This window comes from Colias croceus, chromosome 4 (assembly GCF_905220415.1).
Source record: "Colias croceus chromosome 4, ilColCroc2.1".
Taxonomy (NCBI): Eukaryota; Metazoa; Arthropoda; class Insecta; order Lepidoptera; family Pieridae; genus Colias; species Colias croceus.
In genome coordinates, this window is record NC_059540.1 from 8567516 (window position 1) to 8700069 (window position 132554).

The 132554-nt window shown below is 34.4% G+C and overlaps 6 protein-coding genes across 9 annotated transcripts; 5 read left to right on the forward strand and 1 right to left on the reverse strand.

Moving 5' to 3' along the window:
• Window positions 1-957: 957 nt before the first annotated feature.
• Window positions 958-41446, forward strand: LOC123690942 (rotatin-like). The gene is made up of 33 exons (XM_045635104.1): window positions 958-1063; window positions 1157-1344; window positions 1478-1674; window positions 1974-2075; window positions 2186-2381; window positions 2595-2732; window positions 2951-3163; window positions 3272-3441; window positions 3681-3888; window positions 3971-4432; window positions 4503-4647; window positions 5104-5253; window positions 5545-5669; window positions 5808-6028; window positions 6331-6467; window positions 6810-7022; window positions 8333-8579; window positions 8880-9052; window positions 9700-9969; window positions 10483-10703; window positions 11599-11743; window positions 12219-12349; window positions 33386-33500; window positions 34698-34920; window positions 35872-36038; window positions 36675-36836; window positions 37033-37293; window positions 38417-38595; window positions 38959-39160; window positions 39717-39886; window positions 40263-40473; window positions 40892-40995; window positions 41268-41446. Exons 1-33 carry the CDS (start codon window positions 1021-1023, stop codon window positions 41406-41408), a joined length of 6030 nt encoding a protein of 2009 aa, XP_045491060.1. The 5' UTR covers window positions 958-1020; the 3' UTR covers window positions 41409-41446.
• LOC123690943 (cytochrome P450 6a2-like) lies at window positions 29258-32227 on the forward strand. Its single transcript, XM_045635105.1, has 2 exons — window positions 29258-30755; window positions 31334-32227. The coding sequence occupies exons 1-2, from the start codon at window positions 29441-29443 to the stop codon at window positions 31495-31497; spliced, it is 1479 nt and encodes a 492-aa protein (XP_045491061.1). The 5' UTR covers window positions 29258-29440; the 3' UTR covers window positions 31498-32227.
• Window positions 41447-45610: 4164 nt separating the features above from the next.
• Window positions 45611-101260, forward strand: LOC123691073 (inositol-trisphosphate 3-kinase homolog). 4 transcript variants are annotated; one of them, XM_045635296.1, is made up of 5 exons: window positions 45611-46086; window positions 47393-47491; window positions 48317-48370; window positions 99778-99927; window positions 100127-101260. In XM_045635296.1, the coding sequence occupies exons 1-5, from the start codon at window positions 46009-46011 to the stop codon at window positions 101045-101047; spliced, it is 1302 nt and encodes a 433-aa protein (XP_045491252.1). In that variant the 5' UTR covers window positions 45611-46008; the 3' UTR covers window positions 101048-101260. The 4 variants fall into 4 exon arrangements, with proteins under 4 accessions (XP_045491252.1, XP_045491255.1, XP_045491253.1 ...); XM_045635299.1 differs by lacking the exons at window positions 45611-46086; window positions 47393-47491; window positions 48317-48370 and adding an exon at window positions 83803-83973; XM_045635297.1 differs by lacking the exons at window positions 45611-46086; window positions 47393-47491; window positions 48317-48370 and adding an exon at window positions 85900-86168.
• A 2949-nt stretch (window positions 101261-104209) lies between these two features.
• Window positions 104210-107087, reverse strand: LOC123691421 (protein claret segregational). The gene is made up of 2 exons (XM_045635801.1): window positions 106972-107087; window positions 104210-106695 (listed from the first exon to the last, which is right to left on the reverse strand). The coding sequence occupies exon 2, from the start codon at window positions 106693-106695 to the stop codon at window positions 104806-104808; it is 1890 nt and encodes a 629-aa protein (XP_045491757.1). The 5' UTR covers window positions 106972-107087; the 3' UTR covers window positions 104210-104805.
• A 739-nt stretch (window positions 107088-107826) lies between these two features.
• Window positions 107827-112736, forward strand: LOC123691284 (7SK snRNA methylphosphate capping enzyme bin3-like). The gene is made up of 5 exons (XM_045635601.1): window positions 107827-109169; window positions 110207-110397; window positions 110691-111043; window positions 111672-111896; window positions 112092-112736. The coding sequence occupies exons 1-5, from the start codon at window positions 108124-108126 to the stop codon at window positions 112638-112640; spliced, it is 2364 nt and encodes a 787-aa protein (XP_045491557.1). The 5' UTR covers window positions 107827-108123; the 3' UTR covers window positions 112641-112736.
• Window positions 112737-116886: 4150 nt separating this feature from the next.
• Window positions 116887-121350, forward strand: LOC123691436 (multiple inositol polyphosphate phosphatase 1-like). The gene is made up of 9 exons (XM_045635823.1): window positions 116887-117179; window positions 117275-117409; window positions 117820-117995; window positions 118357-118482; window positions 118657-118807; window positions 119138-119238; window positions 119762-119871; window positions 120230-120412; window positions 121063-121350. Exons 1-9 carry the CDS (start codon window positions 117014-117016, stop codon window positions 121217-121219), a joined length of 1305 nt encoding a protein of 434 aa, XP_045491779.1. The 5' UTR covers window positions 116887-117013; the 3' UTR covers window positions 121220-121350.
• The last annotated feature ends 11204 nt before the right edge of the window (window positions 121351-132554 follow it).

The following is a 132554-nucleotide window of genomic DNA, read 5'->3' on the forward strand; positions in this document are numbered from 1 at the left end:
TTATGCTAGCGTGTATTGCTTGAATTTTTAAAAATAACGATAATAATTAAAGATACGTCATTTCATCTCAGATGAAAATTTGTGAGCTGATTGTTAATATACTGATGCGATAAGTATGCTAGCGTGTATTGCTTGAATTTTTAAAAATAACGATAATAATTAAAGATACGTCATTTCATCTCAGATGAAAATTTGTGAGCTGATTGTTAATATACTGATGCGATAAGTAAAAAAAATCAACTAGCAATAATTCGAGGAAAACCTAGTCAGTTGATGCATATAGGTAAATGGGCAATAGATGCTTCTGTCTAACTCCTATGTAATAACTTTCAAAGTATCAGCTGACGGTTTTTCCACCAAGATACAGCCAGCTGACCTATATATATATATATCCACAGTTACATATAAGCTATCATCAGGTAAATTTTTGTTTGAGAGGAAATCACGGAAAATAATTTTATTTTTTTCATGTTCGAGACACCAGCTGACGTATAATACACCATGTTGTAACCAGCTGATTATTTTTTTTCGTTGAGATATTGGGTTAGCTACAATTTGACAAACTTTTAGCTGAGAGGAAATGAATGAATGTATTTTTTTTTCCTACGTGCGTGGGAGGCTACAACCGCTCACCCCCCCAACCGAGCGCCAGCTGACGTTCACGAGGCTTTATAATACTATACTCTGATGCGTCTGACGAATTATCTCTTGAGAGGAAATAATTAACCAAATTTTCACCTGGCTTCCTAACCATAGGGCCTTTAAGACCACACATTTAAGGACTTTGTTATCTATGTCGACTACGTAGTTTATTACATACTCTGTGTTTAAGTCAAAATATATGTCAATTGTCTAGGTCATGTCATTCAAACGGTTAGCCGAGGGTTAGCCGGTATTTTTGTTTACATTTGAACGTTGTATTTTAATAATTGTTTATTATTTGCCCTATTATACAATCATATACCTACTCTTTGTTATTATTGCATTTTTTTATTCTATAGTGTGTGAATTTTAAGGAGGATGGAATCAAATGAAGTATTAGCTACCTACATAAAAAAATTACGTTAGTTATCGACTGCCAACATTACATATTCAATGTTACATTTCTGTGTACATATATTTCACACAGAAACTTACATAGATTTATAAATTACAGGTCATCCTTTAAAAGAAATACGTGAACGCTCATTACAATTACTAATAGCTAAACTGCAGCTTGGATGGGATTTAAATGATGAATTGGTTTTAAATAGGGAGATTCTTGCGGCTCTATTAGCTTGGTTTAATGTTCACCAACCTTCAATGCAAGAAGAATCTCTAGAATTATTACTTAAAATGATAAAGGTTTAATCTTTACATTTTAGATTTGTTTATAGATATTATATCCTCTTTTTACCTACCTTCTATGTAAATAGCTAGATTTTTACTAGTTTTATCTGCCTTTTGTTGTATATTATTATTGCATATGATATTTTAGACAAGGGGAGGAAGTTATGCAGTTAGAGAGTATGGCGTACAGAACTTCATTGAGAAGCTGCACTCAATCAAATCAAAGTTGGAGGGAAATGCTCTGGAAGTGTATGTTGATATCATAGAGACTGTAAAATTTTTACATACAGTTGAATCTCATGAAGATGTTAATGTTCCAAGACTTGATATTCCATCTAGTCGAAGGTATGTGTGAATTTTAAAAGCTGTTTATATATTTTGAGTTAGGTAGCCTGTCAGCATAGCTGACAACATTAACATTAATACAACATTACATGTGTACATACTACACACAATATGTGATTTGGCACAAAAAGAGATCATCATTTTGTCTAACGGCTTAAATTTTTTTTTTATTCTTGGAAATTTTTATCCAACCATTGTAATCCGCAGCTTTATAAATTTTGTTTTAAATGTGGATTTAGTGTAAAAACAGGTTCATAGTAAGAATTATATTTTACTGTTTTGAAATTGTTAATTTACAGTTCTGAAAATGATGGATACTTTCAAGAGCTCTTGCACAATGGTGATAAAAAACATGTTGAAGTCACTGATGTATCAAACAATCACATAAATGACTATAAGACGTAAGTTTTATTTTTTAAAAGTTTTAAATTGATATGATTTAAGTGACTATTAGATGCTGTGCCTAAATTAAAATTATGAAATTAAATGCAAACAAAAAATACAATTTCAGAAAACAGTCAAAAGGGTTCAACATTTTCTTATTCCCATGGGTTGAACTAAGTCCATCAGATTTTAAAACAATTGTCCTCATTGAGGATTCACTGAAGCTTGTGAAATCTACTAGGAGATGTTGCAGATTTATTAGGGATGTGTTTTTGTGTGACTTCCCTCCAGAAATATTTTTAAACAGACCCTCTATTGTAAAGGTGAGAAAAAAAAAATTGGTAAAAAACTAACCTGCTTACACACTGTACACGAATTAGACAAAATTTTAAGAGGACCAACTGCAAGGCACCAGCTTTAAAAAAATAATCATCAAATTTGTTTTTCCTTTAGTAAGTTCTACCAAGTATAATTTAAATTTACTTCTTCACCTTGTTCTAAAATGTCTGGAAGGTCATGGAATATTATATTTTCAGGCATTATTAAGTATATCTGACGGTCAGTTTGGCAGTTCCCCAGGAGAAGCTTTGAATGTGTTACTGTGTATAACAAATGCTTTACACAAGAGATTGAAACAACTCTTTTCTCCAGATTTAGTATGTGAATCTACAAAGGTAATGTTTGCAACAAAATAGGTTAATTTATATCTATTAAGTGTTTGTATGAAGTTCACATTGCATTTTTGGTTAATTTGATTTTAATTGTTTATGAACAAATCACTTTAAAATTTATAGGGCCTGCTAGACATGATTTTTTTTTGACTGAGAGTTGAATTCAATCAAATTGACTAATTAAAAAAAAATTGTGTTTGTAAAAAGCTGTAAAATTTCAGGTCAATCTCGATAACAGGGAATCCTATGATGGTGTGAATGCAGAACTAGAACAGATTGTTGGCAGAACAAATACTCCCATAGAAGACACTTTAGCAGCATTACGGCAGCTACCAGCCCCAATATATGCTTTGGATACTGCTCATGCTGTTCTATGTATTATGATGAAGAGCGTCACACACATAGACTCTGAAAATAAAGAATCTTTGTCTATGGTATGCAGTTTTTTATCTTTTGATCTCTAATATGATTAAATCATCCATTTAATATGAACAAATTTTTTGTAATGATATGAATTATTATGCATTATGTTTTGTTTGCAGAAAGATTTCAATACATGTCTATCTTTAATAGAAGCTCTTATAGAATTTTTACTGGAATGTGTTGATGAAAGCTTCTGGATATCTGATCATAATTCTAAGACACAAAGAGACATAGCACATAAAAGTTGTATGACGATGCGTATGTTGGGCGATCTATTGATTAAATATCAGTGAGTACACTAACATATTCTAAATTTTTAAACTAATTAATAGTATACTTATTTTGACTATAATAAATTTATATTATACTTAGATAAATTTATTTATTTAAAAGATGCGAAACTTCGTTATACATAATAATTATGTAATAATGTTAAATATCGCAAGTGAGTGAGAGAGACGCTATATGGTATCCCGCACCTTTTGAATTTTCAAAATATATTTATTTATTCAAAGATCTTTTTTGCAGAAATTCGTATCAGTTAGATCCAGAGCGCGTTCAACACAGACTAGCTCAGTATCGATTAATCAGCTGTGCTGTGAAGCTTTTAAACTGGGCGCGGAAATCGGCACTACCTCCTACATCTCTCCTTGCGTCGTTACAAAACGGCCTTTTGGATCCAGGGATTGATATATTTTATCCAGAACTGAACAAACAAATTGCTTTAGTTCTACAGGTTAGATATACTTACAACTTATATATACCTAAGAATTTTTTTACATGCATGAATAGTTATCATAACTATATTGCCATTCCAGAACGCAAAATCTTCAGTTGATCAAGAATTCAAGAGTAAATATCGAGAGTTAAATAAACTTTTTCTCAGTATGGATCATGCAAAAGAATTCATAAAATTGAATAGTACCCGCTACAATAAAGACATATTAAATTGCATTAAAAAGTCACTCCCTATTCTGCAAATACACACTAATGAGAATTTTCTACATGACATTTCAAGTATTATTGTAACGAAAGGAAAAGATTTAAATTTTGACGAAAGTGATTGGTCAGCAGCTCGAAGCATAGCATTATCATTGATGGCTCATAATATAGACTGGGTTCAATCCACGTTTTATAAGATATTGGCTAATATGGTGAAGTCTGTACTAATGAGTGAAGAATCAAATGAGTCGAACCAAGAAAAGAATTTGACTTTGTTGAGTGATGTTGGTATATTGACTGAAATATGCTGTCATGCTTTATCATCAACGGATAAACAGGTATGTTCATTTGGAAGATTTCTATTTTTATTTTATGAGTCTGGTGTTAATAATAATATGATTGTTTTAGGTAGAAGAAAGCGCGTCGGAAATAATGCTATATCTGCTAAGGGGTCGACTAGTTCTTAGTGAAAGTTGTTGGTGGAGACTCTTAGCTAGCCTGCTGCCCATTCTACCTTTATTGCATGTGTATGCGGCGCATGATACGCAACTAGGTTAGTTTTGATACCAAAAATATTTTCTTTTTCTATTTTTTTTTGATGTGAAACTTCTTTAGGCGCGTTGAGGTTAAATTTACAAGGTCGCGTCATGGCAATACCGTCACGAATTAGAGTAAGGCAACGATTTTGGTATCTTTTAATCTTTCCAAAGAAGTATCACTTTTGACACGTGTGCTCGGCATGCACGCTCATGCCGATTATTACATTTACAGCTGCCATAAATGATGAAGTTTTAATAAAAAATATTTTATGAATTATCTTACTAAAATATCTTCGTCACCTTATCATAGACAAATTAGTGTACCGATTGTGATGAAAATCCATGTTTTGCGACGCATAAAAAAATTGTTTATTTAATCTTTTGTACGAATACTTGTTATTCGCCTTACAAAAAATTTGTTAAAACTTAATATACAGCCTAATAGATAATGTCTTTTTTAACATTTTCAGGTAAAGCAATATGCAAATCACTAGAAGTCGATATAGCGGAGTGCATGGGTGTGTCCACTGCGGAAATGGTGTGGGGTCTCGTGAGATTGCTGTTTGTTAAATGTCCTGCAGTGCAATTGGATGCTGCACATTCTTTGTGTAATATATTGGGTTAGTATGTTTATAAATGTTTAACTAGGTATCTATTAATAATATTTGCAGTAATTTAACTAATTTCAACTCAATGCGGTCAAAGATTTCTATTTTCTGTAATGGATTGTATTTTGTAACATGGCTTTGTTTGTTACTTTTTTCAAATCCTTACCGTTCGTTTAGTTATAAAATTTATCCATTTGTAATACTTTTATTTATTATTTATTTTTTGCTTATTATTTATGAAGGATAGAAACAACATAAAAAATAATGATATTCGCTTTCAATTTATAAATCCTTTCTTTTTAGACGATGATAAATACTTACCACCTAAAGAAACTTTACGTACGGATATTTTGATAAATGCTTTGCGGCGGGTAGAGGTGCAAGACTTCAATATAGATTATAATAGTTCTCCTACAAAGATGTCACAGGTAAATTCAAATAATAAATTAAAACTTAATAATTTAAACTAGTTATCTAAGAATTCCTGGAATGCCTTTCGAAATTAGAATAAATTAAACTAAATTTTTGATTAAAAAAAAATACTGAAAATATTACTTATTTTCTAGACAACTGGTTTAATACAAGTATTGGATGTGCTAAAACAAGATCTAGTGTTAGATGAAGATAGTTCAGAATTCGTTGCTGACTCCCGAACGACCCATCCAACTTTAGAACCGTCTCTCCGACGCAGCACCTTACAACAGCTCGCTGTTATGATGCGTCAGCAAGACTTACACGATGCCTTTATTCGTTATGATGGTCTTAAACTTATTGTTGCCTTACTCAGGTAAGAAAAGACGGAAATATCAAATTTTGTATAACATAAGTGAATACCTACAAAAATTTGTTTACGTTGAGATTTTTTGAAATATCCTATCTATCTCAATCATCCTGACACAGGACTTATGCGTGCCTCGATACTTACTTATATTATGTGCCATTGATTCAAACTTGCTAAATAATTACAGTATGATTTAGGTATTTGATATTCATTAAATAGTTTAGGTGCCATAACATAATAAGTCAATTATTGATTTATAGAATTTTATTAACTCGATGTGTGGATTAATGCTGTATTTCGCATTTCAGGATGTCACTTACAGTGGAAGACTATTTAGCGTTCCCCGAATGCGCACTAAGTTGCGTGTCTGTTATAAACAGCGTGTGTTTTGTGGCAAGACACAACCTATCGAAGTTGTCAGACCTGCCGTTGTTTTTGATTAGATGTAAGTTAGTTTATTGTTTAATTGTATTTTTCGAAATGTGATGACACTGAAGTATGTATTTTAAATTTACATAAATTATCCACTGTTTACCAAAGTTATAATATTTAATGTCGTAGCGTAGCCATGTCTGTAAAAGTGCTAACAAAATATCGTAAGCGGGGTTCGTACTGCAGAAGATAGAGCGCGTCACCGTATCTAAATTAGAAGTTTTGAATTTGGAACTTGAAATTGATTTCTTTTTTTTCTATCCATGTTCCCCGCCAATGAAAGCAGCGTAGCCATGTCTGTACAAGTACCAGCTCTATTATCGTGAACTTTTAATTTTGGAACTTTTTGTTCTAGCCATTCTCGTGTTTCCCGCCAATGACAGCAGCGTAGCCATGTCTATACAAGTGCTAGCTCTATTATCATGGGCGGGGTTCGTACTACAGGAGTTGGATACAGCGCGTCGTCGTGTGCCCGCACTACCGTTGAGTGTGACGTCACGTACGTCACTGCCGTTCGCTGTTAATAGCTATTGGCATACTAGTGCTAATGCTGAACACGCTTCTGTTGGTAAGTGTTTTATGATACGTTGTTGTAATAAGGCCTACGAGGCGGGACAAAAAATGTAAAAAATCTGACCGTAGTAACACCGCGATGTCGAGCGAATATTCTATCAGTTATAATATTTCTGTCAAAGTACAGAAATTAGGAACATTTCCTTTTGATATTGGTTTGTTTACATTACAACGGGTCACCATGAAAATTGACTTTGATTGCAAAGCATTAAATTTCGGTATTTAGGTCGTAATTAGACGGGAAAAAAAAATATGGCATGAAAAACTTTGCTTTTGTGCTTAGAAGACTGATTGAACGAAATTTTTAAAAATCTCGGATTTAAATTTTTGATTGAAAATAAAATTATTGAAATAAAAATGTTTATTATTTTTATTAAGTTTAACTATCAAATTAGCTTACAGAAAAGTGGAAAATCACTTAAAAGTGCACACTTTTACTTTTTCTTTTATGTTCATAGCTACTTTCTCTCAATAAAACCCCAAATATAGTCGCCCATAATGTTTTCATTGTATTGGCCTTGATAGCGTTGTTCAAAATTCATGATGTCTTGATGGAAACGTTCTCCTTGCTCTTCGATTGTTTTTAAATTTATCCAAATGAGCACGCAGCATATTATGTACTTTTAATGACATCCTGCAGCCCATGGCCTTAAAATGTTTGAGTTTAACATGTGGAGCCCATGGCTTATATTGATTCCGTACAGGACAGTCAAAATATGCATCATAGGCTTCACAGAGAACGTGAGATGTCTTTAGTTCATATTCATATTTCACGTCTCGAATTTTAATAAATTGACCACATATAAAACAAAATGCAGCATCGTATTTGCACTTTCGTGACGACATTTTAAGTTATTCTGGGCTTGTAAATAACACCTGATGGTTGTTTATCACTCGGGTGCCATCTAACGGCACAGTGTAAACGTTAATACCCCACTCTCACCGCGCGGTCTTTTTAAAAATATTAAAATCAATTAAAATTTATGAAAAAATTGAAAAATGAGTATTATTATTATAACTATCACAAAAGCAAACTTTATACCGAAAAAAGGTATTTTCTTTTCGTTTATGTGCATAACTAACTGGAAAATAATAGTATAAACTTTAGGACAAAGAACGAATTTTTTTTTGTTGAGTCGTGTTATTTATCTTGATTAATTAATGGCCTTTTATTCTTCTGATGAATTCTTCCGGTTTTTGCTAAGATTTATAATTGTACAATGCTTGCAAATATAATTAAATCAACTAACTACATTTACCCTATTACAAACCTTAACAAATTATTAATTCACTCGAACATTCTAGAATGGCTCCTCAATGATCCAACATGGCGGACGTCAATCCGCGTACGCTGGTGGTGGGTTCTATCCGGGGGCAATGTGTCCCGTGGTTCCCCACATTTAGTACAACCAAGAGATCCCACACCAAGTATACAAGACTTGGAGATATTGCGGTCTGCGTGTGTCGACTACTCGTGCGCGAAGGGCCTGTTGAGATTTGAGAATGCTACGACTCATATGCAAGTTAAGGAGGCGTTGTATTTATTGGAAGGGTGAGTTATTCTTGTATGATATGTATGGTATCGGGATATGGAAGCTATAAATAAGAATTTCATATAATTTACATTTGCCTAGATAAAAATGGTAATTTTAATTGTTTGGATAAAAAATGTGGGTATTTCGTAATATTTGTTCATATTATAATATACATTTATTTCATAACGTTTTAAAAGATAAAAATCGATATTTTTGCTTAAAAATTAAAATAAAATAATCCATCAGATGATTCATTAAAAAAAAAAATACCTTATTAAAAAAATTGAAAGATTTTACAAAACGTTTATTTTTTCTAGTTATGCTCACATAATGCCTACATCGACAGTTTGTCCAAAAGAGTTTGGTAATTTAAAATGGCAGAATATGAAGAGATTTTTGTCAGCCCCACCAGCTTCTGCTAGAGACACGGATCTATTATTAAGTCTTTTACATTTTATTATTGCTTACATGGATCATGTGCCTAAAGATGGTAAGTTTTTTTTTGTTTTACGTATATTTTGCCTGTTTATTTTGCCGCTATCTTTAATATAGCCAAGTGATTTTAAATTTGGAATCAAAAGGTCTTTTTCATATATTTTCACATAAACTATTAGCTAGTCTTTTTATGAATTAAAATAAATTCTGTGCTGTGTTACGTTCGTTCATTTACACAGGAAGAACTCCACGAAATATCTATCGTTGCGTAGTTGTAATATAATTTAATAGATAATATAATGAAATATGTATTGAGAACAAATTCTGCTTCCTTATCAATTATTTCGTCGAATAATATGGTAACATTCCGACGATAAAAATATAATCGTATTGAACATGACAAAGCAATATTTATAAATGTATGTATATGCAAAGCTGGTTGACACTCACGTCTTTGTCCGCGTTAAATCAGATCAATATCTTTTATAGACTGCGGGTAGTTTTAAAGATTAGAAAAATAAATATAGCTAATAGTCGTAACTATTTTTACCATGGCCGCAACAAACTGTGATAATATTATAGATTTTTTAATAATTGTTGATATGTTTAATACCGATAATCCGACTTAATAATCATACCGACTGTATGATTACGAAGAAATAAATAAGTAAATAAAATTAAGGACTGTATTTATATTTTTAGATACCACAATGTCTTGGATAAAATCTTCTTTTATTGGGAACGAAGCGACCATAATATCGCTTCTAAGCAGAGAAAGACTTTATCCCCAACAGTCGTCTGTAGAAGATATAGAAGTGACCCAATTACGTATACACATAGTTAAAGTTCTCTTGCGATGCCTTTTATTGTTGGAAGAGAGTCAGGACTACAGCAGTAGCCAATTAGAAAGCTTGCTGAAAATCCTCCTGGCGTGCTTGGAGCGAGTCGATTTGAAGAATTTTCATATGCTAGGTATGTATAAAAGCTTGAATTTTTCGGATCTGTTTTTTTTTTTGCACTGAAAATGTAATGGTTATAACTATTTGAAGGTATGATGGTTTATTATTTGTTATGAAGGATGGTTTTACTATGGTTTACATATCTTTCGGTGATTAAAAATTAAAATATATTCTTAATAGAGACCAAAAAATTTAAAGCAGTTTTTCAGGTATTTCAAAACGATTTTTTCTTCTCTATCATTTCTTAAATAATTATCTATGAATAAGTTTAACAAACTATACTATAAGAACAATGATTATTGTCGTAAATCAAGCCTACCGTTTGTATAAGGACCTAAAGCCACGCGTAATCCGAATATATCTTTCAATTAATTAATTGTTACCAATTCGTTGCTACATTGTCTTCTATCGCATTTGTTTATAAGAATTATCAACACGTCTTTGTGCCACTGAATCATAGCGCGGTATCGCCCGGTATCGCTCACCGGATGGTCTTCGAGTGACTAACGTTTTAAACGTTTTTCAGGATATCTTAATGAGCTAATGCGCTGTATAAGATATGGTCTACATTCTCGTTATTGTGAAGTATCAGAGGAAACGCTAATTTATAGTTTGAAGATGATGACTCGTGTTTTAAACGGGTGTGCGTCTGGTGGGGGGAGGAAAGGAAGAGCTTGTAAGTTGGACGCCATGTTGGCTTTGATGGCGGTGCTGAAGAAAGTTCGAGAACAAAAGATACCTGTACAAGTGAGTATGTTAAAAAGCAGCGTTATCGGCAATGTTTATTCAGAAAACACATAATTTTGTTCAAGATATAGGATGGCTTATATAAGGGAGATGATATTGGTCTGTTATTAACTCATAAAAGTTAAATGTGATGGTAAGGAATTCGTTTTGAGAATGCGATCGCTATCTTAACGCGCATAAGAACATGTACCGTATATCGTTTTCTGATAAGATTAGTATTTTTTGTCTGACAAGAAAAATAAAATCTTAGAACAGATCGTTGATAGTATAGAAGGTTCGAAATTCCAATAGTAATAATACAAATATTTTCAATATGTTTTATTTTCATTTATGATAGATAAACAGTAAGATATGCTTTTCGTTATGTGAGAATTAATTTATATTTTCCTCGACTTTTACGATAATGAATTTTAGGGTTGAGAATATTATATTACATTTAAGTAACTTTAAATTGATAACGTTCAATTTGCGTCACAATTTATAACAACGTACCCACGTTCAGGAACATAATGTAATGATGTATAATGTATATTCTTCTAATCCGAAAACCCTTTTTTTCAAGCATTCCTGGGTCAATTTAATTCTGCTACATATCATAATATGTACCTATATATAAATCTCGTGTCACAATGTTTGTCCTCAATGGACTCCTAAACCACTTATCCGATTATAATAAAATTCGCACACCATGTGCAGTTTGATCCAACTTGAGAGATAGGATAGTTTAAATCTCAAATCGTTTTAGAGAAAGCGGGCGAAGTCGCGGGTGGTAAGCTAGTATTTACCTATATAAATATTGCTACAGAACTAAAACAAAAAGGTTAAAGGAAAGTTATTAAACTAAAGCTAGTTTAAAAAAAAAACAAAATTATTAAAAAATAATTTATTACACTAGCGTTGGGGCGAACACTGCGACGGTTCCCTAATGCACGCTATAGTGCGATGTAGCGGCGCGCAAACGCCCGAACTGCGTGCAGTCTCGTTGCATGTAATGGCGACGTTCGCGCTTTACGCACAACTCACGCCGCAACTGATGCAGTGTTAGTATTATACATATTATAATCAATTTGTTTCAGTATTTTTCTTGTTATGTTTATAGCAATGCAAAATAATTATGCGCTATTCATAAACATCAGCAATAAAGATCAATCAGAAATAAAATCTTCCATTCTTTTGTTATGTTGTAAATCTTTGTTCAAAAGTTATACTGGAATAATTATTTTATCGTAGATGTAGAATAATACTCTTAAATATTGTAGTTGTTAGAAGTAATACGTGTAATAAGTTTAGTTTATTGCTGCATGATTGCATTTAAGACAATCCAATACATTTTTAAAATAAAAAATAACACATTTCTAAAATTAGAAGAAGTCTAAATGAATAAAACAATGAAGCAAGTTAACTCTATTATCGCATTTATAAATAATATCTAAAATAAAAGTCTTTGATAACAATATAAACAACTTATTGAAAGCATCTCCGCAGAACAATTGCAATACGATTTTCCATTTCTAGATATCCCAAACGAGTCGCTTTGCCGATTTGCCGTGGAAGTGTTCTCTAAAACCGGAGAAGCGAACGTGGTCCGAGCCGCTGCGTTATTGCTCCTTACTGCGGTCACTTCTCGAGTTTCACCCATGAACCAAGTAAGAGCCTATTGTTAGCAGCTTTTATTTAGCTTTAGCAATAAATTTGCATATTGTGTACTGGTTTATGCCTCGTTTTTAAGGACGCTGTCACAAATCTGCGTTACTCAAATTTAGGTATCTAACGTCGCCACGTGGTTCGCGGGAACATCACGCTCACGTAAAAGACGTAAACATAGCGCATTCCATTTTATAGACCATCTTCATACTTGATATTATTTTTTTTTTATATTTTTATTGAAATTGATTCCAGAAGATTACTGGGAACTTTAAAAATTCATTTTGTTACTATTATTAGTAGGTACGATCCTTATAAGTATTTTAGTGTATTCAACCAACTTAAAAAAGTGTGACTATATTACAACAATTTGAATATGAATTGTATTATTGTATACAATATCGAAGCTTTTTAAGAAATGTATAAAATACTTTTTTAAGAATTATTATCATACATAATATTATGTTACCGGCAATATATTAAACCCGGCATTGTATGCAATTCTTAGTAAATGTATGTTATTTCGAGAAACAGTCGGAATGAAATAAATTAAATTCGTTACCACACATTCACATTACCTATATCTTTAAATCTGAACTTTTCCTAAGTAGCAAACACATTTGCAAATGTGGGTGGTTTTTGGGGTAGCTATTAACCAATATGAGGTCAAAACTAAAATCCAAGATGGCGCCGACGAAAATTTGAAATCTTTTCGTCATGGGTGTCATTTTCAAGGAGTTGGAGTCGCTATTAATCAATATGAGGTCAAATCTAAAATCCAAAATGGCGCCGACGACAATTTGACATCATTTCGTCACGGGTGTCATTTTCATGGTTTTTGGGGTAGCTATTAACCAATATGAGGTCAAAACTAAAATCCAAGATGGCGCCGACAAAAATTTTATATATTTTCTTCATGGGTGTCATTTTTATGGTTATTGGGGTAACTAATAACGAATATGAGGTCAAAACTAAAATCCAAGATGGCGCCGACAAAAATTTTATATATTTTCTTCATGGATGTCGTTTTCATGGTTATTGGGGTAGCTATTAACCAATATGAGGTCAAAACTAAAATCCAAGATGGCGCCGACGAAAATTTTACATATTTTCGTCATGGGTGTCATTTTCATGGTTATTGGGGTATCTATTAACCAATATGAGGTCAAAACTAAAATCCAAGATGGCGCCGACGAAAATTTTACATCTTTTCGACACTGGTGTCATTTTCATGGTTTTTGGGGTAGCTATTAACCAACATGAGGTCAAAACTAAAATCGAAGATGGTGTCGACGAAACTTTACATCTTTTCGGCATGGGTGTCATTTTCAAAGTTTTTGAGACAGCTATTACCAAATCCCCAATGTAACCGTCGATAATTAGGTATATTTTTCTTACTCCTTTAAAGTAAACTTAAATAAAATAACAAAAACGTTAACAACCACAGTTTTGTAGAAAGTCTTAAAAAAAAACAATTTTAAAGAACATTGAAATGCATATTTAGAAATTTAATATAAAACGCAACTCTGTGGCAATAATGTTAATATTCTGACAGATATTATTAACTTTAAATATATTCTTTAAATATATTCGCTAAACTTTATTTAAAAAAAAGTTTATCTAAAACATTTAAGCAAAGAGAATAAAATAAAAAGAACGTGTGTGCCGAGAAAACGTGTCAGGAGTGAAACTTCTTGGGCGAGATTCATAGATACCAAAATCGCCGCCTTGCTCCATAACGCGACAGTATTACCATGACGCCATCTTGAAATTCGACGACCATCTTGGATTATAGTTTTGACCTCATATTCGTTAATAGCTACCCCAAAAACCATGAAAATGACACCCATGACGAAAAGATGTAAAATTTTCGTCGGCGCCATCTTGGATTTCAGTTTTGACCTCATATTGGTTAATAGCTACCCCAAAAACCATGAAAATGACACCCATGACGAAAAGATGTAAAATTTTTGTCGGCGCCATCTTGGATTATAGTTTTGACCTCATATTCGTTAATAGCTACCCCAAAAACCATGAAAATGACACCTATGACGAAAAGATGTAAAATTTTCGTCGGCGCCATCTTGGATTATAGTTTTGACCTCATATTCGTTAATAGCTACCCCAAAAACCATGAAAATGACACCCATGACGAAAAGATGTAAAATTTTCGTCGGGGCCATCTTGGATTTCAGTTTTGACCTCATATTGGTTAATAGCTACCCCAAAAACCATGAAAATGACACCCATGACGAAAAGATGTAAAACTTTCGTCGGCGCCATCTTGGATTTCAGTTTTGACCTCATATTCGGTAATAGCTACCCCAAAAACTATGAAAATGACACCCATCACGAAAAAAAGCCAAATTTTCGTCGACGCCATCTTGAATTGTTTTACCCCACCAATCTATTCAACAACCCATAAAAAAGAGGATCTCAGGCAAGGTAATTTTAAAAACATAATTTTAAATTACAAATAATTGGAATATGAAACTTATACAGAACTTTACTCATATAAAGTATCAAATATTTCAAATCACGAAAAAGACAGTGCACGCACAATAATCTTTTTTATTTCGTTTTTATTTTTGGCACGAGGAGCGATACACCCGTCCTTCCAAGAGCGCTTCTGAGCGCGGTCTGACGAACCGCGAGAACAAAATGTATGAAGAAATCGACAAGTATTTTTAATTTAGCTCATTATTGAAATAAAATTTTGATTTAGATTCATAAAAATTACACCATATATAAAGGACTATATATCCCTCAATAAGATATAGTTAAGAAGATAGATTAGGCTCTTAATTTTCCTAAAATGGTACCGGTTTAGACCCCATTTTTTTGCATTTTATGCGTTTATTGTGATGGAAAAAACGTATTTCAGCGACAATTTTGTATGACGTCGTACAATTTGTATAAGATGAACGTAGAGCTGAATATATTATCTTTAAATTAAGATATTACTATGTTCTCACGTGTAATTGCTTTAAGTTAAAATGGTACCGAAAAACAGCGTGTTTTTGTAAAAATACGTTAAAGCGTCCTTAAGGCGCTATTTATTAGCTTCACCTGTATGTTTGTATGTAACCGACTCCTTTTGACCCATTTTAAACGGACTATTGAATTCAAACGTCGCGGTCGTACATATCGGTGTACTGAAGATACAATTATCATCATGAGTTTGTTAAATATATTAATTTTAAGTTATTATAATAATTTTCTACTACTTGAAAGTTTGAGGTTGTTGACCTTATTTCGTTGTTGTTCGTTGTGATATTATGAGTTAACTGGCGCTTGATATGAGCGAAATGTCGTTTAGACGTGAATAATTATAATGTTATTATATTAATATACAATGAGTGACGTCAATCGATACATGATCCTATGTATAATTAATTGTTGTTAATCAAAAAGCATCGAATAATTTGCATAGCTAGTAGGTTGGACAGGCATTAAGATATTTCTAGAGTTTATCTTAAAAGGACAAAAAACACCTAATGGTCTAGTCAAGTATGTTAGGAGAGCAACTAATAGGGTTTCTGTTCTCGCTTCAATAAAAAAATAAACTTGATCTGAATTCCCACTAGAGACGTAGAGTCACCTGTGGAATTTATTAAAAACATAAAAAAATAGTTATCAGCTAAATTGAGTTTCGTAAAGAACTCAATAAAATAATAAATATGTGCATAAAACATTTTTATCATCGGATTATAAAGCCACTGCTTTGTACTCGTTGGATGCGCACCGTCACTTTCGTGAGTAATATTGATTTATCTGTTTTTTGCGTTTCAATATGCAAATGTTTTATATATAGAACCAGTAATTTACGTGCTCGGAATAATAAATCAGTGAACTAAGAACAACAGGGCTGTTTAAAGCTATCGGAATTCCTAAATAGGATGTTCAGTAATGATCTATAATTTGTACGAACCGCGAATGTTCGTGGTCAGAATACAGGGACCACCTACGTCGGCACGCGATGTTGATAGTTCATTATGGGCGTATTGCGTCAATCGAGAATGTCTGAATTATGCTTATCATGTGTTCCCATGTTTTCCTTCTTTCGTGTAAATATAAAGTGTACTAAAATAGCCGACCGCTCACGTTATTTTAGTTGAATCATTTTTTAATCTCCCGCATAGTTGTAATTGTACTTAATAAGGTTTTTGTTACTGCAACAAATAATACTTCAAAAAGTTTAATTATCTTGTTATGCTTAGCAGTTTTGGTGAAAGGTTAATCTATACAGACATATATTTTTCTTTGGAAAATATTTGCGATACAAATAATTTATCTTACCTCGTTTTCAGGTTTCTTGATCTAATAATTTATTATCTATGCTACATCCAGGTTCACAATATATTCTCTATACAGGGTGTAATTGTTAAGGGTGCCATCAGACAGACTGCATCGCAGCAACTGCGCGCGGTCGATATATATAACTGCAAGCAGTTGTGTGTTCGACTTCATGCTGTCATGATATCAACTGCACGCAGTCGGCTGCAGTCGAGTGAAGTCAATATCAACTGCATACAGTCGCGCGTTCAACTTCGCGCGGTCGGCTGAAGTCGGGTAGCGTCGCCGCATGCTGTCCACCGCTACTGCATACAGTTAGTGTGCAGTCAGTCAAAGAACCGAACGCAAAATAATAGCAAAATAATATTCCGTATGGCAAAATAATAGCAAAGGATCAATCCACATTCGTGGTGTATTTTGCAGTTTTTTAATTCGGTTATATCGCCGGCGGCGGCGGCGCCGTAATAATATTAAGAGGCCTACACCACCGAAACTAGCGCCACCGAACATTTTATTTTTTTACTCCTTAACCAGATCAAATTTAAAAAATCTAGCTCGGTACTTTGCTAGTATATTACTTGTAGTATTTTTGGTATTACTTTTCACTATTCTAACTGTTCATTATTCTAGAGAACTTTTGATTACCGCCAAAAGTGGCCACTTTTGGCGGTAATCAAAAGTTCTCTAGTTCGCTAGTTTCGGTGGTGTAGTCGCCTTAAGAGACGTAACGTGTATGCTTCCATTTCGACGTCAAACCTTACACTAACTCTTGGCCTACATGCTTGGTTTCGACTGCGTGAAGTCAGACCCGACTGCAGACAACTGCGTGCAGTTGAGTATAGCAACTGCGTGCGGTTACTAATGCGACTTCATGCGGTTGTTGTGTTGCAGTCTGTCTGATGGCAGCCTAAGTGTGCACAGGCGATTTTTCCGTAAGTATTACAGATAACAAAAAACTTTAAACTGATATCGAAAGTACTTAACCTAATGAGTAAAATGGCCGTAATAAATGTTTAAAAATAAATCGAGAAATATCAAAAAAATTATATTGAAACCCTCCCATACATTAAGTATGAAATATGAATATCCCATATTCATTTAATATGAAAGATTTTAGCTTTCTTTTTCTTTTTTTTGTTTTCGGCATTTTCCACGCTTTTCTCGGACATTTTCACGCATTTTTCGGATATTTTCCAGATATTTCAGATTAAATATAGTATATTGTATATTATATAAAAAAAAATTAACCATTAATCAACTAATTCACTGGGCACTGCTCCTTTTGTTTTATTAATAAATAGTTCTTTAGTTTTGCTTTGAAGGTACCAAGACACCTTGATTCGCGTATAGAGGAATATCCGGAAAATGCGTGAAAATGTCCGGGAAAAGCGTGGAATATGTCTGGAAAATTCCCGGAAATGCCAGGGAAATGTCCGGAAAATGTCTGGAAAATATCCGGAATATGCCTGGGAAATGCTTGGAAAATCCCCGGAAAATGCCTGGGAAATTCCCGGAAAGTGCCTGGGAAATGTCTGGAAAATATCCGGAAAATGCGTGGAACTGTCCGGAAAAAGCGTGAAAAATGCCTGGAAAATCCCCGGAAAATTTCAGGTAAATGTCTGGAAAATGCCTGGAAAATATCCGGAAAATGCCTGGGAAATGCTTGGAAAATCCCCGGAAAATGCCTGGGAAATTCCCCAGAAATAACCGGAAAATGCCTGGGAAATGTCTGGAAAATTTCCGGAAAATGCGTGGAACTGTCCAGAAAAAGCGTGAAAAATGCCTGGAAAATCCCCGGAAAATGTCTGGGAAATGCCCGGAAAATATCCGGAAAATTTCAGGTAAATGTCCGGAAAATGCCTGGAAAATATCCGGAAAATGCCTGGGAAATGTCTGGAAAATATCCGGAAAAAGCGTGGAAAATGTCTGGAAATTTCCCGGAAAAAGCGTGGAAAATGTCTGGAAATTTCCCGGAAATGCCAGGAAAATGCCAGGGAAATGTCCGGAAAATGTCTGGAAAATATCCGGAAAATGCCTGGGAAATGCTTGGAAAATCCCGGAAAATGCCTGGGGAAATGTCTGGAAAATATCCGGAAAATGCGTGGAACTGTCCGGAAAAAGCGTGAAAAATGCCTGGAAAATCCCCGGAAAATTTCAGGTAAATGTCCGGAAAATGCCTGAAAAATGTCTGGGCAATGCGTGAAAATTCCCTGAAAAGCGTGGAAAATGCCTGGAAAATCCCCGGAAAATGCCTGGAAAATATCCGGAAAATGCCTGGGAAATGTCTGGAAAAAAGCGTGGAAAATGTCTGGAAATTTCCCGGAAAAAGCGTGGAAAATGTCTGGAAATTTCCCGGAAATGCCAGGAAAATGCCAGGGAAATGTCCGGAAAATGTCTGGAAAATATCCGGAAAATGCCTGGGAAATGCTTGGAAAATCCCGGAAAATGCCTGGGAAATGTCTGGAAAATATCCGGAAAATGCGTGGAACTGTCCAGAAAAAGCGTGAAAATGCCTGGAAAATCCCCGGAAAATTTCAGGGAAATGTCCGGAAAATGCCTGAAAAATGTCTGGGCAATGCGTGAAAATTCCCTGAAAAGCGTGGAAAATGCCTGGGAAATTCCCGGGAAATAACCGGAAAATGCCTGGGAAATGTCTGGAAAATTTCCGGAAAATGCGTGGAACTGTCCAGAAAAAGCGTGAAAATGCCTGGAAATCCCCGGAAAATGCCTGGGAAATTCCCGGGAATTAACCGGAAAATGCCTGGGAAATGTCTGGAAAATTTCCGGAAAATGCGTGGAACTGTCCAGAAAAAGCGTGAAAATGCCTGGAAAATCCCCGGAAAATTTCAGGGAAATGTCCGGAAAATGCCTGGAAAATGTCTGGGCAATGCGTGAAAATGCCCTGAAAAGCGTGGAAAATGCCTGGAAAATCACCGGAAAATGCCTGGGAAATGTCCGGAAAATATCTGGATAATGCCCGGAAAATGTCCGGATAATGCCCGGAAAATGTCCGGAAAAAGCGTGGAAAATGCCACTTCAAATTTGCGAAGTAATTAAAGCAGAAAACCAAAAAAAGAAAAAGAAAGCTAAAATCTTTCGGATATTCATATTTCATACTTAATGTATGGGAGGGTTTAAAGATAATTTTTTTGATATTTCTCGATTTATTTTTAAAAATTTTTTTTTTTTTTTTTTTTATTTATTAATTTACACTATATTTTAACACTATATAACCTTAACAAATTTTCGCCAAACTGTAAAACAGTTTGTTGGCGATGCGCTCCTACTTATTATAGATTACCCTTTTTTTTTTTTTTTTTTTTTTTTATAGTGGAGAATGCATTTAGGCATACCCAGAGCGCTCAGGGAAAGGGCCCTGGGTTATGTCGGACTCACCCTGCAGAGTGCAGGGACCTACCGACTAAACTCCACTGTGTTCCGCCGTGCCGCTGTATTGACGGAGCCGCGGGTATTCGTTGGAACGCATCCGTAGACCCGTCAGCGGCAACCTATCTCTAGGCCCAACACGACTTAAAGCTGTGGCGGGGGGCCGCCAGCTCTACCTTCCTGGGGGGTGGCGTGAACGGAACACTTCTCACGCCGCCTCTCCGCACCGGATGATGGATTATGTCCCCGTTCCATCATCCGGCGCCCATCATCAAGGAGGCAAGTTGCGGCCGTGTAAAGCGGCCGCGACACGGTGACGACGCCCAATAGGACGGTGACGCCGAATTGGGTCCGCGGCAGGGTTTCTCTCGCGGACCCGCTCTGCCTCCTCCTTCTGCGACATCACATCCTCGCAGAATGTGACAGCCGCGCTCCACGATCTGTCGCTGCCAACCATCTCACGAACTATGGAAGGCAGGGAGAGATCAGGGCCGACGACTGCGACCAGGCGAGCACGGGGCTCGGACCATGCGGGGCACACGGCGAGAGTGTGGTCTGCCGTGTCCTCAGGACAGTCGCACCAATGACAAGCCATTTGCGGCTCCCGTCTGGCGACTTTGCACAGGTACCGCCCGAAGCAACCATGTCCGGACAGCACCTGTGTCAGGCGGAAGGTGGTGGCCCCATGCCGCCTGTCGCACCACTCACGTAGGACCGGTCGGATGGCTTCGACCGTCCTTGCTCCTGCGCTGGGCTCTTCGAGCCGACGTTTCCACTCCCTGAATCGCCGCTCGAGAGCCTCAGCCTTCCATTCCTGGACTTGTTCCAGGTATGGATTGATCCCATGCGATCTGGACGCGGCGACGCGGCGATAAACGTCCGCCAGCATTTCGGCGTCCAGGTCCCACGGGGACGTCCCGGCCATTACGCACGCGGCCTCGAAGGACACCGTGCGATATGCCCTCACGACTCTGAGCGCCATGACCCGCTGCGGTCTACGCAAGAAGGGTCTGTTACGGGTGCTCAAAGAGTCGGCCCAAATTGGCGCACCATAGAGGGCCATGGAGCGAATGACGCCGGTGTAAAGACGACGGCACGCGCCCCCAGCCCCTCTAAGATTCGGGAGCAGACTTCCAAGTGCCCCGGCCATCCCAACAAGACGGGGGGCGAGGCGACGGAAGTGCTCCACGAATGTCCAACTGCTGTCTAACACGATACCCAAATAGCGCAACGTGGAACTGACGCTGATGGACGCACCACCCACCTGGATGGCTGAACCAGCAGGTTGCGCCCTCCGACGGCCGCGAAACAAAATCGCCTCCGACTTGTCCAAAGCCACCTCTAAGCCAAGTCTTCTGATCCTGCGCACAACTTCCGCCACACCAGCGGTCGCAAGGAGGGCCGCCTCCCTATACGAGGCCCCGCGCGCAGTCACCAGGGTGTCATCCGCGTAGCAAAGCACGCTTACACCCGGGATATAAGTGGCGCGCAGGACCCAGTCATAGCCGATGTTCCACAGAAGGGGCCCAAGAACCGAGCCCTGTGGAACACCGCAAAACATCTCCTTTTCCGTCCATCCACGGCGTGCGGGGTACGCCACAGCCCGCTCTGACAGGTAGGACTGCATCAAACGAACCATGTACTCGGGCACGTTGTGGCAGCGGAGCGCCTCAATTACGCAACTCCATGGCAGCGTGTTGAAGGCGTTGGCGATGTCAAGAGACACCGCCAAAAGCACTCCACCATCATCAGACGCATTGTCTGCGAGATCACGCAGCGCCGCAATCGCATCAATGGTGGACCGTCCCCGGCGGAATCCAAATTGGTTTTCACTCAGGTCCGGCCCCACTCCCTCCAGATGATCGATGAGGCGAGCTGCGAAAACGCGCTCAAAGAGCTTGCTCACCTCATCGAGCAGCACGATCGGCCTGTAAGCCGAGGGCGAATCGCGCGGGCGTCCGTCCTTCTGCAACAGCACCAACTTCCCAGTCTTCCACCTCCGGGGAAATTGGCCCTGTTGGAGGCATTCCGTGAACAGTTGTTCCACCCTGGGTCCAAGTGCACCGAGCGCCAACACCCAAACCCGCCCTGGGATACCATCAAGGCCAGGGGCGGTGTTTTTTGCTTTGAGCCGCTCCACTGCCACTGCGAGCTCGTCACGCGTGACCGCCGGGACATTTTCATCAGCGGGCTCCTCCTGCGCTGTCATTGTGGGTGCCATCGGAGGGGGAGAATGTCTTCCCCGATCCGGAAACAGGGACGTCACCACCTGCTCCAGAAATCGAGGCTCTAGAGTTTGAGATAAGGGCGGGGCCCAAGGGCGAAGTTTTTGCCTCACCCTCTTGTACGGCCGACCCCAAGGTTCATGGTTCAAACCCTCGAGCATCTCCTCCCAAGCGCGAGTTTTTGCTGCCTTAATCGCGTCCTGGAGAGACACGATACAGTCTCTGTAGACGGCGTATAACCGCGCTTCCTCCTCTTCGTCACGCCGTCTACGGCGTCTGTGCCTGGTGTACGTCCGCCTCGCAGCCACGCAAGAAGCACGTAGCTGGGAGATATCGTCGGACCACCAGTACATTTGTCGCCTTCTCGGAACCGATCGCACTCTCCGCATGCTCGCGTCGCACACTTGCACCATTGCATCAGCAAGCCAAGTGGCCTCCTCCTCCACATCAACGCTGCCATCTTGCGGCGTCGGGAGCCAAGCCTGCACTATGGCAGCTTCAATGAGAAGCTCCCTATCGAGGCTACCAAGTGCCCAACGTGGGCGGCGCTCACCAGTGGGGATTCGGCTGGAGGCCGCTGAGGGCGTGGATACGCTGAACCGGATGTACCGGTGATCCGAAAGCGTCTCCACGTCCACAAGAACCCTCCAGTCTTGAATACACCGGGCGAGAGGGGGGCTCGCGAAAGTGACGTCTACAATGGAGCCACCCCTCTGTCGCACGCACGTCAGCTCTCTTCCGCGGTTAAGAAGTGTTAACCCGGAGGCAACTGCCCAGTCTGCAAGCAGTGTACCGCGCACGTCACTTGCCCGGCAACCCCAAGACACCGACTTGGCGTTGAGGTCCCCGGCCACGAGCACAGACAGTGGCTGCGCGAGGTCGACCAAATCTCTCAGCTCGACGAGAAACTCCTCGAAATCGGCGAGACAGCGATTTGGCGAGAAATACGCCCCAACGACGGTGTAACCGTTAATTACCGCTGAGACGCAGCCCCGTCGCCTGACCACTCGCTCTATTTGAGGACCACCTTGTGTAACTAGTGTCACCAAGCCGTCCAGATCGCCCGCCCAGTTGTCCCGGGGTGGCAAATTGTACGGCTCAGACACTATCGCCACATCGATCTCCCACTCTGCCAGGCTTTGGAGTAAAAGATCCTGGGACCTAGCACAGTGATTGATGTTGGCCTGTAGGAAACGTAGTGGGACCATTACTACGTTTCCATTGCTACCTCCGTTTGCGGCACCTCAGCAGGCACCAAAGCAGAACGTGATTTAGCCGTAGCGCTATCTCTGTTCCGAATTCCGCCTCGTTTTGGCTTGGGGGCTTTGCAGGCTAAGCTTCCAAGCCGATGCTCTGCTGGGCGCTTTGCTTCTGCACAAACGGCGCAATGAGCAGTGGTAGCAGAGCATTCACCCGCTTTATGGCCGTTAACGCCGCAGCGGAAACAAATCTCACTCCGATCGGTGAGTGAGGAGCACGTGGCACTAACATGGCCTATCTCCAAGCAGCGGAAGCAGCGCAGGGGCTTCTGCTCGGTTTGTGAGACCCTTGCGGAAACCCACCCCACCAGAACGCGCCCCGCTTGCGCCAACTTCTTCGCCGCGGTCACCGGACAGCTGATCCAGGCCGACATTGCGCCCCGCGGGCCTGAACGTAGGCCACCACATTTTACGTGCTCGACCAAACATTCACCTGCGTGTGACACTGCAGCCGCAATGTCGTCGGCGGAGGCCGAATCATCCAGGCCAGTAATTCGCAGCTCTGCACACTTCACGGGCCTGGACACCTTTACGTTGACCTCGCCTAGCACCTCCCGCAATTTGGCGGCAAGAACATCCGCTTCTTTTGTGCTGGAAGCACCAGGGATCTCCAATATCCTTGCACCGGTAACAGCTTGCCTAAAGCGTATCGCACCAATGCCAATCTCACCAAGATCGATCCCACGCCGCGCCTCCGTCAGGATCTTGGCATAAGTAATGCCACGCTCCTCCGCTCCCGGCTGAAGGGTCAGGACGACAGCCGAGGAAGAGGGGGCGTGGAGTTTGTGCCGCTTTTTGCGGGACTGCGCCGCAGGCTTCTTCGCCTTAGCCCCCTTTGTTTTCTTCCCGCCCTTCCCGACCACAGTCCATCCTTCCTTTGGCTGCTCTTCCGGGGGGGGGTCTGATGTCAGGGGCGCGACTTTGCTAGCGGATTTTGGATCCGCCACGCTTTTCGACGCCACTTTCTTCTTTTTCTTCGCCTTGGCTTTCGGCTTCATGGCCGTAACCGTAGCCGCACCTTGTACCGCCGCTTGTTGCTTTAAGGCAGTCTTCGCGACCGGAACCGCAGCCCGCTTCACGGCCCGCTGCGGTGCAGGTCCCATCGCCGATGTACCTGGTTGCGGCAGCGAGGCAGCCATCGCATATGTCTTCTTCGTAGATTGCGGGAGAGGCGCAACGTCCTCGGACGCCTGTTGGACGGCCTCCAGTGTCCCTTTCCTACTATCCGCCGCCAGCGGCGGTCTTACGCGCTTAGCCGGCGGCAAACGCTCTTCTAGTGCTTCGAATCTGGCATTAGTCATTTCTCCCACCTGACGCAAGATGGAAGCTACCAAGTCAGCGTCAGGTTCCCGTGGTAGAGGACGCACTTGAGCGCTTTGCGAGGTCTTCACCTTTTCTAGCTCCCTTTTTAAGAAGTCGATCTCGGCCTGTAGGCGGGAGTTGTCCGCCTGCAGAAGCCGTGTCTCCTCAGATACTGTGAGCCGCTTGAATTGCGCTACCGACTGTTCAATATCGTCGTGCGCCAGTTTGAGGGTTTTTTTGAACGTGGTCTTCAAATTAGTTGACTTGGACCGCACCTTCTCAATGGCGGCCAAGTTCTCCGCAATTCGGAGGCTAAGAGCTTCCGCCGTGTTACCTTCCGTAACTGGTATGGGTGGGAGAGGAGCGCTAGCACGTGTCGCTTCGATGCGCTCAGCGCACTCCGCGATCTCTTGCTCGGCCTGCAACTCTATCTCTAACTTGCGCGACGCGTCCAGTTTGGCTGCACGCCGAGCGGCGCACGTACCCGGCGTGCGGCCCTTCCCTCTTTTTGATGAGGTTTTTTGGAAAGGGGTTTTTGATCCCCCAATTCCATCCTCCGAATCTGAATCGGAGCGGCTCTTATCTAAGGACCTCTTCCGCCATAACCTACCTCTTTCGTGGGATTGCAAATCCACCACGCTGTTGGCTGAGCTTGACCTCGAAAGCATCACAGCCCTGCTCCGTCTTGTCCTGGTACGCGCCAGAGACATACTCCTATCCTTCATACTACTATCCTTCATATTCATATCCTCCATCGTCCTAACGTCATCCGAATCAGAAAGTCCATCATTGTCCATATTAGTTGTGCCAAAGTCGTCGTTAAAAGGGGCCGGGTTTACTGACATTTTTGTTCCCACGAGTATGGGGGATATAAAAAGTCCATCCGGGCGGTGCCCCCTGCACCCGGATAACCCTTTTACACCATGGAGGCCGGGCGGTATCCATGGGTGGCCACAGCTAGAGCTCACGTACTCCCGAGCCAAACTGCCCAAGAGGGACAGGAAATCCACGCCGCTGGACTAAAGCGCAGATTTGAGGGTTTTTGATGAGGTGTCCTTCCTCTCGGGCCGGCCGATTAAGGCAAGCCCCCTGGTCCGTTGTAGCTGCTAGACGTGACAACAACACTACGACGGATAACAGGTTGCCCGACGGGAGGCCGAAGCCTCTAACCAGATGACAGAAAACCTGCCGCCCAGCCCGCCGCGCCGCGATTGAAACAACCGCCATTCATCGCTGCAGAGCAGCCCCTTGTCCGGTAGGACTAAAACGTCCGCAACCACTGGTTGCCATACCTCGCCGCAAAAGCAGCACTGTTCGAATGCGAACCCAGCAATTTCCCTGCAAAGCAGAGATTGCAACGAAGGCGTGGTAGCCCCCGAGTTCCTCCACGCTGATTTTGGTCCGCGCCGGCAAGACCACCGGTACCCCCCATATCTGGGGGGCCTCCCCCTATCCGCCACCTGGGGACGCGCCCGATGGGAGACCAGAAACTCCGCACGGGATTATAGATTACCCTGGGTTATACATTGCCAAATTAGTTGATAAACAAACACTTAAATACCGCTATAAATGACATACATAGTATAAAACAAAGTCACATTTCTCTGTACCTATTTATACTTAAATCTATAAAACTAAGCAACGGATTTTGATGCAGTTTTGTTTTTCTTCAACTGTTAGAGTGATTCAAGATGAAGGTTTCAGTATAAATAATCTATATTATGTTAAGTTTCAGCCAACGCGGGCGAAGCCGCGGGCGGAAAGCTAGTACTAGATATTTGACAAAATGTATTTTTTTAATTTACTCTTTACAGATCCTATTTTTAATTTATTTTCGTCTAGTAAAATCGGGTACATGTTACAAATTTTTGGTATATAATATTTTCTAGATCGCTGGTCATAACAATTTTTTGTTATTGGTACATAAAATTTTCTTACTTTTGACGCTCTTGTATTAAATCTAAACTGTTTTACAATTTTAAAGTCATTACTATAATATGTATCTATGGCATTTAAATATATAGCCTTATAATTTACAGGTAGGATGTTACAATATGGAAATAATTTGTCATAATTATTTTTAAACTTCTTTCGAACTTTCTTATGAACTAAATACTTAATTAATCTTACTTGTAGGTTCTTAATTTGATCTAAGTATGTTTTAAAAGTTAATCCATAACAACTCAGTCCATAACTTATTATTGAGTCAGCAAGTGCATAGTAAACAACGTACAGAGTATGTTTATTTAAAATCCGACTTAGGTAGTAAAACTGTCCCAAGACTGATCTCAAACGATTACACACATAATTTACATGTAATTTCCAATTAAAGTGTTTATCAATTGTCAACCCCAAATATTTAATATTGTCAACGACATCCAATTTACTACATACACAGTTAGTTTTATTATTATGAAAACATTCATATGTGTGGCCTATTAAATTAATTTGAAAAGCTGAGTTTTTAGCATTTTTATTGTGTGGTGAATAAATATATAGACACTTAGTTTTTTGTATATTGAGAATTATACCATTGTCATGTGCCCACTTACACACGTTCTCGAAATCACTCTGTACCTTGTCCACCATGACTGCTGTGTCGTTGCCGGCGAGCAGCAGGCACATGTCATCTGCGTACATACAGACCTTACAGTTCTTGACCACATTCGACACGCTGTTCACGTGCATAATATAACCAACCGGGCCGAAAACGGAGCCGGTCGGGACTCCTAGCTCCACAGGTATCTCAGCTCCAGTCGTTCCATTGATGACGGTACGTAAAGTTCTATTCGCCAAATATTCTCGGAACCATTGGTTAATTGGTCCCCTTACCCCACATTCGTCCATAGCCTGTAAAAGCTGCTCGTGACCCAGCGTGTCGAATGCTTTTTTATAGTCTATAAACAGTGCCAGGACCCGCTGCCCACCGCCAAGCCCTGTGTTCACATAATCTGAAAAGTCAGTTAAAGCCGACGCAGTACTACGACCCTTCCGGAAACCATGCTGTGTTTGAGACAATACATTATTACTTTCCAAAAAAGAACTTATTTGTTGAATAATTTGTTGAATAAATTTATTACGGCCATTTTACTCATTAGGTTGAGTACTTTCGATATCAGTTTAAAGTTTTTTGTTATCTGTAATACTTACGGAAAAATCGCCTGTGCACACTTAACGATTACACCCTGTATATAAAATTAAGTCGGTTAGGTTACACCACTTAGAACATAGTTATTACTTATTGATTTAGCTCTTTATAAATATTTTTTAAATACGAAATAAGATAATTGATTTGAAAACTTTCCGTTGTTCTTGGGTTACGTCAGTTGAAGCAAGGTGTGATTTTTCGCAAGAATAATACAATATAATTAATATGATATAAATGTCCGCTGATTTGAATGCCGAATGGTGCTAGTTTACTAATATGATAACTGTATAAGTATTCAATATTTGGCACCTAGAATTCAAGTACACCATGTGACGCGCATAAAATTTCGACTCTACATAAAACATATGCCTCAACAGCCATATGGTAACCATAAATGGCCGAAATTGTATTATCTTATTCGATCAAAATAATTTCCAAGGCAGGTCAAACCAATTTTATGTTGTAGTTTTTGTACTAATTTTTTGTAGTACATCATATAATTTGAAGGAACTTGCCAGTTTTGGCGTATGAATGAATTATGAAGGTTATTTATTCCATTAGCATGTATTCTATTAGTAGTGAATGTTTTGGTTTTTTTATGCACTTGAACATACTTATTTTTATTCCTAAGTAATCGAAATTATTTCAATAATACTTTTTTAAACTCTCCTTTTCTTATTGCATTATATTTATCCAATCTGTATTATTTTCTTGTAGATTTATTAGTACGTATTGTAAGTGTTTTTAAAATATGTATATTATAGGTATCCTTTGTCCTTGAAACGTGAAAAATTTTCGCGTGAAATAACTACCTACTCAGTACTCACTTTGTTATGTTCCATAATTCAAATCGCATCTGCAAAGTAATTTTAATCTAAGTAGTTGTTAGTGGTATACATGAATATATTGAAGAAGTATCAGTTAAGAGAATTGTAAGCAGGAAAATTATGATCGCATTTCACAAACATACGTTTAGCGCACTTGGGGTTTTCCTTAAACATTTCACATTTGTTATAAATGTGTTAACTTTACAAAGTTAGCTTCAACAATTTTCATTATTACTTCGCAGTAGATATTTATGCATGCGGTATGAATAAGTACTAGGTATGCCTAAGTAAGATATAAATATTGAGTTCTATAATTATTCGAATAGTGTTCTATGTTGCATTACCGTAACAATGTGGAATGCCTCCTTAAAATTCGATATGTGGGTATATATTCTAGTCACGGGCCTAGTACGTCAACACGGTGCGGCCTTGAGGCGAAGCAGCGTGAAGCTTATCTTGACGCTCACTAGCGATACCGCTTATTTGATCGCTGGTCGTCGCCCGCGGCCACTGTGTGAACAATCCACTCACATCGACCGGCACGCGTTGTTTTGTTTACGTGCGAGCGCATGTTCTTATTTGTGCGGCATTTTAATTAATTACGTCCTCACTGTAACCGACCTTTTAGTTCAAACTACAATCGTGTACGATGTCAGTTTTTTTGTATTTAATTATAATTATAGTGTGTTTATTGCTTCTCTTGACGCTTTTTCATTACACCTCCAACGGAAGAAAGTATTGGCTATTGAGGAACGTTCCTTACAGAGAACCATGCCCAATATTTGGAAATTTTGGCGCAACGCTTACGATGAGAAGGAGTTACACGAGTATGTTGGAATATTTTTATGAAACCTATAAGAATGAGAAATTTGTTGGCATATTCCAAGCTCGACGACCGACTCTGTGTTTACTAGACATGGATATTGTGAAAAGTGTTTTATCCACAGATTTTCATAGCTTTAGTGATCGAATATCAGTTTCTACAGATACGAAAAGAGAGCCTCTGCTTCGAAATTTGGCAAACATGAGCGGTGCAGAATGGAAAGCGATGCGGCACATAGTTACACCGACGTTTTCCTCAGCAAAAATGAAAGCCATGTTCCCTTTAATTGTAGAATGTGCTCTTGGATTTAAATCTGCGCTAGAATTAGAATCGTTGGATGAAGTCAATGTTCCTCAATTCATGACTCGATTTACTACAGATGTTATCGGCAGTTGTGCTTTCGGAGTGGACCCAGGATCTATGAAAAACCCTGATTCACCATTTTTAATTATGTCACAAAAAATGTTTAAAACAGATCGATCGACTATCTTAAAACGATATTGCCGGACATTTTTTCCTCGGTTATTCAAATTTCTGAACCTTAGAACTTATTCAATGGAAGTCGAAGTCTTCTTTACAAATATAATAAGCCAAGTGTTGACAACGCGACGCACTACGGGAGTACAAAGAAACGATTTTTTGCAGCTCATGTTGAACGTACAAAAAACTGAGAAAGAATTCTCCATGACGGATGAGTTGATAACGTCGAACTCCTTTATTTTCATGTTGGCTGGGTTAGAAACATCTGCGACTACGTTGTCTTTTTGTTTGTACGAACTTGCTAAAGATTTTGATCTGCAAAATAAATTAAGGTCAGAAATAAAGGAATGCTTGGAACGCCATAACGGGTTTAACTATGAAGCTGTTTGCGCAATGCACCTCGTCTCGCAAACTGTTTTGGAGACACTAAGATTGCATCCTCCGACACCGCTAACCACAAGACTATGTACTTCGCCATGCACTCTCACTGGAACTGACCTACAACTTAAGAAAAGAGATGCTGTCCTGATACCGATATACTGCTTACAAAGGGATCCAAGATACTTCTCTGATCCAAATAAGTTCAATCCAGAACGTTTCAGTGATGATGCTAATCCACAAGCGTTCTTAGCATTTGGCGACGGACCTAGAAGTTGCCCAGGTAAGACTTTGTTCTGTTAAATATTATTGTTTTATGAAAGAAGCCCGTACTAACACGTATGTGTTTACAAAACTCAGTATGTGAATAAGTATTTATTATTATCTCAAATAAGAAACAAGTGTGCGAAAGTTAGCCTTGTGTTTACATTTGAACGATCTCAAGATATTAATAGCACAATTTTATCTTATTACAGAAATGTATGGATTAATATCTTGACAAGTGATCAGATAGTAAATCGGACATTTTACTGTAGATAACCTATTGATATGTTGATAATTTACACAATAAAGTTGGTGGCACATCGTAAAGCTAAACAATTTACAAATAAATAATATAGGGTTGGTAGTATTTAAATTTTTTGTATATCAACAATTTAATGAACTCATAACCTACTTTATCTGGCGCATGCATTTGATAGGGTTATCTGTTTCATAACAATGGTATTTTGATTGAAGTGACACAAATATCGTCAAACTTTCCACTGTGCTTTATCGACGGGATTGTAGTCATAGTACACCGTACATGCTCTTTCATGCACGCATGAGATGAATTTTAAAGTATGATATGTTCTATTACAGGCGCTCGATTCGGCCAGTTGACTGTCATGGCTGGTCTGACGGGGATTCTTAGCAATTTTATAGTGGAACCTTGCTCTAAGACAACATCGACTATTCAGTATGACCCTCGCAGTGTCATGTTGAAAAATAAAGGAGGAATATGGCTACGGTTTAAACCACTATAATATGAGTTGCCAGTAATGAATTGAACACGTTTGTCATAAAAGTGAAGTCCCATGTCCCCTAGTGGGCTAAGGGGCAGATGCATTATACATCTGTTTCACTGATCGATTTTCTTTAGGGACAAGTAGGTGATCAGCCTTCTGTGTCCTGCCAGACCGAGACATTTTTTTTTCTTCGTCTCCACCGGGAATCGAACCGAGGAACCCTCGGTGTTACGCTCACGCGTCAACCACTGTACCAGGGAGGCGGTCACACGTTTGTCATACCATACTGTTTTTCTCACCAAACAGTATTGTTACCTTAAGCCAGTATTTCCTATTAAAATATTTATAATGTATTTAAATATTATACGAAAAAATAAACAAATGTAAATAAATAATGTAAGCATCTTATCTCATATGTTGATATGTGCGACTTACAATTATTCAGGTTTTAAACAACTTGATAATTGCATTTTATTGTACTTATTTTCAAATAAGGATTGATATTGTAATATAAAAAAATTTAAAAACATCACAGCCAACAAATCCTACTTGTATATAAAAAAAATATATTTTTAATATACGTTTCCTATGACTGATATTATTTTAGTGTTAAGAATTGTGTAAATTATTTTAAAACTTATTAATTAGTTTATAGCCTTTAATCACTACGATTAAGCATTTATTTAATCCCTAATTTATTCTTCAGATAAAATAGATGTTTATATTGGAATAAACAAAATATCTTCTATCTGCGTTTTTTTTTTCTTTTTACGATGAAAAAAGTGTTTACCTAACCTAATGATTTTTTAAGTGTTGCTCAACAGTCAACAAACATGAATCAAATGTAGTATAATATACTAGAATGTTTTTAGGTTTATCTTGTTAGATTCATAGTGTCGGTTTCTTGACATAAATATCAGATGCGTATTTAAAATGAATGTACTAAAATAAGTTAGAGATATCAAATGTTATCTTAAATAAACAATTTTGTCAAAATTCACAAAAATTATGGGATGACAAAATATTTTGCTACATACAATTCCTAAGACAATCGAAATTAGATAGAGCTCTATCTACATAGGCTTGTCTTAGGAGATTAAGATAATATTGTAGAGAATCTTCGGAAATTGCTGAATTTTTATTAATAAAACCATATTTGGATATCCCGAGACTAAATTGGTTGAAAAGAAGTCGGTTAAAAACGTTCTCAACGATTTGTAAGCAATTTCAAGTATAAATTTTGGGTCTAGACTAGTTTTTCGGAATCCCGGTGGATATACAATAGTCAATATTTTGAAGATGATCAAAACAAAAAATATCTTTGATACAAATACAATGTTTTAAGAAAATTATCTATTGGAATTGGATATTCAGTTTTAAATATATTTTATAATGCTCTGTTTTGTAGCTAAATAAATATATTGCGTAACTTTTCGTTTACTTTTGTAATACTTAAATTAATAAATATACCGCTTTTAAATTTCTTAACTTAATTTACAGTAAAATAATTTACGTTTAGTAAGATATAAAGACTATGTTTTAGTTTTTACTAAAATATGTTATGCTCTTAAAAGTGTATTCGCGTACCTGAGTCATCGTTAAGTACTTTTTGCGTGTCATTCTAAATAAATAATTGACTATTGTTCTTTCTATTATATTGCAGAATGTCGGCTATGGTCGTATTAAACCGTGTTGAAAGTAGTTCTTTATTGTTTCTTTATGAATCTCGTCCTTGTGTGGTTGTTATGGAGAGAAGTTATGGACTTCTCTACCTATTTAATTTTTAAATTATATTAAAAATAGATTGAGAATATATTCTTATATACAAAACATTTTGAAATACAATATCGTCATGGTATCTGATCAAATGACAAAAAATATAAAAAGATAATCTGGTTTCTTACAGATGCTAGAGCAAGAAACACTTCAAACGTTCGAAGATTATAACTTCGTGGAAGAATGCCTACAAGTTTTGATAGATTTTTGTCATGAGAGTAGTTTTAAAGATAAAAATTTTCTTGGTAAGTCTCTGTATAAAAATATATTTTTTATTTACGAATTTTGATTGAACGTTAAGAGGGCTTATTCAATTTAACGCAAGTCAAAATCTTTTTTTTTGCGCTATCCTTTTACTATGAACAGCATAGGTCCACAGGAGAGCGCCGAGCAACATGTCCTCTCTCTGGAAAGGCTCGCTGCCGACTGATTTTAATCGGGTCGCGCGCAGTGTTTTATAGTACTTTAAAAAAAATTGTAGAAAAATAATAGAGGTACCTTAGTTGATTTTTTAAATTTTATCTTATAAGTAATACGTTCTTTTATTGCAATATGTATAAATTATATTCAACTAAGTCAAATATCTTGGTGAAAATAATCATTTTGTCGACTATAATTTCTAAAAAAATTCACATTGTTCGGATTTTAATTTCGTAAGTTAGGAGTCAAAAATAAAAAAATCTTTTAACTAACTATTTGAATAAGGATTTTTGCAGTTAGTTAAAAAAAAATGTGTGTTAGATCTGTCAGCAATTTCAGATATTTTTAGCTTCGAAATTGACACTAAAAGTGAAATCTAGTAATCATCGGCTTAGTTATTTTGATGGTATTCACAAATACTGTATTAATTGAAAAAAACTCTTAACTAACTATATAGACAATAAAATTTCCTAAAATTATTAGTAATTCATATGTTTGTAAGATAAGTGGTTGATGGACAATCTGGTTTGAAAAATCACATATTTGAGCCAAACAGCGCACGGACCGCGTACACGGCCTTAATATCGTCAAATTGTAAGTTAACGACTAAAATACCTACAATAATTATACATTTTTGAGTAACAAATGCAAAGTTAAATAATGTTTATTAGGGATGGGAATGAATACTTTTTGCGAATTTTTCATTACATTGCGGTTTTAGAATTTATGTAGGGCAACCGCAACAATACATATTGTTTCAAGTAACACTTAACAGGTTATTCAATGTTATTTAATTAAGATTATTTTAGTAATAAAATAAACAATATTAAAGTTATATCTCAATGACTATTAAGTAATATTTGCCTAAATAGTGATTCTATTAAGTATAAGTTTGCTGATCACCAGAACGAGTAATCATGAGCAAACTCAAACATTTATTTTCAATTAAACTGCGTAAGAATCTTCATAATACACACAAACACGTTCAACCCTGCCTATTTATTATTTATCCATACTTCCAGAGCCAAACATGCCACTAACTCTGCTAGAGCGTCGTACAGAGTTAGAAGTGCGCGCCCAAAAACACCAAGATGTCAACCTGTCACCAACATATTCGTTTCAAAAACCATCACCAACTGCTGATGTTGTTATAGCGATAGCTGATGTGTTTAATAATGTAATAATGTTTAAAAACTGCCCGGTACAAGCGTGGAATGAAATGGGGCTGTTTAGAGTTATGTTCCGGTAAGTTTTTGCGTGTTATTTATTGGAGTTGTAGGTTATTATTATACATAGTTTCAAATACTTAATTACTTACAGGGTAATTGGTAATTATTGTCGAAGAGGATTTACGGCAAGGGCATATTTTTAAGGAGAACTGTAATTGAATTGTATTATTATTCATTTATTTTTATGTATTAAGTCAGTATTTAATAATATGTATTAAATATTTATTCAATTGAGCGATTCAATGAGAAATTTTTCGGCAGTTTGGCACCATTTCAGGCATTGCCAAGGTACTTACGACAAAGGACTGGGGTTCGAAGCCCTCATCGTGATCGAATTTTATCTATTCTTTAAAACTTTTTCATTTAAAAGCATTTAAATGCTATAAAACTAGAAATTAAATTAAATTATATTTATTTGCCTGTTATCGTAAATCAAACAGTTTTCTAACAACTTACTAATGTTGATTTTATCTGAGACCGGTTTGTTTAAGGTCAAATAAACTAGATAAGGAAACTAACTGTTCCTTCACATATTAGTATTATTATTGAGATAGTATAAATTAAATTAGCATACACTTTATGTCTTCGAGTCTAATTAGTGCACTGTTACTTGTTACTGAGAAAACTTTATCTTCATACGGGATAGTTAAAAACCAACTACTATTTATATAAAAAAGCTCTTCAAGTATCAGTTAAAGCAATTTGATTTACGTGTTTATAGGCAACTAATTCACGTTCTTGATGTCCATAAATTTTTTTATATTTATTTTTTATTTAAAAAACTACAAGAAATCGATCATGAGGCTAGTTTCGAACTACCATGCTTCTTCTGACAGTGGTTTGCCACCTTTTACCGTTAGGCCTCTGATTGCTGAAGTGGGATCAATATTATCTACCCTTAAAATTTATTCAGATATTTTCAAATTCATATAATTAATTAACACATTTAATATGATATCCTTAACAGATGTTTATGCTGGTCGAATGAATCTCAAACACAAATGGACCGTGTCCGCGGTACTATTTGCCGCAGTCTGTACGCAGCGACGACGCACAAGTGCGTACGCACCGTACTAGCTTCTACTAAAGACTGCTTATACAATTTGATAGTAACATTGACGCCGTTTGATGTGGGTATGTTGAAAATTATTTCTATGTATAATGATCTAGATAGAAAAAAATGTTGTTAGCAAAGTTGAATAAGAAATAGAGAATATGTATTTACCGGACGATATGATTTTACGAGTAAATTGATGGATTTAGATAAATCTTAGACAATGAAGTGAACATTAAAAAAAGTATTAGTTTATTCTTTTCATAAATAGAAAGGATATGAAATAGTTATAAAATGGCCGAAACGCGGGTGTAAAGCAAGTTGTAATATTCGCTTTGTGTGTAATATTTTTCTAGTTTAATTTGGAGAATCAGAAACAAATTATGAATTCAATTAAAAATTAAAATCTTAAAAATTATGGTAAGATTTCATGGAAAATTTACTTTCAAATTCTTGGTTTCATTTTAATCTGCATATTGACGAATTGTTTACTACACATTATGCAATACTGTAAAAGTTCATGGTTTTACAACCTTATTAATCTGTAAAAAAAAGCATACTTGTGACTAGCAAATTGAGTTGCTATATCAGTCGTAACAAGAATAATATAGACATTCTTCAGAATTTAATCGGCACGATAATACCGCAATCTTCAAAACCGTGATAACTGACATTGTTATTGTGTTATGTCATAACAAGCCATTTGTATTTTACAGGTGACAGTGAGGGATTGTTTGCGCAGACGCAATCGATGATATTGCTCGGATCGCTGATTGTTGATCGCTCAGCTAGCGACACCTTGTGGTGCGAATTGAAGAAAAATAAAGCAACGGACATGTTTGATGTGCTATTACAGGCTTTGGAGAGCGATGATGATGGTATATTTCTTAATAATTATAGAAAAGTAAAATACATTGTTACAGATACAGCTAAATAAATTATAACAATAAGTGTTCTTAAAAAATAATGCATAGTAATATAAGGTTAATTATTGAAAGTGGTACTGACATCTTTACTATTGCTAGCATAGCAAAGAATAATCATATTTTCTCATATTTTCTCCTTTCCTTCCAGAATTGCAATCTGCGGCGACGTTTTGTTTAACTCAATTGGCTCAATCAATATCTCGCAAAGATAAATCGAAACAAGAATCTTGCAAAGCATTTTTAGACAATATAAAATCAGCCAAAGATCCACCTAAAGATATACTTTCTGCTGGCGATATGATCAGGAATGGAGATTGTCAACCAGAATATATTGTAGAAGAGATATGTAAAGTTTTAATGGATTTGTATAAAGAGCACTTGGAGGAGAAGCGGTTTTTAGAATGCCAAGGTATTTGTTACTTTTATTAAATTTAGGTAAATTAATGTAGTGAAATTCATTCCATACACGCTTCTGTTATATCTTCTGTCCAAGGGTATAGGATATAAAAATTAAAAATGTATGCTGCATGGGATTTTTGCCCAATATAGTAGTCCCAATCCGAGTCAATAATACTAAACTAGTGCCTGATTTAATTCATAATCTGTTATTATTTAACTGTTAAAAGATTAGATTAACGATTTCTACTTATATGGATAAATATCAATAAACAAGAAAAGTTTTGTCTATAACAATACTAGGTATCTAGCTTTATCTCACTCCGGATAGATCTGTGCGACAGTATGATAATAATCGAACTCTTGACACTTCGATTGATAGCTCTTTGTCTTTTATAATGATCGATGTAGTACTTCCGTTAATATTGCGTGCACTTAAATAATAAAAGTATTGTTTAGTTTAAGTATTGTTTTTATTGTAGAATAAAATATTGACTTTCTTTGGTTTTCAATAACACACTTCATTTGATATTATGGGTGTACATAACACTTATAAAACTTTGTAAATACTCGGAAGAATGTTTGTTGATTCTACTTTGTTTATAGAAGTACACATTCTTTAGATTTACTTCATGGAAAAAATAGTATTGTTACTCTATTCTCAATTTAATCTATATCGTCTTTTACACATTTAAATCTATTCACAATTAAATCATTTCATTGCAGAATAGAATCAATAACTATATGAAAGTGAGAGGTATTTGTTTATAAGGTGAATTGTAAAAAATAAAATAGTATAATGTCAATTACTTTAATAGTTTCTCTAAAACTATACTGTATAATTGCGTGTTATCTTGTTTAAGTTAAGACTCTTTGTGCATATCTATACTAATATTATAAAGAGGAAAGGTTTGTAATTATGTATGTATGTACGTATATGGTTTTCACGCATAAACTACTAGACCGATTTTGATGAAATTTAGCACAGACAATCTTTAGACCCTGAGAAAGAACATAGGCTACCTTTAATTGCGAAATATGTACCACGGGCGAAGCCGGGCCGGACCGCTAGTATAACATATAATGAATAAAAATACAGTAAAACGATTTATTTATAATAAATTCTAACATTTCAGATGAAAGCTGGTCTTCTCTATGTTCATGTATATCATCTGTATTGTCTATAAGTCCACGCGCTCGGCAATATTCGGCGCATAGACAATTCCCGCGGTTATTGGTGGTTACTATGCAGGCTTTTAGGGATAGATTGTCGTTGCAGGGAAAACCTGTGGATGTTATACGTAATGCTAATAATGTGAGTGTTTTGTTAAATAGTATATTTAGAGTTGGTAGATTTTAGACTTATAATATGCTGCTCAGTATTATTGTAAAGTATGGAAATGATTTTCTAATATTGTTACATACCGGTATTATAGGTAAACTACTTAGCAATGATTTAAAAAAAAACATGTATCTTTATTATGATCACTTAAAATTATTATATATTTGTTACTCTAGCAAATAATTCAGTAAAAAAGTGTTTAAGTTGTAAAGATCTTGAGTTTTAATGGATAAAAGTATTATTGCTTCCACTGCAAGGCCTTGAGAATTTTGCGTCTATAAAGATTTATTCAAATATTTTATTTATCTAAAAACTAATACATACTTTATTTTCCAGGAACCCGTATTGCATAATCTATACTGGTTACTTACATTAATGAACAGTGCGATGCTAAACTGTACCATTGCTAAGGAAAGTTTCGCGGAGGACAATATATGCGTGTCCCTCAACAAGCTGTGGCCGTGGTGCATGATGACTGAGCAATTGAGAGATGCACTAATGCATCTGTTGCTTAGTTTCACGAATGATTGTCCGAAAGGTAATTATTTCATGACTAGATTTCCGCCCGCGGCTTCGCCCGCGTTTGCAAAGGAAAACCCGCATAGTTCCCGTTCCCGTGGGATTTCCGGGATAAAAACTATGTGATACCGATAACCGATATCCTATGTGTTAATCCAAGTTACCCTCTATATGTGTGCTAAATTTCATTGTAATCGGTTCAGTAGTTTTTACGTGAAAGAGTAACAAACATCCATACATCCATACTTACAAACTTTCGCCTTTATAATATAATATTAATTTTTTTTTTAATCTAAAAGGTTTTTTGACTGTTACGGTTTCTCGTCCTAATTCTAATGTGATAAAGATGAGTGAGTGAGTAATGTAATGTCTATTAATTTGCTTATCATATATATAAAAAAAAAAAAAAACTAAAAATCGTTACTGAATACCAGCATTGCAGAACGTATGTTTATGGGACCATTTTCATTATTATGCGTCATTTTTTATAGTATAAATTTTTACTGTATTGTTCTTTGATGCTAAATAAAAGTCTATCCATGACAATATCTAAATAAAACACAACTATTTTACAGCGTGGAGCAACATGTGCACGTGCGTGTGCGGGCGCAGCACGGTGGGGTCGGTGTGCGAGCTGGCGGTCCGCGAGGCAGCTCGACCACGTGCTGGCGCTCTGCTGCCGCTGTTGCTGCGCGTGCTGATACATTGTGTGCCGCATCAGCACTGCCGCACACTTGTGCTGAAGGTATGTAGTGCAACTTGCTGTTAGGAAGATTATATTATATCCTCCTAGTGTAATGTGTAGTGTATCCTTAAGTATAAGTGACACACATGATGTTTTTCTGCGTCTGCTGCTGCGAGTGCTTGCACGCATGCAGTGCCCACGCGTTGAATGCGAGTTTTATAATATCAATACGGCATTAAAATTTCAATGTGTAATCAATAAACCTTAGTGAAATACTAAGATTTGTTGGCCAATTTTCTTTATGACGTTGCATTTTCAAATTCATATTAATTTACCTCTAAGAACGCACATTAAAAAAAACACCGTAGCTTGTAAAAATATATTTACCAAAAATATTATCACAAAATATGTGTTTATCTTGGCACTCAATTTCCAGAGTGACGTACTATCCCACATAACGAAGTCCCGAGCGCGTGCCACCAGCCCCCCCAGCACGAGCACGTGGGTGCAGCTGTGCGAAGCGCTCAGTGTGCACGCGGACGGCGCGGGCGCGGTGCTGGCGGCGAGCGGGCGGGCCCCGCCAGCGTGCCTGCTGACGTCACTCGCGCACGCCGCACACCATCATAGACTGGCGTTTTTGCAGTCACGTAAGTGATTGGAAATTTATGTGTCTCTTAACGTATCCTCTTGTTTGAAACATGATAAATCTGTTGCACTGTCGATTTTCTTTACGCACAAGATGATCGATTCTGTGTTCTACGCTTGATATTTTATTGAAAATTCTATCCGTATTTAATGAGCAAAAAATGCGGTAATTTTATAGCCCCAATCTTGAAATCAACTTATACTAAAATGCTTTACTAGTTACAAGCCTAGTCTATAAGTGGCCTCTATTTCAATTGTATAGATTACATTAAATCTACTATTTCGTATAGTACTCCGATTTCCTGAAACTTGGTTTTCAGTTGTATAATGATCTATGGCAAGATTTTAACTTCCCTCAAACATAAACCTATTTAGTATTTACACATCAAGCTTACCATTAAATTTTTTATACTTATACAGCGGAACTCCTGGAACTATTATCGGGTTCGCTTCTAACGGGCGACACGAGCTCACTGGTGTCGGCGAGTCGCGCTGTGTGGGCTCTGGCCGCTAATAACCATAGGGTAAGTATATCTGAGTCTAAAACATTCATTTAATACTGAAGTAGATGTTTGTAAAGCTTCCCAAGCGGAAACACCGATAACCATTCACTTAAATGAAGATACATTTCAATTTTGTAGTAATATTATATGCTCATCCGAATCAAAAATTTTGTTACTTTTAAAGTACAAAAAAAATTTAATGCATTATTTTTTGGCAGAAGAAATTGCCAAAAAATAAAACATTAAATTTTTTTTTCAACGAATAAATGTAATTATGTTATGACCATTTCCAGGCAAAACTAGTCCTCCGAAGTGCGGGTATCACAACAGCCGTGCACTCCACAATCCAACGACTACAGAGATCCAACGATGCGGCCGCCCAGCGAGCACTAGAACTGCTAACTTACACGCACACAGTACTACAAGCTACGTGATATCTTGCCTAATTAAATAATGATTTATAAAAAAGTGATTTTATTTTTTATTTTACACTTTGACATATCGGAATTGCTGGTATTACAATAGCGGTGTATTCCACAATCCAACGGCTACAGAGATCCAAAGATGCGGCTGCGCAGCGAGCGATAGATCTGTTGACGTACACGCACACAGTACTGCAAGCTACGTGATAATACGTTCAATAGAAGTTATTTTATTTCATATTTTCGCATTTGTTTTATAAATAAGGCGTCTTAAGTGAACATATACGCCAAAAGACTAGAAGACACGATCAGCCAATACTGCCAACATCAGGAAAAATACTCCACATACCAACTACGCAGGAATAGGTGGAGGTAGTTTACAAATAACAATTTTTGAATGACCGTCAAGACGTACAACATCTCAGTCTCCCCGTGACCACGCTCGCTGTAAAGTGTTCGAAACGTCGGGAAAATAATATAATGAATAAATCGCGTTTAAAATCCGTTAAAAAGTCTTTAATTTCTAAATATACGCCAATTACAAGGTACACATATGTACAGCATCAGCTATAATACACAGTGCCAGTTCTACTATCATTTTAAGGCTGTGCAAGAATAATCGAAATAATAAAAAAATATTGTTCAAGCAATATCTTCTCTATTATCCTCCGGAAAAAAGACTTGCCTCAGATTATTTTGCAGTATGTAATGCATTTTTATTATTTTATGGACATTTAACCACTCTTCGATGAACGGGTGGATAGATACCACAATAAAAACGGATATTTCCTATAAATCCTTACCAAAAATCGATATTAATAGCTTTAGGTAATCGAAGAGTGAATCACGCTTCAATAGACTTTTTAATCTGGAATCGAGAATCCTCTACCTCCGGCGGTTATAGAGTGAACAGAATTAGCAATTTAAATAAGAAGCATTTACGTGTTTTGTCAAACTAACGAAAAGTTTTTCTTGAGCTTCGCAGTTGATTTACTTATATAACATGGATTATTTATTTCAAGCCCCATAAAAGTAAATAGTTACATATTATATATTTTATGAATTAAAAATGTGTATATATAAATTATTGGAAACAAATTCATTCCATTTACAAATTTGTCCCTTTCCTGCTTGCTAACGCTTGAATACGAAATTACGAATGCGAATAGGCATTTTATTCTATTGTTGAAAAACTTAACATCTTAAATCGTTGTCTTAAATTTTTTTATTTATTTTTAACTCGTGCTATTTCTTACAGGTGTTTAGGTAATTAACATAATAATTGAACTAAGTGTGTTGAGTACACACTTAATTCAATTACTTTAATTAAGTATTATAAATAAAAAATTGCTTAGTAATTATATAATTTATAATTGAAGAAAACAAATAAGAAATGGAATAATCATATGAGTTTATATTATTTAAATATTTGGTCGTTGTTTGTACAGGGTGTTACATTATAGTCGGTGTATTAATATCTAAGTAACTTAATGTTGCATACGCTTAGCACGTTTAAAAGATACATATAAAATGCCGGCCCCTTTTTTCTATTAGACGAAATCTTTTTCCTAAAATCGTTCCGAAGTATGTGAGATAAATTAATATTATACACATTTCCAATATTATTAGATTTCCTAAAGGGCCTAAATGTAGAACTTTTTCGTAACTTAGGTATGCAAAATTTTAACAGTCTTAGTACACTCTTATATGTTTTGTACTTTTTGTACGTTTCAAATAAAAAAAGAAGTAGTGCTCATGCCCCATAGTACTAGGTATAAACTATAAAGGTAAAAGAACATACCTAGTGTTATTTGCCTATAATCATTTCAATGAGCGTTTCTTTGTCAAAGATTGAAGAAATTGTAAAGGTTGTTTGGCAGAATTCACCGTAGGCGATAAGACCACCTTTTGTACCATTTTTTTATGACTTTATTTTATGGTGTATTTGTGATACATACCTACAATTAAATATTAACATAAATAAAAATGTTTCCATTGTACGCCTATGTTAAGCTATAAGTATATTAAGAAGAGCTGGAACGTCAACACATTTACACATTGCACATGTTAGGCCGGGAGATACTGACACAAAATTTCGGGTCATTTGTAACAGGATGGCGGTCTAGAGGGGTCTTACTTATCCGACGAGTGTGACTTACGCCCACGCGACTAGTCCGTCGGTACCAGCGTTCTGACCATCATTTTTCTTTTTGTCATTGCGTAATAAGACCTCTGTAGAACCGCCATTCTGTTACAAATGACCCGAAATTTTGTGTCAGTATCTCCCGGCCTATGTATGTGTCATATTTTGCAATTGTTTATAAATACAGGGTGATGTAATTGGTGTAGTACGAATATCTAAAAATCTATGAAGAATTTTGTGATACAGTAAATGGAAGAATTATATACTATTTTACAGTATTTAATAAAATCATTTAATTTTTTGTTCATTTTCATTAGAAATGTCAATTTTTCTCACCAAGGTGGAAATTTGGATGATAAGGATCTTGTTAGAAAAATATAAATTTTGACTAAAATCGGCATTTTTTTTTTCAAAAATCAAATTACTAATTAATAATCAGAGTTATCACCATTTACATTAATTTACAAACGATATCGGTTGTTCTTACTTAAAATTGAATACCAATGTCTTATTGCGGTATGTGTTCTTTGGAAGTGTTCGTAAAGTTGTTGATCCGTAATTAAATTTTGCGGAAAATCTTTTAGAGCGCTTAGTTGTGACATATCCTAAGCATATTCAATAGAATTAAAAGACGAGCGAATATGCAAGCCAGTCTAAAACTTGAATATTTTGGTCTCGAAGAGCGGCCGTTCCCTGTCATGTCGTATGCGAAGGGACATTATCATTCATGCGTAAGAATTTCTGGTCCATTTTTACTTTGTATGAGACAATACTTTTTAATTTACTACTTTAATTTACTACCTCCTCGTGTTTTTATACTACCTTTGTAACCAACAAATGCGCTGGGTTCATGCGCCAAAGTAGACTCCTGATCCGGACCCACATTATGATATTCCCGTGATGATATAGATGTACCTCCTGAGGATGCCACAGATGGCTAACTATCTCAAGCGTTTCTCCGGCTCGTGTTCTTCGTGGATCCGGATGAAAACCTAACCGGAATCATTGGTAAATAACAGCAAAGGCGTCAACTTGCACCACATATGCTAAACGCTCTCATCAATTACTGAAAACTAGCTTCATCGGTCACATAAACACAGTACATAAGCTAAGATAGTAAAATCAGTGGTTGGGGTGGCTATTCGCCTAAAAAATAGAACTCAATCCTATTGAAACTGTCCTGGCTTGTCAACTAGCTAACTAGTTTTCTAGCTTATAAACGAATCTAGTTTTGTCTACACGAAGCCAGAAGCTTGCTAGCTGACTGACACTAGCTTGCTATCATAGCATAAAAAACTAGAACAACATAAACAATATAAACATTCCTAAGAATAGATAATATTTTCACAAAACAAATATTTTTTGGTGTCTTTGAATTTAAAGCGACAGTTACGTGTGATTGACGTGCGGTGCTTGTCCTTATTAATCTATTTGGAGATTAGAATAAAATGTCATCAGAAGGAATTGGTTCCGGCAAAACTTTAACAGGACAATCTCGTGAAATAGTGTACAATGTTTTTAACTATTTTATGCATCATAATAAAAAAAGTGATGGTGGATATCCTCTAATGAAGGATTTGTATGGTTTGACATCAGAGGCGACTGGTGTTTCTCAGAGAAGTGTTCAAAAAAATGAAACTAGAGTCGCATTTATTTTTGAACATACTGTAAGTGAAATTGCATAAGTGTGAGTACTGTGAACATGCCAGCTTTCCTTAATTGACCGATACTGTTACACATGCTCTTAAATAGTATTGAGTATGCGAGCATGTTGATGAGCAGTTTACCTACCTACTACTCAAATTTTACTATTGACTATTGAGACTATAATTTCATAATATCAAATTGTTTTGACCCTGAATTACGTTTAATTCTAAAATTAAATATTTAAATTAAAAATTTACGCACGTTTCAAACCCGCTGGCTATACAATGATGAATAACAGCTATCGATCTACCTTTTATGTAAAGTGAGTATTGACGTTTGATTAAAATAAAATTGTAGGTACCTACAGATAAATTTACAATACGTGTAAACATATTTTGACACAACCTCAGTGTGTGACGGCCAAACCGGCAATATCGACACGTCGCGTTATCGTCCTGCGTCTATTTGATAAGGTTAAATATTGATAGCGCACAGCCAGTTCGGCGCACACGACGACGTTCAATACAAATTTAACGACAGGGAAGTTTGCATTACTCATTATAGCCATAAAACGATAATCCGCATATGTGCGTGTCCAGACGAGGCGTCAGTGTCTCGCTCCCCGCGGCGCCCGCGCGTGGTCATACCGCGGCAGTGTGGCACCGCGCTCGCTCCAACTTGGCAACGCTGATCAATAAGGAACAATGAATCTGCAGAACGGCCGCGGCTGATGGCTCGGAGCGCTCTGAGCAATCGCGGGAACGCGTCGCCGTCCCTTTACGCGGTCCTCCACTAGTGTTTGTGTTGTGAATTAGAACGGATATGTCCTCGCCTCTATTCAACTTTCCGCCGGAAAGTTACTCGGCCGTTTACACCAACGACGTGACGACGAGTGCTAATGTAAGTACTAAGTTTTGCAGGGAAACCTTATCGCAGCGCGGGTCGCGGTATGCGTACGCGCACCGGCAAGGTCGCGACGCTGCTTATTGGTGCATTCAACTCGTGTGCAATAGGCTGGCTCTGAAAGAAAGCGGCGTGTCAATACATTCAACGAAGAGCTAAGTAGAAGAGCTTCATAATGAAAGAATAGACCATACAAAGTAGAAAATCAAGAAAAGATCAGTATTCGTTTATAATTAATTCGTTGTAATTACCTATAGACTGTAAGGAAAATATTGAACGCTCCAAAGTATCGTGAATTCACAGTAATAATACTCACTAGGTACACAGAGGACGTGTATTATTAGCTATGTTGATAAACAGCGAAACTTGAGTAGACAAAATTACGAAGCAAGCAAAGCTCAGACTAGCCCCATATTTGTTACCTAGTAATAGTATTTAAATATATAAATTCACATACATTATCAGACCTGATATCATAAGGCAAGCCCTCTTTTCGTTTTTTTACTAAACTGAAGTTATGACGTACATTGCCTCAACAAATATCACCTGTCCATTTTAATGTGATATACAGTCATAGAAATCTAAATAACAAGACACAGTAGTGCGTCAAACTTTGTTTTTATTTAAATATCTTTAGAAATTAGCCTTTACATTTAAATCGAAACAGGTCATGTCAGTTAATGAAAACCAATTTACATGATAATGTTGAATTTTTAAACATTCAAGTAGCAATCTAAAATCGGGTCAATATTAAACAAATCTTCTAGATATCATTTAAAATTTCTTCCCAATAAAATATAGATTAAATTTTTTAAGCTCGCTTTCTATTTATTTTAAACAAGCTCGTATATATAAATAACATGGCTGAGAAATTTAAGAATAATTCAGCAATATAAGCAATTATATTATTACGTCAGTAAAATGAGCTAAAAGCTCATAAAGCTTATATATTTAATGTATTTAGTTGAATAATATATTTTAATAGAGGATAGTTATGTCTTATTTACATAATATTAACAATAAACCGTAACTAATTACGCCAAGCTTGACCAATAGCCGATGGTAATACAATTATACAATTATATTTAAAAAAAGTGACGATAACTAATATACGAGGCGCTGATTTCAAAAATAATTGTTTCCTTTTTAAAACATAAGTAAGTACTTCTTAATTAATCTGCGGAAAGGGAAAAGAAACTGACCGCTAGGAAAGCTTATATAAAGTTCAAGCAATATTCAAGCTACGAGCATACACATAAATAACATTTTAAAAAGCAATTATTTTATAATTAATTTTTTTCAGGTGACTTGCAAACCAGTAAACGGCAGTCCATCTGATGTGTCCGCTGCATCCAACGCCAGCTCCCCAACAACATCTCTGTTCAGCTGTTTTCATTGCGCTGTAAGTACCTATATAATCACAAAATACTTAAAAGTAATAACATAGTATAATACTACAGTAATGGACAATTTAAGGTTTTAGACGTTATTTCCATTTCAGAGGATCGTTTGAGTATAAAAATCGTATGGATATATTATCAAACTATTCAGGGTTCAACATAATATAATAATGTAAATTAACTAATAGATAATAATTATTATGTATTTTGCAATCAACAGCTTACATCTGCTTAAATCTTGGTATTGCACCGCTACATAAAATTATTATATAACTATACTATAATTAGTGGCTGCGGAAAACTTAATGAAAAGCTAAATGGAAACACAATCAACTACTTACGCAATTTTTTCAGTATTAATACTTAAAATTAGGAATACATATCTATTTAAAAATAACATAAGGCAGTACGTAAAATTTAAGGAAACAAGAATACCCCATACCATTTACCGTAGTAACCATATTTCAAAGAACGATAATGTTCCGTCAACCCAACGTTTTTTCTCTAAAAAGATGAGATCAACGGGCTCTCGCAAGGACACGATCACGAAAACTGAATAAAAGAAAACATTTTGTCGGTGTCATATTGTAATCGACTGGATTATGTGTGTGATGCATGAAATATGAATCGGACGTAGCTTGGAATAAGAAGATATTATTTAATTGTTACATCATCCATGAGATTTATTGATAACTATTTAAAAGCTTAACTGAAAATTTGCATTCTGATAATTGTCAATGTTATGTTGATTCATTTTAATTAATGATTAATGTAGTTGATTTAATTATACAATTAATCGAATCAGATTACATTTAAAATTATTTTAGTTTCAGAATAGCATCAAAGTCATCAAGAAGGACAAACATTCTTCCAAAACTAAGGTAATAAAGACTTATAATATAATGCAAGCCTTTGTTTTTTAAATACTTCTATATTTCTATAGTTATGATGTCAATAGATATTGGTTTTCTTTCTGATGCACTATATATTGCATTCTCTTAATTTACTTTATCTGTTCTTTAATAAATACATAAGTAATTTTGCAACTCACGTGGAAAAATCCGGCAAAATTATAATATTATGTTAAGTGACATCCCAAAAATACGTAACGTTTTATATAATTTGATCGCGACTATGAAATAATGTCCCAATATACTAAATATTTAAATTATTTATGCGGATTACATTGCGTCATATTTGGATAATACATGACTGGTGGATTGTTCAATAAAAAATCCTTTGAATTATACAAAATCGTTTGTATAATCGTTTTATAAAGATTTGTCTATAAATTGTACCCGTTTCGAGTAAACATCTTTGTTATCCTTAACGCATGTGTTGCGAAAACTTAATGCGCAGTTGTTCAATATGTTAGACTAATTTATATGGAAAAATATTGTATCAAGCCTAGACAATAACAAGAATGATCATGCGATATTTTTCTCTTGATTTGCATTTCGTAAGATGTAACCCGATAACATCGTTTACATATTACCTACGTATTTTCTATTGCAACGAAGTTCCTTATTTATAAGAACTTGAAATAGATAATAAATCAGAATAATAGTGCGAAGAAAATATCTATAATTCAACATATTTCATTAAAACTGTTTAATAGACATTGTAAATAAAAATAACGATTATAATCGAAGGATTACAAAAGCTTTTTTGTTCAATTTTAAATCTAAGAAAGATTAAAAAAACTAGAGCAAAATTCATCATAGAATTGGGCATTATTGTTGCTTTATCTTCATAAAAGTATGAAGATAAAGCAATATGTATTATTATTTATTTCTAATATTATGGAATTTTATTTCATAGTACAATAGATTTAAAGATATACGAAAAAACAAAATACTGCGACAATGTATCACATAGGTACTCTACATTCAAGTCTGCGATTGTTATAGTAGCCGACCCCTTTACACAGCCATAAAAAAGGTTCTAGATCTGAAAGTAAATGGAAGTATTTATGAAAATTGTATTGTCTGTAATGCATGAGTTTTTTGAATTAATTTTAAGTTTACGCTTATAAATTCCGGAGTGAGTGACCCGGTGGGACGGCGCGGGCGACGGATCACGTTTTCTCTCCCACTTCACCGACGAGGGCTCGCTTTCTTTCATCCGAGTTTCAGATACACGTGACCGTATAATTGAAGCTTAGATTATACTCGCATGGAACTGTTTACTCTAGCCTCCTCACGTTGATTGCTTGTTGTTTTCCACAAGTTTGTTAATGTGAAAGTTTGCATGAATAAAATATATTTATTTCCAACACGTTTAGCGTTAACTGTAGATGGTAATTGATTAATTTAGATATATTCTTATAATACTGATGGAAGAAAAATACTCTTATTCATAAACTTTGTTTTTTAATGTCAGGTAGGTAAACACATTTTGCGTAATATGGTACCAGAAATATAAAGAAGGCTTTATTTTTTATATACTAAGTTAGAAAAAAAAACATATGTATATAATAAATAATAATACACTGCATTGTGGTTAATTTATTATTTATCATGGAGTAGTATCACGCAAAATTAATTCACAATGAGTTTGTAAGAATATATTAGTGGGCACGTTGTGAAGCATCATCAAAATCTATATATATATAAAACTCAAAGGTGACTGATATAGTGATCTATCAACGCACAGTCCAAACCACTGGACGTATCGGGCTGAAATTTGGCATACAGGTAGATGTCATAACGTGGGCGTCCCCTAAGAAAGGATTTCCCGAAATTCTTGCGGGAACGGGGAAAAACGGGGATGCACGTACAAAGTCGTGGGCGGAAGCTAGTATTTAATAATTAATATTAAACATATGGAGCAAAAAATAATTGTTGGTTGCTTATATTTTTATCTACCTATGTAATATGTTAATGTTTTCCTTATTTTACTACAGCCGCGGCCGTCAGCAGTCCGTTCAATCAAAACATATTCTAAAAATAATTTTCCCTTTGACTTTGTGATCTGTACGTAAAAGTACGTTAAACTTACATACCGTTCCAAAGGGGTGAAGAAAAAAAAAATTAAATTATTAAAAATTTCGCGACTTTAAGCCATAAATTCGTAAACAACGTTCTGGAAAATTCCACGTTATGAAATAAAAATGAAATAATATCAATTCGAATTTGACTTTACTTTACCATTCTCTCATCTATCTCATTATAATTCGACAAAAAGAAAACGAAATGGTAACAAAGACATTAATAGTAAGTAGACATCGGAGTCACGTGTATTTCGCTACTTTTTTAGCTAAGTCAATGCTTCAAATTACTATCACTTGCTGGGAGCACGTGTTTTAGGAATAAATTATAATATTTCAGGCGGTTTAGTTAAGCGTTCACTTCAGAAGTTTGGAGCTGTGAGAATTCATGATATGTAATTAGAAGCCACGTGCAAGTTGAAAGTTTAAAGAAATGAAAAGTGTTTCCTTCATTTCATGTTCGTTTATACGCGTACCTTGCCATTTTAATACATTACGGTTATTTTGTTTGTCAATTTTATTCTAATTGTTCCAAAAGTTTATAGGTTTTTCGACAGCACTGTAAGTTTTCGTGAGAAGTAACAAAAGAAACTTTCAGTGGAATTTTATTGGACGCAACTTTTCGAAGAACTTGCATTTATAAAATACTTTTATGAAAAGAATATTTTTTGTGGTATACTCAATAAATAAATTGTTCAATAGTGAACGGCTTTAAACTAGTTTTAGGCTTTGTGTTTTTTTTAGATCTACGTGTTTTTCAATACGATCTTTAATTTTTTATTCAAGTTGCAATGATTTAGCTTAAAGTTACAGATAATAATAGAATTCCGGTTATATTTATATTTATATTTGTTATTAAACAAAGAAAATAATACAAAACAATATAGTTTTTACAGAAAAATAAAATGTATGAATAGGAATAGCTCTAGACTCTAGAATTTTAGCGCTTTCGTAATTAGGTGTAGGTACTTAATACTTTAAAGTTGTTTTGCGTTACCTATGCGCTTTGTAATTCTGGGTTAGGTCGGACTAATTGATTTTATGATCTTACTAGCTTACCGCCCGCGGCTTCTTTTAAACCTAATAAATTATATTCTAAAACCTTCCTCTTGAATCACTCTATCTATAAAAAAACCGCATCAAAATCCAAAGGGACATAAGGACAGACAAAGTGACTTTGTTTTATACTATGTAGTGACCACAGGTAGTGACACATCATATTCTAGCAGTATGTAGATAATATTTTTGTGATGGTAGGATATAAAATGCGAACAACGTTTTTTCATTCAACTGTAAACTATTAATATCACCGTTTGTAAAATACTAGAGGTTATTATTTCTTAAATTTTAGATCAGTTACTATCAAACAGTTTGATTCTTTTGAAATAATAATGAATAAGATTACGTCGTATAAATTCGGAATTCATCTATTCACGGTGATACAATATGTTATGACTTTAATCGTGTAAGTTTCAAATAGTTTTAAATGTTTATGAACTCTAAAGTTTTACATGAATTTCAAGGTCGCGATCACGTTTTCAATACTTACCTCAGAAAAACAAGTCCACATGAGTGAAATGATAAGCGCAATGTAATCGTTACATAATCCTATCAACATAATATTGATCTTGTCCCGTCTTGCGAAACCGATAAAGAACCCACATAAGTACCTAGACTTCGTATAATACGTATATAGCAGGCGCAGGTAAAAACTAAAAACATGTATGTACTAAAGCTCTGGAAAGTGCATGAGAGTTTTAGAAGATTTTTTGGCCGCTCTTATACTACCTTCATTTAATCTATAATTCGTGGGTCGTTTAAAAATTAATAAATGTCTATTAATATTTAATGGCCCCGAATAATAATTGCTCACTAACATAGGCAGGTTTCTATTATTCAAAATATTAAAACATGATTTTTTATAAAATTAATACGTATAATGTGTACTGTTTTCAATTGCTTTTTTTAATTCTCCTGAATTCTAGCTATTTTCCGAAACAAATGCCCGAAGTATGTTTAATTTTCTTAATTATTTATAAGGATAAAATTTCTCAATTATTTTCACCAATTTTGCGGTACACTCACCCCACGCGTAGACCGACACGATTTTTTATTTTTTTCAAACTCACAGATGAAAAACGCATTTTATGTTTAAAAATAAAACTGTCGTAGAACTTGGTTGATTTTTAGCAAATCCAAAATAATAATGCTTATTTTGAAAATCATAATATTACTATCCTAATATCCCATACTTATACTTAAACTTATTTTCATTATTGTTTCTATTTAAACTACCTAGGTACATTATGTCTGTCATAAAGATATGCAGAATCTGTTGTATTATTTCAATGAGTTACAAAATATAAAGTATTTATTTCTTTGTCAACGGTTAGTTTTTTAGATTTACGTGTTTTTGTATGCGACTTGCGTACATTATAAAATTCACGTGTACGATATAACATGGGTGTAACATGAGGGTTATGTTTACCATATTTTTAACGTTATCTTACCTACCTCGTACGGTCTACACTAGCATCTAGGTACTAGTGAACCAAAGTATGTTAACTAGGAATCGATAGTATGAAGTTAGCTTATGGTACCTACCTAATTTGTTGTAATATTTATTATTGTAATAAACAAAAAGTATTATTAGGTACATTGTTTTTTTTATGCCCACTAAGTAACTAATATAATGTTAATTGGTGTAAAATTCTAAATAAATGAATTAGCATTATTTCATGTCAAAATCATTATCTTCGTATGATAATTATCTGTACCAAACTTAAAAAAATCTATCCTGCTTAAACTTTATCGACAATTGAATAGTGGGATGGATCTACGAAATCGAGAAATTTCTGATATTACGATATTTGATCATTTTGATTGGGGTTGGTAACTTGGTACAAAATGTTATAGGTACATTTTGTACCAACCCCAATCAAAATGATGAGGTCCTATAGGTCAAGAATCAAAACCGGTTGAAGTTATAAATATTTATGAATACCTATACTCTTAGTGCGTACAAATAATTATAAAAATATATACACGTCATATTTCAGTGCATGTAAATATTAGTTTTTATTATGATAATCATAATAAAAACTAATTTTATTATTATATTAAGTATTATATTTTTTATTCATGTATTATTTCAACTTTTTCCATATTTTACAGCGGATCGAACATCATTATCATTCTACTTGGTAGTTATATTAATTACTAACTTTCCGCCTGCGGCTTCGCCCGCGTTTTCAAAGAAAAACCCGCATAGTTCCCGTTCCCGTGGGATTTCCGGGATAAAACCTAGCCTATGTTACTCGTGGATAATGTAGCTTTCGAATGGTGAAAGAATTTTTAAAATCGGTCCAGTAGTTTATGAGCCTATTCATTACAATCAAACAAACAAAGTTTTCCTCTTTATAATATTAGTGTAGATAATATGTATTTTGTTAATTATGTATTTTATAATATTATATTTATAAATTAAGTACATAAGTACCTACCTACCTATCTAAAATAAAAAGTTACCTACGTACTTAATAAAAAAATGAATGTTATCAACGAATTACGTTGATTCGTTGGATTTTATGAAAAAATATGTAAAACGAAAGGAGTGTTTTAACTTATATATTATAACGGACGTGGCAATCTGGTCGGGACTTTCTGGTGATGAAGCTGATGCTATAAAGTTTCAAAGGTTACGTTACTTTTTATTAGATAATTTAATTTTAAATTTTAGAATAATATGAGTTGCCTGCAAGATCTAATATGACTAATATGACTAATTTATTCAGAAATCGTTATAAAGTTAAGCATTATTTTTTGTTTGTACTAGGTACTTTAAAATTTTTAAATTTATAGTTCATAGTTCGCATTAAACAAGCATTATATATCAAAATATATAGAAACTTCTGAAACAAGTAAAAATTATTATTAAAAAAACAAAATACCCGACTGCACACTAAAAAAAGAGTGATTGAAATGAATCTAATGATACCGCATACATATTTTTTTAAAGGGAAATTTAGAAAAAATATTATTATGTCTTTATCCCGTGGGACTTTTAGGATAAAATGTATCCTATGACACTCCCGTAATCAAGACAAATCTAACGATACCTCATACATCAAAATCCATCAAGCCGTTTAGGCTACAGGTGGTCACAAAGGAAAAGACATACATACATACTTACATACACTCGAAAAACATTACCCTCCTTCTTTGGCAGTCGGGTAAAAACTAAAAAACATATCGAATTGATATTGATTTCATTGCAAATATTGCAACTAAGGGTACCTAGTTGATTGAATACTATTTAAATATATTTTATAACTTAGATAAGTCAGTGACGTGAGTTGTATAATCATAAGTATGTGTGGCGCTGCGTCGTGACTTAATTGGTATGTGAGTACCAACTTAATAGATAATTCATAATTTCGTTGCTCGTGCCGTGCGGAGTAAGGAAGCAAGCGAGAAGTTCGCGTGTACATAATGCGATGTATAGGGTATTTCGGTTCAGATAAGCAGGCAGGAGGCAAGCCGGTACAGCCGGCAGAGGTCAGTATTGACGTCAATGTATCACGTGATCATGTACTAATACCTACCGGACAAGGATAGGCGCGTCGCGGTTGCTACTTGCGGCAAGTCGAAGTGCTGAGTCCTGCGCAACGCGCATCGGCGCCGCACGTGGTGGCTGCAGCTGTAGCCCTCAAAACTAGTTCCACAAAGCCTTGGCAACAACAGTATCTAGTTACAAAGCCTGAACTTACATTGAAGATACAACTTTCTCATTTATGAAAATTTTGCATTATTATGTTCTTGAAATCTTTTTGTTTGCATCTTTAAACAAGAAGTTAATCATTTACAATAGTTAAATGCATAATACACAATACACATCATACACAGACCAAATTGTTAAAATGATTGTAGGAATTATCGTAATCTCCCCGGAGCAAATATGTTTAAGTAATCTGCCAAGTGACAAAAATTTTTTTCTTTTTTATTTATTTTTTCATTTGCATCTGATCTATTAAATTCTAAACGTTTTACTTATCTTTATATTACGCGCTAAAAACAAAGGAACAAAGAACCATGTGTATAGAAAGAATTTATTTATCCTATTAAAATTGTAAAGCAAACTGTTACGCTACAGCGTGTTAAATAAAACTAAATGGTCAGGCGTAAAAAAACTGTTTACTGCCTTTGTTTTATATTATACAGAGGAAATTCAATAATGTAGCTTTTTTATTTAATTAATTTAAATTCAGTGTTTTGACGCACGTTAATCTGGTTATCGTCAATTGATAACGGCATCAAATATAATAGTAATATTAAAGAAACGTGAAACGAAAGTCTAAAATCGGTAAAAAAATGAATACGGCAACATTTCCAAATAAAATTTCAGTTGCTATTTATATATTCGCCACATTAAATACAAACGTGACGAATTTAAAATATGTATGTTTATGATATTAATACAAATATTGTGATTTACATTTTAAGTTTTAGTTATTTGTGATTTAAATACGAATTTGGAAATCCGCATTTTATTTGCGTTAATAAATTTTCACCACCGGATCTTTTAAAATTGCAAAATATTATTGAAATGTAGACTCGCTTTTTAAATTCCAAAAATTTTAATACCTAATATGTAGCAGTTATTTATATGTAAACCTCATTCATTCAGCATTCGAAAGTTCATTAAGGGGCATAAAGTTTACCTAAGTATCTAGGTTATTATATTAATTTCAATATACTAATTTCATTTGCTACAAAGTAACCCAAGGCTCCCTAAACATTTCACATGAGTGGCGCCAGTCTAGGTGTTTATTGAGAAAACTTGATATAATTTGCATTTATTGGATGTTTTGTATAAAATTGAATACATTATCCTTTTGACGTCAATCTATAATAACTGTCATCGAGGTCCCAACAAACGATTTTTCTAACACTTAACTTTTCATGTTTATGATTTCTGTGGAAAAAGGAAAAATATTGAATAAATAAGTTGTATCGTTATATAATTTACAGTTATGTTTTATTTTTTCAACCGTAACATAATCTTGCCCGATTTATTATCATAATCTGTATATCTATAGTGTGTGTAGGCCCTTTTATTAGTCTATGAATATACCGGTACTTTCTATGATATTAATTTTTAACTACGTAGTACATTTCTCACCTGAAAACAGAAACAGTTTACGTTGTATTCTAAAACGTAAACATAATAATAAAGTATAATACAAGGAATTGCGTAATTGTGTTTTTATTGTTAAAAACAAATTGTCGTCAGAACAAAAGTTCATGTTTGTTTCCAATGAAACAACATTACACCACAATATTCTATAAATAAGTTAGTGTTTAAATGAAACTTGTATCGTAGACTATCGAAAGGCTTCGATATATAACTAATTGAATGCAGCTATTAGTTAGGTAGTTATCGAATTGATTCAACATTAGAGTTGATTAGCAATTACCATTTGGTAGCAGGTAGGTGTAAACCCTGCCAGCAGTCACGTAGGCTTTTTGATTTAGTAGAGTCGCGTGCCCTCTACTAATTACCATAACATTTATGCAATAGAGCCTCATTTTGAATATTTAACTATTAAACTATTTATTACTATAACTTCTGAAGTGGTGTTGGTTAATATATCATGGATCTAACAGTTATCACATAATTAGATTTATAGTGTAAATTTTCAATTAAATTCATACTTATTTTTGAATAAATCTTGTGTTTAAAGCTTTTAATAATTATACGTATAATATATTTATATTATATTATACAGAACTAGTAGTTGGTCGTGTATCGAAACTTTATAGTGAAAAGCTCTGTGTTTATGGTGCTATAAACGATATTCAATTTTTATTCTTTTCTATAAAATAATACCACAGTGGAGAAATACAGTACAACTAAACATAGCAACCATATAATATTATATCCGTGGAACATTATTCACTTTGGTTCATATATGGTAGTCACACTACTTGAGTAATATTTCCCCAGTAAAAGATAAAGTATGTTTCCAGTTTTACTATTAGTAGGTAATATGTACCTGGAAGGTACATATTATGGTTATGTATGTAAACACTGTTCGTTTATTTTTTTGTTGCATAAAACCATCCTAATCCGAAAAGACGTCAATCGATAATGATCTTGTCGCGGTTTATTATTTAAATTATTGCACATATATATTAGGGGCAGCGTCATTTTTTTATAATTGCCGTCCTCATTAGGGTGATAGTATAATATTTATAAAAACCAATTTAGGCGAAGCGTACGTGACTAAATACAAGTGTGTCAGATCATAATGATCAAGAAGCGTGTTGATTAAACGAATATTAATTAATATTTAATTGATTTCAAATTTCAGATATTATTTTCCTTATTCAAGCAGTCATATAGGAAATGCTAGAAAGAGGCACGCGGGCGAGCTTTCCTCTTTTGGCAAAGCAATCTTTAAAGGCGAAGCGTGTACCATATTTAGATCTAGAATAAGACGTTGCTTCAAGCTGCGCTATCTTTCACAACGTTTAATTTATGTAAACATGCCTTTGCATATTTCATACACAATCATAATTATTAATGATTTCCTATATATATCAATGAGCTTGCAACGGCTCCAACGAAAATACGTGAAGCATTCTATGAAACGTTTTGAATTTATAAATTATACCGGGAATTGTAATGAAACTGTTGTGATGTGTGGTGTGCGTGGAGAGAAATAAAACGAATGATGGTTGGTTATACACTGACTTTTATTAGAGAAATTACCCCTTTTTATAATAAAATGTAAATAGGTACTTAAACTAAATATCTATCCGATTACAGGCGTCGGATTACTATCTCTAGTTACTAATTAAGGAGAAATAATATGATATTCCAGTAACAATTAAAATAATTAAATATAATATTCTTTATAGTTTTTAAAGACACGTGTGACCTAAATTCCTTAGTGATATCTGATAGGAGTCACATTATATTTATATATAGGTATAAGTACACACCTATACCTAATACCTACATTACATCTCTCTCCTTTTTTAAAAAAAAAAAAATATCTAATACATTTTTTTTTATATATGATACGGTATTGTTCTATTTTTATGAACTATATTTTCTTTACCATTTTGTAATATTTTTACATTGAAATTCATATCACTTATTACTTTGTATGGTCCCATATAAACTTGATCCAACTTTTCTCTATTTTCTTTTTTAACAAGTAATAGATCTCCCTCTTTATAGTTAATTGAATTTGTTGTTTTATCATAATTGATTTTTCTACGTAATTTGGACTGTATTAAATTTTCTCTTGCTTCTTGCTGGGATTTTTGTAGCCTGTATTTTAACTCAATAGGGTAGTTATCAAAATTGTAAATTGGATCAATTTTATTTACAAGATTACTTGGTATACCACACAATTTACCAAATACAAGTTCATAAGGTGTATATTGTGTTTCACTATGAACCGTTGTATTATATCCAAAACACCAATATTGTAACCAAGAGCTCCAATTTTGAGTTTGGTTGTTAGTTTGAATCCTTAGAAATGCTCCCAATGTTTTGTGCGAGTTTTCTAAAGAACCAATACTTTCGTGGTGATATGCTGTTGATTGTATTTGCTTTACTTCTAACAATCTACAAACATCTTTCATAGTTGCTGAAATGAACTCAGTACCTCTGTCAGTTGCAATAGTCTGTGGAATACCGTATCGTAAAATAAAATTATCAACGAAAGCACGAGCTACTGTGTCTGTTTCCTTATTTGGTATTGGGTATGCTTCCACGTATTTCGTCAACTCACATTGTAGTGTTAGTATATAGGCATTTCCATTAACATCTCGTGTTATTGGACCAACTGTATCAAGAAATATTTTTTCAAAAGCTGAAGATGCAGTGCTAGTAATGCACATAGGTTGCTTCACTTGCTTATGAAATTTCTGCTTTTGACATTGCTCACACTTATTCACAAAGTTATATATGTCATTGTCCATATTTGTCCAGTAGTAACGTTTCTTTATGTTATTCGTCATTCTTCTTATACCAGCATGTCCACTGCTTGGTAATATATGAAAATCATTTAGTATGACCTTTTTGTCATCCATATTTTCTATTTTTACTACACCTTTTAATATGCATATCCGTGGTCCTTGCCACTTATTTATATTTTTTACTTCCTGAGCTAGCTCTTTTATTAATTTTTCATTTCTTTCATTTTTTATTATGCATAATTCTTGAATATTTTCTTTGTTACAGAATTGTTCTAATTCTCTCACTGCGAAAGCTCGTTTCAACCATGATCTAGAATTAGGATTCATTGTAACCATATTCCTTGAAGGTGTATACATAAATGTTTTTTCTTTACTATGGACATTTTCTGAACATGTCTCGTTCTTCGTATATTCGTTAGTCTCCAAATTGAATTCTATCGAATTTTTTGTCCGTTTAAGTATTTCTACGACTCTTGGGTGATCAGTCCAATCGTCAGCTTTTTCATCGTTATCCTTCTTCTTATTTTCCATTTCATCCATCATTTTTCTTTGTTTTCTAGTCATAACCATGAGGCAATTGACTTTATTATTAATAGACTTTAGGTCGTCCGTTGTTAATACTATACGAGATAAAGCGTCTGCAGCGACATTATCTTTTCCTCGCGTGTATTCTATTACAAAATCGTATTCTTCTATACATAGCCTGAATTTGGTAAGTCGACTCGATGGGTCTTTCATGTTGAATAAGTATATCAATGGTCTATGATCTGTACAAATTTTGAACTTTCTTCCATAAATGTAAGGTCGAAAATATTTGATAGCCCATACAATTGCTAAAAGTTCCTTTTCTATCACAGGATAGTTTCTTTCAGCTTTGTTTAAAGTACGACTGGCATATGCTACTGGTTTTTTGTCTTGATTTGATAAAACAGCTCCAATCGCTAACCCTGAAGCGTCTGTATGAATAATGAACTCATTACTTTCTTCAAAATTTGGATATTGCAATAAAGGCGGGTTACATAGTGTATGTTTTAAAGTTTCAAAAGAATTTTGACAATCTGTAGTCCAATTGAAGTTAACATTTTTTCTGGTTAAATTATTTAAACTTGCTGTAATGTTTGCAAAATTTGGTATGAACTTTCTATAATAATTGGCAAACGCAACAAACCTTTTGACTTCATCTGCGTTTTTAGGAGTTGGATAATTTTGCATGACTTTAATCTTTTCTGGATCTGGTCTTATACCTTCTGGTGTAACGATGTGACCTAGGTACAAAAGATCTTTTTTCAAAAAATTACATTTTAATGGGTTTAATTTCATATTTACTTTTCTTAAACGTGAGAATACATCAATAAGATTTTTATTATGCTGATTTAAATTTCTTCCCATCACAATAATATCATCCAGGTAGACTATGCATTTTTCATAATTTAATCCTGATAATGCAATTGTCATCGCTCTACTGAATGCGCTAGGGCTTGTTTTTAGACCCATTGGTAAACGTTTCATTTGATAATGTTTATCAGCTACAAATGCTGTATATTTTCGGCTTTCTGCATCTAATTTCATTTGATAATAGCCCTGATTGAGATCTAAGTGACTAAAATACATAGCTCCTGATAAAGAGTCCAATATTTCGGTAATATTTGGCAATGGGAACTTATCGTCTTTGATACAATCATTTAGTTTTCTGTAATCTAGTACAACTCTCCATTTCTTTTCACCATTTGCTCCTATTTTCTTAGGCACTATCAGTAATGGGCTGGACCATTCTGAAGTTGATTCCTCGATAATATCGTTGTCTATCATTTCCTGTATTTGTTTACTAATTTCCGCTTTCTGTGAATGAGGTAGTCTGTAAGGTTTAGAGTAAACTGGATTGGTATTTTCTTTTAGGTGTATTTTCTGTTCGTATAAATTGCAAGTGTTCAGTCGATCACCCGACAAGTGGAATATATCTGCAAACTTAGCACATATACTTGCAATACTTTTCTGTTCTTCTGTGTTCATGTTTTCTAGTTTCAGTAAATCGAATAACCTTTTAACTCTTTCTCCATTGTTTGTTACTTCTTCAAATGTAAAGCATTCAAACTCGTCTAAAGGTATTATTTCGGGTGTGAAACAATGTAAAACTACTTCTGTTTCCCTAGTATTCATAATATGTATCGATATTTTTCCATTTCTGGCTTTATTCAAAGTATTAGCTATGAATACTCCATCACACACCTCTTTTGAAGTTATTACACAGTTGCTAGTATGGTTCGTTTTTATATTAATTATTTTTTCACATCTGGGTGGCAGTTTTATGCTTGTTGTGTTTATATCTTCTGTTGAAAACATGTCTATTGGTATTGTTGTATACTTTGAATCTGTTTGAAGCGTTAATGTTTGGTTTTCAAAATTTAGTAATGATTTGTATCTCGACAAAAAGTCTTGCCCGAGTATACCGTCAATGTTTAATGGTAACGTTTTAAATATATGAAATTTATGTTCAAATTTTTCATTTTTACATTTCAATGTTAATTTTGTATATCTGTCTGAGGTTATTTTTCCACCAATGCCCTTAATTTGTGTTGTTTTTTGGGTAACTTTGTGTTTAGTATGTTGTATAGCAATATCTTTAATTATAGATAAGGATGCTCCAGTGTCTAATAGAAAATTTAGTTTTTTATGATTTATATAAAATTTTACTGAATTCATGTTGTTATAACTTAATACGAATTCATTATTGTCGAAAAAACCACTTCGGTATCGAGCTTTGCTCATCTTCGTCCTCTTCGTTTTGCGAACTTTGGGCCAAATTTACCTGCTGATGCTGGTTTCTGTTTTTATGAGTATATGGTTGAGTACTACGGGTATTTGATTTATTCCTTCCGTTTGTTTTACCTCGACCTCTTTGAAAATTCCCTTGATTCCTACCACATGAATAGTTGGTGAATGTATTCTTAAATTGTGTTTTTGGTGACCTTGAATTAGTATAGGAATATGATTTTCCACAGTGTCTAGATCCTTGGAGTCCCCGATGATAGGGTCTTCCTTTTGCAAAGAATACTTGGTCAGATGATGGAGAAGTCATCGTTACTTCCTCATCCTTTGCGCCTTGAATAGCGTCCTTTAACGAATTGTAATTTCGTGCAGCTATAACAGTTTTCAATCTGTCATTCCGTAGACCATCGGCGAATTTATGTATTGCCTGTTTTTCATTTATGGATTTCAGAATACTGAACGTGTCTGAATTTCCTTTTGATTGTGAGATGGTAAGGTTAACAAACAGTTGCTCGAGCTCTGTTCCAAATTTATCTATCGACCGATTTCCTTGATAACAATTTAATAGTTTTTTCTGCAAAGCGATTTCTGACTTAGTAGTTAGGAGGTGCTTTTTCATGTCACTAACCATTTCTTCTACGCTACTATAGGTATCCTTTAATCTTAATTTCGCGTTTCGTGACAACCGTGTCTTGCAAACAAATTGAATAAGATTTGTAATACTTTCTTTTGAAATCATTGTCACATATAATTCAATAGCATCTATTAACTGCATAGTGACATTTTCTGTGTCGTCCATTACGGGCAACAGAGAAACTGCCGTTTTTAATTCAAATTCTGGTTTTGTCGACATGATTGTCATAAGATTTTTGATTTTATCAAAAAGACTATCTATTTCTAATGTTACACTTAATTCTTCTACTTTAATTTCTACCACTTGTATATAGTTTTTATACTCCTTGTATATTTGTTTAGCTACTTCGTATTTTTCGAATGCTGTTTCACTTTTAAGACGTTTAATTCCAAACTTAACTAAATATTGCTTAATTTCTAGCAAATCATTTAAATATTTTTGTAATATTATATTAGACATTTATGTTTATTATTATATATTTATATATATTATTTTTTTAAACATAAGTTTAACTAATATCTTAATTATATTTCTACATAAAGGATAAACGTGATTAAATAAAAATAGATTAGAGTGAAAGGAAAAATTGCCACTTACAAGTATACTGCGAGTCACTGCACACACTAATTGCCACTTTTGAACTGGGTTTTCAAGTTGTGTTTTACTTTTTATATCCCTTTAAACCGAGGCGCGACGTGACTTCAAAACTATTTCCGTAGCTTGCCACTGTATCTTCTTTGTAAGTCGCTTGTGCATCTTCTTGTAAACAGAATACGCCAATATTATTCCACAAATGACTGCTATTACCACGGTCAAATTGAACATAGTTTCTGATTTTTCCCAGGGTGCGATGTTGTTTGGTGCGTAGTTGTTCTGTCCGCTCTGTGTTATAAATACTTCTTCTTTTTCGACTTCTTTAGATTGCTGCTTGCCCATTTTGTCTTTACCAATCTGCGTATGTAGAATCTCTTTCCTAACTTATTTTGTATAAAAATAATTCTCCAATTCGGTGTAATTCTCCATAATAATTTATTATGAAGCCTTCGGCTCTCCGTATGAAGATGAAACTCCGATTTCAGCGCCAAATAAGGAACGTAATTCTAGAACACTGTTATCCGACGCGCTCGCACTGGCAGGGTCGCCATGTGATGTGTGGTGTGCGTGGAGAGAAATAAAACGAATGATGGTTGGTTATACACTGACTTTTATTAGAGAAATTACCCCTTTTTATAATAAAATGTAAATAGGTACTTAAACTAAATATCTATCCGATTACAGGCGTCGGATTACTATCTCTAGTTACTAATTAAGGAGAAATAATATGATATTCCAGTAACAATTAAAATAATTAAATATAATATTCTTTATAGTTTTTAAAGACACGTGTGACCTAAATTCCTTAGTGATATCTGATAGGAGTCACATTATATTTATATATAGGTATAAGTACACACCTATACCTAATACCTACATTACACTGTTGTCTGACAGACTTTGTTCAGACGTTATTTATAGAATCTCGTAGGCTATAAATTTTGATGTAGCATTGTTTGACTGGTGTCAGTGTAGGGCAAAGGGCAACGATCAATCGTCCCGGATCAAGTTAAGAATGCAGACGTTCGGGGTAAACGCACTTCGGATACATGATGCATTATGTAGGAGGTGCATCATTGACCCCTCGGAAACTGATTTCGTTTACTGCGATCAAACCTTATACCGAATCTTTTTGCAAATCTCACAAGAAAATATTCAAGACCAAAAGCCTCTGCAAGGAAAGTTTAGTTCGATATACCTTAAAACTACGTATATTATTACATTGCAATTGTAAAGTTCGAACGCAAGCTTTCGAAGGTAAAGTTGCTACAATAAGCTCGCTTTTTTCATTTTGTTCTTGTTTAATTATTTTCAGATAAATAATTGGATGTCATTGTATAAACATTTGTGTTTGTAGAGATTCGTTCTGGAGATTAAAAAAAAACTTAAATATTTTAATGTGATACACGTGACGATTAAACCATTTGAAGGCCTAGTTCATATTTTGAGGACCTTTTTTTTATAGTGGGGAAATCTTCCAAAGATACCCACGGCCCCCGGGGGAGGAGCCGTGGGTTATGTCGGATTCTTACCGACTAAAACCCCACTGTGTTCCGTCGAGCCGCTTTAATGATGGGGCCGCGGGTATTGATTATAATTCTTCCGCGACCATATATTTTATTTTGAGGACCTAGACTTTACATAATTGTATAGACTTATATAAATTGCATATTTAACTAATGTATTTTTTTATGAGTAAATGAAATAATAACACTGAACAATATTAACAGAATTTTCTAGAATTTTCCCGAAAAATGCTTCTTATTAAAGTATTCCGTAAACTACAATGATTTTTAAAGTAATTTAAATAAACTTTTATTTTAGATTAATGCAAGAAATAAAAAGGTAACTATGTGTATGAAACTTTTTATAGAAACTTAATTTTTATTATTTCTTTAAAATATTTCCGCAACATTTCGTTTTCTTTACCGGTTGATATTTTTTTTAGCAAATCAAGCTTTTATAAAAGAAAAAAAAAAACTTATTAAAACATCAACTAAAACAATCCAGCTTTTATACGCCACCGACTAAAAGCGACAGCTTCATAGCGCATACTAAAGAGTTGAAATAAGTTCGAGAAGCATGCGTATTCATTAAACGGTCGTGTGAAAGAGTGGCTGTTGTGATTGAGGTTAAACATAGGTTAAATTTTAATTGGGCTTGACAAGACAGATCAAATATAAACGATGAACGACTCGGAACGGTGCGCGCCCACGGGTGCGGCGCGTGCTGTTTAGGCCTTTTATACCCACGCATTTCCGATCCATTATAATATTGAATTAATATAATGAATCCGAATAGTGGAAGCTGCCTAAGTATTTGGAACACTGACGAATCGCCTTCTTAAAATCTGTTCGAGTCATGGGATGTACTTATTGATTTTAATGTATACGCGGCGTAAAGATTTACATTATTTTGTAAGTTTTCCTAATTCTTATACTTACTTATACGTATTTGTAGTAAATGTTAAAAATTACTTATTTATTCCTCCCCGTGCTCTCGCAGCTGCAGTGTAAAGAGCGTGAACAAAATATTGGATTTAACTTACGAAAACAAAATCAAAGAGACTGACTGTAATCTGCTGAGCAAAGAATTCCCAAACGCAATAACGCATACCTACTATACAAGTAAATGAAGCTGAAATAGCATCTCGCCTTTATATTTGCATTATGATTTATTATTGCCAATAAAGTCTTTAGTTTGTAAGCGGCAGTGTTTGATTAGTCGCAAAATGGTCGTGCGTGCTTGCCGTTTGTCCAATGCCGGCTGCCATTAACTGCTTCAATCAATGCTATTTACCTAACCCATAATAGTCTTGTGAGTTGTGATGTTTGCTACTTGAAAAAAATAATGATTGAAGATAGGTACCAATTGCTAAGAATTCACTATTATTATTCTATAAGAATTACATATTGATGATTTATTGAAAAAAAGACTATAAGTTGTCAATAGTTGCTTTCATTTAAAGATATTCCTAAATTTATCATCTATATCTGATCCCCAAAACAACATTCATCCAATTCAGGTAGAGCATAATAAGAAAATAAATAGACAAAAACACAAACATACTTTTACAAAAATTACAATACATATATATCTATTTGTAAAATGTACATTATCATTTAATCATATTAACTACATAAGTATTAACAATCACAATTTAGAACAAGACAGTATTTAAAATTTAATCTAAAGATTTAATAATTTCAAAGATTCATTATCCTTTTCTTTGTTGTTTCTTTTATGAAATAAATAGAAAAATAACACTGAATTTTTAATATTACTATTCAGTATTCATAGATTTGTATATCCTCTCAAATCTTGTTTGTTTTTGCGAAAATCCAACTAGAAATATTAGGCTAAGTCAAAATCCATATTAATATTATTTATTCGATTCTTTTTATTGAAATTTATTTGCATTTATACATTTGAGGAACGTACGAGAATGTTTATAACACACATTCAACTATCAAATTGGGGATTTATAATGTGCATAACAAGAAATTAAATATTAGCATACTTTAAAACTCATTGTAATTTCGTATAGGGTCGGTGCCGGCAATTTTAATGCTGGCATTAGCAATTTTGGACGTCATTATGTAAATTCCTTATTTAAAATTAGTATAGGCACATACGTTTCCCATGCAAAGGGTACGACTTGCTTTGCAAATAAAAATAGAATTGAAACTCGTCAATCTTTGACGTATTCGAAAGTAGATATACATATAGAGATTTAGGAATAATTCATATTGTATATATATGTATAGAAATATAAAATACCTACTTATACTTAATTAGGATGATGTGGAAGACTATTTGATAAAATATTTGATAACGACACAACAGTAAAAACTATTTCTCAAAATACCAATTACAACATTAGCCAAACTAGATGTAAATGATCCATAGCTATTGCTAAATCTGCTAAGCTTCATCTGCTATTTTATTATGTAAAAGTCATTTTTACTGAACACATTTTATTCAGCTTTTCATTATATTAAAATTTCGTTTGTATTAGTAACCCACAAGTACCTAATTTTCATATCTCTCCCTAAATATCTTCGTTTAAAATGCATCTGTTTATTAATTTTTCTTTATTTTTAATTTGCGCTTGTTTTATTTGTGATAATAATTGGAAGAAAGGTATAATAGATAATTAGGAATGAAAAACGATAAAAATATTACCTGCGTATCATTCGTAAGATTGATACTTTTCAGGAGTAGGTAGTAGACTGTACATACCTTAGAAAATATTTTCTCATTCACCTTTTGAGTTTTGTGTTTACATTTTATTTTATCTTTGATAATTATTAAAGTACACAACAATTACTACAACAGTTTCACGTATTTAAATTATTTTTAATATTATAAAATTGGACCGGTTTTACTCATAATATAATCGTGAGTAGGCTTTCTTTTTTCTTTGGTATTTGTGCTCAATTTCTCTATCTATTTTATAATACAAGAGACAGGAGTATTGTATATTATTCAATCATACTTAGTCATAAATTGAAAAATGACTACAGGAACCATTTTTTTTCGTACAAAGAACGATATAATTTCTGTAATTATGAGAAACTAGTTTTCCGCCCGCGGCTTCGCCTTCGTCAAAGAAAAACCCGCATAGTTTCCGTTCCCGTGGGATTTCAGGGATTGCGTCACTTTCCCCGGATAAAAAGTAGCCTATGTCCTTTCTCGGGTATCAAAATATCTCCATACCAAATTTCATGAAAATTGGTTCAGTAGTTTAGGCGTGATTGAGTAACAGACAGACAGACAGAGATATTTTCGCATATATATTGTTTGGATGCGATTAAGTATGGATATAAACTATCATTTTCATATTGTATCTACTTACATAATAAGTTTTATATACTTATACAATAAAATAATACTATGTTATACGGAACTCTAAGTCAGTGAGAGGAACTTGAACTTGATTATTTTCATTCAGATTCAGATCAAGATTTGAATGAGAATATCAACAAGGATCTTGCAAAAAAAGGAAATTATTTGCTAAACAATACCGAACTGAAGAATCATTCATAAATTAGAGACGTAAAAGTTTAACATAACTAGGTGATAATAGTGTAGTCACGCTGCAATATTTATGACTGATTCTTATCTTTTTACATTTATGTTATTATGTAGCAGTCTCAAGTCTGTATTTGTTGTATGTTTCTTCCTAAATAATAAAAATTCTATTTGAATATTGACTCAACGTATGACTCTCACAAAATTTCTTTCAGTTTAAAAATCTAGTTTTGTAACAGCATATAGGTACCAAAAGAAAATTCCTGTAGACATAGGAAATCCTGTAGAGTGTAGACATACGAATAACATTAATTCAAGGAATTGTTATTCTTCACGGCAATTATTATCTTTATTTGAGTAGAAACCTGTTGTTGAGATTATATACTGACTGAAAATGAGTATTTTTCAAGAAATAGTTGTAGATGTTCGTTTATAATTAAATAAATATGTATGCAAAATTAAAAGGCAACATATTAGTGAAACTGTGTTCGTAGCTCAGTGAATTGTACAGAAAAATTATATCATATCAGCAAATAATTATGAAATAATTGAAAAACCCAAAATACGTCATACATAAGGAGGCATGAGGAGGAGCTACGCGACCCTTGCGCTCGCAGGACGTGCGCTCGCAGGTCAATCGCCCCCAACGACATCTACATTCGATTATCACTGTGATTGTCCTCGGGTAGTATTTTAAGGAGTTTCCTATTAATATTAACGTCCGCTGCATATTCAACGCGACCTCGGCCATGGACCGGTCATCCGGCGAGTCACACTCTCCGACCGGCGTCTTACAACGCAAGTACCGATCGCGTCAAAACTACGTCCATCATTACTTATGTACCTTATTTGAATTAAAATTAAATTTTTAATATTAAAGCTAAATTCGAACAAAATCGTGAAAAATTCCACAATTCAATGAGGATCTAGCCGATTTTGTAAAGTTATTTCATTTAGATGGCTCTACATTGGTATACAATATGGATGTGCAAAATATAAAAATCGTGTTAAAATGTATTACTATTTTATGTAAAATAAAGTTTTTAGATATATGCAGTACAAAGTCTAAAGTCTGATGAGAAAGTCTCGAAAGATTTTCCTTTCATCGGCGATCGCGCCGCCGTCAGTTCACTGCGGGTTCAATGATCCGATTTAGGGATTCACTAGAAACACCTCGCCCCGACTTTAAATATTTAAAACTATCTATGAATAATTTTAATGTATGAATAAGTACATGACGGCTCTCATTTTTTTAGGATCAAAGATCTTTCCAACTCGTACTTCATGCCTCAAGGTTTAGGATTGGGATATCAATTTATTCCTTTAGAATCACTTCAGAGATCAAAAGGTGGAAAGATAAACTGTGTCGACCACAGAGGGGGCTAATAAAGAGTCTTATGGGACAATAAATTGGTTTTTGTTATGGTATTAATAGCAAAGAATAATAGACTCAGATAATTTACATTGAATTCCCAAAGCATATGGTAATTCTCTGATAAAATTGTATGGCATTATTATCTATTGAAAACTAGGTGATGACTTTACAATAACATAGAGTCAAACTTGAATACCTTTTTAAATAAATTTTAATTTTAGTTGTGAACGAAACTTAGTGTTAAAGTCAGTGATTTTCTATTTAATTCATGTACCTAGATCTGCGTTGAGTGCTCTGAACACCGTAGAAAATCATCAAAGGCGGTTTCCTTTTCTGATGTGGTCATTGTTTATCAGTATATGTAACTGGATATGACAGACAACTTCTTGCATATTAATATATCTATTAGCCATTTGTATTATAATCATATAAAGCCCACCCATGCTGACTTCAAAGAATCGTATCTAGACGTCGTAGTCACAGGAGGACAATTAAAACAATTGTTTGTTGTAATTTTGTTTTAATAAGTTGGAAGGTTAATTTAATTTATGTAGAATGTTTTATAAAAAAAGGTTTCATAGTTTTCTCATAAATCGTTCACGCGTTACAAATAACATTGCAAAAGCAATTCGGCTGAACAAACGAGAACAAACTTTATCTCTCATTCAATATTAGTTTCAGCTTTAGTTCAGATAGCGTTATAATCTTTCATTTATTTTTCTTGTTGTTTCTGTACATTTCCGTGAAAATATGCTTTCGCATGTTACGCTAATATTTTGCAATACCCTGTATTACTTTTTTATTACTTCCTCATTTTTAACAAGTTCTTAAATTGATTGCTATAGCCGTTAATCTAAAAATAGTCGTCTCCGTCACCTAAACAGACTACATCAATGGCTCATTATAGCTAAATAAGCGAGCATCCTAAAACAACGACAGTATTGTATGATGTTTATCTTTTCCCATAGCCCGACCATACTTACAATACTAAGAAATCACGTGACATTACATTAATATTCGTCTAGTTTTATTGATTCTTGTACGGGTCAAATTTTTTTGATAAATTTTATTGTCGATCAGAGACACGTAATATGTTTATTGTAAACGAATAGAATCTATAAAACTTATTTTAATACGAGGTATGAGACAGAAAACGTACATTATGTAGGTAGAGTTGTTCCCATTTTGCAGACGCAAACAAAATAACTTTATCCAAGTTCTTGATTATTGACGTCAATAAGCAGCGACAAATTCAGCAGATAATAAATAAAAAATATGGCCGCTAAAAATAGCTATATTACAATAATTATTGTTTTTAAGCTGCCATTAAGCGCTAATTTGAATCATTAATTAATTCAATGTTATTTCTTATATGTGTACCTAAACTTGTGTCTGGGACGTCAAATATATGATGGTGGTTAATTCATTGGCGTTCTTCGTTTCTTGTCATTACTTGGGCCAATTTCTCTGAATGTGATACTGTTTAAGACTATCTACAGACCAAATCTACATACATAACATGTACATAAATTTAAAATAATAAACACAAACATTCAGTTGACGTCAACAAGGGGTAAAGTTCACGACATTGAAGGAAAGAAAATGTTCAACTTCAGGGGTAAAACCCACAGGTAACGGTGTACTTAGAAAGGAAAATCCATATTTTTTCTAGACAATTTAATGCGCATAATATTTGTGTATTTGGAAAGAGCTTAGAATTATTCGTAAATGTTTTGCGCCGATGTAAATGTATTGTTTTCGTAGTAAACACATAACTTCTAAGAATATATACAAATTTTAAGCCTAATAGAAAAAATAATCGTCATTATTGTCCACTATAACGAGCTTATTAATTAAGTTGGATGCAATCAATTGCATTTTAATCAAAACTGTGAAATCCTATTGTGAACCTCTGTGAGAACAACACCCGACTGTATTTTTTCTTGTGAGTTTATTAATTATTTTTCCTTTTACATACATTAAAAAACTGCTAATTTTCAACTTGTGCACTTGTGGCAAGAAAACACGTAACTTGTGGTTTACAACTTAATCATAACCCTTAAGGATGTTATCTAAAACATTGCCAGGGGTTTTCCCTAGTTATAAGTATTAAGTATTAACCACAGAATATATAGGTAATAGTACTACGGTATTAACCACTAATGAAATGAACTTTTGTCCCTTGACGTAATTCCAGCATCTTTAATATTATTTCAACTTTATTGTATGTTTAAAAAATGACGGTATTTCGTGTGATCAAACTTTGATGAGACGAATAGACATGTAACTATTATCATCATCTATTAGCATTTTCGCGTTTAGTTATTATCTACATATTTATATTTTTACTCGTTACATCCTTACTTCTCGTGTGTTTATGTGCAAATAATTTTTGTGCGCATTACTTAAGTGTACATAAGACATATTTGTAGTGTTTGCTCAATGACAGAAAGTGTGGGTTCAACACGATGTACCAGAGAAAGTGCAGGCTTGCGTGCCGCGTTGACGTCAATCGGTACTGCGTTTCACAATAAGCGCTAAGCCGTGCGCGTGCGTCGAAATCGGCAACCTCGATAGCTGGCCTTACTGATGACACCTTACTACTGATACCTACGATATTTGATATTTGTATACACGCTATGACGTCTAATTGACGTGCTCTACGGTTACAAGTTCCGTAGCTCGTATGCTTCCTAATTAAAATAATATAAAATATATTATGTAAATGTACAGTTATACGTAAATAGATTTGAAGAATTTTTAAGTATTATTCTGCATCCAAGTAAATCCAATTCACTGAAGATTAATGTTACGTAAAACACAGTCGAATTAAAATACAGATCACGTAGCAGTTTCTATGTTGGTAGTTGGTATACATCTTAAAAACCCAGTAGGTAGTTACATTACAACTTACATTAACAAACGATGTGCGTCAACTCATATAATATTATGTACTTCTAACTAGGTAGATAAGAAGTTGAGTATTCTGTTAAATGTCATTTGTATTTATATAAAAATAGCTTTTCTGTGCATATTATATTCAGTCATTGAAGGGTAAATATTATGGAATGTCACATATAATGTAGGAATTCACATTCGGAGTTAGGAAAGTGTGTAATAGTAAATTTCCTTACAAACGACGTATAAACACATAAAACATTCGTAACATTTACACAATTTTAAAACGTTTTTTAGGACTATTATAAACACAATAAACTAGTTAAATATTTAAACTGGCTTAGAGCCATATCAATAAAAAGATCAAAGAGAAAATTACCTACTTATAATTCTAACATCAGATGCTGTTTTATCATCACTACATCAAGTTATATCGTGATAATATCATATATATTAATTATATAATATTATATTAATATTATATTATAATATTATATATTATAATATTATATATTATAATATTATAATATTATATATTATAATATTAGATAAATTAGACGCGAACATCAACATACAAATATTGCAAAAACAAGCGGCTATACATTCAGTCACTATCATAAGCAAGGTGCTAGGTAACACAGTATTTATAAATAGAGATTCCGAACCTCCTCTTCCTTGAGGGTCTCAGGGCGGGAGTTAGGAATAAAAATAATAAACCGAGCTACAGCTCGAGTAGAAAAGTTTTTCAAAACCATATTATAATATTATAATATTATAATATTATATTATATTAATTATATATTCAATATTATTATATATATTTTTTTAATACAAGTAATTTAGTGAATTAAATAGAACAATATTCATTAAACAAAAACAAAAAGAAGTTTATAAAAGCCCTAGGTTTTACATTATTAGTTAGTCCTATGTTTTTATGTTGTGCTGTTTGCAATTATTACGATTTATTCAACAATTATTAGTTAGGGATTAACTGTAGATTTTTTTATATGATAAAGAAGCACTGACTTGACATATTTATGTATTTACAATGTGATGAGGTTATTATATATTTTTATTTCGTAATTGTTAAGCCAGGCGCCGCTTGCGTGTTAGCACTGACCCGTTCGACTGTACATGGGTTATCAGAACTCTCGGCTCTTTCCACTCATTCACTGCAAACCGGCACAATCCCAATATCACCACAGATTACTAAACACTACGTATATTATAACGAACAATAGTATTACGTAGTGTCTTAGAATGTACTTACATACAGGCACACAAAGCAAAGCGATAGTAAATTACACTTGTCCACATCACAGGTCCACAATCCACATAAGGTAAAAAATTAAATAATTATTTTCTATACTAATAAGACAAGAAAGTCATAAGACAACACATTGTAGAGAATTAATAAATACAGAAGCTTGCAGTTGATTATTGCTGAAATTATGAAGAAAAAAAAATTGACTAAATTTCATTAAAATTTACAAATAGCTTTTAAAACTATAGTGCATTATAAGCTGTTCCGAATGTTGTTCTTTTGATGTTTTCAAAGTGATGGCATAAACTATTATTTATTATGATTCGCTATGTTATCAAGTATGCGAAAAGCTTCATAGTAATATTATCACCTTATCACAACAATTCATTAATACTAAGATCATTAAATGTTTACATTATCTCAATAGCAGCAATTAGTCGTGTGTGTTTCTGTGTCCGTAGCGGACGTGGAGTTGTACATTTTATTACTATCATTAATCCATATCTATTATTGATATCCTCGATAGTACCAATACATTGTAATACGTACTAATTATACTTTTGAAGAACATACACGTATAAGAGACCACACATAGAGGCCCACCCATAGATACTGATTCACGTCTGAACAATAATATGCTTATAAAATATATCTTCTATAGCAAAAGATATTCAATTAATTCAATTAATAAAAGTATATAGAACACTTTCTATCTATCGTCCTGTAATTAAATACATTTTAAGGCAGATTCTTCTATTAAGTAGGGTAGACTGGGTACGGTTGAAACAATTTCACTTAAAACGACCATAACTTTGCTTTTTATAACCCGAGCGATGTGAAATATATGTTAAATAAAAGAGCATGTATCTGTCTACTAATAGGCACTGTGGTTTTAGTTCCAGGTGTATTATTTTAAATAGTAAATCAAATTAAAAAAATAAATCCGATTTGTTTCAACCGTCCCCATACCAGGGACGGTTGAAACAGTGATTGGGGTCAGTTGAAAAACATGCGAATAATACAAAATATAGTATTAAAATATGTTTTATTGATTGTTTATTTTAAATCTAACAATAATTAAGAAACACTTTTACAATAAGGTCTGCTCTCTAAATATGGTGAAGTACAAACAAGACAGAAGTACCTACTCCTCATCTTCTGATGATATCTTCTCTTGTACATTTTCTTTTTGCTTTTATGGTGTTTCTTTTACACTTTCCTCCATCAAACTTCGTCCTTTTTCCTCTATCCAATCGCTTCTTCACTTGCTCAGCTCTTGTTCGTTTCAATATTAATTCTGGCTCTTTTTTATCTCTTCTTTATCTGGTGTGTCACTGTAAATAGTAGACTTCATGATTTTTCGCCCTCTATTATTATACCTTCTATTGTTATATCCTCTATTGTATCTCATTTTTTTGTTTTCTTGCTCGCCAGAGTCATCTCGCATTCGAATTTACCTTAGAAACGAATAATCGTGCTTCTCTGCCGCTTTTCGCAATGATTCTCCGGTTTTCACCTCCTCATATGCGTCTTTGTACTTCTTCAAGTCTATTTGTCTTCCCAAAATCTCTCTTACACGTACTATCGCTTTCAAAAAAATCAAAAAACAATTACAACAATGTTTCAACCGTACCCAAAAAAAAATGTTTCAACCGTCCCCAACTCCTACTTTAGGTAAAATACAGTTATAGTAATTGTAACAACAATGATACACAAAAACTAGTCACAATTTCATATTCCACAAGATTCACTTCAAACAAAAACGCACACTTAATACTGTCACTTAAATAGAAACGCTAATAATTGGAAAAATCTCCAAGCCAAAATACTTACTTTTGGTCATAAAAACACAATAGGGTCTTATAAAATCAGCTGAAGCGCGCGGAGATCGACGCAACATTGTTGTTCGTGTTTAGAACAGTTGTGCGCTTCATTTTCCCCTTGGACCCCTAACCCCCCCACCAACGGTTTACGAGATATTCGTGTTGTTTCAACCGTCCTTTGTTTCAATCGTACCCAGTCTACCCTACATATTCAAATTCCCAATAAATAAATCATATTGATGTTGAGAATGTTTTTGTGACTTTGCAATGTAATGAACTTTGTTTTCTTAATATTTGAAAAAATAAATTGTTTACAGTTCGTATTTTAAAGCGGGCGATAACGAAATGCAAAATGCATTTTGTATTTTAAACACAATAAATTTAACATGTCATAAATATATCCATAGCGTGGTACATGTATGAGGCTATAACCGTAAACATTCTCACGTTAAAGACAATGTGCATCTTTCCGTTCACTGAAAACCGTGCCAATGTAACTATACTAATAACAATGCTCTGTAGCCGTGAGAAAAGTCGCTCATGCAACGTCATTCGATAACTAATCTGCTATTAATAGAGCTGTCTCATAAAGATATTAAAATTATCAATTTCTAAACCAAATTGAGCAAGATTAGTCTCAAAATATATATAGAAATAACACTGATTTTATAATATCATTCGAAATCTTCTAAATTTTAGGTATGTCATCAATTGCTACCATTTTCACGAGGTATGAACGAATTCGTCATTACTTTTACACGTGATACAATATAAGTGAAATCAAACTACACCATTATTATCTGCGTGCAACTAATTTAACACCAATCATTATATTATTATAAGCACTTGACCTATTATCGAGGTCTATTCTCACATTATAATAATTATAGAGGTGTAAAGTCAAATCTTGGTAATTGAAATTTTACTTTGTACCTATTTTATTGGTTGCTGTGCTAGAAATGTCTTAGAAATTGTGAAAGTAATTTTATAATTGCAATTTGTAGTTCTTTTTAATTTTCCATGGAAATTTTATCAGATAGGTACATGAATAACGAAGTAAAATCTATTTGCATACAGTAAATTCCAAACTTAGAAATTCTGTAAAAATCAGTAGTTATTATCTATTGCTCGTACCTAACATACACTTGGTAATTTATGATCATTTGTCTAATTATGGTGCGTATTAGCTATGGCCTCGCGTGGCCACATAAAAATTATCGTAATAAGGGGAAAGGTCTGATTTGAACTAGTTTTTACGTGACCTTTGTTATTGACGAAACTAATTGCGTCTGGCGAGTGGCGAGTCTGTCTACAGACAGACGATAAAGACCGAGTTCGATAATAAATAATAATTGAACGCAATATTTTTTTCTTACTGCATTTGGTCGTGTCGAAATTTGATCATTCAATATGTATGAGCACGATTACAGCGATTCATTTCAAAGAGGATGTCAACCTTCACGAGGTTTGGGACAACGAATATTGTTTCTATTGAATTATGTTAGTGTTTCAAATAATTTAATACACTTACACGTAATATCTGAAATCCCTTATACAGAATTATGTGGCTCTTCAATCCGGTCTGAATTACAGCATAGAATTGCTCAAACTTTTACCCCAATCGATCGTAGTCAAGCTTCCAGGTTTCCTTCTTGCGGAATCTATTCCAGACTGTGTATGAAAAGTAATCCTTGTCACAGTATGGCTATTCATTTATATCCTAAGATCTTGCGGGTGTAAAGTGTCTTGCGGCAACGTTTTTACTGCTGGATAGTAGTTGGACGTCTTCTGTTATCTATTGGATTAGTCTTCCCTTGCGTATTATCTTTACCAAACTGAAAAACTAATTAGGGAATTTCGTGCTTTCAAAACAGTACTGGCTCAAATCTTGAAAAATATCGTTAATAAATATACATTTAAAGAATTTCTACAAAAAAAGAAACTGATTTAAAAGTAAATTTATAAAATACATAATGTTAACTTGTTGCTATAAAAACATTTGACGTAATTAAAGTGCCGATAGATGTAAAAAATGCTACTTGAAAATTAATTTGTTAATTTTAGTGCATTTAAGAAGTTTTAAATACATAATGTCTTCAGAGCTGTTTACATTAATTAAACTACTTGACGTCAATTCGTATTAATTTTCTTATCAATGAAATAAATTAAAAATAACTTTGGAGTGGAATTCAAATTTAACTCCTGTAAGGCCTTTATTTAAAGGTCGTCGTATTGGAGACAAATCAAGAACAAATTAGGAAGGTATTCATTTCATATAAAAATAATTTTTATAAGAAAACAAAATGTGAAAGTAAGAAATTAAGTAAGCACCAAAGTAATTTATGAAACAGGTACATTTTCTTTACAATGTAGGTATAAGATATTGAAATATAATAACTTTGTATCATTCTTAAAACTGAAATAAATAGTCACACGATTTATGTTTTAAGTAGGTACCTTTTTTGTAAACCTATGTCACAGAATACATAATATGTAGTAGCTAAACGCTACCTGTGTGTAAACCGTTGGCATAAATTAATTTTGAAATAAATCATTTTATGTAGGTATGCATATTGTAGAGTCATTTTCTACTCGTGTATATCTTTATTGCAGTTATAAAATCATTTATTTCTTGTAACGTAAATAAATAAATTCCCACCTTTGCAACTGGATTACGTATTTTTTGTGTTAAAATCATATAACTATATATTTTCAAATATACACGTCTGCAATTGAATTTGAGTATATTTATCTATAATGTATAAGTATGTGTATTTATAATGTAGAGAGAATAATGTGTAGAATATTTGCAATAGATCATAAAGGTTGTTACTTATTCAATTGCCGTATATAATAACTGATTATATAAAGTGTAAACTTATTGTTATGAATTAAATGCGTAGGTGTGTGTTACGTTGCGAGGAAAACGCTAATTGACCGATAAATATTACGCATTGAACTTGAAGCACTGTTGATTTAACGAATCAATATAATTTTATATTATGGTTTGTGTTCCTATAGTCTACAGGTAGATTTTGTCATATTCATATAAATATGACGCAGATAATATCTCGTAACTCGTAGGGTATGCAGTTGTTTATTATGTAAGGATGTAAGAATTTCATTTCTTAATTAATGAACCACCTTAATTTTTCTATAAATATTTGTGAAATATATAAAATCCGCTATGTAAATAAACCTGTCGGCTGCACCATATACGACATTTATTTAGCAAGCCCATTCGAATAATTATGTGCCTACCCATAAATATGTATGATAGTGCTCCATTGACGTCAATGGCCGCTGCTGCAGGCTGCTTATACGTCGTCCTGTCCTGCTGCGGAGTGCCGACCCTGCCCCGGCCATTTACCTCTTTCTGGATTGTTCCTGGGCTACGTGACAGAAATTAGCCTGAATGATTAATTCATATATGTATGATAAAACTGACCAGACTCTCGGACCAGGTATACGCGCTGCTGAGAATTTATGAGAAGACACTAGTTAATTTTGTGATTGATTAACATGTATTTCTAGAATGAACTGAATATTTATTCAGTTACCCGAATCAGAATTCATATATTTTAAATTATTTTATAGCAAAAGTAGTTTGCTCTATATCAATTATTATAACAACTACTAATAAATCTGTGTTGATAGATATGTCATTCATAATTTATTCAAACTAACTTCATATTCATTTAACAAGCCTCTCTAATAAATTCTTATGTAAGCTTACATATAAAATGGCTTCCCGGCAATAAAAAATAACAGGCTTATTGTTATATAGAATATAGAGCAGTAAAATAGACTAACACAGCGGCCTCATCAGCGACACATTTATCTTGGAATTTTAGCCTACTTCATGTCTTCATAATACATATGCTAAATAGGTGCATAGTTTTAACGGGTTTGCAGTACTTTAAATTAAATGATAAAAAAAATGCTTACAATGGGTCCAGGCCAAAATACATGGGAACCTAGCTTAAATAAAATACATGGGAATCCCATTCTAAATCATAACCTTTCATTTCTAACAGTCCACGGTTTCTGTAGTTCAGAGCTGTAAGCACATAATAAGATTTGCGTAGATAATATTATTATTAGTATGTTATTAGTAGGATTACTGATTATTCTTAATAGGATAACGTAGTAACTTTGAACGGAAGTTATATTTGTGCAATATGTTTATTAATTACGATAAAAGTTGGCCTGTGCTCTTGGTGCTGTATATCTGTTATATTATGAGAGCAATTAGCAACACGTTCAATATAACCTCTTTATATAAATGCATTATAAAGGTCACATGACAAGGTATTGTAGAGAAATTAGTAACAACGAACCGGGTCAAAGCTTCACGATTATTATGTAAAAATTGTACTATGTCTAAGACCCAGGCGTGTCTATTCTCCGCTAAACGGAGTCCATTCCATCTGACTCCGACTTTCCAAGGTGTGTCCGTGCCGATAACTAACCACCTCGAGCTTCTTGGTATCACCTTAACGCCTACTCTGAACTTTGGTTCCTTCATAGAATCAAAAGCCCAAGTTGCCTCAAAAAAGCTTGGAATTCTGGCGAAGGTGAGACAGTATTTCAGCCCGGGACAGTTGCTCAATCTTTATCAGGCACAAGTCCGATCGTGTATGGAATACTGCTCTCACCTCTGGGATGGTTCCGCTAAGTACCAGCTGGAGGCGCTTGAGGCTATAGAGAGGCGTGCCAAGAGGCTCATTAACGACGATGATCTTGTAGGCAGAAAACTCCAGAGCCTCGGTCACCGCCGTAGAGTGGCTAGCTTATCGGATACACTTTGGTGAGTGCGCTGCGGAACTGCACGATCTTGTTCCACCATCCCCGTTCTTCCATCGATCGTCGAGGCGCACAGATTCTAGGCATCGCCATATGGTGGACGTTCCATGTACCCGGACTAAGCGGTTCGATTCGACATTCTTTATCCGAACCGCAAGGGACTGGAACATGCTTCCTGAGTCTGTGTTCCCCGACGAGTACAATATGGGGGTCTTCAAGCGTAGAGTGAACAGGTACCTTCTAGGGAAGCGCGTACCATCTTAGACCACATCTCAGCTTAACATCAGGCGAGATTGTGGTCAAGCTCTTCCCTATCGTCAATAAAAAAAAAAAAATGTTCGTATTGCTAATCTGACATTTATATATTTATTATGTTGTAACTCATAAGTCATTACTTTAAAAATTGTCGTATCATGTTTGCCAATTGTTTTAATACAATAGTAACTCTCATTATAAAATAAATGTAAAGATGTAACGTAATAAATGGAATCTGATGAATAAAATTGCAAATGAGATTGCTCGTTACAATGGAACGCTTGTATTGTTTCCTTATTATTAAAAAAAAAAAATTAAGTTTGACAACGTCTTTGCTTTTTTTTACCATCAATTCCAAAACTTATATGAAAACGAATGTTGGATTAATTATTAACTTAGTAAAATGCCAAAGTTTAATGAATATTACTCTTATGTCAATGCATTTTAATTTATATGTACATTGTACACTGTTCATTAGGCAATCTCAATCACATTTTGTTCAAGTTCAGTCTTCAAACATTATCTACGTGCCTTTGATATACTGCAATTAAGTGCTTAAGCCTGAAAGTAATTTAATACAATTGGTTAGTATAAGCCTTGATTGTATATAATGTTATCTAAGCTTTGGATCATGGCAAGCAATTGACGTCACCGCCCACAGGGTCAGCCCACTACAAAGTATAATATGACATGACATTAAATATCATATTAAATTTGTTGTTATCTTAGTCTGTTATTTAGATTTAACTAAATTATATCCGAATTTAAGTCACATTAGCACAGATTTGACATAATACCGATTTACTAGGTCAACTTTACTTAAGAAAACTTAAATCTAGTACCTAAGGCCGAGATTCATAGATCGCACTTTAACTTTACTTTGATGGAAAGATCTACTTTCACCCAAAAATATATTTCTTAGTCGTGTCAAGCTCATCTTTACTTTCCAGAAACTATACTTTACTTAGTAAAGGCGGAGGAGCCGATAATCATGACTTTGGTCTCAAAGTAAACTTTACATGACTATGCGTATAAATCATGTAGGCCTTCATTTTAAACCAATTTCCTAGAACAGAAACACATTTTAATATGGTTGGGTTATAGATTGAAACGTCATGTCGATTTAAGTGACATTTTTTTTGTTGATTGTTGATCGTTGCATCGTTTCGTTTGTCTTATAACATTATTATATTTTTCTGACGAATTTTGCTGTGTCTACCGGTTTTTGATATTTCTACTATAATCTTCCTAAATAATGGTTTTTTTTCTAAACATTTAATTTTTGATATAAAATAATAATGTTATTAAGTATTTTAAATCTTTTTTATGGAAATATAACTTAATTTAATAATATGTTCTCAAAAACATAAATTATGCGTAACTATAACGTAACAGTTACACGTCTTACCCTGTACCTACTTTACTTTGGGGCCGTACTTTTCTTAGGAAAGTCAAGCAATTGTCTCTGAAATTAAATATGTTGAAAGTAAACTTCGGTCATACAAAGTTTACTTTGTGAAGACTCTTTTGCTCTAAAGTAAAGTCACGATTGTGAATCTGGGCCTAAGAGCTAGCGCGCAAGAGCAACTTTTGTCTCCGCAACTATTTTGTTTCTCCCATCAACTCTATGGGCTAGTAAGAAAGTAGTAGACGCAACTCCCCATAGAGTAGATGGGAGAGACAAAATAGTTGCGTAGACAAAAGTTGCTGTTGCGCGCTAGCTATAAGTTATCTTTGCATAAGAAAAAAATATACATTCTTATAATATGATGTACCTACACGATTATTTTCAAATTAAATAATGATAAATAACGACGGAATATAAACAAAGCCAAATATATTTAATGTCACAAGTCGCTCTTGACACAAATTACTTCATTAAGATAAATCACAGAACAATAATAACAATACGTTTACTTTAATTGTTCCGTGAAATAAATTCTTAATGCATTTTAAGAATTAACATTATGTAGGTGCGAGTATGTGATATTTATAGCAAATAATATTTTTAGGTTAGGTACTCATATCATTACCACATTACCACAGAAGAAAAGGATTTTTTTTAAAGATTAAAAAAAACCCTCTTTTTTTATTCACATTTTTAATAATTTTTTCACAAAGCCGTAGATATACTTTAATTTTTGATCCCTAAATTGTCATATTCAAAACCAGACAATTATGGTCCCGTTATTCATTGGTTTGTCCATTAGGATGTTGTAATATCCCCTTTTACTTTTAAAGTTTCAATTTCATTTTTCTTTATCTAAATGGCTTTCTTGTCACTTCGTCTAAACGCTCATTAAATCTTTAACGCCTACTTTCCTGACCTACCTCTACTATATGACAAAAACAATTACTGAGTTTGACTCAACGAATACCTTTTAGGCATGTCTAGGCTTTGTTATCTGACAGTATCTCCACGTAAGTACAAAGATTCATTATAACTTATTACTATAACGAGTGATTATGTTGTATGATAAAGCGATATGTAGAGTTCTTGTAGAATTTTAATAAACCTATTTAAAGCTTAAAATAACATGTTTATCTTTGTTGTGTTTTTTTCAGTACACAAAGGTCCGATGAACTTGTTAAATTCTTAGTAAAAACAAGATTTCGGTTGGTATAAGGGATTAATATGGGTACTGTTTGGTCTCGAAAATACATACTACATATTTTGATATTTACGCGAAACGAGAATTATTTGTAGAAACCTTCAAAATATACATATAGTTCTAGTGTTTGTTCTAGTACTTTCTATGAACCGGTAATACGAATAAATTGACCGACCGGATTTTTTACGTTTGTTGGCAACCCAACGGGAAGAAGGGTGCGGGACGCTTGCAGCCGGTAGAGAAAACGACGCGTTACAAACATGCTCTTTGTGTTTCGACTCTAGAATAAAATTATAATAATACGTGAATTGAAAAAAATACGTTGAATAGTGTTATAATATTAAAAACTGTATGTTCACCGCATAAAAAATACGTTCTGCCTTAGCTTTGTTGGATGGACAAGAAGAGAGGTTATGTTGACAAGAGAGCTTGGATTATTAGTGAGTAAAATCATCATAATATTCTAGTTTGTATGCCACGTTTAGTTTTTATAACATACTCTGTATTCGAGGGTAAATAGGAACTTGCCTCGCATATATAAATATTGCGAATTCTTTAGAATCGACGACCAGAATTTTAATTAAAGTCTATAATAAATCGGTTAACCAATTGTTTACCCATGTACAAAACATCGAGATCTCATTTTATTATTTGCATTGTAAATATTATTATTGTTTTGCTTGCCCTTGACATAGAATGACGATTTTTCGCTTTGAGTCGCTACGTGACTCATTAAAATTTTGTAATTACCTATGTAGAGAAAATAGGAATCAAGTAACTATGTACATATTTATATGATTTTCGATTACCGTTTAAATGCTATTGATTACATGTGATATACATGACTTAATCCTTTTATTTTTAATATAATATTAAATTAATTTTTTTCTTAGTAATCGTGATTTTTCAAATAACCTATACCTAAAATATATTAGTATTTGTGAGTCAGTAAAAAAGTTTTATAACACTGTTTATGTGATACCTAGGTACTTTTACAGACGTCATTCATGAATCACATTAATTTTATGCTGGCATATTTTAAATTTTAATAGTACCCACTTAAAAATATTAGTTGGTAATAAAAACTAAACAATTTCATATTACAATATTTCATTGCTTAGAAATTTTATATACAACAACATATTTACTATGCTATTTTAATTAATTCTAGAATTTGAATTTACTAAAAGTAAAAGAGTATATTTTTCAATGAAGTACCCCATTTTACATGACATTTGTATAATTAACTAGCTGTCATTGCACTATTATACTCATAGGTGACTTAATTTCTTGTTTGACTTAATTTTCTTCATTTAGAATTACGCAACTTCTGCAGTACCTTCCGGCATCTTCTGGTACTAATTCAAAACAATAGGTAATTGTAATCTATAATTGATATGACGCAAATCCCTTTGTATGTTTGCTATTTTTTCCTAGACGATCGTAGGTACATATCGCCTAGGCATGTAATAAACTTTCTAACAAAGGCACCCATTGAATTGTTCAAAATAATGCGTTTTCATAATGACTACAGGTACCTACTTGTTAGTTTTTACTACCTAAACGCAGAAGAATACATGAAAAAATAACATTACCTACCTAATTTTCATGCCAGTGTTTTCATCAAGATTTAAAAAAAGACGGTAATATTAAAAATGTTTATTAGTTGTTTCATTATTTAAATTGTTTTATCCGCGCTATTAATTACTTATTAGCATATTATTGAAGTTCCTATAACAATGTGATATTACGTAGAGGTCCACTAATGAATGTAACACGTCCATGGCTTATCTATATCGTGCATACAGCTTATCTCCAACTTCCGTTGCGTTGTTGCGTTTATTCGATATCGCACGAACAAGCCATGTGTATCAGATAATATTCTCAATTATTATTACAAAAATGCTTTCATAATTCAGTACTGCTACGTTTCAAAATAAATACAACAAATAATTACAGAATTATAAAAGTTATCATTTTATTCAAACAACAAACCAAACTTTTTAAATGAAGTTGCTAGACCAAAATAATTAATTTAAAATTTTCACTCTTACTTTGTGTACATACATAATATTTTTTTTCAAAAACTTTGGATAGGTTACCTATAGCATGCAATAAATAATTTGTGAATTAAAATAATATCGATTTAATTCACTACAGTCAATATGCGTGCTTTTCAAGGCGAAAGCTCTGCCCACATGACTCGTGTTCTGGTTTCGACGTCCGATGTACATAGTATTTAGTTATTTATAGTAAAAGCGGGTCAGGTCGGTGGCCTGGCTGTCGCAGGCGGAGCAGGGAAAGTCAGCCGAGCGCGGATACTAGTTATAGAGTTTCCTTTTTGCAAGTCGGGCCGAACGCATGCGCGGGGCGCAATGTACGTCAGTGTTGCGTGGAACCGACGTTCACTTCGGACGCGCGATTAGCACGTTAATTTGTGAAGTATTCGCCGTGCCGTGCATATGGATATATTGTGTTTGTGTGTGTGACGGATACAATGAGCGGCACGGGGGTCGCCTCCCGGGGCGCGGAGTCCATGTCGCTTCCCACAGACCTGCCCGTCAGACTGTACATGCGAGCGTTGCGGCAGTACCAAAAGTTATTAGACTTGAAGAGATTCACGTCTAAAGATAAAGTAAGCGGAAATGTTTTCATCTCCTACGAATTGCACTATTTGCATTGCTTAAAGGTTCTTAGGATTCGGGACGTGGTGCTTGATGTATTATAATTTATCCGCAGTTCAGTCACCTCCGTATAAATTATACCCTATTCAAATATCACGGTTTCTTTGTAGTATTCATAATCAGGAGGAACTATATAAGATATTCAATCTTGTTTTTCAACTCTTTATAATAGGTATATAAGCAGTCGGAATGTACGAAACATTGGTGTTATTTCGTCTTGTTTTCTTGTGTAGAATTCGGACATGACCTTAAGAAGGTTCCTTGAGTGACCTTATTTAACTTGATGTAGGTAGCGCTCAATAGTATTACTCTATATTTACCTTAATGATGCTTTGCATGTTGAGAACTACGATCTCCTTGCATATAAAGGACTTATATCTTTGTTTTAAAGTGTGCAAGATATAAATCGTGCCTTTAAACGTATACACTAGAAATAGAGTTATCTAAATATGTGAATCAAATGTGAATTTATTACAATATATCTAAGACATCCAGGTTCATTCATATCTTCGTTGTTTTTAGCTTTTTCATATAATAAATTATAACAATATTTTCATTTAACACTATTATAAAAACTATACAAAAGAAATGTAGAGTTCTAGAACTATTGGAATTTAATCTTATGGAGTAAAATAATTAATTAAAATAGGCTCTTGATATTATTTTCTCAAAACGTATTCACTTTAATTAGCTACAGGATATTCTTTTAATTTTTTGCAGCCAAGTTAGTAGAGCACTGAAATAAGCGAGTACCTGCAATGGTTTGTAGCTTACTCGCTTGTAGTTAAATTATTCGCGCTATTCTCTGATCTGTGGATGAATCTCATATTGTCCGTATAAAAAGATATATCTGCTAATACATAACACACACTATTAAATATGCATGTTTTTATACCATTTGTTTTAAATACCATATCAGTGAACTTGACGAGTGAGTCAGATAGTTTGATGTTTTTATCTCTGGAAACATCCTTTCAACAGCTGCTAAAATTTTGTACAAATATTAAAAATTATTTCAATTACCGGCTTTCATGCAGAAGAAACTGATCTCGACTTTTGCTATTTATATTATTTTATGAATATTGAATATAAAGGCATCAAACCCAACTCATTATTCGAGTATGACTGTTTAATAATACGTATAATTTAATAATGTAGCTATGTACATTTTTATTACTATAGTTTATATGCGAGAAGAAGATAGAATGATGATTAATCTCCTCGACTGCGTGGGATAATAATGACACATAACTTAAAGGTTTATATTACAATGGCGTTTGTTACATACAACAATATACTTCTAGGTATATAGATCGAGGTTATTATGTATCACTTACATGGATGGTAAGCTCGTATTACACGAGTAACATCTGGCTAATACATGCAACATAGCTATTAGCTATTTAGCTATTAAAATTAATAAAGAATAACGCTTAAACTGATAAATTTGTAACAAAACATGTTTCTGCATAGGAATAAATCCGTACACAATCTATAGTTTTTATTTTTCGTTCTTGTGGTTTAATGTATTATAAGAAAAATGAACAAACGAATATAATATATAAATATAATTTTTTTCGTTAATATCATCATTCATCACATTAAATATTATCATTTGCAAAAAATGTTGAAGAATAGAAAAGCTATTAGCATACTGGTGGTACTGTGAATCATGTAGATATATAGTAAATTATTCTTAATATTTGTATGAAATTTTTAAAAATAATGCAGGACTTAACAGCTAAAGGTATTTATAAACTTAATTATACAGAAGATACGTATACTTTATCCGCAAGGTCGACAAGTGAAATTAAATGAAGCTAGCTACGTTTTCAAGCAAATTTAAGTCCGTTTGTTTAACTGATATTCCATTGATAAACCAGTAGGATCGTTACTTTTTATGTAAGATTGTACCTGTATCTATACATATAATAAATCTGTAGAAGGGTCAATTCTGTACATTGAAAATATTGAAAAAATAAATAGCAGGGGGTGTTACTGGATCAATACCATACCCAAATATGTGATTAAAAAAAATTTTGTCTGTCTGTCTGTCTGTCTGTATGTGAAGGCATCACGTGAAAACTAGCGGTTCGATTTCGATGAAACTTGGTATAATTATACCTTATTATCCTGGACGTAAAATAGGATACTTTTTATCCTGGAAAAATACGTAGAAAAAAATTAATCTTAATTTTTCAGTTTTATCCATAGATGTTGTTCCGTAGAACCGCGAACACACGTTGCGTATTATTATAGGCCTAGCCGTATTTGGGAATTGGGTCCAATAGATATTTATAAGATATTATTATCAGAGGTAGTTACCTACTCAAAATGGAGAAATAAACCATCCACGCGAAGACCGACATCCGCGCGGACGGAGTCGCGGGCGGAAGCTAGTGTACTAATAAATTAATTGGAAAATACCTAGTTTATATATGAGGTTCTTTTGGAAGCGTCATGTTGATTACTGTATTATCTCCTATATACTGTAAGAGTCCAAAATTTATAGTCAAACTACTTTACTTATCAAAAACTTAGTAAAGTGTATTTATCCTTGTACGTCTGAATAATTATAATACATTTTCGCACATAGAAGTGACATTGAGTACGTCATTTAATTGGCGTTATCTTAATTTTGGGCGTTTCACACACTTCCCATACAATGGCGATGAGAAAAATACTATGATTAAAGAAAAACATTTGACTGATAGGTCAGTTTTATAGACTTGTTATTTTTAAAGGAGATAAACCGGGCTACTACACTATAGAATTAGTAGCTGAATGGTGACAACACCTAGGTTGTTCAACATTCTCAAAATATGACCACTTGAACGACGGGAAAAGCTCAAAAGTTGAACTGAACTAAATTTTAGAATATCATTTGAAGTTATATACTCGCTCCTGGTAGACGATTCGACAGTCGACGCTGACTAAAACATATGTGCACAACCTCCCTTGATTAATTTTCTTCACTATTAACTTTTTAAAACCGTGAATCATCTTCAGTTAAAAGCGAATTTATCTCTTCTTCGCTGTCACCTTTAAATACAAAGAAAAATTAACATTCGTTCCACTTTCTCTGTGCGCGACTGACGCATAAATATCTCTTTGTTCTCACGACAGATGTACTAATGGTTGCTGGATTTCCCATCATGATTGCAATACAATAGATCTTTAATTTTATCAGAAGTATGTAGAATAAGTCGTAAACGACCAATGCTAAAATGTCTAAGCAAGGAATAGTCGATAATTTCATTGTGCTAGAGACGGTAGAGTGTCTTTTTGGGAAGAGGATTTTTCATTTTTATGTGTCGTTAATAATAATATACATATAAAAGTGCCAGAATTATTAAATAATATTTCAATGCATTTGGTGTGTATCTTGTAGAATATATGTAATTAATGTAAAACTTCACGTTATTGTTTTTTTTTCTAACTTCTTTTTAAGCAAATATGCATTTAACTATGAGTTATGACGTTAACTTCGCTTGAAATGAAGGAAAGAAGAAAAAATAACTAAAATTTAATGAGCTTTTGTAAACATGCGAGTATATTACGTAATGCAATAACAATAATATAGTCGTGCGATTATTTGACGCGTGATGATAACGGATTCTCTTAAACTAAAATAGACTCATCTTGTCTCAATGTTATTTTAAACATTAGATAACCTATGATACCTACTAATTTAAGCATAAATGTTACGTTTCAGAACTCCTTTTATTATTATTTTAGATAGGTATTCAAGTACGTATAGTTCCACGTGTTTATTTTTTTTTATTGTTTTGTAGAATAGAAATAAAGATATTCAGTTTCCACCATAATAAAATAAATATAATAAAACTTTTGATTTTGATTGAAAATGGCATTGTAATAGCTTACATATTCCAATTTGAAATATAGTTCAACATATAAATAAAGTTTATCTGGATTGATTGTTGTTATATTTTTTCCTCAACCGAAACTCATATTTAAACTCATATAATAATAAAACCGATAAACGTCATATCATAAAATAAATTAAAATACTTTATTATTAGTTCATTATATTTATATACGTAATGAACAGTATTTTATTGCTACCGGCTTGAGAGTCATCTGTATCAAATATTATGCTCTTAATAAAAGTAAGACTATTAAGATTTTTGCAAGACATTGCAATGTAGCTTTGTGATAAATTTAAATTATTATTTTTTGTCTGTGGCACTAACCGACCATTAAGGACGGATTTTCACTGCTCCGTGACTTTTTCTATTCCGTTCGCTTGAGTTTATTTTTTTTGCGATTTCCCTTCATATATACATGTTATATGAAGTTATAAAGATTTATTAAGGTCATTGGTACCTATTGTATTCTATTTTCGTTGGTCCTCATGTCTGTATTTCATAAATGGGTAATTAACTAATTAATTATTGTTTAATCTGTACCTTCAAAGTTCAAACGACTTAAATATACAAATAAATTCACCTACTATTGACCGTGATCTTATTTTTAAACGTGCGTAAAATAAATTATGGAACACGTGATGTTAAATAAATATAAATTATTTGTATTAGGTAATGACTCAAAAAAATATGTCCTGGCCTTTATAAAAACATAGTCAAGATAATTATTATCGCAGTAGTTACAGGCGAAACGTGTAGATGATTCCTTAAGATTCAATTATCTATGTATGTTCGAAAAAAAGAATATTAATTAGGAACACAATTGAAAACATGGAGTATTTTGTTTTTCAAGTGAATTTACAATTGAAATTACTCAAATAAGTTTCCGAAGAATAATGCTCAGTTTCATCTCCTTTTACAGTTGTTTTATTGAATACTTCCCGGGTGCATTTAAATGAATTATCGTGTTGTTTATTTAAATGCAATGAGAACCTTTTACGTCACATTGGATAATACAAGCGGAAATAATCACAAATCATTCAGCTAGCTTCCTTGTTGGCACCTTTAACCCGAAGATATTTATGCGCCTACACTTGGAGTCAGTCTCTGAACATGCCATAATTATTAATTTGAATGCAATGGCAAAGGGAGAGGATATATTGTACCTACAGTTGTACTGATGACTGTTGTCAAGGTTTTCTTGGGTCCTTATCTTTGACGTTCCTCTTTATTCTGCATTTTGACTCTCGCTAAATCTTTAAGTAGGTATGAGGGAACTGGGAAACTGACACACAATGATTTAGAATAAAACAAATTGTCTTAGAGCAGACGGTTTCTATATCCTATTCTCTGATATATTCATTAAATTGCTATTCTTTAATAATAAGAACTATTACACATTAAAAACCAGTGTTTATTTAATAATCTCGTTTCCGTTATTGACTCATAGTATGGATTCAAGTCTCGTTATATCACTGTAATATTTGAACTTAAAGGATTAAGTGACTATAATCAACTTCGCAGAAATTAAACTTTTGGCTTACGCATATACGCACCTTTTTAAGATCGGTTACCATAGAAATCGTGGAAAATAGATATTCTAAATGCAACTTAAAAAACAAATATTTTTTTACGATTCCTTTGATAACAATACTGTATTTCATTCAATGGAATGTAGTTATCTGCTAAACTATAAAACACGAAAAAGTTTTTAAACATTTGTTAACATAATCGGGATAGCTTGGATCTAAACATTGTCGGGATAGCTTGTTTAAGCGCACGCAAGCGTGGGCAGCCCCCGCAGTCGGTCTCAGGGTACAGACGGCCGGATGCACTAATTTGGGTCATTAACTCATTAAACGACCACCTCTATATCTGCTTTTCGACTTGTTTAATCTATACAGCACGTTACTAAAGCTTTAAAATATATGTTATGATGATATTATCGAAAACAATTTAATTATTTAATATTATATATATATATATTTTTTAAGACGCAAGCGGGTCACTATTGACGTCATGATTAGTCTCCAGTTTATTGGCTTATTAACATATTGAACATTCATTGGAATTTAAGTTTTAATTCTGTCGTAGGTAAATGTTTATTTGAACTTTAAGCGTTCTGTAACTGAAAAAACTATCTGGTATTTAAATTAAAATGCTATTATTAAGTTAGGACATTAGGTAGGTAGTACCTAGTACCTAATTTTTTCCAATGTTGTATGTACCTAGCATACAACATTGGAAAAAATTGACGTAATTGAAATAACCGAACAGTCGACATACATTTTGATTTCGTATGATTAATTTAAAACAAAATTTAATGGATAATCATTATTTTAAAAACTATTTCGACTATTTCAAAATATACTTAGACAGCATAGTGAATTATATTAATGTTTAATTTGCTTCATCCATTGATAATTTATAACCCCCATCGGCACTTCTACAATCTTATTTTTCTCATTTACCATGTAAGTATATATGTATTTGAACAAGCGCTACTGAATAATTAATTAGTGTTTGCTCAAAGTTGATTAAAACGGTAACGAAGCGAATGAGGTGCATAATAATGTGAGTTGTGACCCATTATGGTTCTGTCGGCGCCGCCCATAGCTTGTTGTGCAATACCACACAGAATATAATACTACTTATGACTAAAGGACATGGCGAGATGGTGTTACACAATACTATAAAACACATGCGGGGATCTGGACATTATACCACTGAATTACCAACTAATACTAACGAATAACAACAACAAAAATTGTTACATGTTCATGTATCGTGCAATTTACATAATAATACCATAACTAATAGATAATCTTGGTAATCTGACGATATCGTGTATAAATTGTATGTCCTATGGTAAAGAAAGGTATGATGTCAACAAAACGAAGATGACCATCTTAACATAGCTTAGGGCGAATTTTTGTCTTACTAACTACATATCGTACCGTGAAACTACATAAGCTATAAAGTTTGTTCACGCGTTAAATTACCAGAAGTATTATATTATAATACTCTTTCAAAATTTACGGTACCGTCATAGTAATGGCTAATTGCTTCAAAGTTGTGAATACTCATATTATGTAAATGATAAATTTTATTTAGGTATGTATTTTAGATATTATATTTAATGCAAAAACATAAGTATAAAGTTACGTCTTCTTATTTGTTAGTGCAGCCTTAACATATGAAAATATAATTTATATAAATACGTCAATGCGATATCTATCAATGTGCTTCTTATTCTTCAACGTGATATGAGGGACAAAAAATTATATTTCCACAAAATGTTGGGCTGGTAGTAGGTTCAAATAAATATTTATACTTTTGTAGGTGCTCAAACAATAAATTTAAACTGAAAATGTCGAAACATTTTTGAATAATGTGAAATGTGACGCACGGAGTAGCCTTGTAGATGCGCCTTATTTCGTAACGAGACGATCAACTGCGAACAACTCAAAAGGAAACATGGCTTTGTGTGGTCACTAGTCACTACATATCACATACGATCCCGTGTCAACTCCTATGATATGCAATCCATGTAATATCATTATTTTCCACAATTAAAAACAAGTTTTAGATATATATGTATATGTTTTGTGTTATTTTATAAAATATCTTGACAATTTTTACTCTTTATTTTGGTAAGGTTTTTAATATTTAAATGATGAACATATTTTTCAACGGTCGCATAAATAAAAAATATGTCGCATTTTTATTCAATTTATAAATTTCGAATGGTTTTTCAAAAATTTTCCTGTTGCATACGTAGTAGTCGAATTTATTCCATCCTTACTTGAAGCGAACACGGAATCGATAACAAATAGACACATTGTTTGTATTGCAAATATAATAACATTATAAAATAATAATTGAATGATATAATAGTTCAGTTTCGTTGGTCTTTGATACCGGTTTTATAGAGCCTTGATAATATTTTAGAATCTCGTCCGTGTGCTGGGGCGAGGTGAACAACAAATATATTATAAAACTATAAAGCCGCCACCTTTGTCTTTTACACCGTTAAATGAATGTGCGGTTGACTGCAGTTATAGTTATTATTTTCTTTATCCTTGTGACATTTCCAATTACGTAAACAAGACCAGGCATTCAAAAGTCGTAAAAATATAAGGCCGGTTGTAAGGTATTTTTTAAACATCAGAATTAAATTTTTTAACTAGGCTAAGGCGTGTGGTAGGTATGTGATTGCATACCAGTTATTGCTGCAGACCCTATTTACGAAACTCTGTATGCTATGACGTCGCTAACGATTCGCATTTGTTCTTATTTAACATACAATGTAGGGTGCGCATTAGTATCTAATCTTAAATGTATATTAAAGTCGTTTTTTTATTGAGTAAATAAGGATGAATAACGTCATTTCCCCTTCCGTCATGTACATATTGTGAATTTTGATCGTAAAATAATTATGATTCTTATCAACCAACTATGTTACTCGTAAAATTTGGCACACGTACCTTGTTGAATTATTTTCACGCTTCCTGGGTTGCATCGAATTTATCGAATACAAAATACATTCCACTATTGTTTCTGTAGTATTGAGTTTCTCATAGAAAAATACATACAGGAATGTACGTATCACATAGAGCAAGGCGTTTTAATTAATTGCACGAATGCCGTCATTATGTGGTTAAGTGATTTTACGTGATTCACAATATAAAGACTATTGTTTATTATTCAGCCTCAAGAGAAACACTGCGTTTATGCATGTATGCGATCGTTGTTAACATTTTAATGCATTTGCTGTGACGCCGCGCTCGTCCTCAAATTGTAGGCGCTAAAGACATGGTGTACGAGTTCCGCTTTGGATTACACTTCGCTTATAATTTGTATTCGCTAATGTCTGCTTCCGCTTGCCGATATAACAATTGACCCCGAATCGTCGACGCCTACAAGGAGTCGCTGATTATCCTCAAACTGAAAGGGCACCTACTTACAGATGGTACGGCTGTGTAAGTGCGGTGCAATTATCTAGATATCTGAGAAAGAGTAATTAAGCGATCAAACTATTTCCTTTATTATTGTTCATTTGAATTACATTAAAATAATTACAAATAAAATGGATGAATTTACGACACTAACATTTACGTACTTATTAGGTACAGTAAAAAAACCCGTTTAAAATTGGTACCTTAAATTATAATTTAACGAGCTCTTACATTGAGCTCATTCGTTATTCGTAAAAATTTATATTCCATAATTAAGTGTGTCATTCACAGATGTCATCGCAAAATGCTTTAAAACAATTAGTGTCCAAAATATTGACTTGTCGAGCATTCCGTCACGGAATATATGAACGCTACGGGCTATTGTCACTATTGTGATGTGTAAGGAGTAAGGACCATACGCCGCGCCGGCCCCAAAGAACTAATAACGTGTCACATCTATACTCATATTATAAAGCTGAAGAGTTTGTTAGTTTGTTTGGTCAAACTATACTCAGTAAGAATGGGCTGATTTGAAAAAATATTTTGTAGAGTAAGCCTCATGAAAATTTTACCCACTATGATATGTCAGTCATCATGAAAATTTTACTCACTGTCATATCTCGTGGCAATAGCATAGAAGTAAATAATAAATATTCAAAGAATCTTATTATATTGTTGTATGTATAAATAAGTACATATTTAGAGAAATGTAACACGCTTTTATTATATTTTATAATGTAAAACATTGATCTTGATCCATTTGGGGTAAAATACCTACTAGTTTAATATATGTATTGCATTTGAATGACGTCTGTATGAAACTTGATTCATTAAATACTGGAAACTGTATAGTTAGTAATGTTTACTATATCCGGTCTACGCAATTTTCTATGAACTTATGTTTTAATACGTCAAACAATTCGTGTTTTTATTCATATCAAAAAAAAACAATCTGTCCAGTAACTATACTAAATATTATTTACTTAAACTATGTACAAACTCAAAAATGTGTTTCTAATATAAAATTTAATCAATAATAATTAACTAACAAAGTTTAATAAACCCTAATATTATTCATATTAGGTTCATTGGATAGGTCAAAGATATCTATTAAGCTACAAATTTTATTTAACAATTGAGTCATGGAAATAATAATTTGTTTAAAAATTTGGATATAGGTAACCCATCCGTTGGATTTCTTGCAGCTGTGTCAACAATACAGCAAAACCATTTGCGCGGGTTTGTCCGACGTCATGAGGCCAATTTAAATACTTCGGTAAAGGCGTTCTATTGATAAATAGAGTTTTTCGGAAAATATATTGTTCATCGATATTCACTTATTCATATAAAATAGAGTGACGTTTAACATGTGTTTTAAGCAAGTTGAATGAAACAATCGAGAGAAACTTATTTGCTGTTATTGTCTTACATTATTTTCAGTAATGAGTCACTACCGCTTTATATATTCAAATAAATATGTAAATATATTCTAGTTTTATATACAAGTAATTGTAAATTTTATATTATAAAATTATAAATGACACGTTGTGCTGTATAGAAACTAAAATATATACCTACAACTAACTAATTAATCCAGTTTAGTTTTGTGTCTATATGACGACAAATAAAACAACCTACATATGTACGCATAGGCTTCATGCCCATGTATTGGAATAAACATTAATAGCGTCTCTCATTGATTCTGATTTTTATTAAATCTTAAGATTTTATAAGAACCGCCACAGAAAAAAGAGCAAATATAAAATGTAAAATGTAAAAAACATATCACTTCTACCGGTGCACCAATATTTTACAGAACAGGTTTGGTTATTAACATAGTACCTGAGTAATTAATAATTATGATATCTAATGAATAAAACAGAATGTTGTTGACGTCATTTTCACTTTTGATACAATGACGTATAATTAAACTTATACCACCTTATACATAAGTAACCATTAGTTTAATTGCTTCATAATTGAATTTTGCTTATTTACAAATATAAATTCCCAGTGGTTCGTTTTACATAAACGTGAAAATAATTCACGTTATAAATGCACTGGCATATAAGAAGCTGTGCAAACTGAGCATTATATGTTAGCTGGTGCTAAACATATTTGATTTACACCTACAGGCACGATCACAAACAATTACAAACATAGGAAAAGTACGAGCAACAATATTCTCGTCGACAAAATCACCATGCTCTATAATTCTATATTTTACTCTACCTTCGGTACTGGATGTCGTTTATTAAGGAAATTCAATCGATACTTATTAAAAACCTCTTCAACATGGTTTACATCATATCTTTAACGAATTACCTTTTAATGTCGAATCGATGACGATTAAAGGTTAGCACTTACGTATTCAATAAGCAAGAACCCGAGAGATGTTTTCTTTATATAAAAAGTTACGTATAATTGAGAGTGATATAACGAATTTATGCATCAATAAAATATATTATGCATACATTTGACCTGTTGGCCGACAAATCATGATAAAAACAGTGCAATCTATATGCAGTTTCGGCCTCCAGACTGTGCATAAAGCAAATCATTGTCTGCGCATAATGCACTTGCTAGGGCCGGATTTTCATAGCTCTAAATAATATAAAATTTCAAATATATAAATAGTACAAATACTTATAATTAAAGCTTAAACATTGCAGAATGGACATTACAAAATTATGATTTTTAAATCAGTGGAAGTCATCATTTTATCAAAAAATAACAAAGTTGTTATCGTTTGTTGAACTTAGTAATATGACTGTTTATGTAAAAGAGAGTTGTGACAGTTGTGATCACACCGCGTTTATGTCAGAAGCGAATGAGGATTCTAATCTATAAAAAATCGTTTGCATAAAAGACTTGGTGGCTAATAGGGTTTTAATGCACAGTTAATTTATTTCAATTTCACTACACAAATGTTGTTAAAAAGGTTAGTTCGGCCCCTTCTGAAAATGCAACGGTGTAAGTCTACGAACTGATAACTGTACTAGCTTTTGTAACTTAACCCTGACCCATTTTGCATGAAAGGGTACAATTTATTCATTGGTTTCCTCGATTTACTCGAAAATTTTACCCACTACCCACTTAACGTAATATATTCCTTATAAGTCTATATGCTTTGATTGCTATATACTAAGTACCTATGTAGTTATTGTTTATAGTTAGGTATAGATCAGCATTGAGAGAAAGATAAACAAAATCAATTTGTATTTATGCATTACGTCTAAAACATTATCACCTATTAGTGACAGTAAACTGGTGAACTGAACATAGTCTAGACTTCAATGTAGGTAATTAAATTGAAACGGACTTTATAACGTACTATGTGTTTATTACTGGGCTTGTATTAGCTGCAATATTAAATACCATAGGCATTAATATATAACCAAAATTAAAACGACAAACGTCTATTTAAATAAACTATAAAACTAAAGAAGAATTTCTTCGAGCTTATCCACGAACACCTTAGCTGTATATTTTTATGACGTCTAGTTTATTCTAAAGCCTTACTTTATGGCGGGCTTCTCTACACCACTTTTTAAGTATGTACTTCGTAATTGGGCAACATGCGTGGTTAAGTTTTTATACAACCAACGTCAGGACACGTTTGGATGCAAAGCGCGTCTTCCCGTCACGTCATGGCTTTTGTCTTAAAAACAAAGCATTTACGTCATGTCATGCCCTGGTTACATTTGTCCCAGCTTCTTTTTTGGTATCTAATTACTTAAGTTTAAAAATTAATCTTATACATTTTTTTAAAGTACTACAAGCATCACGTCACGGCATTCATGTTAATTTTTATTTATTAATTAACACTTTTAAAGAACTAATAATATTATAGTTATTAATTTGAACTGTCTTTACACGAATACATTAAGGAAGACATAATACATTTTCTTAACAAAATCTTTTAACGAATGTTAATTAATAAAAATAATTTAAATTTAGTACATATTATAAAGCTGTAAAATGTTCAATCTCATGACTCTACATCCAAAAAGTATATGAAATGTAGAGCCATGTGATAACAATTAAAATGTTAACTAAACTATTATGAGTTATTATATATTTATTATATAGTTATTATATATTTTTTAAGTTATGTCTATTAATTTTCAAATATACAAAGATATTATTTTTTTTAATATTTCATGTATGTGTAAAAACATACTCACATCAGAGATCATACGCTTGGTAGCAAAAAAATAAATTTTGTAAGCTAGAGCGTGTAAACAACACTGTCAAAGCACTTTCATGGCGCTAAATGCATTAGTCTCTCTAGCTGTTTGTGAAAAACATACGCTAGGAAAACTGGCGGCGGAGGCGTGCGGTGCGGGCGCGAGCATACGTCACGAGAAAGCCGAGGTCTCTATATAAGCAAGGTTGCCCTCCCTCTGGCATCACTCGCAAGTAAGCACTAGACGTCAAGTCGATCGCTACTCGCACTCTCGTTATTCGCTCATTTGTGTTCGCGCTCTCAACGCTCGCGTACGCCATGACTGTTACAAGCAAGATGAACAGTGTCTCCCGCCAATCGGTGTTCAGCCGCCTGGGCCCGGGCGGGCTTCTCTACACCGCTAACAAAATACTAGCGGTACGTTATCATACTGTGTGGTGTTTTACACTAAAAAAAATGATAGTGAAATATTCTGTAGTGTGCTTTGTGATGTGGTGTTTCAATGTGCTATTTCTGTTGTCCGCAGGTCGCTGCTGGCAAAGATGAAGAACGCTGGCGTGGCAAAGAGGATGGTGCCCTTTTCAAACGTTGGAGGCGCACGGCATCCGCCGTGGAAACTGCCCCTGCGACACCCACCCCTCCGCAGCCTTCGGAGTTGCTGAAATTTTTAGCTATTGTAAGTATCTATAATAAAGTATAGAACAAAAAGTTTTTTAAATTTAACTCTCTAGTCTAAATTACAATTGAATACCAAAATATTTGGTTTAGTAGCAAAATTGTCAAATACTATTTCAATTTATTAAAAACGTTAAACGGTGACTTGAAAAGTTTATAAATATTATTTATTTATAATAATATTTTTTTGTTATTTACAGAATGCACTCGAGCTCTCAGCTCCAGCGTCGGACGCTCTGCTGAAGACTCGCTCGTCGGAGTGGTTCCAGCTGTCGGGCCACCCCGGCTCGCTGGCGCCCGCCGGCCCCGGCACGGTGTGGAAGCGGCGCGCGCCCGGCGACCACCCCGCGCACAACCCCGAGCGCGACGCGTACGTCGCCCTCGCGTCCTGTCCCCACATGCGCTCCGCCATCCCCCGCTACTACAGGGAACTTGAATACGGTGGCGAACATTTCATTGAACTTCAAGATCTCCTGCACGGTTTCCGCGACCCACACGTTATGGACGTCAAGATGGGAACTCGCACTTTCCTAGAAGACGAAGTCAGCAATGCCCGTGCTCGCGCTGACCTCTATGAGAAAATGATTCGCCTCGATCCCAATGCACCCACGGAGGCGGAACATGCCGCACGCGCGGTCACTAAACTGAGATACATGCAGTTCCGAGAACAATGCTCGTCTTCAGCGGAACAAGGTTTTAGAATCGAGGCTGTTAAGCTGCCCGGCCAACCGCCCTTAACGGATTTACAGAAAGTACGTGAACCTAAGCATCTCGCATCCACGGTTGCAAGGTTTCTTGGTGATGATGATCGCGCCCGTCGCGCTATTGCCGCTCGCCTCCGAGAAATACGAGAACTCTTTGAAAATTCTGAATTCTTCAGAACTCACGAGATTGTCGGAAGCAGTATATTTATTATTTATGATGATGAACGTGTCGGCGCGTGGCTCATTGACTTCGCTAAAACGAGACGTGTACCGGAAGGTCTAAAAGTAACTCATCGTGAACCATGGGAGCAAGGGAATCATGAAGAAGGCTTTTTATACGGCCTGGATAGGCTGATTGAAACAATAGAGACGGCAAAGCTACCTGAGGTGGCAGTGGAGCAGGACGTTTCTCGTTGAAGAAACGATACATTGAAACCTGGACACGCCTTGCGGTCACTGCACCGATTGCCTGGCGCTCGCGCCCCAGTGCCAGCCGTTCTCCCGCGCTCCAGTCGCGGTGGAGATGTACAGAAAATAACGTTTGTGTGTTATAATTGCGAAAAGAGTCTTCGCCTTTTGTTAATGATCTAGTCGTAATATTTAATGAAATATAATTTAATGAATTTCTTACAAATGTCTTTGATTTTACCTTTTACCTAATTAAGCTGTAAATAGTAGCTTAGTTTCTTTCTCTTTGGTACAAAATTTAGAGCAATGGTTAAAATATGTAGTTTCTATATTGTAGTTAAATGCAGGTTTGGCAGAACTGGATTGATCAATCACATCAATAGGCGCCATCTATCATCAATTTCTTTGCACTTCCGATATAAATATATAAATATAAAAATGAATCGCAAAATGTGTTGGTAAGCGCATAACTCGAGAACGGCTAAACCGATTTCGTTAATTCTATTTTTATAATATTCCTTGAAGTACGAGGATGGTTCTTATGGAGAGAAAACCTAAACATGTACCACGGGCAAAGCCGGGGCAGACCGCTAGTAAATATATAAATGTTTTTGAACTGCAACATTAGATAGCAACAAAAAATATTTATTTCAAATATCTGATTTGAATATATAAAATGAAAACGTAGAAGATTGTAGGCAACATCTACTTATGGAAGACATTTACACATTGTTCAATTCGTTTATACATAAAACATACAAACAAAGATTTCGGAATAAATAATTTTCATTCATAGAACAGTCATTGCCCGATAAAACATGTGCTCGTAAGATCCAGATTCTAGAAGTACATAATAATCATCAGTTGATTTTATTTTCGTATATAACTATCCCTATACTCTCCCACTACCCGTGTAGGTAGTTTATTAATAAATTACGAAATATGTATTACCAGTTACCACTTAATTTGTGTCACCAGATCCACCTAGTGGTGATATCGGAAACTTTAATATTGCCTGTTATCGTATAGCATGGTGATATCTATTTTTAAAGTTTTAAAATTCAGGTTTCTACGTACGTAGGCAATACGAAACACAGAGCAAGTACCTACACGCACGTAAACAAGCAAGCCTGTGGGCTTTTGACGTATCATATCACTGTTTTTATTCAACTCAATATTTAAAATTTATTATAAAAAAATACATAAATAAAAATAAAATCGATCAGAACCATATTACTACAGAACAGAACAGAGGAAGAATGCAGATGTGCATGCGTAGCGTACCTATGCACTTCGCTAGCTGCTCCATGAAATCCTTCAAACAGGGAAATCTATTAAATCTCTATTAAATCCTTCCGAATAACTACTTGTACAATATTTATTTGTTTATTTAATTATTTACCCGATACCATGATAACTCGAGCTCGTGCTTCACAGGATACGGGATACCGCCTAAATTAAGGTTCACATTTTCAAATTAAAAAAATAATATTATTCTGCATAATAATATCTCATAATATATCACATATTTATAGTTATCTATAATTATTAAAAACCATGGGCGTAGACACGGTGGGGCAGGGTGGGGCGCTTGCCCCACCCAGGCTTTGACCTGAAAGGTACCTAACCAAATCTAAAAATTGAATTATCCAGGTACTAACTACTAAGCTTAATATCCGTAAGAAAATTCACACTCGATTCTCGAAAGTCGACAGTCGACACAGAAAATGAGACCAAAACATTAGTATTATTTACCTCTACAATGACTGATTAACAAATAATTGTCATACGCCCAGCGACCAAACGGCTGAAGATAGGGACACATTTGGATCTATTTCGTGATGTGGTAGGTGAACAGTAAGGTGTTTTGAATAAGAATAATTCGAATAACGAATTACACACGAAAAAAGAAAATAGCTGAGGCTTCTATGTTACATAAACTGTAAGAAAAATGAGTGTAGTACAGTTAGTTACCCCACTATTTTATCCAATTTCAATTTTGTTTTAAGTTTCACGTTCTAAAGAACGTGTCACGTGAGTTACAACTCAAAAAAATATGGGCCTTAGAAAAAAAAACTTTCAGAAAATATTACACTATTCTGTGTAGTAGTAAGTGAGTGTTATGCAAGCGCGTTCGCAAGCGCGTTCGCAAATGCCTTCGCAAATGCCTTGGCAAATGCCTTGGCAAATGCCTTGGCAAATGCCGGCGGCACAGCCGCCGGCCGTGCCACCGGCATTTGATGATTTGAGGTTCGAGGATTGTTGCCCCACCTTGAGCCCATGGCTAGTAGCTACGCCCATGTTAAAAACAAGTCTATTGGTTGTGGTTTTAATGCTTTTGATTTATTCTTTACAACCCATTTTTTATTTAAAAGTTTTTCTTTTATAAATTTTATATTAATTTATTAGTCCATGATAAACACAATTAGCTACAATTTTAAATATGTATATTGATTTACATCCTTCTGTGGCTATTTCATATTTTTAGTACTATCATTAGGAGTGAGAATTTGCATGTATTTTTGCGATAGGAGTGCAAAATTACAACACAATAAAACCTAAATTCTTCAATCTTGGAAATCACGTATTCCGGTATTAAAAATATGTATCCTATTTGTCACCTACAAGAAAAATGAGCTCAAATAAGGCCAATTTTCATATGAATTGGTTCAGTAGTTTTACTACTTGACACATCAAATTTATTGAAATGCAATTTCCAGTATCAAGTATTGAATGCTCTCCAAATATAGGTACATACTTCTAAACACATTCAATGTAGGTACCAAATTTTAATTTTAATTTGAATGTAATTATAATGCTGATAATTTATTGTGAATAAGAATTACAAAATTGGATCTTATTAAATGTCAGGAGTTCAAAGAACTTATGTGAAAAGAAATTGAGTAGGTATGGTATATTGAGAAATGGTGATAAAAAGGTTATTAAAAAATACAGGGAAGAAATAAAAGAAAAATTTAACTAGTACTTATATTAGATTACAGATGCGACATAAAAAGGAATACTTGATAATTCTAAAACAATTACAAACTAAAGACACTTAAAACAGTTTATAATATAGTGGTCTAAGTGCCCTTACGCACCAGCGGTTAACCGCGGGGGCGGCTAAGTTAGTTAGTAGTTAGCCGCTTTCCCTTTATAATATGCAACCGCTTATGATTAGTGCGTACAACCGCTAGTGCGTAAGGGCACTAAACTATATGTGTACCTAGTAAATAAAATCATGGTCAAAATAGTAAAAAATTATGTCAGTATATGTAGGTCTGTAGCTGATTACATAAACCAGCAGCTTACAGGTATTTATTATCCATAAAAACTATACAAGTTAGGAAAATACTGAGAATATGTATACAAGAAATGAATAAGTATAGAAAAATATCAATGTCTATTTTTATTACCAAAATATGCTACTTTTTTCATATAACTACAATTCCAACATAATTTTTCCAAAAGAATACATTTTTTGGAAACATTTTTTTTTAAATTTATAATCTATTAAAAAACTCGTAACATGAATATAACAGATCGGTGGAATACATCAGTATATTTAAGATAGCCGTAGCAAATTAAAATATAATTGTTATTCTAAATTGTCCGTAACTTTAATTTACATTACTGTTTTGGTGTATTTTCCAATATTTGCTACTGGATTAGGTGACTTTTTGTTGCAATAAATGTTGTAATATTACTTTATTGTACTAACTAGTAATATAAATTAAAGGTAAATGTGTAAATATAATTGCTATCAATTAAAAGTCAACCATAGTTAAATTCTTTTTGGCTTTAACTGTTCTACAGCTGTTAACCTTGGTAGCGAATCTTAAGGAGTTAAGAGTCTCGTTAAAACTCTCATCGAATTGATTAATATTCACCAACATAAGGGTTTTAGAATTTCCACCCAAGCTGGGCATAAGGAGATGAGTAAGCTTTGAATTCCGGTATGGAATATGAGATTGGTTAGTTTGCAATGATAATATCACTTTGGAAAGCTCAGAGAGTGATCTATTTATGTGCTTTGTCTCATCCATCCTTTGAGTTGTCTTGCCACTCTCAGACCCGGCCAGATCAACCAGATTCAAGTTACTGGTAAACTTTTCCTTACGTTTCTCATTAATGGCAGATATTTTGATTTGTGCCACAGAATGGGATCTGGAACTCCTTTCGTTGTTTATTGTTGCTGCTGTTTGTCTGTTACGTTGTGCAAAAATTAACAGCCTGATGAAGTCATGAGAGCTCTTAACTTCTTCTTCCTGCAAGTTGGAAACATAGACGTCCGTGCCTTTTGAGTTGACCATTTTAATATCATGACTCTCCTGTTCTTTGCTTGAGTTGAGTAGGTCATAAATGATCTCATTGTAAATTTCCAAGAATGACGCCTTTATTGTTAACTCCCAACCCATTCTCTTGAGGTCCTCCATACAGTTAAAAATCATGTTTATTGATCGTGGTATTATACCATATTTCTCCGCTCCACAACTTCCTTCCATAGTATATGTTTTACCTGACCCTGTTTGTCCATATGCAAAAATGCACACATTGTATCCATCCAGTGCTGATTGGACCATAGGAGCGACTTCAGCAAATACATCTTCCTGGGATGAGTGCGGGGTGAAAATACCATCAAAAGTAAAAGAATGCTGAGATTTTCCCTTCCTTGCTGAATTGAGTAATTCAATTTTTTCAACCTCAATTGAACAAGCATCAAGTACATTCAAGTTGTACAATGGTTTGTTAGTTTCAGATTCTAGTGGTGGTCGAACTCGACAGTAGACTCTTATGTTACCTTTTAGATCTTGCACTGTGTTCCTTAAGATTCTCTGGTCTCTGTACATAGTATCCAGAATATTTTGTAGTGCATCTTTGTCATTTTTAGTATTATTGATTGTTTCTATTGCTATTTTGTGATCTTCTTTGAGTTTATCATAGTCAACTGATACTTTTTTGAGCTGTTCTGTGAGTACTCGCAACGCTTCAGTCTCTTCCTGAAGACTTTTGTGCCTTCTGCTCAACTCTTCATATTCTAGTTTTAATTTATCATATTCAGCCGATTTAACTTTTAGACTGTTCGTAACATCTTCCAATATTTTTGTTTTATTGTGAAGATCTTCAACCTCACGTTTCTGAATTTCATAATCAAGTTTTATACTATTATATTCATTAGATTTTTCTCTCAATTCATTCATACTCTTCAATAGTTTCTCTTTTAACATGGCACTCTCACTACTACTACTTTCATAAATTTCCTTAATCTTTTCATATTCATCAGATACTTCTATATGTTTATCTTTTAAATCGCTCAGTTCAGTTTTAATTACTTTATGTTTTTCTGCTAAATCATTAAATCGCGCTTTATAATCATAAGGTGGGATCCTTACTGCAGCGGTGGCTTTTTTTTCCACCTTGTTTACTTTCGAAGGCACTGAAACTGCAGTTGGGGCAGTTGCAGCTCTCTTCAGCCGCGGAGCCGCGACGGTTGATGTCGTCGATGCTTTCATAGGCTTAGTGTGGTTCAAAAGCAAACTCTTTTTATCAGCGTCACTCAGGCCATTACCAATAGTTCTCGTCACAACATTATTCCTTAGATTCATTAAGCCAGGCCTATTTTCTTTCGTAGTTGGCAATTTTGGTATACGAGACATCTGAAATAAGTGAGGATGATGATGAGCATTTAAAAACGTTTTTTGATACAAGTATTTTAAGTGACGGAATAGAATGTATAATTAGTACTAAGATTTATCACTGGGGAATGTATATCTTTCAAAAATTATGCAAAAGCAGCGATATACACTAATATTTAGAAGTTACCAAAGGAATTCGAATACAACACAAACGCTTACTATTGAATGTTTTATATTATTTACATATATAAATTCGAACAAATAATCAATGTAAACAAAAAATGGAAACATAAATACCTTTTAAATCTTAGAAAAATAATAAATGCATAAAATACACTAAAACGAAAAACAACGCTTCGTTTATCCAGCAAAACAGTAAACGGCCATTTCAAAATTCGAATTTCATTGTTTGATGTTTCGTTTTACGTTTAATAAACGTGTCATTACTGGATACAAGGCTTTTGGTATGATAATAATTCCTTCATTTGTATTATAATATTTGTTTATATTATTATATTTGTTTATTTATTAGTAATGAACAATACAAATGAAAAATTGCCTTCAAAAAGTAAAAATAAAGAAAATGCTACATAAGATGAGACTATAATATTAATTTTACAAAAATTTCCGAATAAAATATGAAAAGACCAAAGAAACAATAATCATGCCTGTAAAATTTGAGAGATTCTCTCCATTTCCTCTGGATCTTATCATCAACCTTAATTCTTGGACGTGGAACTACATTGTGAAGTATTTTCATAGAATATTTTTGAAACCATTAATAATTTGATTAAAAATCAACCGGTCCCGTTGTCTTTGAGTAATCGAGTAAAATCTGTGAGTAAAATAAAAATACCTACCTTAAAATAATTTCTCAATTTTTTTCAGGAATAAAAACTAGTTTTTTCGTCTTCTAATAATGCAACATTGAAAGAACATATTTTATGCACTGATTATTGAAAATCATTGATATAATTTCAAATGATAAAATTTCATTTTATATTATTTATTTTCCTTGTTTTAAAAAAAATGTCACATCAAGGTACTAATAATATTATCTGTGGTCATGGAAATAATTTTAGTTATCTGTATAAAGATGATTAAAATTAATATCCGTAGGTACTGTAAACTGGCATCACCGAATTAAATAACGTCAAATTGCTATTTCCTACACACCGATGTGTGTCGTGCGGTGTGTAATTTAGAGTCTTTAACATTTGTTTAGTGTGTGAATTTAAAAGCTCAACCATAAGAAAAGCTTTGGTGTTGTGATGTTCTAATATTACCGTTTGTGTAAAATCTACATCTATAAAGACAAGTACAAAAGACCTGTTTATCGCTATTGACGGATGTCCTTGTACATTTTGCAAGAATCGTCGTGGCGGTAAATTTGATTTTAAGTGTATTGTTGTTTTAATATGTAATCTCTATTGTAATATTTAATGCGCGATGGGTAGTCCTGGACAGGATTTAAATTTAAGTGAAAGCACAAGTGAAAATAAGAACATCTTAGACGATAGTGTTACTAATGTGGAGAATAAAGAGGTTGATAATTCCGATACACCTCAAATAGACACGTCGAACAATGTTACGGCAAGCGATGCAAATTCATCTAAGGAAGAAGATACGCTCGGTGGTAGTAATTCGAAAAAAGTAAAAAAGAAATTTCGTCATGGAAAGAAGAGTCACGTAGCTTCGAAGGAAAACCCGGAAAGAAGTACTATTCGCAGGGTTCATCATACAGGCACAAAATTTAAACAGACTAAGAAACGAGCACAATCATTTCCATCTATCTCGAAATTTTTCCTTCCATACAAGAGGCCTCGTAAAGAAGCCTTCATTCCACCTACTAAGTTTTTGCTTGGAGGAAACATATCAGATCCTTTAAATCTTAATAGCTTACAAGATGAGGATGTTAACAGAGCAATGAATGCAGTCACACCTGAATCATCCCCACTGCCAACACCACCACGACATAAGGCAAAAATAGATGTTATAATTCCACCAAATATAAGAGATCCTTTAAATCTCATGGAACCTTTGGACAATGAAGAGTATGAAAAGAGACTTGAAATGCAACAGCGTAAAAAGACACCTAGAAAGAAGCCCAGAGTGAGGCGTCGCACAACAGAGTCTATACCTCCACCGGATGAGGTACAAGTTGAGGAGCAGGAACAAACAATCAAGGAGCCTCCTCCACCGGAGCCATCGACGTCGAAATCGCGCAAACGTTCTTGTAGTGATAGTGATAATAGTTCCCAGAAGGGGAAGGATGCCAAAAAGTTGCGACGGATGGAGTCATTGGATAAAATTGTTAGTCCGGTTGTGCCTCAGCCTGGTGCGTGGATGAGGGCGAGGCCTCAACAAAGAACTGTGACTCAGGAGCGTCCAGTGTCTCCTCACAGGACCAAGTTGAAGAGTCTTTCAGAGGGAGAGCAAAAGCTGCCGACGTTCCATCCCAAAAATTCACGATATCAGTATGGAAACTATGATAGGTATGTTAACATTTTATAATTATTTTATTTCAATACACTGTTCTTTCTCAAAATTTAGAACAAAAAATCTGTTCAAAAATTGCAACATTAAGGCATCCAATACTGTGTGTCTCACAAATTGTTTTTTAAATGTAATTTCCTGAGAATAAAAAGTCTTTTCTTGTATTTGGGTCACTCCTTGTTTATATTTGTTTTGTGTCTATAAATCTATCAGAGAACAATGAAAGCTGTAAATATGCAGATATACTAGTTGTTGTCTTCATATCCTACTAACATAAATTGAATCAATGTGCATATGTTTCCATGTATGAGCATTATTGCTCCTATTATTGACCTATGTATTATAGAATGCCCGTATACACTTTTGATGTCCAATAATTTTTAATTATTCACATATTAAACTTATATAAAAATATCATGAATTTACATTATGAACCAACCATTCACAGATTTACTTAGAAAGTCTTTCATATTATAAAAAATCTAATAAGGTTTGGCTCTAAAGCCTATTTAGATATTCCATCTTATTTTTAGATATCTATGTATATTAAGATATGTCAACTCAGACAGTTTTATTAATTTAGAAGTTAACAATTAGTACCTAAGTATATTACTTTTCATTTTCATAATTTTTTAATGTTCTGTAGACACACACTTTATTTTATTAGACATCTACTGTAGACCATTATAAATTAATAATGATGACATGCCTGATGTATTTATATGCATTTTTATTCACACATAATTCACATGTTGTTAAATAATTATTTTAATGTAAAATAGTTCATTGAACTTGTCTGTCCCATACCTTAGAAGTGTATTTGAGTTCACACTTTCAATTCACATTGTAGTCAACTACATTAGGCCACTTTCTCTTGCATGTTGTGGTTTTAATTTTAATTCTCTTACAAAAGATTCATCTATTATGTTTGTTTAAAGCTATATTTAATTATTTACTACTTTACAAATACAAAATGTAAGAGTACTTACAGTTGATTCAACAATGGCAATTGTTCAATATATTTATTACTTTTCAGATATTATGGATACCGCAATTTAAATGCAATGATGGATATACGTCTGCAAGTCTTTGAAATGCATCGGCATTTGTTCCAAAATAAAGATGTGTTAGATATTGGTTGTAATGTTGGACACATTTCTGTAGCGGTCGCTCGAACTCTGGGTGCAAGATCTGTGGTTGGAATTGATATTGATCCTGTTCTTATTGGTAAGTTACGAATTATTCTAAAAAATATCTTACGAAGTATGTTTTGCGAAGTTTATTTCATGCAATGATGTATTTAAATTAACATTTGGAAGGATTTTGAGCTATGACTTGGTTCTTAAATTTTTATTAAATTGGTATAAATATACTAGAAAGAAAATTAAAAAACAAAGACTATTATTTACTTTGATCATGAAATGTTAAATTTCCAAAAGAAAAGAAACTAACTAGACCCATTTAGTACTTTTTTTAAGAGCAAAACTACCCATAATATTATTTTGGTTTATTAATTTCAGGCCGGGCGCGTAAGAATCTACAATCATTTGTACCAGTACCATCGGAAACAGCAAAAGGCGATGATGAGAAGAAATCGGAAGCCGGTGAAGAAAAAAAAGACTGTGATAAGTGTAAAGAAGAGAAGTGCGACGAGTGTGTGGGATCTGATCAGAAGTTAGATAAAGAGGATGATAAGAAAGCCTTTACAGGGCGGAAATTGAAGAAACCGCGTAAGAATCGAAAGGCGATCCATAAACCAGAGACGCAGTGCTTTTTCCCAATGTCTATGTCAATGCTCTTTGGGCCGATTGGAGACACGCAGGCAGCAGATACATCACCACCACTGTTTCCGTATAATGTTACATTCAAACAGGTAACTAATAAGAATTGCTATTCCTGTTTGTAAAACATTTTTTAGGGTTTTTTGGAGATATTATGATAATATCCATCCTATACATTTGTGGTATGACTGTATTTGTGTAACCTTATGTACATACATAATATTATATAAAAGTATGTACCTTAAGTTTTATGTTTTGGTAACTGATATGAATTTCATTATATAGATTTTACTCAATAGAAAATTTGTGTGAGCAGTGAGTAGAGAAGTCATTCATGTTGAGACTGAGATGTTCAACTCCCACGAGAATATGAGTCAGGTATCATAAGTCTTACTAGCAATATTGCGTCATTTTACAAATTATTATGAAAACTGTCAGTTTAGCGATCATTACAGAAGATTTATTTATTTATTTATGCTTTATTGCTCAAAATAAATAACAAATTGAGACTTAACCTAGGATACATTGTAAAGATGTCCAAAATACATAACCAATCTGGGATGAACAGAATTAAAATAATAGAGTTATATAATATATTTTAAATTGTAGTTTCAACATACATGCTTTGATTGTATTTCATAATTCAAATGGTAGTTCCTTTCATTCCGGGTCCACCTATTAGAAATCTTGATAGAAGTCATTAATAAATATTTTTTCCAGGGCAACTATGTGCCCCGCGAAGATGTAGCAGTGGGCTCCGGTATGGAGAGCCCCCAGTTCGACCTGATCCTGTGCCTGTCGACCACCAAGTGGCTGCACTTGAACTGGGGCGACGCGGGCCTGAAGCGCGCCTTCCGTAGGATGTTTAACGACCTGCGCCCGGGCGGGAAACTCGTGCTAGAAGCGCAGAACTGGGCTAGCTATAAGAAAAAGAAGCGTTTAACGGTAAGTGGTGTTTCTTTTCTGGCATAGCGAAATAATTTGTTGAATATAAAAATTTTATTGTAGAATGTTAGTGTTGTTTGATAATGTGTAAGAAACTATCACTGTGTATGAAAGAAACTATTTTTCTAGTAGGTAATAAAATAATGGAAAATATCGCTATTATGTTTTTTAACAGAAATTTTCCTTTTGTTTCAGCCAACCATTTATGAAAACTTCAATTCAATTGAGTTATTCCCGAACAAATTCAGAGAGTATCTTCTGTCGCCCGAAGTCGGTTTCAGCAAGAGCTGCATCCTGGGGGTGCCGCAGCACGCCAGCAAGGGGTTCCGGCGGCCGATCCAGCTGTACATAAAGGGCGACTTCACGCCGAGCAAGGCGCGCTGGTCGGACGCGTACGCGCCGTCGTCGCACCACAAGCCGGAGGCGGAGCCGCCGCGGCGCACGGTGTACGCGCCCGTCGCGCCCGCGTACCGGCCCAGCGACGACGCGCCCTCGTGCGGCGCCGTGACGCCGTACTCGCCCAACCTGGACTGCTGCGCGGACGACTCGCCGTTCTACAACCCGCGCAGCGACTCGTACGCGCCGTCGTACCAGCCGCCGCGGCTGACGGTGTACGCCACGCTGCCGTCGCCGCTGGGCAGCGCGTCGCCGGCCGCGTCGCCCGCCGCGTCGCCCGCGCCGCACGCGTCGCCCGCGCCCGACCCGCTGTCCGCGCGCGGCTTCCCGCCGCCCGACCACGACTGAACCCCGCCCCGCGGTGCCCATTCCGCCTTTGGTTTATGTAAATATCGGTAGATACCCTAAGATTATGTTCCGATAGGCTGAAAATATTTTATAATATTATATTCGTAACGTATTAAGCATTATCGTGTTTTATTTACCTCCACCTGCTAGGATATCCTTCTCCTTAATTAAACCCTTCACAAATTATATTATAATATCAATTTTAAAATGAATAACGCCTTATACTGTTATTAAGGTCGGGGTGATGTAATGCGTGCATTATTAAATTAGGATTAAGCAATTTACACTCATCGATTTTTTACAGGCAAGCATGTCGCATTTTTTATCATATAATTTTATTATACCTATACAATTTTATTAATGGGAAAACGAGATGATGTGTCCATTTTTTATATTACTGATACTCGAAACAGAGCACTCAACCTCGTGGGTCAAATTAGAATTAATCAATTATTCAAAATAAATGGTAGACTGTATGATATTGAGGACTAGTTAAAAAAAAATGTTTCATAAATTTGTCTATTGTCCATTTTTTTCACGCAGACTGCCTACGGACGGATTTTTATGAAACTTTTTAGTTTTAAATCTAGTCCTCAACATCATACAGGCTAGGTATTATTTATTTTGAAGAATTGATATCTAAATCTTTAATTTGTAAAATTATATTGCAAAAAAAAATACTTATGGCACTTGGGGACCGCCGCGATATAGCTATTGCGTAGCATGCCTTCAAGCCACACCTCCGTGCCCGTCGGAGTAGGGAGCGTGAGATTCTTTTTCGTTACGAAATGTCGTAATGACTGGATTCGGTCCCTGCGCTCAAGGCCCGCGATAGAAGCTATGCAATAGCTTAAAAAAAGAACAATATCACAAAAAGGCATCATTTGTACAAAAGGCGGCCTTATTGCTGAACAGCAATCTCTACCAGGCAACCAGGTTGCCGGTAGCAGGTTGCAGGTAGGAAAGGAAATGTATGAAGGTCATGGGATTGGGCAAAAAAAATTGCGGGTGTTGGTGGTGCGGGGAAACAATTATTAACAATTAATATACATCCTCACAAACCTTCGCTTTTACAATGTGAAGAATAGGTACCTACATGGATATAGAATAAATATGCGCATCGATTCCTATAATAATATTATTTATAAATTACTTCTTTAATATTTTATTCCTAACAAATTTGTCACATTCATAATAGAAAATTAATTATTTACACTGAGTCAGATCAATATCTACACATTTTTAAGTATTTGGATCGATGTATGATGGTGTATTTATTGTTGTAAAACCACATGTGTTCGTAAGCAAGTGCATTAGGTACTCTCCTGGGGCGATATTATCTCGACGGGAGAGCAAATAAGTTTAGACTGATAACTCGACTTTACGATAATAACAAGATAACATCTAGAATCTAGATACAATTTAAATTAAATCTTTGATTCATCGTACTTATATTATAATATATTTTAAGGCTAAACATATTATTATGACTATGATATTGTATACTTTAGTATTTATTAATCATGATTTTAATAATAAAACGCATTTTATAGAAGAACTAGCGGTCTGCCCCGGCTTCGCCCGTGGTACATATTTCGCAATAAAAGTAGTTCTTTCTCAGGGTCTAAAGATTGTCTGTGCCAAATTTCATCAAAATCGGTTCAGTAGTTTATGAGCCTATTCATTACAAGCAAACAAACAAAGTTTTCCTCTTTTATAATATAATTGTAGATATAAAAATCGCTTAACAAATTAAGACGTTAGGAATTATTACTAAGGTAGTTATTGAAGATATTACACAATAGGGTTCACTAAATTTATCCGTTATAGCAGATGTGAAGAGATTACCGTTGGGTTTTAAGATTCAATGAATGAAACTAGTTCTTATTCATCGTATTGTTAAATATTGCAATTTTGAATTCTTATGTAATAAGTAGCTTCAAGGTAACGTGGGTTGATATTATAATAGCTGCCCATTGGTCACGATGGAAATTTAAAAAATAATTGATTTTTATTTAAGTAAGTACTTAACTACTTACTAGGTAACTAGGTAGGTATATTATTTGCAACTTTTTTGTTTAGTTTTGTTTTCGTAACAAAATAGTCTTTCTCTCAAGTTACATAAGTACCTAATATCTAACTAAACTCATCATTATAATTTATACCCGGCCGTAATGTTTTCTATTCTTGTAAAGGAAACAGGAACTTGGAGCTTTTTTGAATGCATTGTAATATGTAGAGACCACAAGGTAAGTTTTACGCTTTTACTTTAGTTGCAGAAGAATGAGACACATACCTATTTCAGTAGAAATCTTATATATAAAATTCTCGTGTCACAATGTTAGTCTGCATAGTTACTCCTCCGAAACGGCTGGACCGATTCTCATGAAATTTTCTGTGCATATCGGGTAAGTCTGAGAATCGGCCAACATCTATTTTTCATATGTACCACGGGCGAAGCCGGGGCGGACCGCTAGTATATTATAAAAATTATTATCCGCAGAATTTTTATGTCATATTAGATATTAAATTTACATAACTACAAAATATTATACATTTACAAGCGAGGTGATTAAGCTATTACGTAAAATATTATGCGAGAGGTCAATAAACTATTACCATATTACTTTGGTAGGTTGCAGTTGATACCAACAATGAAGTTAAATAATTATAGTTATAGCACAGACTAATAATAATATACTACGTATGTTATAGATATAGAATAAATAATTATAATTATAGTTAAATATTATAGTCTTTTATCTATCAACAGAGTTAAGTATATGAAGTAAGTACTTACGTGCATATTTAACGTGATTAATACCTCCCCTTTTGTTTTTGACCCAGTAAAACAAATGCTTGTTAAGTTGATGTTAATTGTTAAGCATTAATTTAAGCTCAAAGATCGAAAAATCACAACGAGTCATAGTTATAATAATATTATGTATTCATTCACCCCATAGTAAAATATCCACAATGCGAATTTCGTAATAATAAGGCTGACATGCTATTCAAACGTAGTGATTATATTCAGTATAGTGGTGGCTCAGTGGTGAGACCTTAGACTTCGAATCGATAAGTCCGTGGTTCGAGACCAGGTGAGCGCGCAGGAAATAAATTGATTTTTCAATTTATCTGCGCATGTTGTAACATCACCACTGCTCGAACGGTGAAGGAAAACATCGTGAGGAAACCGACATGTCGAAGAATTAAAAAGTTCGACGACATGTGTCATCCGTCGACGGCACTTGGCCAGCGTGGTGGATTATGGCCTGTACCCTCATAGGAGGCCCGTGTCCCAGCAGTGGGAATATATATGGGCTGATGATGATGATGATGATGATGATTATATTCTTTTTGTGCTATTCCACCACGATACGTTGTGGCTTTGATTAATATATGAAACAATAGTTTCAAATTTTGTGAAAATTTTAAAACTATTGTTTGATTCATGAGTGGCACTCGTCGTCCTCAGCTACCTACCATAATAGCACGTTCGCTTCGCTCGCTCGGCTCGTGCGGTGCGGTTCACCGTTCAATATGTAGGTATATGGTCTACAACACGTCGTCACGTCGTCTTCATTCGCCGTATCCAAAATCCAAATATCAAAATAAATAGATATAAAGTGTACAATTGCAGGAAAAATAAATATGTGGGAAGCTCGTTAATGATCTATTCTCCTTTTTCCATAATGATAATTACTACTTTATAATAAATTTTAATACTGCCCTTATGTACTAATGTTATTTTATTAATAACTCAGGCCCCGGAATCACAGACACAATAGAAAATCTATTGTGTCGTGGACCGATCGGGCCGCTTGGGGCTCAATCTTAGGGCTCAATGGGTTAATGTGAAATTGACTGTCTGCCTGTCTCTTCTTTACGCCTAAACCACATAACTGATTTGAATGAAATTGGGTACCTACTTACTAAAATAGTTTAGGATCTGAGGCAGGATATAGGATAGGTTTTTGTCCAGAAATCCCACAGGAACGAAAAATATGTGGCTTTCCTTAATACCTTCCTTTCTTCCTTACTTTACCTGCGAAACCACGGGTGGAGAGCTAGTATAACAAACATATTTTAATACAGTTTCTATAAAATTCCTTTAATTGCCTAGAATTAAAAAAAAATGTAAGAATTCAACCTTAAAAGTGTTTTTATGGAAACTTATCAAATTACGTTTCATTATACGCATTTACTCACTATACATCAAAGTCAAAGTCATTTTGACAAATCACAAAACAATGCCAGGGGCAGGCCTCCAGCAGGCCGCTGTTTTGTATCAACTATCGGTTTAGTAAATTAGAATATTTGGCTTTTAGCAAAATTTTAAGTAATAGAAAATAATTGAACCATGTACAAACACAATGCATGATATTAATATGAGTTTTCTTTATTTATACACCATTGCAGTATTGTTTTTAACTGTTAGTATAAATGGTATCAAAACTGATGATATACGGAACCATTTGGGGACTCGGACTCCATATAGATTTAAATATAACAAAGATGATTCCAAGATAAAATATGGGAGTAAGTGATGATGTAAATTCAAACAATGCAATTCAAGATTAGTTATCGCCTATCGGATAGCTGCTAATACGCGCATTCTCTTTTTTGATTCTCAGATTGTAAAGAACAAAAAATTTGGATGTTAATCCGACATGGTTCCCGATTACCAAGTGCAAAGGATATAATAGGTGCACAAACTACACTACAAGATTTAAAGTATGAAGTGTTATTGCAACATAATTCAGGAAAAGGTATTAAATTAGACTTGAAGTATTCACAGCTCTACAGTTTTACTTCAAGGCCAGACAAAACAAATTTGTTAAATTGAACTAGCAATGTTAGACATCCTCATTATAAAGTAGAATAGAGACCACAATTTCAGTAAGATCCATAATCTCTTGAAATAAAAAGATATATATGTGTTATAATGTCATGTTTTATATTTTTATCCTTTTTGATAATGATAGTGTAGAACTGACTCTTAAAAATGATAAGTACCTCTTAATTATACTGTCCTTTTGATGTGTAATTATGGTCTAGGGTACCTTTATGAGTAATATTTAATTTATCATTGTTGTATCTTTAATTTCATGTAAGTTCTTACATAATTTATTCTGCATATAAATTAATATTAATAATTATTTTTTCAATTACATTCTAGGTCATTTAACCAGTGAACAGCTCAAAAAATTAGAACATTGGGCCAGTGACATGCCTGTGGAACAGGAAAAATATTTGACCCTAGAGGGGCAAGATGAGATGATATTACTGGCTGAGAGGATACAAAAGAAATTCCCACATATTGTCAAACATAAATATGATAATAACACATTCCAGGTATATAAGACACTTATGCCATGTCATAATGTACATATCATAAGAATAGGAAGAGAATAAATACATTTTTGACGTGACAACGTCTTATAATTCGATAAAGCCGGCTGCACTCACGAAAAAACATGACTCATGCGGCGTTACCTCGCTCTGACTCATCTGAGGCGTTCCATGTAAGGCTTGAAGTGCGAGCGAGAGCGCGAAACGAGCGATAAAGAAGCACAATCGGACATTGTCACTTTCAACTATCGTCAGTAAACCGACTTTACAGACAACCAATTTTTTTATGTATAATATTTTAGCATCAAGATAGCTAGATTATTATAAAAAGTTGCTTATTTATATTTTCAATGTTGTTTTTCAGTTCAGGTACACAGCAACTCAGAGAACACAACAGAGTGCAAGATATTTTTCACTTGGATTGTTTGATAAGAAGAATTCAGAGAATGTTGTTTTTGAACCTGCTTTGAAAGTAGACACCACCTTGAGAGTATGTATAGTTTTTTTTGAAATATTTGAATCTTTATACCTATTGTTATTTGTTAATTATATTTCTGTTTTGTTTTTAAAGATAAAAACAATGTTTTTTTCTTGGTGCAAAATATATATTAAGCTAAATATTTAGATAAATAATCATTATCACTTTTGCTACAAAAACTTTCAGTTTTACAAACATTGTGAAAGGTGGCAAAAGCAAGTTAAGAAAAACCCTCATAGTTACAAGGAGCAGAGATTATACGGCAATAGTAAAGAAATGAATGAAACTTTGGAATATGTATCTAAATATTTGGGTCTTGATAGGTTGCTGAGTTTGGGTTTGTAACTTGAAAATTACCCTTACTAAGCCATCGCTTAGGGCGGTTGTACACGGACCGCTTCAAGCAATTGAGACCGACGGCTTGAAGCTGTGACCGCGCGGTGAACTATAGACATTCATTCACTGCAGTACACGGACTGCTCGAGTCGTCGCGACCGCTTCAAGCTGTCAACTGCCCGGTTTCGAGCAGTCAACGACTGACCACCGTCCGTATACGGCCGCCCTTAATTTTTAGCTGTTCAATCACTCATGTACTGGTACTTTAAGAGTATACACTGAAGTTTATGTGATGATTTTGTATTTAAATTAAGGATTCGTGTTTTTACAGATACAGTTACGTTGATGTACAGAATATGTGGGTTTGAGACGGCTTGGCATAAACATGCTATATCGCCGTGGTGCTATGCATTCAATAATGAGGGCATTAAGGTATCCTATAAGATCTTAATTGTACTATTGAGAAATTCATGATCTTAAAAATATTTCGTGTATTTGAACAATGAATATGTTTGTTAAAATTTTTATCAAAACTGCTAATCTGCTTATTTTTTTATTTTTATGAAGGTATGGCTAAGAAAATCTATACCAAATGTTTTAATAAGTACATCACATAAGATTCTGCTTATAAATGAAGAGTTTTAAACTTATGGCTTAGCTGTAGTACAGGGTGTCTCAAAAGAAAGTTTATATTTTGTGGATGAATAAAAAAAAGTAAGCGGTGTATTGAAAAAATGTTTATTAATTATTAAAGTGCATAATATGGGAATTTATTTCTTAAAAATAATATCGTCCAAATGCAGTCCATTGCGTTCACGGCACTCATTTAATCGAACACTAAAATTATTTATGACAGCTCGGCAGGTAGACACAGTGATGGCTGCCATTTATAGAGGGACACATTTAATTAAAAAAATAAAAAATAAAACAAATGTCTTATAAAAATATATTTCAGAGGCTGGAATATTTTTACGACTTGAAACATTACTGGGTGGATGGACATGGCAATGAATTAACACATCAGCCAGCATGTATGCTAATGAAACATATGTTTCACAGTATAAGGTAATATTATATCATCTATGTAAGAGCTATGACAAATGTGGAAACTAAAAGTTGTTGCTTATGTTACTCAAACAATGATATTCTTTTGCTTTAAAAACTTTTCACGATAAGTAAACATTGCAGTAAACATCTCCTGTACTCATTTGTTGATACAAAACCAAATTAATAGATATAATTTGGTCAGGTGAATTTACTCCTATTTTTGTGTATACAATTTTACTGAATAAAAATATAATAAACTTCCTAAAACAAATAAGAGAATACCTTCATATATTTACATATTGCTATTATTACATATATGTATTATAATTGAAAAAAAAATCATTGATTATTTATAAATTCAATTGTTTTTTTCTAGCAACAAAGGGCGTAACGCAACATTTTTATTCGCCCACTCTGGCACATTACTGAAGATGTTGACTTACCTGCAGTTGTATAAACCTGAATCGCATTTAAGAGGAGATACAATTAACAATAAGAGGTCTTGGAGAGCATCGAATATAGACTGCTTTGCATCGAATTTAGCTTTTGTTTTGTTTAAGTAAGTTTTAAATGTATTTATTTTACTTTCTATATATTATTATGCACTCTGTATGCAGATTTCGTAACATGGTTGTTCTCGTAGTTTATCTATATTCACCTACATTTATCACATAAATCTAGTGTAATCTAAAAAATGATAATATTATATCTGGAAAGAAAAATCCTATTTTAAAGTAGTCATTCTAAACATAATAACTTCGCGTCGCAATTGAGATTCAAACCTAAATTTGGAATAGTACATAGTTAATAATCTAAAAAAAAGAGAATTTTATTGATATTTTTTTTCTTTTTTCGTCGCAATTTCTCGCTCGAATTATAGTTTTAGAATCAAAGGATTAGAAGCATTAATTTTGTATTGTACTCTTAAGAAATAGCTCTGTATAATTGGCGCATGCTGTGTGCACCTCTAATTGTTTGTTACTTTATCGCAAGAACTATATGTTATGTAATAATAATTATATTAAAGAATCATTGTAAACAAATGTTGGTTAACCAAATAAATAAATAAATAAATTATTTAACAAGTAGTTTTTATAACATTTTATATGTCTGCATTGAATTTGAAATCTGTTTTAAATATCCCGGTGGACTCACTGGACTAGGACAATAAAATGAATAATAATAATTAATTAAAATGTTTGTTTTCAGATGCAAAGACGGAGAAAAAGTATTAACATTACACCAAGAAAAAATTATTAAGCTGCCCATGTGTGAAAATGAATTGTGCCCAGTGAAAACGTTGAAAGAATATTATCGTAATTCGATACAAAATTGTAATTTTGCGGACATGTGTAGCGTTACGTAATATCTACGTATAAAATATAAATTTTACATTATTATTTTAAATAATTCTATTTTATTACTATTTTTATATGAATATAGACATGATGATATGAATTAGTGACAGAAATAAATACCAGTACCGAAGCTTTATAAAACTGTTTTATTTTACTCCTTTACAACAATGCCTTGAAATGAGATACGGGGGTTCCCACAGAGCGAGCATCCTCGCGAAACAAAAGTGTTTGTGAAAAAAATTACGAAAGCCATATTTTGATGTTTCACGTAGAAATTGCTTCGCGAGGCTGCTCGCTCTGTAGAGTCCATTTGTAATATAATTTGTTAAGATTTTTATAAAGGGGCCGGAGCCGCGCGCACAGTTAGTTTACCTAATAATCGTTATGGTCTATAACTATTTATTTAATACTAGCTTCCGCCCGCGACTCCGTCCGCGCGGAAAAATTAAGAAAAATAGAGATTTATTTTTTTCTACGTATTTTTCCGGGATAAAAAGTATCCTATATTATGCCCAGGATAATAAGGTATAATTATACCAAGTTTCATCGAAATCAAACCGTTAGTTTTTACGTGATGCCTTCACATACAGACAGACAGACAGACAGAAAGACAGACAGACAGACAGACAGACAAAAATTGATTTAATCACATATTTGGGTTTGGTATCGATTCAGTAACACCCCCTGGTATTTATTTTTTCAATATTTTTAATGTACAGAATTGACCCTTCTACAGATTTATTATATGTATATAGATTATACCTAATACGTATACAATAATAATTCCGAAACAAAAGCAAATCAATTTGTCTCAATGACGAAAGTTTAATAGTCTATGGATTATATCTAGATTAAACAAGGGAACACCAATAATAGCGATTGAAAGTTCTGATTAGCTTTTGAACTACACAATAATTATTAATTAATACCTACTAAATTTCAATTTCCTATGATCAAAGTACTGTCTTATACCTAAGTACTATTATTTATCTAAGTATTGTCTTTTATCAGTATTTTGAGAAATTACAAAGTAATCAAAATATTGTGAACAATATTAGGTACCACAGTATTACAATAAATATTGTAATACTGTGATATTACCTACATCAATCTAAAGGATATCCAGTTAGATTTTTTCATTTCTCCTTACCCATTCAGCATTTTATATAGGTACCTAAGTACCTATAGTATCTTCAGTTGTAATGTTTACTCCTCCCATGTTTACCTACTTCTGACCAATTCTGGTCTCTCTCATAAATTTTTTAGGTTGTCTAAAACATAAAATGTAATTTAAAATATTATGTTCATACTTAACTCTTTAATCAATAAGCCGTCGAAGCCGAAGTCGATCGACGTAATCTATATTTCCCAGAAGGCTGAAACAGTTTCCAGAAAACTCAGATCAGCTCAACCTTCCCATAAACATAACGATAGGTAGGTATTATAGCTAAGAAGATGATCGATTTAGATTCATCTCGATCCTTTATTAAAATTATAAGTTTTATCGAAAAATGAAATAATGTAACGTTTGTATGATGAAGACATTTTGTATCTTCCTTAATACGTCTATTAATATAGATATAGATTTAAAACTAGCTGGTGCGTTGTGCGCGGGCTGCAAGCAGCCCGCGAGCCCCTTTTGCCCCTGGGTTGAAGCAATAGCGCAGTCATTAGAAAATGTGTTAGAATTCCCAGTCCATTTGTAATTTTCTGCTAACAGCGATTCCACAGTCAGTCGGTAATGCTTATAAATTCCCCATTCAAGTATTTTCCACTCCGGGAGGCTGTCCACCTTCGAGGGAGCGTAGTGCGCGGGCTGCAAGCAGCCCGCGAAGCATCCCAGGACAGAAATCTTCAGTCATTTGAAAATGCATTAAAATTCCCCGTCAATTTGCTATTATCTGCAAACAGTGATTCCACAGTCAATCGGAAGTGCTTATAAATTTCAAATTCAAATATTTTCTATTCCGGGAGGCGGTTCACCTTCGAGGGTGCATGGTGCGCGAGCTGCAAGCAGCTCGCGGCTCATCCCAGGGCAGAAATCTTCAGTCATTTGAAAATGCATTGAAATTTCCTATCCATTTGTTACATCTCCTAACAGCGATTCTACAGTCAGTCGGTAATGCTTATAAATTCCCCATTCAAAATTTTCTATTCCGGGGGGCTGTCCACCTTCGAGGGTGCGTGGTGCGCGAGCTGCAAGCAGCTCGCGGCTCATCCTAGGGCAGACATCTTTAGTCATTTGAAAATGCATTCGAATTTACTTTCCATTTGTAACATCTGCTAACAGCGATTCTACAGTCAGTCGAAACTGCTTATAAATTACTTATTCAAATATTGTTAAATTTTTGAAACGTCTTATCGATAGCGGGCAGTGACTTTTCATAATAAACTGTTCAAGAGTTAACCTAACACGCTCGTCGCTTCGCTCCTCGCTACCTATTTGAATATTTAGGCCGGCCGCTGCCGCGACTCGCACGCTTCGCTCGCTTGGCTCGTGCGATAGGTAGTTCAAAAGTTAACCTAACACGCTCGTCGCTTCGCTCCTCGCTACCTATTTGAATATTTAGGCCGGCCGCTGCCGTGACTCGCTCGCTTCGCTCGCATGGCTCGTGTGGTAGTTCAAAAGTTAACCTTACACGCTCGTCGCTTCGCTCCTCGCTACCTAAACTGCTTATAAATTACTTATTCAAATATTGGTAAATTTTTTAAACGTCTTATCGATAGCGGGCAGTGACTTTTCATAATAAACTGTTCAAGAGTTAACCTAACACGCTCGTCGCTTCGCTCCTCGCTACCTATTTGAATATTTAGGCCGGCCGCTGCCGCAACTCGCTCGCTTCGCTCGCTTGGCTCGTGCGGTAGGTAGTTCATAAGTTAACCTAACACGCTCGTCGCTTCGCTCCTCGCTACCCATTTGAATATTTAGGCCGGCCGTTGACGCGACTCGCTCGCTTCGCTCGCTTGGCTCGTTCGGTAAGTAGTTCAAAAGTTAACCTAACACGCTCGTCGCTTCGCTCCTCGCTACCTATTTGAATATTTACGCCGGCCGTTGACGCGACTCGCTCGCTTCGCTCGCTTGGCTCGTGCGGTAAGTAGTTCAAAAGTTAACCTTACAAGCTCGTCGCTTCGCTCCTCGCTACCTATTTGAATATTTACGCTGGCCGCTGCCGTGACTCGCTCGCTTCGCTCGCTTGGCTCGTGGGGTAGTTCAAAAGTTAATAAATATTTTCTACTCCGGGAGGCTGTCAACCCTCGAAGTTGCGCGGTGCGCGGGCAGCAAGCAGCCCGCGGTGCCGTCTTTTGCCGATGCTATTCAATTACCCTTCCTACTATGGAAATTTCCATACAAAATTTTCGAAAAAAAAAATTTCGCTTTTTAGCAAAAATTTTTATGTACCTGGAAGCGGACCAAGTTTTTAAACATTTTTTACCTTGGTGAACCCAACCTAAGTGCCACCAGTTCAGAGAGCCGTTGAATTTCGTGATGTATGGAAAATGGAAACCGGGGGTCGGAGAGAAATTCTGAGTACGCAGTTTTGTAAATCTGACCAATCAGAGCACAGAAGTCAATTTTCAGACCGATCGTGACGGAACCGGCGCCACCATCTTGCTTTGAAAAATTGGCCATTTTTTGAAAAAAAATTGCGTCCAATTTGAAATTTCTCGATTGCCCTGGTAGCATCCCATCTTCCTGATCATTTTTTAGTTCTACACCCCCCAGCTATCTAGTGCCGTTTCAGAGAGCCGTCGAATTTCGCGTTGTATGAAACTCGGAAACCAGCGATGAAAACTCGATTATGAGTATGCCAACTGAATGTGCGGCACGATTAAAGCCCCTATGCCAAGTTTCAGCGCGATCACACCAGCGATGGCCGTTTTAGAATTTGTATGGCGGCGGCCATTTTTTCCGCCATTTTGAATTTTTTTCACTATCTGTGGTAATTGCTCGAGGTCTACTACAAGTTTAGTTTGAGCACCCCAGATGCAGCTGCTACCGTTTGCGCGGGCCGTTGACCGTCTTCGCGAGATGTGGGAAAGTTTAAGATTTCGGATTTTTCTGGATATCTTGGGAGCTGGGCGAGTACGAACATGGTGTGAGTGTATTTCCGCGACGCGCCACCTCGTCTAAATTTACGTTTTTATATTTGCGCCAAAAATGGAAAAATTCCAAAATCGAGCGACCCACTATGGCTCCCTGGTAGCGTCCCAGGGTGGTGATCATTTTTAGTTCCGGGACCCCCCACCCAACTCGCACCGTTTCCGCGGGCCGTTGGATTTTACGTTGTATGAAAGTTGGAAACTGGGGCCCGGAGCCACTCGAACGGGGCACCGATCGATTCGCCGGCTCGAACAGAGCACGTGTGCCAAATTTGAGACGTAAGGATTCATAAACGGCGATTTTGGCAAAGTATGGCGGCCATCTTGTTTTCGCGAAAATCCCCATTTTTCCACCTCCCCTGGTAATCGCCACCAGTTCCGAGCATTTTTTGTTCAGACACCCCCCCTCCAGGTGGCACCGTTTCTGCGCACCTCCAGGGGTCCACTCTCTTGTCCAGGGTGTTGGAGATGTCAATATTTTTCCGGTGGTCACTGGGAGCACCTCTACACGATCACGTCAAAATCCCCCCAACTTTCCCCGTAGTTTCCGAGAAACCCGATGTCAGTCAGTCAGTGAGTGAGTGGTAGTGTAGCTTTATATATATATGAAAAAAAACAAGGTATCCGTATCCCCGGGTATCCCAGATCGCTTCTATGTACCTACAAGTATTGCGGGTAACTTAGCTCGTTTTCCCGTAATACCTACGCTCTAAAGTCTATTAGATTATAGTAGATAGGGAGGCGAAGAGGGGAATTTTCTGTAATACTCGAGCGTGGCAGTTACCTTAGTAAGATATGAGAGATACCTTAGACCTAATAGAACAACCTTGTTAACTATTTAGCTCTATATGTAGTGACGCGCGCCTAGGATAGACGATCAGATTAGTAAAAAAAAATCGATAGTCTGAAATACTCGAGCGCGTCAGATTAAGATATTGGGGGTTGATTTTAGTGTTTTAAGACTAAATTTAACTAATCTGACCATAAGTCCTGGACGCCGCCGAGTTATAGGGTCGCGAACTTGTAAAAAAAAAACGTCAATCCGGCATTCTCGAGCACGATTGTTTTTATTTTTATTTTGAAGAATATAATCTAAAACTTACTAAAAATACAAAATCTGCCGGTTTCCGCATGACCGGAAGTCTGGAGGAGCCATTTCATCTTCCGAAAAACGCGTTGCAGCATATAAGTCGCGAACTTTACTTTTTCCAAAAAAAAAGTTTAAATAAACAAAAAAGGTAATTTTATTTTACAAAAAAAGGTCTCTTTTCATTTTTGTCCAAAGTTAAAACTTTTTTTACTTGAATCATCGTAAAAAGTCAAACTCCCGGTTTTTTGTGTATATCTCGAAAACTGAGGGAGTTAAGAAAAATTGATATGAAATAACGATGATTAAAAAAAAGAAACCCACAAACCTTTTTCGGTCAGATTAAGAGAACCCACCAACATTTTTGTCAGATTAAGAAAATATGCTTTCAGGATACCGAGATAAACCTCCCCTATGAAAATCTGACGCGCTCGAGTATTTCAAAAGGACTCTTTTTTTCTGCATTTTCAAAAATTCATCATAACTTATCGTCATGTCGTAATCGTCAGTTTTTTTAAGGGGAGCTTCCTTGGGGCCTACTTAACACCCCTTCCGAAAATCTGACGCGCTCGAGTAAATTTTTTTTTTGTGCATTTTTGACGAATTTATATGCCTAGCCCCACCACGCAAACCGGCAGATTAGTATACCGTTGTTATCAGAGGGACTTGGGGCATACGTAGTATGAATATCTGACGCGCTCGAGAATGCCCAAGTAACTGTTTTTTTTTACATTTTTGAAAATCCGTACACGCCAAACCCACCGCTAAAATGGTTTTTACCATAGAAGCTTTTCTTTTCGAAATTATTTTCTCTTTCGATTTTGATAAGTCTCGACGACGCCGTTGAATTACGTCATTTAGCTACCTCGCCTCCCTATCTATAGATAGCGTAGGTATAGTATGTAATTAGTATTCATTTTTAATTAAAGTCTGCAACGAACCAGTACAATATTTAATTATTGTTTCAGTTATGACATGAACTTGTTGTCAAACTTAGATTACAAAATAAAAGACAGATGGAGCGTTGCCGAACTAAACCGAATAATTTATCGTCATTTTCAATAAAGCTATGTGTGCTGTCATTTCGCCGCTGCACTGTACGTACACGGTGCTTCTGTGTGCGTGTAATGTTGCCAGATATTGAAAAATTTCCCAAATTTTTCCCCGACTACGGAAAAAAGAGGGTTATGTTTTTTCGAGTTTATGTATGTATGTAAAATATTTCTTTGACACGCCCTGCAGTATAAACCGTTGGACCGATTTTGAGTTGTGAGGTTTCATTGCAATGATCTAAATTATTATGTTAGTGGCGGTAGTGACGTAGGCTATAATATATACCTACATAAATGAGAAGTCAAGTTTTAATTTTTATTTAAATTCTTTTATTACATAAAGTACCTGCCTATTAAAGTTATATATGGACAAAATAATTGTATTCAATTTTTTATTAAATAAATTACATAAAAAAAGTTTCAATATTAACTATAATAATTATATTATTTTTTATTTTTTATAATATATGAATACGAATAGCGGTAGTTTTTAGTCGAGAATACGGGACATTTTATTTTCATCATATCCATCATGGAGTTCACATAAATTAAATCGCCAGCGAAAACGACTATGACGTTTTTAAGCTATATAAAAGTAACAAAATAATGTATTATGCTTATTAAAATAATCTAATAATTGTCATGAACCTTTAGTGCACTATACAAATAATCACATTCACGATCGAAAAATCCAACAGCATTACCCTGAAGATCTTTTAACCATTTTACCGTTTTACCAATAAAAATGGCAAATTCATTTTCAAAATACTGGCAACATACGTTGAAGTTTTGTATTCCTTCATATCTGTAAAATTATTATTCGTATTAAAGAAATAAATCAGCCAAATAATCTACAGAAAACCTGTGAAACGATGTTTTATCTTTTTTTTTTGTTTTCGGGAACAAATTTTACAGCGTTTTATTATCACAAGACGGCATTTTTTTTACTAAAATTGCAAACCCTTTTTGACGTATTGCATGACACTATAAGCGCTATAGCACTGGTGCAGCGACGTATTTGTTTTTGATTTCGTATTTTCTTTGACAAGGGCGACGGGCGGTTGTCATGCTCCATCTGTACTTTATTTTGTAATCTAAGTTGTCAAATATATAAAGCAAGACAAAAATTAATATTTTATATTTCTTGTTAGAATGAAGGTTCATAATTATTATATGAAAAATCAAAGTAACGTTTGGATATTAGATACATGTAAAATATGAAAGACCAAAATACAGAAAATATGTACCATTTATCTACCAATAACAAATGACGAGGATAACGGACCACTACAACATATTATGTTTATCATACTTTCGCAATAACTAATATCTACTGTGCTAATACTTTGTAAAATTTTTCTAGAAAGGTCGTTTAGCAAGGACATAAAACTCTTTCTAAGCAGTGCATAAACCGAGATCGATAAACGTTATTGCTGAAACTCCCACACACATTATGTACATGTGCTAGGTATGCTGTCTCACCGGAAACTCTAAAATGGAGTGATGTCAAAGGGTAGCACTAAAACTGGTAAAAGCCGTATAAACTATAAAAGTTCCCGAACTTAGATAAGTAAGGTATCATAATTCGTCGTGTACATTATTTATAATGAGTATGAGACAGGTGTTTTGATGATTATAATAAGCACTGATATTGAATCTAAGAATAACTGTATATTATATTTTTTACCGATTCAATTTTAACATACATCTCATCATGAAAACTTTTAAGAATAAGACGAGAAATAAAGATTGTTTACCAAATACAATGAGCAAATTAAAACATCGCTTTTGATTTATGGCAGCCTTTAGTTCAAAAATAATGTTATGACAGTGAGTTACAAAGAAATTATTTACGATCCTGCAAAAATAATGTAACCAGGTCAGGTTCGTTTTAAAACCGTTTACAAATTCGCTACGTGCGTTTGGTACTGATCCTCTGACATTTTACGATTCATTAAAATTAATACAGTGAACAAAATTGAACGACTCTATCATATTATGAAAGGAACTCTATTACAGGTATTTTCAATGAAAATGATGTAATGCGAAATATTTGTTCTAATGGCGGGTAAAATTACCAAAGTTTAAGTAAAGGCGAATAATGGTTGCGGTGATTAATAAACTTTAGCAATAATGTACCTTCTCGGGAGTTATTTTGATTCAGAATATGTATGACAACTAAATATAAAGATTTCCAGACGTAGGTAAGTCGTTGATTCTTTTACCTACATTATAATATAAGACTATATCGCACCTCATACAACAAACCTTTCCTTATATCTAAAAGTATGTAGGTATTTATAATTTATACTCCTCCAAAAACTTGTACACTAGTATAAATATTTAATTTGAATGATTTTGTCGAGAAAATTAGTCTCAAGATTTAAAAAAAAGTTTTGTAACGTTTATTTTACTCTCAAGAGATAGAGCTAGTAAATGAACAAAAGTTTTTGTTGAAGTTTTATTTTGATTTCCCAAGACGTTTTATAATTTATTTACAAGGTGCAATTAATTTGTAATTTAAAAATTACAAATCACAATAAACAGAAATGGAAATTTTACGCTGACTTTTACGAAAGCTCTTTGGTAGATCCACATAATAATAAGCTATCATATACTTAGTTACTTACTTACTCCTATGGCGCTGAAACCCCAAAGTGGCCTCTGACACGAGAACTCTCCATCTTAAAGCTATCATATAAATACATATAAATTTTGTATTATTCTTTTGGAATACTTCATTGTAGAGAAAAGACCTTTTGACACGGATAAATTGAGTGAAGGTTTTCTTTATATTCACTGGTGCGAGTTGCATCTCTTGGCAGGAACGCGAGTGAGTTATGGTGTCATAATGTTGGCACAACGCATTGGGCAGCATGCCATAGGTCAATGACATAGATGCACGCATTCTTAGCCTAGATCTTGTAGCATTTATCTGGCATTCAGCTCTATGGAACTTTCAACTTCATGCTTGGCGCGCTTGGAAAGGAAGCGATGTACCTACAGAGATGACATGAAATAAACTCTGTAAGGAGTCGTTGTTGTTTTCTTTTTATCCTTGGCAGTTGCAGTTGCATTCTAAAAATGTTTCTGAACTAGACAATAGGTAGTGTTTTTAGAGTTTATTCGACGTTATTTTTTGGGCTTTCAGGATGAGTGGCGTGGTCACTGGCATACCTATTACCTAAATGACGTTATGGTGAGGGACTGGGGAAATAGTAAACTTATCGGGTACTTTTTGCTTAAATGCTTCAATATTACATAAATTGCCATAAATTCAAATATTAACTCATAAACATTATTTTTATTTCATTGACGTAGGTATCTTAATCTAACGTGTAGCAACCTACCTAAAGGTAAAGTTAGTTTGGTCTGTAGTTTTAGAAAAGATACTTGTAACTCTTTTTAAACTTTTTATAGGCTTAATTTGTTATTCAAATTTACAAGAGTAAGTCTGTTTTACATAGATATCTGCTAATCTGCTCTGCAACGCTACATAGCTTTCCTTGAGATACGATCGCGGGTAAATTGAACATCGGTTACATATGATATACGTACCTCCCTTTCAAAACTACAACAGACGTTTTATTTTATGGATAACTAATAACTTATACACTTTATGGTATATTCTAGTATAAACAATGAGGAATTGTTATTTCAACGTGTACCGGAAAGCACTCTACATAAATTAAAAGCATGTCAGCATTAAAACAAGTTTATTCTTTTCTATTCTGAAGTGAGAACATCTGTTCCATTTTAAATGATGATTATATTTTATCTGTTAAAATACTGGACGGGTCAAATTTATTGCGACATAAACAATGCAGACTCAATTATTAGCATTTGAATAGTTAAAACGCACACACTTTTTAGATTCATCGGTTGTCCGTAGTAGGTATATTACCGTAGTGTTTAAAAATACAGGCAAGTAATAAGGTATTTACTTAAATAAAAAAAAGAAATGTGTATTACTGCGCCAGCGAAAGTTTTAATCAATTTCTTAATTAATTTATGCTTTATGAGGTTTCCGTCCCAGGCTGAAAGAAAAACCCGCATAGTTTCTGTTTCTGTTCCTGTAAGCTGCTGTCTTCAGCTACCTACATACCAAATTTCAATATAATCGGTTCAGTAGTATTTGCGTGAAAGAGTAACAAACATCCATCCATCCTCACAAACTTTCGCATTTATTATATTAGGTACCTAGTAGGATTTTTGATTATGAAATACTTACATAAATAATAAATAGGAATAGGTATTATTTTTCATAAAATTGAGCTAGAAATTCTCGCATTATGACCGAAATTTATAAAAGTAAGTATAAACTCGCATTTACTAGAGCACATCATCTAGAAAAATCTTACTATCGTATCTACTCAAGGATCGTTATTAAGGCAATATCGAAATTCACTTTTAGTTGTAGAGTTAAATATTTACATCATTGATTACACAAAACATTTCAGGTTAAATTAATTTGGTCGCGGAAGAATTCTAACCAATACCCGCGGCCCCATCATTAAAGCGGCTCGACGGAACACAGTGGGGTTTTAGTCGGTAAGAATCCGACATAACCCACAGCTCCTTCCCCGGGGGCCGTGGGTATCTTTGGAAGATTTCCCCACTATAAAAAAAGGTTAAATTAATTTGAAATAGTTAAACAAAACTGACGATGATCGAGCAAATGACCGGGCTCAATGGCGTGCCATGACTGAGGCCTATGTCCAGCAGTGGACAAACATGGGCTGTTAATGATGATGATGATGATGAAACAAATCTGAATTAACTAGCTAGCTTGCTGCATACTAATAAGTACTAACAATAGATGGATGGAAATTTTTTCATACTCGTGTCTCGGTCTCGCTTTCAATCCATTGAATTAATGACACTCGGAATTTCATTACAGACGTAAGAGGATTAAGTCCAGAAACAATATAATACATACTGTTAGATTTAGGTTCTAAATGCAGCTTATTTCATGTACTAGTATTTACCTACAGTGCTAGTGTCGATATGAATTATTGTGTTTTAGGTAAGTACCTAATTTAAGGTTGATTGGTCTACACATGATATATATTTATTATTTTTATAATGCTAATGTTTTAAAAC

Coding starts and splice junctions, on each gene's coding strand:
- LOC123690942 (XM_045635104.1), top strand. CDS start 1,021: ATGGAATCAAATGAAGTATTAGCTACCTACATAAAAAAATTAC. Junction 2,382..2,594: donor ACAGACCCTCTATTGTAAAG/GTGAGAAAAAAA, acceptor TTATATTTTCAG/GCATTATTAAGTATATCTGA. Junction 3,164..3,271: donor ATAAAGAATCTTTGTCTATG/GTATGCAGTTTT, acceptor TTTTGTTTGCAG/AAAGATTTCAATACATGTCT.
- LOC123691421 (XM_045635801.1), bottom strand. CDS start 106,695: ATGTCTCGTATACCAAAATTGCCAACTACGAAAGAAAATAGGCCTGGC.
- LOC123691436 (XM_045635823.1), top strand. CDS start 117,014: ATGCATGATATTAATATGAGTTTTCTTTATTTATACACCATTGCAGTA. Junction 117,410..117,819: donor GCAACATAATTCAGGAAAAG/GTATTAAATTAG, acceptor ATTACATTCTAG/GTCATTTAACCAGTGAACAG. Junction 117,996..118,356: donor ATGATAATAACACATTCCAG/GTATATAAGACA, acceptor GTTGTTTTTCAG/TTCAGGTACACAGCAACTCA.
- LOC123691284 (XM_045635601.1), top strand. CDS start 108,124: ATGGGTAGTCCTGGACAGGATTTAAATTTAAGTGAAAGCACAAGTGAA. Junction 111,044..111,671: donor ATAATGTTACATTCAAACAG/GTAACTAATAAG, acceptor TATTTTTTCCAG/GGCAACTATGTGCCCCGCGA. Junction 111,897..112,091: donor AGAAAAAGAAGCGTTTAACG/GTAAGTGGTGTT, acceptor CTTTTGTTTCAG/CCAACCATTTATGAAAACTT.
- LOC123690943 (XM_045635105.1), top strand. CDS start 29,441: ATGTCAGTTTTTTTGTATTTAATTATAATTATAGTGTGTTTATTGCTT. Junction 30,756..31,333: donor CGGACCTAGAAGTTGCCCAG/GTAAGACTTTGT, acceptor GTTCTATTACAG/GCGCTCGATTCGGCCAGTTG.
- LOC123691073 (XM_045635296.1), top strand. CDS start 46,009: ATGTCCTCGCCTCTATTCAACTTTCCGCCGGAAAGTTACTCGGCCGTT. Junction 48,371..99,777: donor AACATTCTTCCAAAACTAAG/GTAATAAAGACT, acceptor TGTTGTCCGCAG/GTCGCTGCTGGCAAAGATGA. Junction 99,928..100,126: donor TGCTGAAATTTTTAGCTATT/GTAAGTATCTAT, acceptor TGTTATTTACAG/AATGCACTCGAGCTCTCAGC.